Source organism: Dendrobates tinctorius, unplaced genomic scaffold (genome assembly GCF_039654945.1).
Source record: "Dendrobates tinctorius isolate UK_male_01 unplaced genomic scaffold, ASM3965494v1 ptg000143l, whole genome shotgun sequence".
NCBI classification, from domain to species: Eukaryota; Metazoa; Chordata; class Amphibia; order Anura; family Dendrobatidae; genus Dendrobates; species Dendrobates tinctorius.
In genome coordinates, this window is record NW_027361810.1 from 2770119 (window position 1) to 2914297 (window position 144179).

The 144179-nt window shown below is 46.8% G+C and overlaps 3 protein-coding genes and 1 long non-coding RNA gene across 5 annotated transcripts; 2 read left to right on the plus strand and 2 right to left on the minus strand.

Annotated features, from left to right (window-relative positions):
- Positions 1 to 12578: 12578 nt before the first annotated feature.
- On the minus strand, positions 12579 to 19550 carry INHBB (inhibin subunit beta B). The gene is made up of 2 exons (XM_073545314.1): positions 18488 to 19550; positions 12579 to 15531 (listed from the first exon to the last, which is right to left on the minus strand). Exons 1-2 carry the CDS (start codon positions 19071 to 19073, stop codon positions 14759 to 14761), a joined length of 1359 nt encoding a protein of 452 aa, XP_073401415.1. The 5' UTR covers positions 19074 to 19550; the 3' UTR covers positions 12579 to 14758.
- A 13820-nt stretch (positions 19551 to 33370) lies between these two features.
- On the plus strand, positions 33371 to 35042 carry LOC141049084 (uncharacterized). Its single transcript, XM_073545232.1, has one exon. The coding sequence runs from the start codon at positions 33979 to 33981 to the stop codon at positions 34612 to 34614; it is 636 nt and encodes a 211-aa protein (XP_073401333.1). The 5' UTR covers positions 33371 to 33978; the 3' UTR covers positions 34615 to 35042.
- A 16326-nt stretch (positions 35043 to 51368) lies between these two features.
- LOC141049153 (uncharacterized) lies at positions 51369 to 77506 on the plus strand. Its single transcript, XR_012220266.1, has 3 exons — positions 51369 to 51518; positions 60687 to 60926; positions 74533 to 77506. It is a non-coding gene; the product is annotated as an uncharacterized lncRNA (long non-coding RNA).
- A 28451-nt stretch (positions 77507 to 105957) lies between these two features.
- RALB (RAS like proto-oncogene B) lies at positions 105958 to 129431 on the minus strand. 2 transcript variants are annotated; one of them, XM_073545316.1, is made up of 5 exons: positions 129283 to 129431; positions 120974 to 121146; positions 117497 to 117705; positions 108200 to 108377; positions 105958 to 108047 (listed from the first exon to the last, which is right to left on the minus strand). In XM_073545316.1, exons 2-5 carry the CDS (start codon positions 121085 to 121087, stop codon positions 107928 to 107930), a joined length of 621 nt encoding a protein of 206 aa, XP_073401417.1. In that variant the 5' UTR covers positions 121088 to 121146; positions 129283 to 129431; the 3' UTR covers positions 105958 to 107927. The 2 variants fall into 2 exon arrangements, with proteins under 2 accessions (XP_073401417.1, XP_073401418.1); XM_073545317.1 differs by lacking the exon at positions 129283 to 129431 and adding an exon at positions 121356 to 121476.
- Between the last annotated feature and the right edge of the window lie 14748 nt (positions 129432 to 144179).

The following is a 144179-nucleotide window of genomic DNA, read 5'->3' on the forward strand; positions in this document are numbered from 1 at the left end:
TTGTATCAACGGTTCAGGCTGGTGGTGGTGGTGTCATGGTGTGGGGAATTTTTTCTTGGCACTCTTTGGGCCCCTTGGTACCAATTGAGCATCGTTGCAACGCCACAGCCTACCTGAGTATTGTTGCTGACCATGTCCATCCCTTTATGACCACAATGTACCCAACATCTGATGGCTACTTTCAGCAGGATAATGCGCCATGTCATAAAGCTCGAATCATCTCAGATTGGTTTCTTGAACATGACAATGAGTTTACTGTACTCAAATGGCCTCCTCAGTCACCAGATCTCAATCCAATAGAGCATCTTTGGGATGTGGTGGAACGGGAGATTCGCATCAGGGATGTGCAGCCGACAAATCTGCGCCAACTGTGTGATGCCATCATGTCAATATGGTCCAAAATCTCTGAGGAATGCTTCCAGCACCTTGTTGAATCTCTGCCACGAAGAATTGAGGCAGTTCTGAAGGCAAAAGGGGGTCCAACCCCTTACTAGCATGGTGTACCTAATAAAGTGGCCAGTGAGTGTATATATATATATATACACACAGTACAGACCAAAAGTTTGGACACACCTTCTCAATCAAAGCGTTTTCTTTATTTTCATGACTATGAAAATTGTAGATTCACTCTGAAGGCATCAAAACTATGAATTACCACATGTGGAATTATATAATTAACAAAAAAGTGTGAAACAACTGAAAATACTGTATGTCTTATATTCTAGGTTCTTCACAGTAGCCACCTTTTGCTTTGATTACTGCTTTGCACACTCTTGGCATTCTCTTGTTGAGCTTCAAGTGGTAGTCACCGGAAATGGTCTTCCAACAGTCTTGAAGGAGTTTCCAGAGATGCTTAGCACTTGTTGGCCCTTTTGCCTTCACTCTGCGGTCCAGCTCACCCCAAATCATCACTTTACCTGCGGTTCCGCGGGGAAAAACCCGCAGGTGATTCCACAGTGTGTGCACATAGCCTGATGTGTGCACACGCTGCGGATTCTGCTGTGTTGTACAGTACCATAATATCATATGGGAAATGGAAACCGCAGTGCAGACGGTGCGGATTTTTCCGGGTGGATTTGCTTGACATGTCAATTCTTTCTGCGGATTCCGCTGCGGTTTACCATCTCCTCCATTGTAGAGGTGATAAACCGCAGGGCAAAACCGCAGATAAACCGCAGGTCTTTTGACCTGCACGGATCAATCCGCAGCAGAATCTGCAGCGTGTGCACACCTTTAGGGTAGATGCACACGGTGAGTAATTGGCACATGCTCGCTGCCATCTATTGAACGCAGGTGAATCCTCTGTGATCACTGAACCGTGCGGAATCACTGCATCTAATACATTGTACGGGTGAAACTTATCTTGCGGAGACTCACATCTCCACAAGACAAATAGACCTGCTGCGGTCTGGAGAGATGCGCCACATGTCTGTCTCCGCGGGTGATCCACGGGCGTCTCTGGACGCATAGTGGGCATGGGATGTCTTGAAATCCCATCCACTATGCAGTCACACCTGGACGCTGCGGGTTGGACGGTTTACTTACCGTGGGAACATACCCTTAAAGTAGTTTTCCATGAAACATAGAAGCCCCTAAGTCATAATAATGTTGGCATCACAATTACCTTTCAAGCTCCTCATCACTACGCGATGGCACAGGATACATCGCGTGAGTCAAGAGCACAAGGAAATTTTATTAGCCGTTTATTCCTTTTCTAGTTGGGGTCATTTTAAGAGGCTCTGCGACTGTTGAAAAAGTATAAATTAATGAGTCCATAATATAATCTTGAATACACGACGGCCCTCTAATTATTGTAATCTTCTACAGCGTAAGACATGGGACCTGAGTAGCTGCCATTGTTATTGAGGACACCTGCAGATCACTAGTCTTCTCTTCTTCTTATCTGTGATTCTCAGGATGTGATACATTGTTGCAGGCTGCATTTAATGCCGTCCCTTCATTCCATCACACGCTGCTGCATTATTCTACAGAGACCACCCCATACAGACAGGCTAATAAGATGTGGCCTCGTCAGACAGCTGGCAGATGAACGGATGGGACAATATCATGAGACTGATGGAATCTGATCCATCACAGATATGGGAATATGGCTGCAAGCCTCCCAAATACCATCATCCCAGAAGGCTGGAACAAAGATGTAGCTGAGCTGGATGTGTAATTTTACTGGTTGTCTTGAGCAAATGAAAAATCACTAATTTGTGGATGGATGGATGGATGGATGGATAGCAAAAGGTGCAGCAGACGCTGTGTGCGCCATGATACTTGCAGACATTGAATATATGAATCTTGAGCAATATTTCTGCTATATAGACTATTAGGTAGGTGAGGTACCGATCACACAAATTGCATTTTCTGTATGTATGTATGTATTACAGTCACAGAAGCTTCCACCTGTTCACACTTGCTTCACTCTTTTAGGTGCTGATCAGGTTTGTTCATTTGCAGCATACAGGCGCGTCTCACAAAATTAGAATATCATCAAAAAGATCATTTATTTCAGTTCTTCAATACAAAACGTTAATCTCCTCTATTCTGTAGCATCATTACACACAGAGTGATCTATGTCATGTGTTTATTTCTGGTAATGTTGATGATTATGGCTTACAGCCAATGAAAACCCAAAAGTCATTATCTCAGTAAATTAGAATACTTTATAACACCAGCCTGAAAAATGATTGTAAAATCTGAAATGTTGTCCTACTGAAATGTATGATCAGTAAATGCACTCAATACTTGGTCGGGCTCCTTTGGCATCAATTACTGCATCAATGCGGCGTGGCATGGAGGCGATCAGCCTGTGGCACTGCTGAGGGGTTATGGAAGTCCAGGTTGCTTTGATAGCCGCCTTCAGCTCGTCTGCATTGTGGGGTCTGGTGTCTCTCATCTTCCTCTTGACAATATTCCATAGATTCTCTATGGGGTTAAGGTCAGGCGAGTTTGCTGCCCATCAAGCCCAGTGATATTGTTGTGTGTACACCAGGTATTGGTACTTTTGGCAGTGTGGACAGGGGCCAAGTCCAATGACATTTCCATCTCCATAAAGCTTGTCGGCAGAGGGAAGCATGAAGAGCTCTAACATGTCCTGGTAGACGGCTGCGCTGACTTTGGTCTTGATAAAACACAGTGGACCTACATTTCAGATTTTACAATCACTTTTCCAGCTGGTGTTATAAAGTATTCTAATTTATTGAGATAATGACTTTTGGGTTTTCATTGGCTGTAAGCCATAATCATCAACATTAACAGAAGTAAACCCGTGACATAGATCACTCTGTGTGTAATGACTCTAGAGAATAGAGGAGAGTCACTTTTTGATGATATTCTAATTTTGTGAGAAGCACTTGTACATTGGAGGTGGTGACTGCCTCCATTTTTGGCTGAGATCTCCTCCCAGCATATAAATGGTAGGTACACACTGCGTCTGCTCCCACCTTCGGGCTCCTGTGCTCCGCAGGTCTGTGGCTAACAGTGGCCACAGTCAGGATAGTCGCCCAGACATCTGTCCACCATAGCCGGGCATTGTTAACAATGTCTACTGAATGGCAGTTGTTTCTATCCAGTTGCCCGCTGTAAGGGAAAGTGCAGACAGATTCTCGCTCTACAGACAGATACCTGCCAGATGGAGACTGAAGGAACGTACTAGTGGCCTCGGTCTAGTGAGTAGGGAACTAAGGTATAAAAGCTCCCTACATAGTCTGCATCCACAGGCGCAGTATGTACTAAGGCTAAGGGCTCATGCAGATGTCGGTACCAATCAGTCCAAGCATCGAGCACAGCGTACAGACTGTGCTCCCACGACCTGAGCGTCACAGCTTCGTATATGTCTATGAGGCTGTGACATACGGGCTGGGAGGCCGCAGCCAGTCCGGACATTGCACCTGCGATCGGACTGATTTGCTTGGATGTCTGCATGAGATCTAAGGTCATTTTAAATTTGTCTCCATGGCCCAAAAGAGGCATCTTTATTAGAGAAGATCCAAGCCAAGGTACGCCATGTAATAGCCAACTTGGGCGCTAAATTGCTGATTCCATAATTATGGTCTATATGGCAGTACTGCAGCTCAAGGTTCATGTATTCATGGATAAATGGAAGGATGGATGGAAGGAAAGAAGAATGGATGGATGGATGGGTGGGTGGATGGATGGATGGAAGGATGGTTGGATGGATAGAAGGATGGATGGATGGATGGATGGATGGATGGATGGATGGAAGGATGGATGGATGGATTGATGGAAGAATGGAAGGATGGATGGATGGAAGGATAGATGGGATAGATGGATGGAAGACTGATTTGACACAGTGCTCCTCCTTGTTCAGTCTACAATTCAGGAGTGGACATATCATTGGTACACACTGTGCAGACCCACATGGGTTCAGGAGGTCAGGGGCCACTACCATTTACAAAGTAGCAAGAAACTTCTGTTATAGCAGAACTACCATACTGTTCTTGCACAGGGGCCCTTTTCTGTCTGTATTCACCAGTGCCACAACTGACGCGCAGCCCACTCCCCATTCCCTCCTGTGTTAGGGTTTATTCTTGAAGGCCACCGTAGAATTATCTCTAAGGTCATTTTGAAGAAAAGTAGATAGGTTGATCGTAAATCCCAGTGACATTGTAGCAGGTTGATGGACATCCGCCGCCCTGTGTTTTGGGTGATGCTCCGGCATTCCTACGCCCTGGGATTTCTCTACAATAGCAGCAGGTGTGATGTGAATGAGGCCTCACTGTATATATGTAATCTGGTCTTAGATAATGGAACAACCATTAGATGTAAGAGCTGATGAGTAATGTTCCTGCCGGCTCTGTGTGAATGGAGGAGTCGCTGCTGCCCATTCATGGCCTTTCCTTTCTCTGGCGCTGAGTGTGTATTAAACTTGCGCTACAGGTGGAAACACAATGCGTCAGCTGAATGCAGCCTTATAACGTGACGGACCCGGCGTACATGACAAGATCCTGAAAGTAACAAGGGACATGACAAAGCATGCAAACACAATGTGAATGGATAATATATCCAAATAATAGAGTCTTATAAATGGCACTTCCAAAAGTACTACAACATCAGACAAGGCAAGCGAAGTTAGCCATAAAATATTCAGCCTTTATTATTGCATAATAGCAAAAAAGTAAAATCACAAAAAGGAGATACATGTCCAATACAACCTAACAAGGTAAGTATGTAAATGTACTGCCATATGGTAGATAATCACTATAGAGAAGCACAAAAGTATAACACATACAGTCTAGTGCAACAATAATAATCACCAGTGTAGGGCTTACTAAATAGTGATATAAAACTCCTATGCACTCAAAGTCTACATATATATGAAAACAATAAATGAAGTGCAGGAAAGGTAACCCACACAAAAATGATATGGTATATGATAACCAATACAAAAATATCCAAATGGTGATGAAATAATAGCAGACTAGTGTATAATCATATATAGTGACACAAATGAGCAATCCAAGCCATAAAACAGCCAAGATAAAGTAAATGCACAGTGCATATAATGCTAACAAATATATATGTAGCGGTGGCAAGTTAAGACAGTGTCCAGCCAGGAATACTAGTGCTGACATGATAGTCATAGCTATAGTATATTACGCCACTTAAAGCATGACTGCTGTCAGAGAAAAGTGCAGAGTGCATACAAGTAACATACAACTTTGTAGCTAAAGGTCCCCGACGCGCGTTTTGCACTAGCTTCGTCTCAAGGACGAAGAGAGTGGGAGAATTTTTAATAAGATCATTGACCTAAATGACACTCCACGCTAAAGTAAGGCTTCATGTCTAATACTACGCTGTTGCCAGTTGCTGTCCCCAGATTATGCAAATTTACAGATCAGATCTGCACAGTAATTTGCATTGTTTTGCATGATTGCTATGAGAATTATCAGAGGTCTCCATTTAGTGGATCAGATAAAATCTGAATGGAGAACCATATCCTTGTGTAAAGAGAAGAGCCTGTAGTTGGAGGTTTTCATGGATCCAGTTTTCCTTCATTTGAAAAAGTAATTTATTTTTCTGTTGCCTCTTATGGAAATTTCCAGAGCTATGCAGGAGAGTGTTAGACGTTGCAGAGGTGTAGATCCCTTTTACCCAGGGTGCAGAGCTCCAAATCCCGATTATCTATTCTATTATTTCTAAACACTGTTTTTCGATGATCACTTTGTATCTCCGTTCATACTCCACCCACGCACACAAATGATACACCATTCAAAAAGTAAACTTGCCCCCTTCAGCAAGAAAATAGCCAAACAGACCACACATCCACGATTTGATCAAAAAACATTAATTTTCATAAACCTGCAGTAAGGAAAAATGACCTGCAGGTGGCACCACATTACCCCAAAACACACTACCACAAAGCTGCTTACAGACATCACAAACAAATCCAAACATTTGCCTTGGGGGCTTTCCAGCTTGCCTAACTGCTTGCCCAGCCTATTTCAGGCAAATTGGAGGATTGCACACTTCATTGCAGATGAATCACATATGCAAACACATTTGTATAGATGCACTGCTTTTTCGGTTATTACTTCGCCCCACACACAAAAATAATACACCATTTGAAAGGTAAACTTGCCCCCTTTAGCAAGAAATGAGGCAAACAAACCACACATTCCTGATTTTTATCAATAAATACAGTTTAAACATTCATTTTCATAAACCTGCAGAAAGACACAATGACCTGCAGGTGGCACCTCAACAGGAAAACATTTTTTGGCCTCTACGTATCAAAGCAATTTACTTTATTACCAATCTACATATATAAATACCTATCTGTGTTCATCAGCTCATGAAATATATTTACATTTGACCAGCTTGCTTTTTCTGAAATTGCCTGCGCCCCCGAAGACCAATGTGCGAAAATTTTGCACAGGCCAACTAGTACATAAATAATAGCATTCTCACTGCCAGCTGCCATCACTAGGGGGGGCTCACAGCATATAAATACATAACATGCAGCTCCCATTTCACTGAAAACCCTCATTCTATCAGCTGAAGCTGCGGACGAACAGAAATTTACTATGAAACCCCCAAGCAGGGGACTTGCTTCTTTGAATTAGGAAAACACTGCTAAGCTCTCAGATAACAAGAAAGCAGAGGAATTATGTCAGCCCTGAAATCCCTGCAGGTCAGAAAGCACAACTCTAAGGGTAGGTTTCCATGTTCAGGATTCCTTCAGTATTGGCTGAAGATAGGACGCTGTGTACAGCCGCAGCGACCGATCCACAGCGCCCAGATGTTACAGCATAGTGGATGGGATTTTATGAAATCCCATCTCCACTATGCGTACAAACACACAGGGGGCAGACCTGCGTAACCGGACACGTGGCGCGTCTTTATAGACAGCAGCATGTCTATTTATCTTGTGGAGACGCTCAGTCTCTGCAAGATATATTACAGTCTATGTATAGGATGCAGTGATTCCGCATGTGTTCAATGAATCACCACGCATACAAAAGGGGGCAGTGCTTTGGGCGGAGCGGGGTATCCGCTGCGTCCAAAGCGCAAGGAATCCGGACCGTGGACACATACCCTTAATCGTAATAAGCAAAATGTTTCAGAATTGTATTTGAAAGTCTACATTGTAACTTAGGATCAGTAATGTATGTACACAGTGACTGCACCAGCAGAATAGTGAGTGCAGCTCTGGAGTATAATACAGGGTGTAACTCAGGATCAGTAATGTATGTGCACAGTGACTGCACCAGCAGAATAGTGAGTGCAGCTCTGGGGTATAATACAGGATGTAACTCAAGATCAGTAATGTATGTACACAGTGACTGCACCAGCAGAATAGTGAGTGCAGCTCTGGAGTATAATACAGGAGGTAACTCAGGATCAGTAATGTAATGTATGTACACAGTGACTGCACCAGCAGAATAGTGAGTGCAGCTCTGGGGTATAATGCAGGATGTAACTCGGGATCAGTAATGTATGTACACAGTGACTGCACCAGCAGAATAGTGAGTGCAGCTCTGGGGTATAATACAGGATGTAACTCGGGATCAGTAATGTATGTACACAGTGACTGCACCAGCAGAATAGACTAGTGAGTGCAGCTCTGGAGTATAATACAGGAGGTAACTCAGGATTAAAAATGTAATGTATGTACACAGTGACTGCACCAGCAGAATCGTGAGTGCAGCTCTGGAGTGTAATACAGGATGTAACTCAGGATCAGTAATGTAATGTATGTACACAGTGACTGCACCAGCGGAATAGTGAGTGCAGCTCTGGAGTATAATACAGGATGTAACTCAGGATCAGTAATGTAATGTATGTACTCAGTGACTGCACCAGCAGAATAGTGAGTGCAGCTCTGGAGTGTAATACAGGATATAACTCAGGAGCAGTAATGTAAGGTATGTACACAGTGACTGCACCTGCGGAATAGTGAGTGCAGCTCTGGAGTATAATACAGGATGTAACTCAGGATCAGGAATCTAATGTATGTACACAGTGACTGCACCAGCAGAATAGTGAGTGCAGCTCTGGCGCAGGGATGTAACTCAGGATCAGTAATGTAATGCATGTACACAGTGACTGCACCAGCAGAATAGTGAGTGCAGCTCTGGAGTATAATACAGGATGTAACTCAGGATCAGTAATGTAATGTATGTACACAGTGACTGCACCAGCAGAATAGTGAGTGCAGCTCTGGAGTATAATACAGGAGGTAACTCAGGATCAGTAATGTAATGTATGTACACAGTGACTGTACCAGCAGAATAGTGAGTGCAGCTCTGGAGTATAATACAGGAGGTAACTCAGGATCAGTAATGTAATGTATGTGCACAGTGACTGCACCAGCAGAATAGTGAGTACAGCTCTGGGGTATAATACAGGAAGTAACTCAGGATCAGTAACGTAATGCTTGTACACAGTGACTGCAATAGTGAGTGAAGCTCTGGGGTATTATACAGGATGTAACTCAGGATCAGTAATGTAATGTATGTACACAGTGACTGCACCAGCGTAATAGTGAGTGCAGCTCTGGAGTATAATACAGGATGTAACTCAGGATCAGTAATGTAATGTATGTACACAGTGACTGCACCAGCAGAATAGTGAGTGCAGCTCTGGAGTATAATACAGGATGTAACTCAGGATCAGTAATGTAATGTATGTACACAGTGACTGCACCAGCAGAATAGTGAGTGCAGCTCTGGGGTATAATACAGGAGGTAACTCAGGATCCGTAATGTAATGTATGTACACAGTGACTGCACTAGCAGAATAGTGAGTGCAGCTCTGGGGAATAATACAGGGTGTAACACAGGATCAGTACAGCATGTGCAGAGTATGTAAATAGTTATTCTATTCTTGAAATATTTTAAATAGTTTTAATCTTTAACCACAGAAATTTGATATATAAGGTATAAATGTTTCACAAGTCAACCTTGATTTTACATCACCTTCATTCTAATGTTCTGCTTTGAAGCTGTGGATCCTGGCTGCAGTTACAACCTCTACACCCTACATTGCTATGGCTATCTGGAATACGGTGCAGGTTGAGCATAAAGGAATGTATTTCATATTCCCAATGACAGGTGCATTGTTATATGGGATGTACAACCTGTTTGCTTGCGGCTGCCGTTCTCCTGGTGTAAGGATGTGCAGTGAGTCAGGCAGATCTGGGAACAGGATCCTGTGTCAGGGCAGTGTGAGGTCGCATGTATCAGAATGGAGCTATTGTTCTCCTGATGTCACTTGCTGCAATCAGATCTGGTTAAGTAAAAAGTACAGGGAAACAGTATCCTCATTAGCATGGAGGGAGCTGAGAGGACTCTGATCCCTGTATCTATGGAGTCTACACTCAGGACAGGTTCCCAGTGCTCTCCTCTGCAGCTGCCATTGAGTTTTGTGTGCCTGTCACTTGCAGGTTATTTTTATATGAACCTGCAATGTCGAAGCCAGAAGTGTTCTGTTCTTTATATGCATGACTTCTTCATACCTGCTCAGATCACGGTAATGGCCTGTTTTTTGTTCATGCCAGGAAAATCTCTTGATGTATACCTTTCATAGAAGTCTCTGCCAAATACCATCTGTCATCGACAGGCTACCGTAAGGTGTAGAAAGCATGTATGTATAGGTACATAGTATGGCTGAAAAAAGGCACGACGGATGGGAAAGGATAAAGGTTCAGTCCATGTGTAGGCTCCTCACACCATGATGTCTTGACTATCCTACAGGAACCTGCTCCTTCAGACTCCTGACCATCAGGGTGGTAGATTACCAGCCTCCTGACGTTTTGGTTAAAGCTACTTTATTTCTGAATTGCACTAATTGTCACAGTCTTGCAAGGCATCCAGAAGGTATGCTGCTTTAGTGGTAACGGGAGAAGATACTATGACCGGCTTGTAATTTTTTTTTAATTTTTAGGTACATCCATAATGCATGATCCATTCTGCCCTCAAGAGCAAGTTTTTCTCTCCTTATCCCAAGTGTCAATCAACTGAATCAACATATACAGCACAGGATATTCTTGTACCTGATACAGATTATGGAGCGGCAATTCTATCTTTTTTCTTTGTGGTATCTCAGTATGCACCGACCTGACAGAAGCCATGGGGACACAATTTGCCAAAAACATCACATGAATTCTGCCTGGAACAATGGTGCCGAGTAACATCTTATTCTTTGCTTCTCTCATCAGTGATTTAGTGGATAATACTCTTAGTCAAATCCAAAGCTGCGTGTGCAACTACTTCATATCTATCAGCACTCAGCTCACAGATTCAGAACAGCTTCCCATCAATTCAGCTTTAGTAATGGAAGATTGGCATGTGATATCTAATACCCCTTTAAGAATGGATCAGTTACAAACATGCGGGAAAAAAAAAAACCACATCTCCCCTCCGTAATTAGTGTGACTGAGTGGCTCAGTGTTCCCCATAACGCAGCGAATGCCGCTGTATCGTGTAGACCAGAATATCTTGTAGAACTGCATGTTTCTACCTCGCCGCAGGTAGTGAACTGTAAGTGATGTGTACAAGGTGCATATAAGCAGGGATGACCCAGGCGCGGGATCCCTCTCACTGACGTCCTAAAAATAAACATTAGGCCCCATTTATCAGAACTGTCGCCCACAGCAGCCAATCAGTGCTCGGCTTTCAGAACTAGCTCGTAGCAGTACAACATACAAGATTCATTGCATGTGTGGTGGAATACATTATATATATATATATACACACACACACACATAAATACATATATACATACACACACACATATATACAAACACACACAGTAACAACTGCCATAGAGTCTGAAACTTCCTGACAATATTCCCGCTCTATAAATTGTTACTGTAGTGCGATATCTCCAGAAATTTTTGCATAAGTCATCTTAGAAAATTCACAATCTTCCGCATGGCAGAGCATAGGAAAGGAAATTTCCAGTCATTACATTTTACACAGTGAGAAATTATATAACTTGCAAAAGTGAAAGGTCCCATGAAGCATCGTGTCAGAGTGGCATTTTTTAATGTTTCCCACCCAGGGTGGAGCTTAGTTGTCACATTCTGACAGATATTTGCTTGTGTGGGAAACTGAACATCTGGCAAGAAATCTTTGAAGAAAATGTAGATACAGTGACTGCAAGGAGAGCAGGTTGAATACATACAGGATGAGGGATTTCCAATATTTTTGGTGGAGGTTTGACATTTGTTACCATGTATCCTTTTGATCTTAAATAGTCAATGATCTGATATTCCTCTATAGGGGGCCCATCATATCCCCCCTATGGCTAAAACACAATATGTGTCATTTATCAGAAGAGATGCAAAGGAAAAGTGGAGGAATTGCCAGTAGTAGAAATAATCAGGTTATGCTGGACAACTGCTTCACTTTGCTTTTGCACTCCTGATAAATCTTTCCTATGGAGCAAACAAAGATCTGGGTAATAAAAGTTTGAAGAGTTAATACCAATTTATGAGGATGGGAATATCACACAACACTTTTGCAATTTACTGCTTATTAGAATTTTGAATATTTTTATTTACAGCTAGTTGCCTAGGAGACCAACCACTGCTGCTGTCTGGGATGCAAGCATTGAGCTGAAACTGATCAAGATTAGGATGTAACAGCGTGCTCCAGACTACCTTCAAAACAGCGCTTACAAGCTCAATAAGAAAAAAATCTCAAGAACACGTTCAACTGCTGGCAGCAATGGTTGGTCTCTTAAGCAACAAGTTAAAAACATAAGTGGTATTAGCTCAAAAACAGCTGAAAAATTTAATAAACAGCAAATTGCAAAACTGCTTTTATTTACAAGCATCATCAGTTATTACTTATTCTTGAAGATTGCATCAACCCATTAATGCAACAACATTGACTTCCTTCCCCTGTTTCATATATTCAGATTGTGGGTTTTATGCCCAGGTCACAATGTCATTTCTAAAGTTAATCTTGTAATTATTTAAAAAAAAAAAAAAAAAAAAAACAGAAGGAAAATTTGTAACGGTGAATATTAATGATTACTTAAATACATGGAAGTCTTTGTCCATATGAAGGTTTTCCATTCCAAGGGATGACAATAATATATCTTGTTTAGAACGGTTTCTTTATTTAGACTGTACACAATAAGGAAATGCTGTGACAGCGAGTCTAAGGGAACAACGTTTGGTTTTAAATTATTATTATGTAACAGAAACTAAAGTGAACGTCTTATTAAATAAACAAACATTAAATTTAGGAATGCGTATTTCTTATACTACAATAGTCATTTTCTCTCTACATTCCATGTGTATAGAAAAAAAAGACAACAACAACACATTGGAATGAAACAAAATAAATGCATTGGTTTCCCGTAGGCCCACCGGAGAGGCAGCTACAGCTATTTACAGTATACATGAGCCTCAAAGCTTCACCGTTACTCTATCACATTGGCCTCTTTGGTTCCAAACTGACGTATATAGTTCAATGAAAATGTCTTAATTCGGTCGCTATAAAAATATCCTTTTATTCTCGCTTACAAATGGCAGTTGTGGCTAATCATGCATCAAATCAGTGCAAAACGTTAAACAATCCTTCGCTTACAAAAGAAAAAAAAAAGCGAATGAATTTATTTCAAGTATAAAAAATATATATTAGAAAATAAAATAACTTCTGTCTTGAGTCCATTGTGCCAGGTGTCATGTTATTGAAATGCATAGCTCGGTAGGTTTACAACAGTTGGTCGCCTCTTTCCAAACTAATCATATTCCAGCCTTTATCTGATGTGGTCACATACCGGTGAGATCATATTCCAGATCTTAGCCAATCCTTGGTCTGATATACTACACATCAGGCCAGGTTTCTAAAATAAAAACTGACCATGATACGATAGATATAGACATACAGATGTAATATGACAATTTATCCTTTGAAGTTACATTGGATGTCCGCTGCAGTCCTGAGTAAAACCAAGGATATAATACATCAAGGCGCAGAAAATAAATGATGATCCCAGTTCTGCTACATCTGCACACATATATACATGGTAAGGATGGTCTAACATTTTTAATAGAGCTCTCATCCTGCCAGTTTTCTGGATTTGCCCGGCCCAGATGTGATAGCACTCCTCATTCTGGTGATACAATGTATCACTTCTGGTTTTTATACAATCATATAACTTGAAGAACTGTTGAGCTTCCCACGAGACCCCATTTATAAGAATTATGAAGGTATGTGTATTTGCGTGCTGACGATTTCCATATCCTGGACTTTTTATTTCTACCAAATGCATGAGATAATGCAATGAGTATTTGTATGGCCGGGTTAGAATAAGTAGTTGTATGTTTGACCGCTTGGACAGCAGTGAATTACCTTCTGCAGCAAGGAATGGGTTAAGTAAGAATAAGTGCACTATCAAGTACCATCATTGAAGGTAGTGAGAAGAGCAAGTGCTGCTGTTGAAATGCGTACCTAGTGGTTTGCAAGTGCTGTGGTATCTGTAGCCCCCCCTCCCACCCTTGTCGTTTGACACAAGGGGATCTTTTTTATCCATCTGTACCTTCATCTGGATTCTCCCTGTTATTTAACCCCCCCAGTGCAAGATGAAATTGCAGAACTATGATTAGCAGGCCATTGTGTTATCAAAGGGGTTACAAAAATAATATATAAATATATATATTTATACGTATATATATCTGTATATCCATTCCAACGTCTCCTGTACATGCCAGCTTGTGCATAAAGTAACAAAGTCACATCCGTCCACACAGTAGAAAAGTAGAATGCTCCACGGTCCCACTGCTGGTTTCCAGGCCACATATAGGTCATCGTTATTCTGTGATAAATCCACAGTCAGATGCATAAAAGTTAATTAGAGATGACCAATACTGGGCTGCTCATCATTCAGCAACAACGTAACTATACATTCCTTGCTGCAAGTGCTGGAAGAGGATCTCAGAAAGCCAGGACCACGATTGCCTTGGAGGGTCCACTTCCTCAGTTGGTCACTAAAGAAGTATGTCCTGGAACGTGCTATTTTTCATCCCTTGAAACAATACATTTGACCGGAAGGTCCGGTCAATGAAAACCTTTTGGCTTTCTCCTTGGGTGTCACAGTGAGTGGACCTATGAGCAGACAATCTCAAACCATGTTGTATAGATGCCTGTGAAGACGATAGGACGCCCCCTAAGCATTCGTCTCAAGTTATCTCTTCCCCCTAGCTGTCACTGTGACACAATATCCCACTGGTTGAAGTACGGCGAAATTTGTCATTGTCCGGTGACTTCAATCACGCGCATCCACATTCCTCCACGATCATGTTAGGCACGTCCCTCTTGACAATATTGTACTCATCATCGAAGTACAGCATGGACATTGTACTTAATTTTGTTGGAATACAACAGGAGTTCACTGTTCCTGGATTCAACCCTCGCATCCTGTACTGATTCACCACTGCAGTGTGAAAGGACGAGGCAGAACCCGGTACACCAGCCAGGTAGGCAGGGCAACTCCCCTCACAGTAATTGCCATAGTACCCTGATGGTGCTATGATCCAGTCATTCCACCCAATGAGCCGAAAGTCAATATAAAACTGCTGCCTACAACAGAGGTTTGTACGTCCGTCACACTCAAGACCTCTTTTACGTATCCGATGCTTGTTGTCAGCAAGTCTGGCATAAACCACCAGAAAGGGGCGGTGGGATTCTTCTCCAGGATCCACGTACACTGGGATTACAGACCATTCCTCACAGCTATCGCATTGAACTTCTAAGTTAAGCCTACGTTCACCCTTCTCAAAAAGAGTTTGGATGGTATCAGTCAAGGGAAATGTGTGCCAACCGCTCCGCCTAACATCTACTCTTTTCTCCACCAGGCTCATCTTGGCTGGGTCAGATGGATCTTGGAAATGAAGTTTTATTCTGATTCTACGCCTTCCACTTTTTTCTACAACATCAGGTAGCTTGAGGTACAGCCAAAGGTTGGCCTGAATAACGAACAAGTTCTGGTTCCCTTCATTGGAAATAATGAATGACAGTCGGACTCTGGAAGCTGTGACGTCATCTGCAGAAAGTAGAAAAAAAAGGAATGAAGACCTATACGCCATAAAACAAGGAAGAACTTTACTCAATTAAATATCAATATTTTACAAAGAGATTAAGAAACACCTAAAAATCAGTGAGCTTCATTCCTCAGACCATTGCTGGATGAGCCCCCATCTATCCCTGCCAGTCACATTTCCTCTCCTGCGCACTTATCTGTCGATATCAGGTATGTGATGGTAGTATTTATTACAGAGAAGCAGGGCTGCTAACCTAATTATTAACACAACAGCATCATCTACTGAGAAAAGCAAAATGATGATATGACAATCACAATGATCCGTACAAGCTTAAAATTCATTTAGCTTCATAGACTCTGTGCAGGAGTTTATGGAGGGTTGGGAACCCTGCAGAAAAGAATATATCTAGGTCATGAGATGGAGCCTTACAACAGCAAAAGTTTATGTCTCGCATCCAATATGAAAAATGTAGGTAAAAACTGAGAGGTGAGACAGAACAATCCCAGAATATGCTGCCAGATGAGAAAGATCTGAGCATTGTACCGAGTTCGCCTTGTCCAGGGCTCAGTTATTGTGGAGGCTGCAGATTGGTCTGCGGTCCTCTATGGGGCTGTGGTGTATGAAATCTCTATCCATCACCCCTACACCCTTGCACATAGACACAGACACCCCCACCATGACCTGACAGGTACAAGGTGACATAGGTGGGCATCAGGAAAATAGATGAACTTCATCCACTTTTCATCTATTTCTGCTTCTGCTCATTTCAGTCTGCTCCAAACACCACCTATATGGTGACCTACAGCCAGTGTACTTCTCACCCTTTATTAATACTGTGCTCAGTCTCCTCCGCTCTGAGCCTTGCCTCATATACCTGTATAAGGTCCATTCCCATGTCCATACAAACTATCAGACTGTTGGTAATGGTAACTACTGTCTATAACCTGAACAAACTGTGCCCCTATATCATGCATGTTATTACTCGGCCAGCCTCTATAAATTATGCCATTGTCCTTCTCTATTAGCTTTTGCTATAGGCCCCTTTAAATTATGTCTTTCACTGTATGCATTGTATACCTCATACTCTGATCCCTCAATACTCTGTGCCTATATACCCTGTACCCCAATACTCTGTGCCTATATATCCTGATCCCTCAATATATTGCGTCTGTATACCCTGTACTCCGCTGCCCCCATACATTGTACCTATAAACCCTGTACCCTGATGTCCCTATACTCTATGTGTATATACACTGTACCTCAATCCCCCTATACTCTGTAACTATATACAGTAGTAGTAATAATAATAATAGTAAAGTAATAATCTTTATTTTTATATAGCGCTAACATATTCTGCACATTATTGCCACTGTCCCCGATTGGGGCTCACAATCTAGATTCCCTATCAGTCTTTGGAACGTGGGAGGAAACCGGAGAACCCAGAGGAAACCCACGTAAACACGGGGAGAACATACAAACTCCTTGCAGATGTTGTCCTTGGTGGGATTTGAACCCAAGACTCCAGCGCTGCAAGGCTGCAGTGCTAACCACTGAGCCAGTGTGCTGCCCTACACTGTACCTCAATCCCCCAATACTCTGTGCCTATATATCCTGTACCCCAATCACCAAATACTCTGTGCCTATATATATACTGTACCTCAATACTTCTAGACTATACTCTGGGCCTATACACCCTGTGCCCCAATCCCCCCATACTGTGTCTCTGTAACTTCTTTTCCTACTACTCTACCTGTCAGCAGGGCACCCAGCCCGTGTTATATGCTGCGCTATATACTTCCCCCCACTCCTGCACCTTCCTGTGACCTGCTCCTCACATTGCACTGTGCATCCATCTCATATATACTGTGCATCCTTCTCCTCTATACTGTGCATCCATCTCCTCTATACTGTGCATCCATCTCCTCTATACTGTGTATCCATCTCCTCTATACTGTGCACCCATCTCAGCTATATTGTGCACCCTTCTCAGCTATACTGTGCATCCATCTCCTCTATACTGTGCATCCATCTCCTCTATACTGTGCATCCATCTCCTCTATACTGTGCATCCATCTCCTCTATACTGTGCATCCATCTCCTCTATACTGTGTATCCATCTCCTCTATACTGTGTATCCATCTCCTCTATACTGTGTATCCATCTCCTCTGTACTGTGCATCCTTCTCCTCTATACTGTGTATCCATCTCCTCTATACTGTGCATCCATCTCTTCTATACTGTGCATCCATCTCCTCTATACTGTGCATCCATCTCCTCTATACTGTGCATCCATCTCTTCTATACTGTGCATCCATCTCTTCTATACTGTGCATCCATCTCTTCTATACTGTGCATCCATCTCTTCTATACTGTGCATCCATCTCTTCTATACTGTGCATCCATCTCTTCTATACTGTGCATCCATCTCTTCTATACTGTGCATCCATCTCCTCTATACTGTGCATCCATCTCTTCTATACTGTGCATCCATCTCTTCTATACTGTGCATCCATCTCCTCTATACTGTGCATCCATCTCCTCTATACTGTGCATCCATCTCCTCTATACTGTGCATCCATCTCCTCTATACTGTGCATCCATCTCCTCTATACTGTGCATCCATCTCCTCTATACTGTGCATCCATCTCCTCTATACTGTGCATCCATCTCATCTGTACTGTGCATGCATCTCATCTGTACTGTGCATCCATCTCATCTGTACTGTGCATCCATCTCCTCTATACTGTGCATCCATCTCCTCTATACTGTGCATCCATCTCCTCTATACTGTGCATCCATCTCCTCTATACTGTGCATCCATCTCCTCTATACTGTGCATCCATCTCCTCTATACTGTGCATCCATCTCATCTGTACTGTGCATCCATCTCCTCTATACTGTGCATCCATCTCCTCTATACTGTGCATCCATCTCCTCTGTACTGTTCTGGTTTCCTACCTGCTTCGGCAAAGCTGATGATCTCGGAGGTGGCGCCGTGCTCGGGGCTCTCGGGGCCAGACATGCCGTGCCCGTCCATGCTGGGGATCTCCAGGCGTCCGTCCTCCCGCAGGCGCCCGGCGTGCAGCTTCCTCAGGGCGGTCAGCATGGCGGCACGGGGCACAGCGTGGGTGATGTTCGGCCGCTCCCGCATCTGTAGCCTGGTCAGAATGTGGCGCTTCACCGCCTCCACAAAGCCCTGCTCCATGCCAGCCGCCTCCTCCGGGGGCCGGAGGCCGCAAGATGCGCAGGTGTTCGGGGAGGAGGACGGGGGAGGCTCGGGCACTGCTGTAGGGCTGCCGGCTGCGCACAGGACCTGGAGGGCAAGCAGAAGGAAGGTGCTGAGCCGCGGAGCTGGCGATCTACCAGGGAGAGCCATGGAGCTGAGCCGCGGAGCTGGCGATCTACCAGGGAGAGCCATGGAGCTGAGCCGCGGAGCTGGCGATCTACCAGGGAGAGCCATGGAGCTGAGCCGCGGAGCTGGCGATCTACCAGGGAGAGCCATGGAGCTGAGCCGCGGAGCTGGCGATCTACCAGGGAGAGCCATGGAGCTGAGCCGCGGAGCTGGCGATCACCTCCCTCTGAAGAGATCCGCAGCTTCCTGGTCGTCTCCTGGGGGCTCCACAGTTCAGGAATAGGGGTCTCCCTATAAGCAGCAGAAATCTCTCAAACCTTGCGCTTTATCCAGGACTCCTGTGGGTCCCCGCTTCCCCGAGATCTCCGAAGTGCTGAAGTCGCCTGTAAAGATTTCTGGAATCTCTGCTCTTGGTCCCCCTTCTGCTTTGGGTCCTGCAGTGGGAGATCTCCGGCGCCTCTGCACTGGGTCTCTGCTCCACGTGTGCTGTGTGCACCTGTGCGTCGCGGCCGTGCAGCGCTCTGTCCCCCGCAGCTCTGCTGTCACTGCCCCGGCTCCGGCTTCCTATTCGTCACTCGGCGCTTCCTATTTATCCCGTGAGAACCTGACACAACACACGACACAGGACACAGCACTCTGTCACAGGCTGTTTGCAAACACTCAGCTCAACCAATGGGGGCGTAACACTCATGGGGGGGAGGGGGCATTACATACAGGACATTATATATACCCCCCACCCCAATTACTGGGGAGGAGCAAAATATAACAGGACCCCAATCCCAGCATCACTTAGAAAGTCCTACGCAGAGGACCCCACTCCCAGCAATTAGTGTATAGAATACCCAAAGCCCAGGATTCACGACCCTCTCCCCAGGATGGGAACACGACTGCTACTTTTCTTCAACATGTCCTTATAGGCAATTGTACAGGTGTTCTGCAAGAATAAACAAGGACACTGGAGGGACTGAGGAGTGTCAGCATGTCAGGCGGAGACAACCAGGGAGCACGATCTGTCTCCTGTCTGTAGATTATATATCCTCTATCCCTCCCTCCAGCCATCCACCCATCTTTCTCTTCATCCATCCATCCCCCCCTCCAACCATCCATCCATCCCTCCCTCCCTCCGGCCATCCATCCATCCCTCCCTCCCTCACTCCAGCCATCCATCCATCCCTCCCTCCCTCCCTCACTCCGGCCATCCATCCATCCCTCCCTCCCTCACTCCAGCAATTCATCCATCTTTCTCTTCATCCCTCCCTCCCTCACTCCGGCCATCCATCCATCTTTCTCTTCATCCATCCCTCCCTCCCTCCCTCACTCCAGCCATTCATCCATCTTTCTCTTCATCCATCCATCTTTCTCTTCATCCATCCATCCCTCCCTCCCTCACTCCGGCCATCCATCCATCCCTCCAGTTATTCTGCAGATGGACTGGTGGAACACTACAAGAGTAAAGATTTTTTTTATTCACTTACTCTTTAAAAAGTCTGAAGTTGCTGGGCAGCAAAGGCCTTTCACCTGTCAGTCATGTACAAAAAAAAATTATTCTGTATCAGGTCCTTTTCCAGTATCAACAATTATATAACAATCTAATTACTTATTTTCTTGCATGGGACCCGAACTGAAACAAATAATATTGTGCTTGGCCGTCCCCCCTGTTTGGATGAAGACGTCTGTTATTACTGCTGGTAACAATGGCCCCATTCTTGGCATTATCCGCTGCTGCCATTATATTCATCAGCGATTTAATCCTTTTATAATAATAGTTTTTATTGCTCTTTATTAGATGAGCGCCAGATGGAGCAGGTTGATATTGGTTGAGAAAAACGCAGAGATTAGCTGAGAGCGCCACCTGTCTGCTGCTGTCAGTATACACAGAGTACAGAACACAGGAATTCTCATGAGTATTGGGGTATTTTAGTTTTTGACAATTCTTTCATTTGCTGTTAAAGTCAGAATCCTTCTGTTAATTTATTTAATTATTCATATAAAATAATTATTCATTAGGTGTAGCTGAAACTTCATGAGCACGGTGCTGTACAGTGCTGTGCTCCCGAACTGCTGACAGGTATGGCACCTCTGTACATGAACACGGTGCTGTACAGCGCTGTGCTCCAGAGCTGCTGACAGGTATGGCACCTCTGTACATGAAGACGGTGCTGTACAGCGCTGTGCTCCAGAGCTGCTGACAGGTATGGAACCTCTGTACATGAATACGGTGCTGTACAGCGCTGTGCTCCAGAACTGCTGACAGGTATGGCACCTCTGTACATGAACACGGTGCTGTACAGCGCTGTGCTCCAGAGCTGCTGACAGGTATGGCACCTCTGTACATGAACACGGTGCTGTACAGCGCTGTGCTCCAGAACTGCTGACAGGTATGGCACCTCTGTACATGAACAAGGTGCTGCGCTCCAGAGCTGCAGACAGGTATGGCACCTCTGTACATAAATACGGTGCTGTACAGTGCTGTGCTCCAGAGGTGCTGAAAGGTATGGCACCTCTGTACATGAACACGGTGCTGTACCTCGCTGTGCTCCAGAGCTGCTGACAGGTATGGCACCTCTGTACATGAACACGGTGCTGTACAGCGCTGTGCTCCAGAGCTGCAGACAGGTATGGCACCTCTGTACATGAACAAGGTGCTGTGCTCGAGAGCTGCAGACAGGTATGGCACCTCTGTACATGAACACGGTGCTGTACAACGCTGCGCTCCAGAGCTGCAGACAGGTATGGCACCTCTGTACATAAACAAGGTGCTGTGCTCCAGAGCTGCAGACAGGTATGGCACCTCTGTACATAATCATACTGAGGAGTCCCTGACAGGCGCCATAATCAAACTGAGCGGAGCCTCAGACAGGTGCCATAATCACACAGTGCGGAGCCCCGGACAAGCGCCATAATCACACTGAGCGGAGCCCCTGACAGGCGCCATAACCACACTGAGCGGAGCCCCTGATAGGCGCCATAACCACACTGAGCGGAGCCCCTGACAGACGCCATAATCACACTGAGCGGAGCCCCTGACAGACGCCATAATCACACCGAGCGGAGCCCCTGACAGGCGCCATAACCACACCGAGCGGAGCCCCTGACAGACGCCATAATCACACCGAGCGGAGCCCCTGACAGACGCCATAACCACACCGAGCGGAGCCCCTGACAGGCGCCATAATCACACTGAGCGGAGCCCCTGACAGGCGCCATAATCACACTGAGCGGAGCCCCTGACAGGCACCATAATCACACGGTGCGGAGCCCCGGACAAGCGCCATAACCACACTGAGCGGAGCCCCTGACAGACGCCATAACCACACTGAGCGGAGCCTCTGACAGACACCATAATCACACTGAGCGGAGCCCCTGACAGGCGCCATAAACACACTGAGCAGAGCCCCTGACAGGCGCCATAATCACACTGAGCGGAGCCCCTGACAGGCGCCATAATCACACTGAGCGGAGCCCCTGACAGGCGCCATAATCACACGGTGCGGAGCCCCTGACAGGCGCCATAACAACACGGTGCGGAGCCCCGGACAGGCGCCATAATCACACTGAGCGGAGCCCCTGCCAGGCGCCATAATCACACTGAGCGGAGCCCCTGCCAGGAGCCATAATCACAGTGAGCGGAGCCCCTGCCAGGCGCCATAATCACAGTGAGCGGAGCCCCGGACAGGCGCCATAATCACACTGAGCGGAGCCCCTGACAGGCGCCATAATCACACTGAGCGGAGCCCCTGACAGGCGCCATAATCACACTGAGCGGAGCCCCTGACAGGCGCCATAATCACACTGAGCGGAGCCCCTGACAGGCGCCATGATCACAATGAGCGGAGCCCCTGCCAGGAGCCATAATCACACTGAGCGGAGCCCCGGACAGACGCCATAATCACACTGAGCGGAGCCCCGGACAGACGCCATAATCACACTGAGCGGAGCCCCGGACAGACGCCATAACCACACGGAGCGGAGCCCCTGACAGGCGCCATAATCACACTGAGCGGAGCCCCGGACAGGCGCCATAATCACTCTGAGCGGAGCCCCTGACAGGCGCCATAATCACACTGAGCGGAGCCCCTGACAGGCGCCATAATCACACTGAGCGGAGCCCCTGACAGGCGCCATAATCACACTGAGCGGAGCCCCTGACAGGCGCCATAATCACACGGTGCGGAGCCCCTGACAGGCGCCATAATCACAATGAGCGGAGCCCCGGACAGGCGCCATAATCACTCTGAGAGGAGCCCCTGACAGGCGCCATAATCACACTGAGCGGAGCCCCTGACAGGCGCCATAATCACACTGAGCGGAGCCCCTGACAGGCGCCATAATCACACTGAGCGGAGCCCCTGACAGGCGCCATAATCACACTGAGCGGAGCCCCTGACAGGCGCCATAATCACACTGAGCGGAGCCCCTGACAGGCGCCATAATCACACTGAGCGGAGCCCCTGACAGGCGCCATAATCACACGGTGCGGAGCCCCTGACAGGCGCCATAATCACAATGAGCGGAGCCCCGGACAGGCGCCATAATCACTCTGAGCGGAGCCCCTGACAGGCGCCATAATCACACTGAGCAGAGCCCCTGACAGGGGCCATAATCACACTGAGCGGAGCCCCTGACAGGCGCCATAATCACACTGAGCGGAGCCCCTGACAGGCGCCATAATCACACTGAGCGGAGCCCCTGACAGGCGCCATAATCACACTGAGCGGAGCCCCGGACAGGCGCCATAATCACACGGTGCGGAGCCCCTGACAGGCGCCATAATCACACGGTGCGGAGCCCCGGACAGACGCCATAATCACACTGAGCGGAGCCCCGGACAGACGCCATAATCACACTGAGCGGAGCCCCGGACAGACGCCATAATCACACTGAGCGGAGCCCGGACAGACGCCATAATCACACGGTGCGGAGACCGGGACAGACGCCATAATCACACTGAGCGGAGCCCCGGACAGACGCCATAATCACACTGAGCGGAGCCCCGGACAGACGCCATAATCACACTGAGCGGAGCCCCGGACAGGCGCCATAATCACTCTGAGCGGAGCCCCTGACAGGCGCCATAATCACACTGAGCGGAGCCCCTGACAGGCGCCATAATCACACGGAGCGGAGCCCCTGACAGGCGCCATAATCACACGGAGCGGAGCCCCTGACAGGCGCCATAATCACACGGAGCGGAGCCCCTGACAGGCGCCATAATCACACGGAGCGGAGCCCCGGACAGGCGCCATAATCACACGGAGCGGAGCCCCGGACAGGCGCCATAATCACACGGAGCGGAGCCCCGGACAGGCGCCATAATCACACGGAGCGGAGCCCCTGACAGGCGCCATAATCACACTGAGCGGAGCCCCTGACAGGCGCCATAATCACACTGAGCGGAGCCCCTGACAGGCGCCATAATCACACTGAGCGGAGCCCCTGACAGGCGCCATAATCACACGGAGCGGAGCCCCTGACAGGCGCCATAATCACACGGAGCGGAGCCCCTGACAGGCGCCATAATCACACGGAGCGGAGCCCCTGACAGGCGCCATAATCACACGGAGCGGAGCCCCTGACAGGCGCCATAATCACACGGAGCGGAGCCCCTGACAGGCGCCATAATCACACTGAGCGGATCCCCTGACAGGCGCCATAATCACACTGAGCGGAGCCCCTGACAGGCGCCATAATTACACTGAGCGGAGCCCCTGACAGGCGCCATAATCACACTGAGCGGAGCCCCTGACAGGCGCCATAATCACACTGAGCGGAGCCCCTGACAGGCGCCATAATCACACTGAGCGGAGCCCCTGACAGGCGCCATAATCACACGGAGCGGAGCCCCGGACAGGCGCCATAATCACACGGAGCGGAGCCCCGGACAGGCGCCATAATTACATGGAGCGGAGCCCCTGACAGGCGCCATAGTCACAGGAGTACTTGTACTGAGACGTTTCCTGGTCACTTTTACACATGACGAGGCCTGTATACTGCACACGGCGCAGCACATTACATCACCATTATGGCCAGACCCGACGCGGAGACACCTGTAATACACAGTAATATTGTACCTCAGTCAGGATGTGGAACCATTTATGAGGTTTCTTCCCCTGGAGGAGGGCGCTGGGCTGGCTGTGCGTGGAGGAGGGCGCTGGGCTGGCTGTGCGTGGAGGAGGGCGCTGGGCTGGCTGTGCGTGGAGGAGGGCGCTGGGCTGGCTGTGCGTGGAGGAGGGCGCTGGGCTGGCTGTGCGTGGAGGAGGGCGCTGGGCTGGCTGTGCGTGGAGGAGGGCGCTGGGCTGGCTGTGCGTGGAGGAGGGCGCTGGGCTGGCTGTGTGTGGAGGAGGGCGCTGGGCTGGCTGTGAGTGGAGGAGGGCGCTGGGCTGGCTGTGGGTGGAGGAGGGCGCTGGGCTGGCTGTGGGTGGAGGAGGGCGCTGGGCTGGCTGTGGGTGGAGGAGGGCGCTGGGCTGGCTGTGGGTGGAGGAGGGCGCTGGGCTGGCTGTGGGTGGAGGAGGGCCCTGGGCTGGCTGTGTGTGGAGGAGGGCCCTGGGCTGGCTGTGTGTGTGGAGGAGGGCCCTGGGCTGGCTGTGTGTGTGGAGGAGGGCCCTGGGCTGGCTGTGAGTGGAGGAGGGCGCTGGGCTGGCTGTGCGTGGAGGAGGGCGCTGGGCTGGCTGTGCGTGGAGGAGGGCGCTGGGCTGGCTGTGCGTGGAGGAGGGCGCTGGGCTGGCTGTGCGTGGAGGAGGGCGCTGGGCTGGCTGTGCGTGGAGGAGGGCGCTGGGCTGGCTGTGCGTGGAGGAGGGCGCTGGGCTGGCTGCGTGGAGGAGGGCGCTGGGCTGGCTGCGTGGAGGAGGGCGCTGGGCTGGCTGTGTGGCTCCCTCCGCGCCTTGTCTCCGGTCACCTCACCAGCACACTGATCACTTGCACTTTACCTCACAATTCCCGGCAGATCACCTCAGCGAATACTCTGGCTCCGCCCCCTCGGACCGACTGCCAGCTCAGCTCCTCCCTGCATGGAGCGGACCATTACCTCCGGCCTCTCCTCAATTTCGACCAAATCAGCGCTTCCCCCTCATGGAATGTGCAATTAGCCCGCGCTCTCTTTCACGAACGCTCAGCTCCTCCCATCATGGACTGTACCACTTGCTCCGGCCTCTCCTCATGGACTGTACCACTTGCTGTGGCCAGACCGCGGTCTCCGCCTCCGTGTGTGTCAGGTAGATTAGCTCCTCCCCTTTCTTCCCCGCTTGAACATATTAACTAAGGCTCTTATAGCCGCCATTTGCCCCGCGATAAGCCCCGCCTCTTCCGTTCCCTTTACCACATCCGGCTCCTCGGTCAGCCCCGCCCCTGCAGTTCCTCCTCTCAGGGTGACTGTGACTTCCTGTCCCCTTCTCTCCTTCTTCCCTCCTGCTCTGCGGTCACATCTCTCCTTCAGGTCTGTGGGCAGTAAGTTACAGGGTTCAGTAATGGCCGCTGCTCTTGTCTTCTCGTCCTTTGATGTGATTGGTTCCTATGGGCCCTTGTTCCTGGAAATGTGACCACAAATGAGAGGTGTTCACTTATCACATCCCCACAGGAGCCGCAGACCGAGGACTGTGACGTGGTGATTCTCTGTGAAGGGAAACATTACAGGTAACTGAACAGATAGAAAGATAAGGATGCAGATAATAAGGAGGAGACAGATCAGAGAGAAAAGGATGCAGATAATAAGGAGGAGACAGATCAGAGAGAAAAGGATGCAGATAATAAGGAGGAGACAGAGAAGGATGCAGATATTAAGGAGGAGACAGATCGGATAGAGAAGGACGCAGATAATGAGGAGGAGACAGATCGGATAGAGAAGGACGCAGATAATGAGGTGGAGACAGATCGGACAGAGAAGGACGCAGTTAATGAGGAGGAGACAGATCGGATAGAGAAGGACGCAGATAATGAGGAGGAGACAGATCGGATAGAGAAGGACACAGATAATGAGGTGGAGACAGATCGGACAGAGAAGGACGCAGTTAATGAGGAGGAGACAGATCGGATAGAGAAGGACGCAGTTAATGAGGAGGAGACAGATCGGATAGAGAAGGACACAGATAATGAGGTGGAGACAGATCGGACAGAGAAGGACGCAGTTAATGAGGAGGAGACAGATCGGATAGAGAAGGACGCAGATAATGAGGAGGAGACAGATCGGATAGAGAAGGATGCAGATAATGAGGAGGAGACAGATCGGATAGAGAAGGACGCAGATAATGAGGAGGAGACAGATCGGACAGAGAAGGACGCAGTTAATGAGGAGGAGACAGATCGGATAGAGAAGGACGCAGATAATGAGGAGGAGACAGATCGGATAGAGAAGGACGCAGATAATGAGGTGGAGACAGATCGGACAGAGAAGGACGCAGTTAATGAGGAGGAGACAGATCGGATAGAGAAGGACGCAGTTAATGAGGAGGAGACAGATCGGATAGAGAAGGACACAGATAATGAGGTGGAGACAGATCGGACAGAGAAGGACGCAGTTAATGAGGAGGAGACAGATCGGATAGAGAAGGACGCAGATAATGAGGAGGAGACAGATCGGATAGAGAAGGATGCAGATAATGAGGAGGAGACAGATCGGATAGAGAAGGACGCAGATAATGAGGAGGAGACAGATCGGACAGAGAAGGACGCAGTTAATGAGGAGGAGACAGATCGGATAGAGAAGGACGCAGATAATGAGGAGGAGACAGATCGGATAGAGAAGGACGCAGTTAATGAGGAGGAGACAGATCGGATAGAGAAGGACGCAGATAATGAGGAGGAGACAGATCGGACAGAGAAGGATGCAGATAATGAGGTGGAGACAGATCGGACAGAGAAGGACGCAGTTAATGAGGAGGAGACAGATCGGATAGAGAAGGACGCAGATAATGAGGAGGAGACAGATCGGATAGAGAAGGACGCAGTTAATGAGGTGGAGACAGATCGGATAGAGAAGGACACAGATAATGAGGAGGAGACAGATCGGACAGAGAAGGATGCAGATAATGAGGTGGAGACAGATCAGAGAGAAAAGGATGCAGATAATAAGGAGGAGACAGATCAGAGAGAAAAGGATGCAGATATTAAGGAGGAGACAGATCGGACAGAGAAGGACTCAGTTAATGAGGAGGAGACAGATCGGATAGAGAAGGACGCAGATAATGAGGAGGAGACAGATCGGATAGAGAAGGATGCAGTTAATGAGGTGGAGACAGATCGGACAGAGAAGGACGCAGATAATGAGGTGGAGACAGATCAGAGAGAAAAGGATGCAGATAATAAGGAGGAGACAGATCAGAGAGAAAAGGATGCAGATATTAAGGAGGAGACAGATCGGACAGAGAAGGACGCAGTTAATGAGGAGACAGATCGGACAGAGAAGGACGCAGTTAATGAGGAGACAGATCGGATAGAGAAGGACGCAGATAATGAGGAGGAGACAGATCGGATAGAGAAGGACGCAGTTAATGAGGTGGAGAGAGATCGGATAGAGAAGGACGCAGTTAATGAGGTGGAGACAGATCGGATAGAGAAGGACACAGATAATGAGGAGGAGACAGATCGGACAGAGAAGGATGCAGATAATGAGGTGGAGACAGATCAGAGAGAAAAGGATGCAGATAATAAGGAGGAGACAGATCAGAGAGAAAAGGATGCAGATATTAAGGAGGAGACAGATCGGACAGAGAAGGACTCAGTTAATGAGGAGGAGACAGATCGGATAGAGAAGGACGCAGATAATGAGGAGGAGACAGATCGGACAGAGAAGGACGCAGATAATGAGGTGGAGACAGATCAGAGAGAAAAGGATGCAGATAATAAGGAGGAGACAGATCAGAGAGAAAAGGATGCAGATATTAAGGAGGAGACAGATCGGACAGAGAAGGACGCAGTTAATGAGGAGACAGATCGGACAGAGAAGGACGCAGATAATGAGGAGGAGACAGATCGGACAGAGAAGGATGCAGATAATGAGGTGGAGACAGATCGGACAGAGAAGGACGCAGTTAATGAGGAGGAGACAGATCGGATAGAGAAGGACGCAGATAATGAGGAGGAGACAGATCGGATAGAGAAGGACGCAGTTAATGAGGTGGAGACAGATCGGATAGAGAAGGACACAGATAATGAGGAGGAGACAGATCGGACAGAGAAGGATGCAGATAATGAGGTGGAGACAGATCAGAGAGAAAAGGATGCAGATAATAAGGAGGAGACAGATCAGAGAGAAAAGGATGCAGATATTAAGGAGGAGACAGATCGGACAGAGAAGGACTCAGTTAATGAGGAGGAGACAGATCGGATAGAGAAGGACGCAGATAATGAGGAGGAGACAGATCGGATAGAGAAGGATGCAGTTAATGAGGTGGAGACAGATCGGACAGAGAAGGACGCAGATAATGAGGTGGAGACAGATCAGAGAGAAAAGGATGCAGATAATAAGGAGGAGACAGATCAGAGAGAAAAGGATGCAGATATTAAGGAGGAGACAGATCGGACAGAGAAGGACGCAGTTAATGAGGAGACAGATCGGACAGAGAAGGACGCAGTTAATGAGGAGACAGATCGGATAGAGAAGGACGCAGATAATGAGGAGGAGACAGATCGGATAGAGAAGGACGCAGTTAATGAGGTGGAGAGAGATCGGATAGAGAAGGACGCAGTTAATGAGGTGGAGACAGATCGGATAGAGAAGGACACAGATAATGAGGAGGAGACAGATCGGACAGAGAAGGATGCAGATAATGAGGTGGAGACAGATCAGAGAGAAAAGGATGCAGATAATAAGGAGGAGACAGATCAGAGAGAAAAGGATGCAGATATTAAGGAGGAGACAGATCGGACAGAGAAGGACTCAGTTAATGAGGAGGAGACAGATCGGATAGAGAAGGACGCAGATAATGAGGAGGAGACAGATCGGACAGAGAAGGACGCAGATAATGAGGTGGAGACAGATCAGAGAGAAAAGGATGCAGATAATAAGGAGGAGACAGATCAGAGAGAAAAGGATGCAGATATTAAGGAGGAGACAGATCGGACAGAGAAGGACGCAGTTAATGAGGAGACAGATCGGACAGAGAAGGACGCAGATAATGAGGAGGAGACAGATCGGACAGAGAAGGATGCAGATAATGAGGTGGAGACAGATCGGACAGAGAAGGACGCAGATAATGAGGAGGAGACAGATCGGATAGAGAAGGACGCAGTTAATGAGGTGGAGACAGATCGGATAGAGAAGGACGCAGATAATGAGGAGGAGACAGATTGGACAGAGAAGGATGCAGATAATGAGGTGGAGACAGATCGGACAGAGAAGGACGCAGTTAATGAGGAGGAGACAGATCGGATAGAGAAGGACGCAGATAATGAGGAGGAGACAGATCGGATAGAGAAGGACGCAGTTAATGAGGTGGAGACAGATCGGATAGAGAAGGACACAGATAATGAGGAGGAGACAGATCGGACAGAGAAGGATGCAGATAATGAGGTGGAGACAGATCAGAGAGAAAAGGATGCAGATAATGAGGAGACAGATCAGAGAGAAAAGGATGCAGATATTAAGGAGGAGACAGATCGGACAGAGAAGGACTCAGTTAATGAGGAGGAGACAGATCGGATAGAGAAGGACGCAGATAATGAGGAGGAGACAGATCGGATAGAGAAGGATGCAGTTAATGAGGTGGAGACAGATCGGACAGAGAAGGACGCAGATAATGAGGAGGAGACAGATCGGATAGAGAAGGACGCAGGTAATGAGGAGGAGACAGATCGGACAGAGAAGGACGCAGATAATGAGGAGGAGACAGATCGGATAGAGAAGGACGCAGATAATGAGGAGGAGACAGATCAGAGAAAAGGATGCAGATAATAAGGAGGAGACAGATCAGAGAGAAAAGGATGCAGATATTAAGGAGGAGACAGATCGGATAGAGAAGGACGCAGATAATGAGGAGGAGACAGATCGGATAGAGAAGGACGCAGATAATAAGGAGGAGACAGATCAGAGAGAAAAGGATGCAGATAATAAGGAGGAGACAGATCAGAGAGAAAAGGATGCAGATATTAAGGAGGAGACAGATTGGATAGAGAAGGACGCAGATAATGAGGAGGAGACAGATCGGACAGAGAAGGACGCAGATAATGAGGAGGAGACAGATCGGATAGAGAAGGACGCAGATAATGAGGAGGAGACAGATCGGACAGAGAAGGACGCAGTTAATGAGGAGGAGACAGATCGGATAGAGAAGGACGCAGATAATGAGGAGGAGACAGATCGGATAGAGAAGGACGCAGATAATGAGGTGGAGACAGATCGGACAGAGAAGGACGCAGATAATGAGGAGGAGACAGATCGGACAGAGAAGGACGCAGATAATGAGGAGGAGACAGATCGGACAGAGAAGGACGCAGTTAATGAGGTGGAGACAGATCGGATAGAGAAGGACGCAAATAATGAGGAGGAGACAGATCGGACAGAGAAGGACGCAGGTAATGAGGAGGAGACAGATCGGACAGAGAAGGACGCAGATAATGAGGAGGAGACAGATCGGATAGAGAAGGACGTAGATAATGAGGAGGAGACAGATCGGACAGAGAAGGACGCAGATAATGAGGTGGAGACAGATCGGATAGAGAAGGACGCAGATAATGAGGAGACAGATCGGACAGAGAAGGACGCAGATAATGAGGTGGAGACAGATCGGATAGAGAAGGACGCAGATAATGAGGAGGAGACAGATCGGACAGAGAAGGACGCAGATAATGAGGTGGAGACAGATCGGATAGAGAAGGACGCAGATAATGAGGAGACAGATCGGACAGAGAAGGACGCAGATAATGAGGTGGAGACAGATCGGATAGAGAAGGACGCAGATAATGAGGAGGAGACAGATCGGATAGAGAAGGACGCAGATAATGAGGAGGAGACAGATCGGACAGAGAGGGAAGCAAATAATGAGGAGGAGACAGATCGGACAGAGAGGGACGCAAATAATGAGGAGACAGATCGGATAGAGAAGGACGCAGATAATGAGGAGACAGATCGGACAGAGAAGGACGCAGATAATGAGGAGGAGACAGATCGGATAGAGAAGGACGCAGATAATGAGGAGGAGACAGATCGGATAGAGAAGGACGCAGATAATGAGGTGGAGACAGATCGGATAGAGAAGGACGCAGATAATGAGGAGGAGACAGATCGGACAGAGAAGGACGCATATAATGAGGAGGAGACAGATCGGACAGAGAAGGACGCAGATAATGAGGAGGAGACAGATCAGATAGAGAAGGACGCAGATAATGAGGAGGAGACAGATCGGATAGAGAAGGACACAGATAATGAGGAGGAGACAGATCGGATAGAGAAGGACGCAGATAATGAGGAGGAGATAGATCGGACAGAGAAGGACGCAGATAATGAGAAGGAGACAGATCGGACAGAGAAGGACGCAGATAATGTGGAGGAGACAGATCGGATAGAGAAGGACGCAGATAATGAGGTGTAGACAGAACGGATAGAGAAGGACACAGATAATGAGGAGGAGACAGATCGGATAGAGAAGGACGCAGATAATGAGGAGGAGACAGATCGGACAGAGAGGGACGCAAATAATGAGGAGGAGACAGATCGGATAGAGAAGGACGCAGATAATGAGGAGGAGAGAGATCGGACAGAGAAGGACGCAGATAATGAGGTGGAGACAGATCGGACAGAGAGGGACGCAAATAATGAGGAGGAGACAGATCGGATAGAGGACGCAGATAATGAGGTGGAGACAGATCGGACAGAGAAGGACACAGATAATGAGGTGGAGACAGATCGGACAGAGAGGGACGCAAATAATGAGGTGGAGACAGATCGGACAGAGAAGGACACAGATAATGAGGAGGAGATAGATCGGACAGAGAAGGACGCAGATAATGAGGTGGAGACAGAGAAGGACGCAGATAATGAGGTGGAGACAGATCGGACAGAGAAGGACACAGATAATGAGGTGGAGACAGATCGGACAGAGAAGGGCGCAGATAACGAGGAGACAGAAAGACACAGATAGTGTGGTGGAGACATTGGACAGAGAAGAACACAGATAATAAGGAGGTGACAGATCAGAGAGATAAGGATGCAGATAATGAGGTGGAGACAGACGGACACAGATAATGAGGTGGAGACAGAAGGACACAGATAATGAGGAGGAGACAGATCAGAGAGATAAGGATGTAGATAATGAGGTGGAGACAGATCGGACAGCGAAGGATGCAGATAATGAGGTGGAGACAGATCAGAGAGAAAAGGATGCAGGTAATAAGGAGGAGACAGATCAGAGAGAAAAGGATGCAGATATTAAGGAGGAGACAGATCGGACAGAGAAGGACGCAGTTAATGAGGAGGAGACAGATCGGACAGAGAAGGACGCAGATAATGAGGAGGAGACAGATCGGATAGAGAAGGACGCAGATAATGAGGTGTAGACAGAACGGATAGAGAAGGACACAGATAATGAGGAGGAGACAGATCGGATAGAGAAGGACGCAGATAATGAGGAGGAGACAGATCGGACAGAGAGGGACGCAAATAATGAGGAGGAGACAGATCGGATAGAGAAGGACGCAGATAATGAGGAGGAGAGAGATCGGACAGAGAAGGACGCAGATAATGAGGTGGAGACAGATCGGACAGAGAGGGACGCAAATAATGAGGAGGAGACAGATCGGATAGAGGACGCAGATAATGAGGTGGAGACAGATCGGACAGAGAAGGACACAGATAATGAGGTGGAGACAGATCGGACAGAGAGGGACGCAAATAATGAGGTGGAGACAGATCGGACAGAGAAGGACACAGATAATGAGGAGGAGATAGATCGGACAGAGAAGGACGCAGATAATGAGGTGGAGACAGAGAAGGACGCAGATAATGAGGTGGAGACAGATCGGACAGAGAAGGACACAGATAACGAGGAGACAGAAAGACACAGATAGTGTGGTGGAGACATTGGACAGAGAAGGACACAGATAATAAGGAGGTGACAGATCAGAGAGATAAGGATGCAGATAATGAGGTGGAGACAGACGGACACAGATAATGAGGTGGAGACAGAAGGACACAGATAATGAGGAGGAGACAGATCAGAGAGATAAGGATGTAGATAATGAGGTGGAGACAGAGAAGGATGCAGATAATGAGGAGGAGACAGATCAGAGAGATAAGGATGCAAATAATGAGGTGGAGACAGAGGACACAGATAATGAGGTGGAGACAGAGAAGGACGCAGATAATGAGGAGCAGACAGATCGGACAGAGAAGGACGCAGATAATGATGTGGAGACAGATTGGACAGAGAAGGACGCAGATAATGAGGAGGAGACAGATCAGAGAGATAAGGATGCAGATAATGAGGTGGAGACAGAGGACACAGATAATGAGGTGGAGACAGAGAAGCACGCAGATAATGAGGAGCAGACAGATCGGACCGAGAAGGACGCAGATAATGATGTGGAGACAGATCGGACAGAGAAGGACGCAGATAATAAGGAGGAGACAGATCGGACAGAGAAGGACGCAGATAATGAGGAGACAGATCGGACAGAGAAGAACGCAGATAATGAGGTGGAGACAGATCGGACAGAGAAGGACGCAGATAATGAGGTGGAGACAGATCAGACAGACAAGGACGCAGATAATGAGGTGGAGACAGATCGGACAGAATTGCGCAGATGAGGAGGAGACAGATCAGACAGAGAAGGATGCAGCTAATGAGGTGGAGACAGATCGGACAGAGAAGGACGCAGATAATGAGGAGAAGACAGATCGGACAGAGAAGGATGCAGATAATGAGGTGGAGACAGATCAGACAGAGAAGGATGCAGATAATGAGGAGAAGACAGATTGGACAGAGAAGGATGCAGATAATGAGGTGGAGACAGATCAGACAGAGAAGGACGCAGATAATGAGGAGACAGATCAGACAGAGAAGCACGCAGATAATGAGGTGGAGACAGATCGGACAGAATTGCGCATATGAGGAGGAGACAGATCGGACAGAGAAGGACGCAGCTAATGAGGCGGAAACAGAATTACGCAGATAATGAGGAGGAGACAGATCGGACAGAGAAGGATGCAGATAATGAGGTGGAGACAGAGAAGGACGCAGATAATGAGGAGACAGATCGGACAGAGAAGGACGCAGATAATGAGGAGGAGACAGATCGGACAGAGAAGGATGCAGATAATGAGGTGGAGACAGAGAAGGACGCAGATAATGAGGAGACAGATCAGACAGACAAGGACGCAGATAATGAGGTGGAGACAGATCGGACAGAATTGCGCATATGAGGAGGAGACAGATCGGACAGAGAAGGACGCAGCTAATGAGGCGGAAACAGAATTACGCAGATAATGAGGAGGAGACAGATCGGACAGAGAAGGATGCAGATAATGAGGTGGAGACAGAGAAGGACGCAGATAATGAGGAGACAGATCGGACAGAGAAGGACGCAGATAATGAGGAGGAGACAGATCGGACAGAGAAGGATGCAGATAATGAGGTGGAGACAGAGAAGGACGCAGATAATGAGGAGACAGATCGGACAGAGAAGGACGCAGATAATGAGGAGGAGACAGATCGGACAGAGAAGCACGCAGATAATGAGGTGGAGACAGATCGGACAGAGAAGGACGCAGATAATGAGGTGGAGACAGATCAGACAGACAAGGACGCAGATAATGAGGTGGAGACAGATCGGACAGAATTGCGCAGATGAGGAGGAGAGATCGGACAGAGAAGGACGCAGCTAATGAGGCGGAAACAGAATTACGCAGATAATGAGGAGGAGACAGATCGGACAGAGAAGGATGCAGATAATGAGGTGGAGACAGAGAAGGACGCAGATAATGAGGAGACAGATCGGACAGAGAAGGACGCAGATAATGAGGAGGAGACAGATCGGACAGAGAAGCACGCAGATAATGAGGTGGAGACAGATCGGACAGAGAAGGACGCAGATAATGAGGTGGAGACAGATCAGACAGACAAGGACGCAGATAATGAGGTGGAGACAGATCGGACAGAATTGCGCAGATGATGAGGAGGAGACAGAGAAGGACGCAGATAATGAGGTGGAGACAGATCGGACAGAGAAGGATGCAGATAATGAGGAGACAGTTCGGACAGAGAAGGGCTCAGATAATGATGAGTAGACAGATCGGACAGAGAAGGACGCAGATAATGAGGAGGAGACAGATTGGACAGAGAAGGACGCAGATAATGAGGAGGAGACAGATCGGATAGAGAGATAAATGGAGAGAAGTTAGAGAAAGTAGAAATGAAGCCGCACTTTTCTGTAACGACGGCCCCTCATGTACAAATCCAGACAGCAGCGTCCCCCAGAGTCTGCTATGTGAGAGCGGATATCAGTCGGCTCCACCAGGGTTCTGCTCTCAGTGACAGAGCTTTTCTCAGGCCATTTTGAGCCAAAATATCACATGATCCAATTAATATCTGTTTTTTTCGCCATTGGACTCTCAGAAGCTACCGCTATAAGGGACTGATAGATTAGAGAGACATCAATGTGAGCTGCACAGACAGCAGCAGAAGTGTCTGTCCCTCCTCTTCCAGGTGTCTGTCCCTCCTCTTTCTGGTGTCTGTCCCTCCTCTTTCTGGTGTCTGTCCCTCCTCTTCCAGGTGTCTGTCCCTCCTCTTCCATGTGTCCGTCCGTCCTTTTGCAGTTGTCCTTCTATCCTCTTCCAGGTGTCTGTCTCTCCTCGTCCAGGTGTTTGTCCCTCCTCTCGCAGGTGTCCATCCCTCCTCTTGCAGGTGTCCGTCCCTCCTCTTGCAGGTGTCCATCCATCCTCTTGCAGGTGTCCGTCTCTCCTCTTGCAGGTGTCCATCCCTCCTCTTGCAGGTGTCCGTCCCTCCTCTTGCAGGTGTCCGTCCCTCCTCGTCCTGGTGTCCTTCCCTGCTCTTGCAGGTGTCCGTCCCTCCTCGTCCTGGTGTCCATCCCTCCTTTTGCAGGTGTCCGTCCCTCCTCTTGCAGGTGTCCGTCCCTCCTCATCCTGGTGTCCATCCCTCCTCTTGCAGGTGTCCGTCCCTCCTTGTCCTGGTGTCCATCCCTCCTCTTGCAGGTGTCCGTCCCTCCTCGTCCTGGTGTCCATCCCTCCTCTTGCAGGTGTCCGTCCCTCCTCTTGCAGGTGTCCATCCCTCCTCGTCCTGGTGTCCATCCATCCTCTTGCAGGTGTCCGTCCCTCCTCGTCCTGGTGTCCATCCCTCCTCTTGCAGGTGTCCGTCCCTCGTCTTGCAGGTGTCCATCCCTCCTCGTCCTGGTGTCCATCCCTCCTCTTGCAGGTGTCCGTCCCTCCTCGTCCATGTGTCCGCCCCTTCTCTCTACCCAATCCTGCAGCGGGCAATTTTCATTTTGGTACGTCAGTTTTTTCCTCCACTTTTTTCTTCTAAGTACCATAACTATTTTATTGAACACATTACAGTGATATCAAAGTTGTATGGTTTTTTTTAATATTTTAATGGATAAAAAAATACTGAATGTTGTAAAAAAATATATATTTTTTTTTCCGTTGTGGATTTGTGAGGGGTTGTTTTTCAGGCCATATTGTTTAATTTTGGAGTAAATATGATGTTTTGATTGCTTTTTATTTACTTTTTTAAGGGAGGTGCAGCAATTAAAAAAAACAGCAATTCTGGTGTTTTGTTTCTTTCCTTTGCTGTACATTGCCTATAGTAGGGTTATATACTCTTAGATCTTCATGAATCAGAGCGCAACAATACAAAATATGTTTTTAAATTTTTTTTTCTATTGAGGAAAGCTATAAGGGCATGTTTCCATGTGGCGTTATACTTCAGGATTTGCTGTGGATTGGATGCTGCGTACAGCCGCAGCGTCCAGATATTACAGCATAGTGGAGGGGATTTTATGAAATCCCGTCTCCACTATGCGTGCACAGCTGCATCCGGCGGCCCTGCGTACCCGGACTTGCGGTGCGTCTTTATAGACGGCAGCATTTCTATTTATCTTGCGGAGATGCTCCGTCTACACAAGATAAATAATACAGTCTATGGATACGATGCGGTAAGTCCGCATGTGTTCAATGAACACATACTTTTGTCTTTATTAATGTCTATGGATGTAGATGAGGACAGAGAAGCCCTCGTAGGTGGATGTGGGGGGGGGCACATACATTCTCCATATTAATGTCTATGTATGTAGATGAGGACAGAGAAGCCCCCGGAGGTGGATGTGGGGGGCACATACTTTCTCCATATTAATGTCTATGGATGTAGATGAGGATAGAGAAGCCTCCGGAGGTGGATGAGGGAGGCACATACTTTCTCCATATTAATGTCTATGGATGTAGATGAGGACAGAGAAGCCCCCGGAGATGGATGTGGGGGGCACATACTTTCCTCCATATTAATGTCTATGGATGTAGATGAGGATAGAGAAGCCTCCGGAGGTGGATGAGGGGGGCACATACTTTCTCCATATTAATGTCTATGAATGTAGATGAGGACAGAGAAGCCCCCGGAGGTGGATGTGGGGGGCACATACTTTCTCCATATTAATGTCTATGGATGTAGATGAGGATAGAGAAGCCTCCGGAGGTGGATGAGGGGGGCACATACTTTCTCCATATTAATGTCTATGGATGTAGATGAGGACAGAGAAGCCCCCGGAGATGGATGTGGGGGGCACATACTTTCCTCCATATTAATGTCTATGGATGTAGATGAGGACAGAGAAGCCCCCGGAGGTGGATGTGGGGGGCACATACTTTTTTCATATTAATGTCTATGGATGTAGATGAGGATAGAGAAGCCCCCGGAGATGGATGTGGGGGGCACATACTTTCCTCCATATTAATGTCTATGGATGTAGATGAGGACAGAGAAGCCCCCGGAGGTGGATGTGGGGGGCACATACTTTTTTCATATTAATGTCTATGGATGTAGATGAGGACAGAGAAGCCCCCGGAGATGGATGTGGGGGGCACATACTTTCCTCCATATTAATGTCTATGGATGTAGATGAGGATAGAGAAGCCCCCGGAGGTGGATGTGGGGGGCACATACTTTCTCCATAATAATATCTATGGATGTAGATGAGGACAGAGAAGCCCCCGGAGATGGATGTGGGGGGGACATACTTTCCTCCATATTAATGTCTATGGATGTAGATGAGGACAGAGAAGCCCCCGGAGGTGGATGTGGGGTGCACATACTTTTTTCATATTAATGTCTATGGATGTAGATGAGGACAGTGAAGCCCCCGGAGGTAGATGTGGGGGGCACATACTTTCCTCCATATTAATGTCTATGGATGTAGATGAGGATAGAGAAGCCTCCGGAGGTGGATGTGGGGGGCACATACTTTCCTTCATATTAATGTCTATGGCTGTAGATGAGGACAGAGAAGCCCCCGGAGGTGGATGTGGGGGGCACTTTCTTCATATTAATGTCTATGGATGTAGATGAGGACAGAGAAGCCCTCGTAGGTGGATGTGGGGGGCACATACTTTCTCCATATTAATATCTATGGATGTAGATGAGGACAGAGAAGCCCCCGGAGGTGGATGTGGGGGGCACATACTTTCTCCATATTAATGTCTATGGATGTAGATGAGGATAGAGAAGCCTCCGGAGGTGGATGTGGGGGGCACATACTTTCTCCATATTAATGTCTATGGATGTAGATGAGGACAGAGAAGCCCCCGGAGGTGGATGAGTGGGGCACATACTTTCTCCATAATAATATCTATGGATGTAGATGAGGACAGAGAAGCCCCCGGCGATGGATGTGGGGGGCACATACTTTCCTCCATATTAATGTCTATGGATGTAGATGAGGACAGAGAAGCCCCCGGAGGTGGATGTGGGGGGCACATACTTTCTTCATATTAATGTCTATGGATGTAGATGAGGACAGTGAAGCCCCCGGAGGTGGATGTGGGGGGGCACTTACTTTCTTCATATTAATGTCTATGGATGTAGATGAGGACAGTGAAGCCCCCGGAGGTGGATGTGGGGGGCACATACTTTCTCCATATTAATGTCTATGGATGTAGATGAGGACAGTGAAGCCCCCGGAGGTGGATGTGGGGGGCACTTACTTTCTTCATATTAATGTCTATGGATGTAGATGAGGACAGTGAAGCCCCCGGAGGTGGATGTGGGGGGCACATACTTTCTTCATATTAATGTCTATGGATGTAGATGAGGACAGAGAAGCCCCCGGAGGTGGATGTGGGGGGCACATACTTTCTCCATATTAATGTCTATGGATGTAGATGAGGATAGAGAAGCCTCCGGAGGTGGATGTGGGGGGCACATACTTTCTCCATATTAATGTCTATGGATGTAGATGAGGACAGAGAAGCCCCCGGAGGTGGATGAGGGGGGCACATACTTTCTCCATAATAATATCTATGGATGTAGATGAGGACAGAGAAGCCCCCGGCGATGGATGTGGGGGGCACATACTTTCCTCCATATTAATGTCTATGGATGTAGATGAGGACAGAGAAGCCCCCGGAGGTGGATGTGGGGGGCACATACTTTCTTCATATTAATGTCTATGGATGTAGATGAGGACAGTGAAGCCCCCGGAGGTGGATGTGGGGGGCACATACTTTCTCCATATTAATGTCTATGGATGTAGATGAGGACAGTGAAGCCCCCGGAGGTGGATGTGGGGGGCACTTACTTTCTTCATATTAATGTCTATGGATGTAGATGAGGACAGTGAAGCCCCCGGAGGTGGATGTGGGGGGCACATACTTTCTCCATATTAATGTCTATGGCTGTAGATGAGAACAGTGAAGCCCCCGGAGGTGGATGTGGGGGGCACTTACTTTCTTCATATTAATGTCTATGGATGTAGATGAGGACAGTGAAGCCCCCGGAGGTGGATGTGGGGGGCACATACTTTCTCCATATTAATGTCTATGGATGTAGATGCTTACAGTGAAGCCCCCGGAGGTGGATGTGGGGGGCACATACTTTCCTCCATATTAATGTCTATGGATGTAGATGAGGACAGTGAAGCCCCCGGAGGTGGATGTGGGGGGCACATACTTTCTCCATATTAATGTCTATGGATGTAGATGAGAACAGTGAAGCCCCCGGAGGTGGATGTGGGGGGCACATACTTTCTCCATATTAATGTCTATGGATGTAGATGAGGACAGAGAAGCCCCCAGAGGTGGATGTGGGGGGCACATACTTTCCTCCATATTAATGTCTATGGATGTAGATGAGGACAGTGAAGCCCCCAGAGGTGGATGTGGGGGGCACATACTTTCTCCATATTAATGTCTATGGATGTAGATGAGGACAGTGAAGCCCCCGGAGGTGAATGTGGGGGGCACATACTTTCTTCATATTAATGTCTATGGATGTAGATGAGGACAGTGAAGCCCCCGGAGGTGGATGTGGGGGGGCACTTACTTTCTCCATATTAATGTCTATTGATGTAGATGAGGACAGTGAAGCCCCCGGAGGTGGATGTGGGGGGCACATACTTTCTCCATATTAATGTCTATGGCTGTAGATGAGAACAGTGAAGCCCCCGGAGGTGGATGTGGGGGGCACTTACTTTCTTCATATTAATGTCTATGGATGTAGATGAGGACAGTGAAGCCCCCGGAGGTGGATGTGGGGCGCACATACTTTCTCCATATTAATGTCTATGGCTGTAGATGAGAACAGTGAAGCCCCCGGAGGTGGATGTGGGGGGCACTTACTTTCTTCATATTAATGTCTATGGATGTGGATGAGGACAGTGAAGCCCCCGGAGGTGGATGTGGGGGGCACATACTTTCTCCATATTAATGTCTATGGATGTAGATGAGAACAGTGAAGCCCCCGGAGGTGGATGTGGGGGGCACATACTTTCTCCATATTAATGTCTATGGATGTAGATGAGGACAGAGAAGCCCCCGGAGGTGGATGTGGGGGGCACATACTTTCCTCCATATTAATGTCTATGGATGTAGATGAGGACAGTGAAGCCCCCAGAGGTGGATGTGGGGGGCACATACTTTCTCCATATTAATGTCTATGGATGTAGATGAGGACAGTGAAGCCCCCGGAGGTGGATGTGGGGGGCACATACTTTCTTCATATTAATGTCTATGGATGTAGATGAGGACAGTGAAGCCCCCGGAGGTGGATGTGGGGGGCACATACTTTCTTCATATTAATGCCTATGGATGTAGATGAGGACAGTGAAGCCCCCGGAGGTGGATGTGGGGGGCACATACTTTCTTTATATTAATGTCTATGGATGTAGATGAGGACAGTGAAGCCCCCGGAGGTGGATGTGGGGGGGCACTTACTTTCTCCATATTAATGTCTATTGATGTAGATGAGGACAGTGAAGCCCCCGGAGGTGGATGTGGGGGGGTCACATACTTTCTCCATATTAATGTCTATGGATGTAGATGAGGACAGTGAAGCCCCCGGAGGTGGATGTGGGGGGGCACATACTTTCTCCATATTAATGTCTATGGATGTAGATGAGGACAGTGAAGCCCCCGGAGGTGGATGTGGGGGGGCACATACTTTCTCCATATTAATGTCTATGGATGTAGATGAGGATAGTGAAGCCCCCGGAGGTGGATGTGGGGGGCACATACTTCCTCCATATTAATGTCTATGGATGTAGATGAGGACAGTGAAGCCCCCGGAGGTGGATGTGGGGGGCACATACTTTCTCCATATTAATGTCTATGGATGTAGATGAGGACAGAGAAGTCCCCGGAGGTGGATGTGGGGGGCACATACTTTCTCCATATTAATGTCTATGTATGTAGATGAGGACAGAGAAGCCCCCGGGGGCGGATGTGGGGGACACATACTTTCTCCATATTAATGTCTATGAATATACAGTCATATGTTAAAGTTTGGGCACCCCTATTAATGTTAACCTTTTTTCTTTGTAACAATTTTGTTTTTTGCAACAGCTATTTCAGTTTCATATGTCTAATAACTGATGGTCTCAGTTATATTTCTGGATTCAAATGAGGTTTATTGTAATAACAGAAAATGTGCAATCTGCATTTAAACAAAATTTGACCGGTGCAAAAGTATGGGCACCCTTATCATTTTCTTGATTTGAACACTCCTAACTATGTTTTACTGACTTCCTGAAGCACTAAATTGGTTTTGTAACCTCATTGAGCTTTGATCTTCATAGCCAGGTGTATCAAATCATGAGAAAAGGTATTTAAGGTGGCCACTTGCAAGTAGTTCTCCTATTTGATTCTCCTATGAAGAGTGGCATCATGGGCTCCTCAAAACAACTCTCAAATGATCTGAAAACAAAGATTATTCAACATAGCTTTTCAGAGGAAGGATACAAAAAGTTGTCTCAGAGATTTAACCTGTCAGTTTCCACTGTGAGGAACATAGTAAGGAAATGGAAGAACACAGGTACAGTTCTTGTTAAGCCCAGAAGTGGCAGGCCAAGAAAAATATCAGAAAGGCAGAGAAGAAGAATGGTGAGAACAGTCATGGACAATCCACAGACCACCTCCAAAGACGGCAGCATCATCTTGCTGCAGATGGTGTCACTGTGCATCGGTCAACAATGCAGCGCACTTTGCACAAGGAGAAGCTGTATGGGAGAGTGATGCGAAATAAGCCGTTTCTGCAAGCACGCCACAAACAGTCGCCTGAGGTCTGCAAAAGCACATTGGGACAAGCCAGTTACATTTTGGAAGAAGGTCCTGTGGACTGACGAAACAAAGATTGAGTTGTTTGGTCATACAAAAAGGCGTTATGCATGGAGGCTAAAAAACACAGCATTCCAAGAAAAACACTTGCTACCCACAGTAAAATTTGGTGGAGGTTCCATCATGCTTTGGGGCTGTGTGGCCAATGCCGGCATCGGGAATCTTGTTAAAGTTGAGGGTCGCATGGATTCAACTCAGTATCAGCAGATTCTTGACAATAATGTGCAAGAATCAGTGACGAAGTTGATGTTACGCAGGGGATGGATATTTCAGCAAGACAATGATCCAAAACACCGCTCTAAATCTACTCAGGCATTCATGCAGAGGAACAATTACAATGTTCTGGATTGGCCATCCCAGTCCCCAGACCTGAATATCATTGAACATCTGTGGGATGATTTGAAGCGGGCTGTCCATGCTCGGCGACCATCAAACTTAACTGAACTGGAATTGTTTTGTAAACAGGAATGGTCACAAATACCTTCATCCAGGATCCAGGAACTCATTAATAGCTACAGGAAGCGACTAGAGGCTGTTATTGTTGCAAAAGGAGGATCTACGAAATATTAATGTCACTTTTATGTTGAGGTGCCCATTTAAATTTTGTTTAAATGCAGATTGCACATTTTCTGTTAGTACAATAAACCTCATTTGAATCCAGAAATATAACTGAGTCCATCAGTTATTAGACATATGAAACTGAAATAGCTGTTGCAAAAACCAAAATTGTTATAAAGAAAAAAGGTTAACATTAAAAGAGGTGCCCAAACTTTTACATATGACTGTAGATGGAGGACAGAGAAGCCCCCGGAGGTGGATGTGGGGGGCACATACTTTCTCCATATTAATGTCTATGGATGTAGATGAGGACAGTGAACCCCCGGAGGTGGATGTCTGGGGCACATACTTTCTCCATATTAATGTCTATGTATGTAGATGAGGACAGTGAAGCCCCCCGGAGGTGGATGTGGGGGGCACATACTTTCTCCATATTAATGTCTATGGATGTAGATGAGGACAGAGAAGCCCCCGGAGGTGAATGTGGGGGGCACATACTTTCTCCATATTAATGTCTATGGATGTAGATGAGGACAGTGAAGCCCCTGGAGGTAGATGTGGGGGGCACATACTTTCTCCATATTAATGTCTATGGATGTAGATGAGGACAGTGAAGCCCCCGGAGGTGGATGTGGGGGACACATACTTTCTCCATATTAATGTCTATGTATGTAGATGAGGACAGTGAAGCCCCCGGAGGTGGATGTGGGGGGCACATACTTTCTCCATATTAATGTCTATGTATGTAGATGAGGACAGTGAAGCCCCCGGAGGTGGATGTGGGGGGCACATACTTTCTCCATATTAATGTCTATGTATGTAGATGAGGACAGTGAAGCCCCCGGAGGTGGATGTGGGGGACACATACTTTCTCCATATTAATGTCTATGGATGTAGATGAGGACAGTGAAGCCCCCGGAGGTGGATGTGGGGGGCACATACTTTCTCCATATTAATGTCTATGTATGTAGATGAGGACAGTGAAGCCCCCGGAGGTGGATGTGGGGGGCACATACTTTCTCCATATTAATGTCTATGGATGTAGATGAGGACAGTGAAGCCCCCGGAGGTGGATATGGGGGGCACATACTTTCTCCATATTAATGTCTATGGATGTAGATGAGGACAGAGAAGCCCCCGGAGGTGGATGTGGGGGGCACATACTTTCCTCCATATTAATGTCTATGGATGTAGATGAGGACAGAGAAGCCCCCGGAGGTGGATGTGGGGGGCACATACTTTCCTCCATATTAATGTCTATGGATGTAGATGAGGACAGAGAAGCCCCCGGAGGTGGATGTGGGGGGCACATACTTTCCTCCATATTAATGTCTATGGATGTAGATGAGGACAGAGAAGCCCCTGGAGGTGGATGAGGGGGGCACATACTTTCTCCATATTAATGTCTATGGATGTAGATGAGGACAGAGAAGCCCCCGGAGGTGGATGTGGGGGGCACATACTTTCCTCCATATTAATGTCTATGGATGTAGATGAGGACAGAGAAGCCGCCAGAAGTGGATGTGGGGGGCACATACTTTCTCCATATTAATGTCTATGGATGTAGATGAGGACAGTGAAGCCCCCGGAGCTGGATGTGGGGGGCACATACTTTCTCCATATTAATGTCTATGGATGTAGATGAGGACAGTGAAGCCCCCGGAGGTGGATGTGGGGGGCACATACTTTCTCCATATTAATGTCTATGGATGTAGATGAGGACAGTGAAGCCCCCGGAGGTGGATGTGGGGGGCACATACTTTTTTCTTCATATAGTGAAGATAGATGAATACATTGAACAAGATATAGCATTGATAAAGGGCGGCAGAGATTTGTCAAAATTATTGCAAAGTAAAGATTGAGGTGTTGCCCATAACAGATAGACACAGGACAATGGGGGTAAAAGCAGGCTCAGCCAGTGTTCAGATTCATCTCTGTCCCCATTAACTGAATTGAACCTTTGCATATGGTGGGAGGATTATCCCGGGCAGGGACGGCTGTGGAGTCGGTAAGCCAAACCTGCGACTCCGACTCCTCAATTTCCCTTCCACCGACTGTGTCTCTGACTCCAAAACTTTATTGTAGTACAATGTGAACATCAGACATTTAATCATTTTTATGATACAATAATCAAGACATTTAGATAGAACATAATATCCATTTATTGGAATACAACTTTAGAACACAAAAAACTGTAATAAATTGTAAATATGTAATACACAATGTAATATCGATTACATATATATATATATATATATAAAACACTATGTAATAAACTATGTAAGTGGCAAAAAACAGTTTTCAACAAAACATACTAAATAACATTTGTGCAGTCTATGAATTTGTTCTAAGAAATAGAATTGCCTCCATCAGATCCTCCTTCATAGATGACCTAAAATCTGACCTAATAATTTTAAGGCCAGAGAACAACCTCCCTACACTAACTTGGGTTGGAGGCAAAGCCGTAACCACATGGGCAACATCTCTAACAATTTCCGGGTATTAGGCCGGGGTCACACTGGCGAGGAATACGGCCGAGTGAGAGGCGCTAAAAGCACGCATTAGACACGGACCAATGATTCTCTATGGGGTCCCTCGCACCAGCCGTATATTTCTCATCCGTATTCTACGCTCCGTGCCAATCGCAGCATGCTGGGACTGTCAGCGTACTACGCCCGTAATACGCCAATGCAAGTCTATGGGTGCGCAAAAAATACGGATTACACACGGACCACACATGTGACTTGCGAGAAATACGCACCCGGTGCCTTTTAGTAAAGCCGGCAATTCAGTGCGCGATACAGTAAACTCACACTGACAGTTTTAATAAAGAAACGAAAGAATAGATATATACACATAGAATACAGACATATATATATGCATTCTGTGTGTCTATATCTATTCTTTGGTTTCTGTTATAAACCCTGTCATAGGGCTCCATTATATGTCCATTTTGCAAGCCTGCGAGAAAATCTCGCCATACGGATGCCATACAGATTACATACGGATGCTGACATGCGCAAAATACGCGACCACACCTTGATTACGGATGACATGCGGAGCACTGTTTAGGGGCCATTCATCCGTATTACGCATGTAAAATACTGACCGTATTTTGCGTCGGTTAGTGTGACTCCGGCCTTAAAGAATTGCCTCGTGCACAGTCAGTTTTGATGAACGGTTGAATTTTTCTTTTTCTTTGAGAGCAAGTGAAACATTTTGCTGAAATATGGTCAATCTGCTGCTATAGGAGACAGAGTGAAGTCTTTTTCCTTGCGGCAATGCTTTGCCTGCTCCATGTCATCCAAATAGTTGTCAAAGTCAAACTCCTCATCTGATGAGGATGAAGATATGGCAGCAGTAGCACTGTCAGGACCCAAGTCCTCTTGCGCCTGGCAGTCCTCCTGTAGGCCACTCATCCTAACTGCTACCTCAGTCAGAGCTTCTTTTCCTTTAGTAAGCTGTTGATCATCAAGCAGTATACAATGACTTGGGTCCAGATAAACAGCTGCCAGAAAAATTTTATTTTCCAATAACTGTGTCTCTCTCCATTTCATTGAAGCAGAAATGCCATCTGCGATTAAATCTCCTCTTTGGGACAGGCAAAATAGTAAGTTCTTCCACTCCCTTATGAAAATGCCAGGAGTTAAAACCTTAGCTTGTAATTTTTTAGTCACGGTAAATAGGTGATTAAGCAATTCCTTCAATTCAGCCACCTGTGTCCATTGACCTTCATTTAGGGTTACCTGAGGGTTCGCCATATCTATAAGAAACGGTTTTAGCCAGGATCAAAACTAGGGGGGGGCAGAACCTCATACCATTCTGCAGAATCTCATACTGCACACCTCAGCTGCAGCAGAACCTTATACTGCACACCCCTACACTTGAAAATAAAGCCTGCACCTTAAGAAGATGTGGTGATGAATGCAGTCTATTTATTCCAACTATCAGTTGATGTTGATGTTACTGAAGACGAGCAATGCCTGTCCTGGGCGTCCTTTTGGGCAGCTATGAGGTGGACCTGACTGGTGCTAAAAAAAAAGGAGTGTTAGTCTGTGTGCTATCCGGCTTTCCTTCTTTTTGGTACAGATATGATATGGATAGACAGATATGGATAAATGGATATATAGATAGAGCAGATTTCTAATCTGCTTTTGCTATTGAAAACATTATCTATAAGCTCAAAAACCTTTCAGGTGATGCTGTTTTTTAAAAAGCTGATCTGCTTTTGCAGCTGAAAAACGTATCCTCAAAAAACGCAGGAAAAACGCTGTGTGTGAATGTAGCCTTAGATCAGGAATAGAACAGTCATTTATAGGACATTTCATAACTTTCCCAAATTCCTATGAAAAAATATTCAGCACATTCTGCATTGAATTACTGTACCCAATTTATTATATATTTTAGGAGTCGGACCATTTTATACCGACTCCGACTCCACCAAAATGAGCTCCGACTCCACGACTCCGACTCCAACTCCACAGCCCTGAGGGACATGACCCATTTACCTTGTTGGAAGCTCAAGTGTTTTATTACCAGGATGTACTTTCCTATTGGTGACTGAGGACGGCTGATTTCACTGCCAGGAGCCCGACCACATCAGGAATAGAGCAGTGGGCAGACACTGGTCATAAGATGTATCATATATATATCTACTGTAGGCTCATGTGTATGACATACAGCTCTGGCAAAATTGAGAGACCCCTGCACAATGTTCAGTTTGTCTGATTTTCCTCTTTATATTTCTGAGTAAAAAGTAAATTGCTCTTTTATTCTATAAACTTCTGACATGATGTCTCCAAATTTCCAAGCACTAAATTTTGTATTTATTTTCCGAAAGTGAGAAATGGTCAAAATAACAAAAAATGCAGACCTCAAATTATGCTAAGAAAACAAGTTCATAATCATTTAGAAAGAACAATACTAATGTTTTACCTCAGGAAGAGTTCAGAAATCAATATTTTGTGGAATCCCCATGATTGTTAATCCCAGCTTTCCTGCGTCTTGGCTGCTTTCCTCCAGTCTCTCACTCTGATTTTGGGTGACCTTATGCCGCTCCTGGTACACATATGTCAGCAGTTCTTCTTTGTTTGATGGCTTGTGACTATCCATCTTCCTCTTGATTACATTCCAGAGGTTCCCAGTGGGGTTCAGGTCTGGAGATTGGGCGGCCATGACAGGGATTTGATGTGGTGCCCACACATTATTATTATTATTATTATTATTATTATTATTATTATTTATTGTTATAGCGCCATTTATTCCATGGCGCTTTACATGTAAGGAGGGGTATACATAATAAAAACAAGTACAATAATCTTAAACAATACAAGTCATAACTGGTACAGGAGGAGAGAGGACCCTGCCCGCGAGGGCTCACAATCTACACATTGAGTGACCTAGCTGTGTGGCATGGCGCATTGTCCTCAGAGTTGGGGAACATTGCCTGAGCAGAAGGAATCAGTTGTTTTTCCAGGCTAACCTTGTATGCGGCTTGATTCATACGTCCTTTGCCAAGATTAGCCTGCCCAATTCCAGCCTTGCTGAAGCATCCCCTGATCATCACCAATCCTCCACCTAATTTCACAGTGGGTGCAAGACACTGGGGCTTGTACACCTCTCCTGGTCTCCGTCTAACCATTAGACGCCCAGGTGTTGGGCAAAGCTGAAAATTAGAATCGGAGAAGATTACCTTACTCCAGTCCTCTATGGTCCAGTCCTTATGGTCTTTGGCAAACTTCAGCTTGGCTCTCCTTTTCTTCTCACTGATGAAAGGCTTTTTCTAGCTTTACATGACTTGAGCCATGCCTCTAGGAGCCTGTTATGAATTGTTCTTGCCGTGCACTTCACTCCAGCTGCCATTTGCCATTCCTTTTGTAGGTCACTTGATGTCATCCTGCTGTTGCTGAGTGACAATTGAATAAGATGACGGTCATCCCAGTCAGTGGAGAGTCGTTTTCACCCTCTACCGATCTGTAGCTTTGTTGTCCCCAATGTCTGCTGCTTGACCTTGTTGTAATGAACTGCCGTATTAGAAATTTTAAGGATGGAGGCAACATGACGCTCACTGTATCCCTCTGCTAGTAAAGCCAGAATTGAGCCCTTCTTTTCCTCTCTCAAGACTTTTCTTTTCATCTCCTTTGGCATGGATAAAAGTTATTTTTTCATTCCTATTACTTTTGGGATATTACTAGCACTTGTTTTGCCATCCAGCTTGTCCTATTGCAAGAGGATTGTGGACACCACAGCAGGGTCTTTTATACTTTCGTTAAATAAGATTTGGTTCAGGTGATCACCTAATCAGAAGCACATTAAGTAGAATGAGGTAGACTCTGGTTGGAATTCAGCTGACACTGGAATGGAGGAATGGCTGTCAGACATGGAGAGAAGCGGATTTTTATACAACTGTGCAGTGGGCTCTTAATTTCTGCCAGAGCTGTATATAATATATAGAATTTACTGTAGGTCTGTGTCTATGGTATATACAGAAGCCATATATTTTGCACCTTGAGCACATATAAAGATGCCGCCCCTTCCTCCAGAACATACGGTATGCGGAGTACTTGCACGTGGTCACAATTAATGCAAGCTGCCAAAGGAAAGCCATGAATCAATCATTGCTCAATTATGTCTATTGATAAAACAGTGCTAAAGGCCAGATACTTGGCAGCAGAGCGGTGCGTCGTGGAGTCAGTCTCATTCATTTACGGTCACAATTTTGCTTTTTTAATGACCTTACATCTATCTGGTGTCAGAGCAGTAAGGAGGTTTCCGCTGCAGCAATCTGCCTCCCTACCAGAGACAATGCGGACATGGATCCTCTGCTTTTTTAGTAGATTGTGTCACAAGCTCCAGTGCTGGGATGTGACACGGTGGAGCCTTCTAGAACCTTTTTACTAGTTAGTTTCTGGATTGTGACGTGTTGGTCACTGGGCTGGAGCACTGTTTTATTGCTCAAGGCTTATAATTGCACCGTGCTGACAAGAACCTGGTGCCGTATTGGTTTGGATTTGGTAACGTTTACACTTTTTTCAGCTAATACCTTTGTGCAATCTGTTGCTGCCCCGTGCTTGTACAGGCAGGATGCCCATCCTTCAGGGCCTGACTACAAGGCGTAGCTGACACCCTTCTAGGCTTCTTGTGACGTCATTGCTCCTTCATGGGAACGGTGAGTCAGAGCTGGTGTCTGCCTGGCCCAGCACGACCCCGCCACTCCGGAGTGATGTAAGAGGGACAGACGTGCACCTCTCCTTGTTGAAATGTCATCTGCCATCAGCTCGCTGGACAGATCTGGTTACGTATAGATGCGTTAGTTATGTCAGGTATGTATCAGTTCTGTAATACTGAGCTGTACCGATTGCGTCTGGCAGCAAGCTGTCGAATTCCACTTTATAATCCAACCCATATTGGGCAGGTCAATTGTTATGTCGTTCCCAGTGAACAGTTCTGCAACTTTCTAACACACTTTATGCTTCAATTCTTCACCATTATCAAGATCTCTGCTTGGTGTTGTGAATGAGAACATTCTTGTTTACATCCAGAGATTGAAAACCGAAAACCCTTCTTCACCCAAAACTTTCTTAGAAGTCAATTGTGCGGGAGGCAAACAGCCTGTATCAGACCCCAGAATGATATATTTTACCTGCACTGATACAATATAACAATCGATACAAGAGATAGTTTTGTGCTGCTGATGTGTGTTCCTCTAGACTGGTTACAACTGTAACAAATTCTCAGCGGTGAGATGTATCAGGTCTGTACACATCCATTTTTGTGTCCTCATGCGATCTGTTTTTAAGGATCGCAAATATGGACAGATGCACACCCATTGTATTGAATGGTGGTGCACACATGTAAAGTTTTTCACGTGACTTTGTGTCCGTGTGAAAAACCCGCAGACATGTTCATTTTTTTTTTCAGGAGCGCAGACAAAATACATGCCGCACACGGATGACATCTATGTTTCCGTGTGACAAGTACCAGTGCCTAGGAAGAAGCGGTACACTTTGTGCTGTTCCCAGGGCCCGCTGTGGAGACAAATCTAATCATTGTCCCTGGTCTCCCTGTGATCTACATGACCAGGCGATAATGATGGGAGTTGTATTCAGCACCAGCTGTGTACATCCTGTTTAAAATTAAGAATTACATTTTTAAAAATGGCAAAGCCTCCTGAGTAATTTTCATAACCAGCAGAGGGAAAGCCGACGGCTGGGGACTGATATTAATAATCTGGGAAAAGGGACAACATCCCATAAGATTCTCAAGTTATTACTAACAGCTCACAGCTGTATACTTAGCCTTTCCTGGTGAATTTACGGAGACCCCAGAAAAAAAATGACATAGCAGCTTCTTTTAAATTAAAACCAGCAAAAGCTAAACAGACAACTGTTGTGTCACGATCCATTTTTGGATCTGTGTCAGTTTTGGCTGCTCACATTTAAAACGTTTTTCCTTTCTGGCCATCAGGGGTTAATGTCAGTTTTTCCCCACGGTGGTCGCTGGTGTTACTACATGTAATTGCATGGCTGGTCTGTTTGCTATGCAGGTGGTTGACCACTCCACTCCCACCTTCCTTTAAAAGGTTACCAGGTGCTGCAGCTCACTGTTGGTGATATTTTTCCTCTTTGGAGACCAACCAAGCTGGAGTCAGGAGCTGGCTGTGTTCAGTGAACTTCAGCTATACGCTGTGATTTGGTGCTTACTCTGCTGTTCGGTGCATTGCAGCAGAAAGCTAAGTTTTGTTTTTCAGTTGATTTAACCCCGAAGTGTCTGTTGTATCTTTCCTTTTTGATATATTGGTGCAGTTCACCTATTTCCATTATCACCTCCCGTGGAGGGGGCTGTGTTATGAATGAGTCACCGAGGAGGAAAAAACAAAAAGCAAACTAAGTCCAGAAAAACGGAGAGGTTGGTAACTAGCGGATTGCAGACCCCTGATCCTATCCACAACAACTAGCAGTAGCCGTGGAGCGTGCCTGCGGTGGTCCTAGACGCCTCATCACGGCCGGAGAACTAAATAAGCCTAAAGAAAGAAAGGGAAAATCTGAACTGCCCCAGAGCAGACCCCAAAGCAATAGACAGCCCCCAACATGTATTGTCGGTGAAACAAGATGAAAACACAGACACAGGTAGAAAGATAGGCTGAGCAAACGATGGGGCCCTCGCTAACTAGAAAGAACAGGAAAGAAAAGCTGCTGTCTGCAATCACGCAAAAAACCCTGCCCAAAAAAATGTCCAACACGTCTGATAGAAAAAGGCCCAAATCACTATATCAGCACTCAGGTATATTCTGAAGACAGAGCAAAAGAGATCAACTGATCAGAGACAAAATGGGGATTCAGCCCTGTCCCAGCCAGGGCTGGCTGAACACAAAAACTAAGTAAACCAGACAAAAACTCATATGAACAATAGCAGAGAAAACTTAGCTTTAGGAAGGCAGGAACCAAACTGGAAACCAGGAGCCACAGTCAGGAAAAATCACCAGCAAGAAACTAGGGAGTCGGCTACCTTAAATCCAATCAGAAACTCCTGATGTCCAATCGCAGTCCTCTTCCTCAGGTGGCCGGTCTCTGCCATTTAGATCAGCTTCATTACCTCCCTTCACCAACAGAGGGAGTCCAGATAGAGAACTCACTACTCCTCTGTCAGCACAGCCAGCTCCATAACCCTCACCAGAAGCCAGAGGCAAACCCGAAAATGAGCTCACAACAGTACCCCCCCCCTTGAGGAGGGGTCACCGAACCCTCATCCACGCCACTGGGCCGATCAGGATGGGCCCGATGAAAAGCACGAACCAATCTATCGGCATGAATATCAGAGGCAGAGACCCAAGAATTGTCCTCCTGGCCAAAACCCTTCCACTTGACCAAGTACTGGAGTCTCCGTCTGGCCAGACGAGAATCCAGTATTTTCTCTACCTCATATTCCACATTACCTTCAACCAATACAGGGTCAGGAGGTGCAGCCATAGGAACTACTGGCTCAACATATCTCTTCAACAGCGACTTATGAAACACGTTATGGATCTTAAACGTAACAGGAAGAGCCAATCGAAAAGAAACCGGATTAAGAATCTCCAAAATCTTGTAAGGTCCAATAAATCTTGGCTTGAACTTTGGAAAAGCCACCTTCATAGACATATTCTTTGATGACAACCAAACCATATCACCCACTTTAAACCGGGGACCAGTGGTCCTATGCCGGTTAGAAAACCGCTGGGCCTTTTCCTGGGAGAGAGACAACTTATCCACTACTTGGTCCCAAATCTGCTGCATTCTCTCTACCACAGTGTCAACACCTGGGCAGGCTGAAGATTCCACTTGCCCTGAAGAAAATCGAGGATGAAACCCAAAGTTACAGAAAAAGGGCGACATCAAGGTGGCAGAACTAGCTCTATTATTTAAAGCGAATTCGTCCAAGGGCACAAATGAAACCCAATCATCCTGATCAGCAGATATAAAACATCTCAAATAGGACTCCAAAGTCTGGTTTGTTCTCTCCGTCTGCCCATTGGTCTGAGGGTGAAACACAGAGGAGAAGGACAACTGAATTCCCAGCTTGGAACAAAAGGCTTTCCAGAATCTGGAAACAAACTGAACTCCTCTGTTCGATATAATGTTCTCAGGAATTCCATGCAACCGAACCACCTGTTGTAAAAACAAGGGTACCAACTCTGAGGAAGATGGCAACTTTGGGAGTGGTACAAGATGGACCATCTTAGAGAATCTATCACAAATCACCCAGATAACAGTCATTCTCTGAGAGAAAGGAAGATCAGAAATAAAATCCATTGAAATATGGGTCCATGGCCTCTTAGGCATCGGCAAGGGCATCAACAACCCACTAGAGCGAGAACAGGGTTTAGACCGGGAACAAGTCTCACAGGACTGCACAAAATTCCGGACATCACAAGATAAGGCGGGCCACCAAAAAGACCGACTCACCAAATCTCTGGTACCAAAAATACCTGGATGACCAGCCAATGCGGAGCAATGAACTTCAGACATCACTCTCTTCCTCCACTGGTCAGGAACATACAATTTTCCCATAGGACAACGCTCAGCTTTGTCCTCCTGGAATTCTTCCAGAGCACGTCACAAATCGGGCGAGATGGCAGAAAGAACTACCCCCTAACCTAGGATGGTAGTAGGCTTGGTCACAATAGGAGAATCAGCAAAGAAACTCCTAGAAAGGGCGTCTGCCTTAACATTCTTAGTGCCTGGAAGAAAGGAGACCACAAAATCAAAAGGCGCAAAAAACAAGGTCCACCTAGCCTGTCTAGGATTCAAGCGTTTGGCCGACTCAAGGTAAATCAAATTCTTGTGGTCAGTGAGGACCACAACTTGATGTCTAGCTCCCTCCAACCAATGTCTCCACTCTTCAAATGCCCATTTCATGGCCAACAATTCCCGATTCCCCACATCATAGTTGCGTTCAGATGGGGAGAACTTTCGGGAAAAGAAGGCACAGGGATTCATTTTAGACGTCACCGGATCTTTTTGGGACAAAACAGCTCCTGCACCAATCTCAGAAGCGTCTACCTCCACCTGAAAAGGAAGTAAGACATCAGGTTGCCGCAAAACCGGAGCAGAAGTGAACCTCCGCTTCAGCTCCTGAAAGGCCGAAACAGCCTCTGAAGACCAATTCAGCACATCAGCACCCTTCTTAGTTAAATCAGTCAGTGGTTTAGCAATACCAGAAAAATTAGCTATAAATTTACAATAAAAATTAGCAAAACCCAAAAACTTCTGGAGAGCCTTCAAAGAAGTGGGTTGAACCCAATCATAAATGGCCTGTACCTTGGCCGGGTCCATTTCAATAGTTGACAGAGACAAAATAAATCCCAAAAATGAAATCCTCTGTACACCAAAAAGGCACTTCGATCCCTTAACATACAAGGAATTCTCCCTCAAAATCCGGAACACAGTCCGAACATGTTCCTCATGAGAATCCCAGTCCCTGGAAAAGATCAAAATATCATCCAGATAGATGATCAAAAACTTATCCACAAAGTCCCGGAAAATATCATTCATGAAGGATTGGAAGACAGAAGGGGCATTAGTGAGCCCAAAAGGCATCAACAGGTACTCAAAATGTCCCTCCGGAGTATTAAACGCCGTCTTCCATTCATCCCCATGCTTGATGCGAATAAGATTATACGCCCCCCTGAGGTCAAGCTTAGTAAACCAGCAAGAACCTTTAACTCTGGAGAATAAATCAGAAATCAGGGGTAAACGGATACTGAAATTTAACCGTAATTTTGTTGAGGGAACGATAGTCAATACAAGGCCTTAATGAACCATCCTTCTTGGTCACGAAAAAAACCCAGCACCTAAGGGTGAAGAGGATGGTCTAATATGACCATTCTCCAACGACTCCTTAATATAAGATCGCATAGCCTCATGTTCGGGTACAGATAAATTGAAAAGTCGACCCTTGGGAAATTTACACCCAGGTCTCAACTCAATTGCACAGTCATAACTCCTATGAGGAGGCAGGGACGCAGACTTACTCTCACTAAATACATCATAAAAATCAGCCAAATAGGAACATCATGCGACTGGGGAGAGGTGGAGAAAGCAGGAGTGTCACCAAGAGCACACCGACAACCCCAACTCACCTCAGACACAGATTTCCAATCCAAAACCGGATTATGGATTTGCAACCAGGGAAAACCCAGAACAATGGTATCATGTAAATTATGCAACACCAAAAATCTGCAATTTTCTTGGTGGTCTGGGGCGACCCGCATTATCACCTGGGTCCAAAACTGAGGTTTATTCTTCTCCAAAGCAGTAGCATCAATACCCCTCAAAGGAATAGGCATCCGCAGAGGTGTCATAGGAAAACCACAACGTTTAGCAAAATCCAAGTCCATTAGATTCAAGGCCGCTCCTGAATCCACAAAAGCCTTCGCGGAAAATGTGGATAAGGAGCAGATCAGAGTAATTGCCAAAAGAAACTTAGGTTGTATACTGCCCAAAGCAAATGTGTGTACAAAACGTTTCTCTCATTTAGGGCAGACAGAAATAACATGAGAGGCATCTCCACAGAAAAAACACAGCTTATTACGCCTTCTAAACTCCTGACGTTGCGCCCTAGACAAAACTCCATCACATTGCATAGGTTCAGACATTTGTTCAAAATGTGGCAGCACCTCCCGTGTAGTTTTGCGTTCACGTAAACGCCGATCAACTTGAATGGCTAATGACATAGAATCGTCAAGACCAAAGGGAACAGGAAATCCCACCATAGTATCTTTTAAAGTCTCAGACAAACCCTTCCGAAAGAGAGCTGCCAATGCACTATCATTCCATGTAGTAAGGACCGCCCACTTTCAGAATTTCTGACAGTATAACTCTGCAGGATCCTGACCCTGGTTCAATGCCAATAGGGCTCTCTGAGCTTGATCAATAGCATTAGGTTCATCATATAACAACCCCAAGGCTTGAAAAAATGCATCCACATTAGTCAAAACAGGATCTTCAGGTGTCAAAGAAAACGCCCAATCCTGGGGATCGCCACGCAGCAAAGAGATGACAATTTTAACCTGCTGCGCAGAGCTCCCCAATGAGTTAGGCTTCAAGGCAAGAAATAATTTACAATTATTCTTAAAATTCAAAAATTTAGACCGATCCCCAGAAAACACATCAGGAGCAGGGATCCTTGGTTCAACAGCATGTGAATGAGTGAGATAGGCGGAAATTCCCCGCACTTCAGCAGCAAGCTGCTCCACAAGATCAGGCAATTGCTTCATCTCCATCAAGGAGAAAAGGAAAAAAAAAAGAATCCTCCTAAGGCCCCAGAGAAAAAGAGGAGAAAATATACATTAAAAAAAAAAATTCTGACACCTTTTTTTTTTTTTTTTTTTTTACAATTCTCTCCTGCTTTTGAGTACCCTAGAATCTGCGGTATGGCTGGTGATTCTGTTATGAATGAGTCACCGAGGAGGAAAAAACAAAAAGAAAGCTAAGCCCAGAAAACCGGAGAGGTTGGTAACTAGTGGATTGCAGACTCCTGATCCTATCCACAACAACTAGCAGTAGCCGTGGAGCGTGCCTACGGTGGTCCAAGACGCCTCGTCACGGCCGGAAAACTAAATAAGCCTAAAGAAAGAAAGGGAAAATCTGAACTGCCCCAGAGCAGACCCCAAAGCAATAGACAGCCCCCAACATGTATTGTCGGTGAAACAAGATGAAAACACAGACACAGGTAGAAAGATAGGCTGAGCAAACGATGGGGCCCTCGCTAACTAGAAAGAACAGGAAAGAAAAGCTGCTGTCTGCAATCACGCAAAAAACCCTGCCAAAAAGAATGTCCAACACGTCTGATAGAAAAAGGCCCTGAAGTCGCTAGACTTCAAATCACTATATCAGCACTCAGGTATATTCTGAAGACAGAGCAAAAGAGATCAACTGATCAGAGACAAAATGGGGATTCAGCCCAATCCCAGCCAGGGCTGGCTGAACACAAAAACTAAGTAAACCAGACAAAAACTCATATGAACAATAGCAGAGAAAACTTAGCTTTAGGAAGGCAGGAACCAAACTGGAAACCAGGAGCCACAGTCAGGAAAAATCACCAGCAAGAAACTAGGGAGTCGGCTGCCTTAAATCCAATCAGAAACTCCTGATGTCCAATCGCAGTCCTCTTCCTCAGGTGGCCGGTCTCTGCCATTTAGATCAGCTTCATTACCTCCCTTCACCAACAGAGGGAGTCCAGATAGAAAACTCACTACTCCTCTGTCAGCACAGCCAGCTCCATAACCCTCACCAGAAGCCAGAGGCAAACCCGAAAATGAGCTCACAACAGGGTTGGGGGTTTAGCTCAGGGCTAAACAGGAGATAGGGACAGGTTGGTGACTTGGGCCTCACTACCATTAAGTGTACCCCCAAGTTAAGGAAAGTCAGGGCACCCCCTTAGCCTTAGGGGCAGTTCAGGGGCCCAGGTTCCTCGTCCCCTGTTTTCCACACCGGCCCCGTGACATGTTGGTTGATATTGATAGCCTGGGAATGGGTCATAGATATTGCCCCCCTCCCACCCTCCAGGCTACCAATATCAGCCCTCAGCCTCCCCAGAGAAGGCACATCTATAAGATGCGGCAAACCTGACTCTTAGCCTCGCTCCTCCCACTTGCCCTGTGGCGGTGGTAAGTGGGGTAATAGGTTTGGAGTTGATGACACCTTTGTATTGTCAGCTGAAATCAAGCCCAGGGGTTAGTAACGGAGAGGCATCTATAAGACGCCCCCATTACTAACCCCATAGTAAGTTGTGAAACACACAGCAAGAATAAAATCCTTTATTTTAAATCTAACTCCGCACCGTTTTACTGATTTATTTAAAAGTAAAAAACAAATTTATACTCACCTTTACTCCTAAATTCCACTGAAACCCTCGTCCCCAGTAAAAAAACAAAAATGATAAACAACCCTATCCCTCACCTGTCTGACGTGAAGATAATTCATACTGTTCCACGCCGTAATCAATCTCTGTTACATCTGTTTTTTTAAACTGGATGGCATGGCACCATGATGCAATCACTCAGGATGAAAACCAGGAGACACTGAGGTGCTGCAAGCAGTGACGTCATAGAGGTGATGTCAGAGGTCACCGCAGGTCACTGAGTCTGCATTCACACACTCCCTTGACTAGCACCATGTGAAAATTCTATTACCTATTTGCTCCATTACTAACCCCTGGGCTTGATGTCAGCTGACAATACAAAGCTGACATTAACCCCAACCCTATTTACCCACTTGCTTATGTCACAGGATAAGTGAGAAGAGCAAGGCTGAGGGCTGATGTTGGTAGCATGGGAGGGTGGGCAATATCTCTAACCCCTTTCCAGGCTAGTAATATCAACCCACAGCTCTCTGTTTAGCCTTTGCTGGTTTGAATTTATAGGGGGACCCTGTGTCAGTTTTTTCTGGGGTCTCTGTAAATTCACCAATAAAGCAAACAGCTGTGAGCTGTTATTAATAGCTTGGGAACCTTACGGCGTATTGTCCCTTGTCCCAGATTATTAAATTCTGCCCCAGCTGTGGGCTTTCCCTCTGCTGTTTAAGAAAATTACGCAGACGCCCACGCTATTTTGTTATTTATTTCTTAATTTTACACAGGAGGTACACAACTGGTGCTGAATACAACTCCCATCCTTGTCACCTGGTCATGCTAATTTTGGGAGCTGCTTTCAGCATCCGGCGTTTGTGATCAGGAAAGACTGTTCTGCTTTTCTCAGGCACCAGTACATGTCACAAGTACACACAGATGTAACACACAGACAGCACACAGATACATGAATGTTACATACTGTTTGTATATATGGATGGCACATGGACCACGGATCTTGCAAGTACTGTTTTTTTCCTGCAAAGGAATCTTCAGGACATGTGAAGGAGGCCTAACAAGGTATCAAGGAAGCAAAGAGTATGTTAGAAAGTTGAAGAACTTTTTATTTTATGAAATAAGCTTTGTTTACATTTGTCATGCAGGTATAGAAACTACAGAGACATCGGGCCTTGTGCTTTAATTGGCCAAACAGCAGCATAAGAAGACACTAGATAGATTGGGTCCAGTTATCAGTTTTGCATTGGAGAAATTCAAGCTGTCCTGCACACAGACTATCCATCTACATGGGAATGAAATTAAACGTTATGGCAGGAGACCCAGGAGGATCACAATGCCGATGAGACATAAAATTGCTAGACTGCAGTTTCTCAAAGTGTACATAGGTAAGCCAAAATAATTTTGGGAAAGCGTCTTGTGGACAGATAAGACCAAGCTAGAGCTTTTTGGTAAAGCACATCATTCTACCGCACCTACAGTCAGATATGGTTGCATTACGGTTGTTTTGCTGCCTCCGGCACTGGGTGCTTTGACTGTGTGTAAGGCATCATGAAATCCAAGGATACCAAAGTATTTTGGGTGACAATGTAGCACCCAGTGTTGGAAAGCTGGAATTGCGTCCTAGGTCATGGGTCTTCCAGCAGGAGAATAACCCCAAACATACTCCAAGAAGTCCCCAGAAATGGATGGAAACAGAGTGCTGAAGATTTCTTAAGTGGCAGCAATGGGTCTGGATCTAAATCCCATTGATCACCTGAGAAAAGATTTTAAAGAGAACCTGTCACCAGGAATAATGCTTTTAACCTACAGATATGGAGTTATTCTACAGGTTACCAGTGTTTTCATGGTGTCCAGCGCCTGCACACAGCTGAAGGCAGAGGGGAGAATATGATTTTTATTTCCCCGGCAGCTTTCAGTATTCAGTTATAGGGGTGGCGCCATTTCAGTCACTGCTTGGAGTTTACAGAGCGGCCGCTGGAACAGTGCCCCGGCCCTGACTGACACTGGCTCATCATTGAAGCCGGCCGTGAGTCAGGTCAGGGCGTCGTTACAGCGGCCGCTCTGTATACTTCGAACGGTGACTGAACCGGCTCCGCCCCTATGACTGAATACCGAATGCTGGTGGGAAGAATAAAGATCATTTTCTCCCTGCTGCGTTTGGCTGTGCAGGCTCCGGACGCCATAATAACACTGATAAACTGTAGAGTCACCCCATATCTGTAGGGTAACAGCATTATTCCTGGTGACAGGTTCCCTTTAAAATCGCTGTTGGGAGAAGTTGCCTTCATATATGAGAGACCTGGAGGTTTGTAAGAAGAGTCGTCCAGGATTCCAGCTGAGAGGAGTAAGAGGCTTGTGATGGTTATAGGAAGGGGTTGATCTCAGTTATTTATTCTAAAGGAGGCGATCAAATATTAAGATGCGGGTGCCAACAATTGTGCCCTGAGCATTTTGGGGGTTTTGTGTGAAATTATGATCAATTTGCCTTTTTTCTGTTTTTTTATGTTGTTCCAATACACACAGAGGAAGTAAACGTGTGTATAACAAACCATGGGGAATTGTAATAATGTTCTGGGAGACCATGCTATTTTAGAATTTTGGATAACTAGAAGAGGAAGACCTGTGAAGACTCAGACGTCAAGGTTAGATTTCAGAAAGGCAGATTTTAAGGGATTCAGAAAGAGAATTGGAGGGATCCCATGGCTGGATATCCTTAAAGACAAAAATGTCCAGGAAGGATGGGAAATCTTGAAAAATGATATTCTCACAGCACAATTGTTAACAATTCCCGAAAAGAGGGAAGAATAGGAGGCATTTAAGGAAGCCAGGATGGATGAACACAGAACTTAAGCACATGCTAAAAAGGAAGAAAAAAATGTTTATAAAATGGAAAGAGGGAGGCATATCTAAAGAAGAATATAATGCTGTCTGCAGAACCTGCAGGGCACAAATCAGATTATCTAAAGCTGACAATGAATTGAGGCTTGCAAGAGATGTCAAAAGCAATAATAAAGGATTTTGGGGATATGTCAAAAGTAAAAGAAAAGTCAAAGATGCTATATGAGTTTTACAGGATGAAAATGATGAAATGGTAAGACAGGATGTTGAGAAGGCCGAACTTTTAAATTCCTATTTTGTATCTGTTTTCTCTCAGAAAGGAAATGTAACATCAACTGTTCTTCACTGTCCTATTAAGGGAATAGAAGAATCCAGGATATCTATAAACAGAAAGATAGTGAGGAAACACTTAGCTAACCTAAATGAATTCAAGTCTCCAGGTCCAGATGAATTACACTCCAGAGTACTGAAGGAGATAGCAGAAGAAATTTTTGAACCCCTCTCCATAATCTTTAAAAATTCTTGGAGAACAGGAGAAATCCCAGAAGACTGGAGTAGAGCAAATGTTGTTCCTATCTTCAAAAAGGGGAAGAAGGTGGACCCAGGCAACTAAAGGCCGGTGAGTCTGACTTCTATACCAGGAAAGATCTTTGAACAAATTATTAAACAACATGCATGTCAGTACCTGGATAAGAATGAAGTGATTAAACAGAGTCAGCATGGATTTGTAACTAATAAGTCATGTCAGACTAACTTAATTTCCTTCTATGACGGAATCACTGATTGGGTGGATCAAGGAAATGCTGTAGATATAGTATATCTTGACTTCAGCAAAGCATTTGACAAAGTATCTCATACAATCCTTATTGAAAAAATGACTAAGTATGGAATGGACAAGGCAACTGTTAAGTGGATTCATAACTGGCTTAGTGATCGGACCCAAAGAGTGGTCGTAAATGGCTGCACATCCAGTTGGAAGAATGTCTCAAGTGGGGTACCACAGGGCTCTGTCCTGGGCCCTGTATTGTTCAACATCTTTATCAATGATTTAGATGAAGGAATTGAGGGTAAACTGATTAAATCTGCTGATGACACAAAGCTAGGAGGGATAGCTAATACTAGAGAAGAGAGAGAGAGAGGATTCAAAAAGATATAAATAAACTGGAGAAGTGGGCAGCAGCTAACAGAATGGTTTTTAACAGGGAAAAATGCAAAGTACTACATCTGGGCAATAAAAATGAAAAGAGCATATACAGAATGGGAGGAATAGGCCTAAGCAACAGCACATGTGAAAAAGACTTGGGTATACTAATAGATCACAGACTGAATATGAGTCAACAGTGTGATGCAGCAGCAAAAAAGGCAAATGCAATTCTAGGATGTATTAACAGAAGCATACAGTCTAGATCACGTGAAGTCATTATTTCCCTCTACTCCTCTTTGGTCAGACCTCATCTGGAATATTGTGTCCAGTTTTGGGCACCACATTTTAAAAAAGACATCAACAAACTGGAGCAAGTTCAGAAAAGGGCAACCAGAATGGTGACCGGTCTGCAAACCCTGTCTTATGAGGAAAGGTTGCAGGATTTGGGATTGTTTAGTTTGCAAAAGAGAAGACTGAGAGGAGACTTAATAGCTGTCTACAAATATCTAAAGGGCTGTCACATTGTAGAAGGATCAACTTTATTCTCATTTGCACAAGGAAAGACTAGAAGCAATGGGATGAAACTGAATGGGAGGAGACACAGATTAGATATTAGAAAACACTTTTTGACAGTTAGAGTGATCAATGAGTGGAACAAGCTGCCACGAGAAGCGGTGAGTTCTCCTTCAATGGAAGTCTTCAAACAGAAGCTGGACAGACATCTGACTGGGATGATTTAGCGAATCCTGCTTTGAGCAGGGGGTTGGACCAGATGGCCCAGGAGGTCCCTTCCAACTCTACAATTCTATGATTCTATGAAATGCTTCATTGTCCTGAACAAATTCCAGGGTGCCAACTTTTTCGGCCATGACTGTGTTTCACTGTGGATTGGCGTCAGGCTCGGACTGACCCACAGGGGAACAGATGAATCCCCCGGAGGACCCCTGGGCAGGAGTGGTCCCCCTCCAGCCTCTATGAGCAGTAGGTGTAATGTAATATTTGCATGTAGCTGCTCCGTGGCCCCCAGAGTCAGTGTCACTGTTGGGCCCTTGGCATGCCAGTCTGACACTGATTGATGTATACTCAGCTCTTTTAATTTTCGCAGCTTCTTGCACCTCTATAACTTGTCACCTGAAAGTAATTTGTCTTGAGGCCATGTTCATCGTAAGTAATCTTTCTGGAGAGCAGATTTGTCTGTAGCCAGCCTTTGTGTGCCTTATTTACGGGGGCAAGGACCCGAGAAGCCCACCGTGTCCTCCCCTTCTCTGTGCCACCTTTTACTGAGCTGTGGCCCCCCATATAGGATGCTCGGACGAGCCCCAGTTCTGGCACAGTAAAGATCCTGTATTGTATCCGGGACCTAAACCTCAGTTCCCTTTCTATCACAGTTACTTTTTATAAATGAGCTGTTATTGATAAGTCTTCATATTGGTGATGAGAAATCATCGGCACAATCGTACGATGGGCCCAGTACATCCGAGCCTACAGTGGTAGTTGTCAGACCCCAACCTTTGCTAAGGACAAGATATAAAAATGGCCCCTAGTTATGACGCATCATGATGTAAAGTCCGTGTCCCATGGTCGTGCAGAGCGGGAGGTTTTCTTCCGATCTTTGTAGGTAAGGTCATGTATAAACCTGGACATTGGCGCGATGGTGATCGGGGCTCATTTTGCCACCTGAGTTGCTCATCATTTAGAAAGTGAGGCTCCGAGGGCAGAGACTCCAGTCCATGTGACCCAGGTGAAGACTCGGGCGTTCTCTAGAACTCGCCCCAGCAGCTCCTGCCACAGCCGCGATGCATCTGTCAGCCCCCCGGGGCTTCATTTTCAGAGGGTCATTTTTGGAAGGGTCACAGTTAACACTCAGGATCCTGCGAGCAGCAGAGATTTTTTTTCTCTCTGCCCTGGTCCTCGAAGAGGCGCCTGCCTTCTCATACATTGATTGAGTGCCATTGCCCCCCTATATTACACTGTAATGGGGCTCCTCGGACTCCCCGACATTGAATGTTGGCAGGTACCTGCTCCGGAGACACTTCGTCCCTCTCATTTACTGCACATTCCTGAGATTTACAAATAAACTGTAAATATGACAAACGGGTTAAAACACGACCGGGCAGCTGAACTGGGGCTAAACTTGAAAATGCCGCCTTCTAGCAGTGTTATAGGCAAAAGAATGAGGACACTCCCGCTGCTACAACCCAAAGTCAAATCTAAACGTCAAGTCATATTAAAGGGCCGGTCCAGTGTAACGTGAAGAAAGCGTCATCATCACATCAGGACACGTTCTCAGGACAGATGCCGTGTTATAGGGGGCTTAGCCTGATGACGAGGCACCTGCACAGTAGGGGGCTCTGCTATGCGTCAGCTTCCAGCACTTATCAACATGTCATTACAGGAGTCCCCAACCAGCGGCTTATATTGGGGGCCACAGATGGCATTTTTACTTCAGGGTATGTGCACACGGTGCGGATTCTGCTGCATATACGCAGCGGATTTGGCCCTGCGTATATGCAGCAGAACTGCATGTGATGTACAGTAGCATTAAAGACTATGTGAAACAATATCCGCTGTGCACATGCTGCTTTTTTTCCCGCACGGATTTGCTGCAGAATGAAAAATGCAGCATCTCACTTCTTTTGTGCGCTTTTGCTGCAGTTTTCCACCTGCTCCATTCTAGAAATCCGCAGGTGGAAAACCGCAGGGAAAACCCACACAAAACATGCAGTAAAACCGCACAAAAAATGGTCATTTGGTCATTTGACCTGCGGATTTAGTGAATTCTGCGCGGAAAATTCCTAAGCAGAATACGCACTGTGTGCACATAGCCTTATAAGGAGCACTCAGGACAATATTACTTGAAAAGTGACACTTTGGGAATGATTACTTTATTAGGTGGGCACAGAAGGAGTGCATTCTTATTAAGGGACGCTCACAACATTATCACTACCCAAAGGGCACTGAGGCCATTACATTGTAAGCGGCCACTGAGGACATTACTATGTGGGGCACTAGGAGCGCACATTATAAGGGGGCAGCCAATACTTTATAAAGGGGCACTCGATCCATATGTAAGTTGGCGCTTGTAGCATTATTACTGTTAGGAGTCAGGTTCCTGCGTCTGCTCTGCAGGAATCCAGACCCTTACATTCTGCGGTCTCTTGCTCTTTATCTACCGCAGAGGAGATTGCCTTGCAGCAAATCTCTCCAGGGGCTAAGTCCTTCTGTCCTCCTACTGAGCATGCTCATCAGACGGTTTCCCATTGGGGATCGGGAGTCATGTGCTCAGGTCCTGCTTCAGATCTCATTGGTCCATCTCGGAGATCTGGAAGCTTCCGGAAGGTCCCGGCTGCTATAAAAAGCACGCATGGCCGTTCCGCCATGCGCTAGTATAGACAATACTGCTATGTGTGAATGGTGACGGATGTATGATTCTGGTGACTGACTTATTATGAAACCCCTTCCCTCTGATATTACGCATGAGGTTAGGGAATTAGTTCAGTAGTCTGCGCCAGTCTGTGGCAAGCCTTAGGCCACTGTGCACACCGCACCTCTGCGCTAGCGTCCGACATAGCGCCTGCTTTGTAGCTGTGTCGTCCAGCGGCAGTGTCCTGCGCTGCGCTGCACTTGCAGCCCTTCTTGGCGTTCGCAGTAGCGACGCCGCACACACGGTAGGTCTAGACGGACGCAGCCCCTCTGTCTTAGTTCCTGTTCCTGTGACCTTATACCGTGTGTGCATCTCCCTGTGGTCTGTGACTCTAACAGGCTCAGCCTTTTTGTATGTTTTTGTTGCGGCGCCTCTGTGTGTGAACAGATCCCGCTCTGCGCACTTCGGGTGAAGTTGAACCCGTGCGCATTATACCGCCATATTGCTCGTCTGCCATTACTCAGCAGCGGTGGTAACACCTACTGCACGGTGGACCCCGAGCGGCGAACGCACTTTATTATTATTTTTATTTAGTGCGTTCCGACGTTCCTAACATTATACTAGCGCCAGGGTCTGGCTAGTAATGGCAGATCAGCAGCAACTCGTTCAGTGCATTTGCCAGCTAGAGGGCCGGTTGGCTACTCTTGAGAGTGTTATCGCAGCGGCGAAGTCTTGGGAGGCTGCTGTACAGGCGATCGCAGACGTGGTTTCCCGTATGTCCCCTTTTCTTCCTACGCGCCGACAGTTTCCCGCCTCCCGTTGCCCGATAAATTTTCTGGCGATGGCGCCTCCTGTAGGGGTTTCATCAGCCAGTGCTCTATCCAGCTGGAGTTACTGGCTGCACGATTCCCTACGGAGCGGGCCAAGGTGGGGTTTATTGTTTCCTTTCTGTCGAGCAAGGTGTTGGAGTGGGCTACGCAACTATGGGAGCGTGGTGACCCAGAGGTTCGGACCGCTGCTCAATTTTTAACAGCTATTAAGCAGGTCTTCCTGGGACCATGGGTCACGCACGACACCTCTCTACAGCTACTGGCTTTGACTCAGGGATCCCTCTCGGTTAGTCAGTATGCCATTCGTTTTCGGACACTGGCTTCCGAGCTGGAGTGGTCTGACAAAGCCCTCATCCCTGTGTTTTGGAGAGGTTTAGCTGAGCATGTTAAGGATGCTCTTTCTACCAGAGAGGTTCCTGCAAGTCTGGAGGAGCTGATTGCCATTGCCACCCGTATTGATCTCCGTTTTTCGGAGCGCGGGCTGGAGCGTGCTCAATCCATACGGAAGGTTACTCCAGCTCCCAACCTCTTTGAACCTCTGGAATCACCCAAGCCAGAGTGTTCACTCCAAGAGCCCATGGAGGTGTCTCGCGCCAGTCTCGAGGCGTGTCCGACACTAAGTTCCACTTACGGCTGCCACTGTCAGCCCTCTGTTCACCAGGATAACAGGGCCCTGCAATGGCCAAACTCTGTGCCGCTGGGCAAGACCTTTGTCCCCCCCGCCTTTGGCCGAAGGTCCTCGCATGGGCACACGCGTCCAGGGCGGGTGGTCACTGTGGCTACATGCAGACCACAAAACTCCTGGCAGGTTCGTATTGGTGGCCACACAGGGCTCAGGACGTTAAGAAATATATTCAGGCATGCACCTCGTGTGCTCGGGTAAGCTTCCTTAAACAGAGAGTGGAGACGTTCGCCGACACACCGCGACGTCCCACTTCAACTTATGCTCCGGGCGGTTTTGCCGCTCCCGTTGTCTCCCATGTGTCCCTTCTTAAACCTTGACGCCTCTGATACCTTCCCCGTGTCCCGGTTTTCCGTCGTGTCACCTACCGGGACATCAGACTTGCCTTCGGACGAGTCTGAGGCCTATGCCTCTGATGGGCACAGGGTGGTGGATTGGAAGGCTCAGAGAGGAGGGGGCCCTAGGAGGGGGGGTAATGTTAGGAGTCAGGTTCCTGCGTCTGCTCTGCAGGAATCCAGATCCTTACATTCTGCGGTCTCTTGCTCTTTATCTACCGCAGAGGAGATTGCCTTGCAGCTAATCTCTCCAGGGGCTAAGTCCCTCTGTCCTCCTACTGAGCATGCTCATGAGACGGTTTCCCATTGGAGATTGGCAGTCATGTGCTCAGGTCCTGCTTCAGATCTCATTGGTCCATCTCGGAGATCTGGAAGCTTCCGGAAGGTCCCGGCTGCTATAAAAAGCGCGCATATCCGTTCCGCCATGCGCTAGTATAGACTATACTGCTATGTGTGAATGGTGATGGATGTATGATTCTGCTGACTGACTTATTATGAAACCCCTTCCCTCTGATATTACGCATGAGGTTAGGGAATTAGTTCAGTAGTCTGCGCCAGTCTGTGGCAAGCCTTAGGCCACTGTGCACACCGCACCTCTGCGCTAGCATCCGACATAGCGCCTGCTTTGTAGCTGTGTCATCCAGCGACAGTGTCCTGCGCTGCGCTGCAGTTGCAGCCCTTCTTGGCGTTCGCAGTAGCGACGCCGCACACACGGTAGGTCTAGACGGACGCAGCCCCTCTTAGTTCCTGCTCCTGTGACCAGATACCATGTGTGCATTTACCTGAGGCCTGTGACTCTAACAGGCTCAGCCTTTTTGTATGTTTTTGTTGCGGCGCCTCTGTGTGTGAACAGAGCCCGCTCTGCGCACTTCGGGTGAAGTTGAACCTTTGCACATCATATCGCCATATTGCTCGTCTGCCATTACTCAGCAGCGGTGGTAACACCTACTGCACGGTCGACCCCGAGCGGCGAACGCACTTTATTATTATTTTTAGTTAGTGCGTTCCGCCGTTCCTAACAATTACTTTATTATGGCACGCACTACCTTCCCTTACTGCCGCCATAGGAGTCAGATGCCACATTGCCAGCACGTCTCCCTCTTTGTCTGGTTTCCTAATCAAGGTAGTGCACTGATGAACCCTGAGAATACCAGGGGGGAATCACGTTGGGACATGGGATCGCAAATATTTGGAACCATAGACGTTTTCCATCAAGCTAAGTACGGAGCTTAATAAGTCTTTTTCCTGCGATTTGATTGCACTTTTTTAACCTATTTGTTAGGAGTGGCAGAAGGCACTAAATAAAAATATAAATAAAGTAGAAGATGTAATAACTGCTGCTAGGTGACGGCAGAGCAATCTGTCGGTAATGTGCACAGGGGTTAATGGCACCCCATGTGCACTGCTCAGACTCTGTTGAACTCACAGAGTCACAGAAAGAAAGCACAAAACGCTGAGTCTGTTTAGGTCACAGAACTACAGCGCTGCACCCGTGGTATCTGATCACAGGAGTAGCACTAGATGGCGGTACTTACTCCGTCTAGACCTACCGACAAGGATCAGGTGTAGAGCGTCGCAACCGCGGATGCATGGAGAGCTGCAACTGCAGCGTGGCAGAGACAGCCGCTGTGAAGACACTGCTAACATGCAGGCGCAATGCTGACGCTAGGCTGCTGAGGCAATGGAGCAATAGCGCGCTGGCGCTGATACTGGCAATAACTCAAGCACTCTCACAGACGTAGCATCAGAGGGTAGGGGTTTCAATGAGTCATTCACCAGTCCATGCATCCATCAAACATACAGCAGCAGTATGGCTATACTAGTGCATGGCGGAACAGCCATGCGCGCTTTTTATAGCGAACGGGACCTTCCGGAAATCTCCAAGAGGAGCCAATGGGATCCGACACAGGACCTGAACACCTGACTCCCGAACTCCAATGGGAGTTCGTCCCATGAGCATGCTCAGACGCAGGAGTAGAGGACGTAGCCTCTGGAGAGAGTTGCCGCAAGGCAATCTCCTCTGCAGTCTCCTCTACAGCAGATGAAGAGCAGGAGACTGCAGAATGTGAGGATCTAGATTTCAGAAAAGGAGAGGCAGAAATCTGACTCCTAACACTATTGAGTTATTTGGTTTGTCCATAAAGAAGCATTACATTTACCTTTTGCATATTGACCGTCTGATATGTTATTTTTGGGATTGTGCGTGCTCACCACCTGTGCTGCATTTTATTATTTTTAGTGTAAGTGTGTATAGAGCACGGTGCCATCTTGTATTTCTAGGGTGCCAACCTCTGTGGTTGGGTAGGTACAGATAAGGGTACAGTAGGGACTATTAGTCTTTACCTGTCCTTCCCTGTTTTTTGGAGCCATTTGTCATACTTATCATCAAGCACTTCCCTCTTTTTGAGACTTTATTTTTGGTGTTTTAGGTGTAATACAAGTTATATTATAGGTTTTTTTTCTACGGTGGCTTCTACCTAATTGATCCCTGCCCATAATATATTTTTTCGATTGTTTTTTACCACTGGGGTAATTATCTTCACATGGGCATCTGAGGGGGCTTCTATCATTTCTCTGTATAGACTGCGGCTAGTGATTTTCTCTGAATGCCTCCGAATGTAAGAAAGCTTGTGGAGTAAGGGGATGAGACAACTCTTCTAGGATTCTGGGGTCTCCCCTTCTTACGGGAAAGTTGGTGACTATTCATAATAAGTGCACTGAGATTTGTGCTAATGTCACAAGTTGAAGACTCGTTATCGCGGATTACATTCCAATTCTTAACATATCTCACATCTACCCTGGACCCACAGACCACGCAGTTTAGAGACCCTCTGTCCTGTCCATGGGACATATGAATCTGTAGAATATGTGGTGACTGTAGGGTCTCCGCCTGCTCCGGTGCAGTGCCCCCTCATCCACTCCAAAAGGTCCCTCATAACAATTGCTCCTCATGACAAACACATAAAACCCTGGTAAGATTGTGGCCAGATTTGCGGAGCTCGCATTCCTTCCTGCTTTCCAACCAGGAATGTAATTGAATCTGTGCTTCTTACAGAGGTGTTTTCAATCCTGTCCATTGAAAAAGACCCTGCGGGGGCAACCACCGGGGTGAGGGCGAGAGAAATAGAAAACTGCCATTAGACCTCGCTAATCCTCCTGACAGAGCGCGGCCTATTGATGGGGCGCTTGAGGCACCGCGCACTCTCATGGATCGGTTTGCCGGCATATAACCTGCGCTCCGTGTTGTTGTTTGCTAGGTGCTAATCTGAGAACACGTTCACATAACTCGGAGGAGGCCGGCAGCGATCCTGCGCCCTGAGAGAGGGGCGATATGAATACGAGCGGGGACACTGCGCTGCTGGACGGGTTAAATGTATTGATATCTAATTAGGTGCGCCCACTGTGAGACAGCGGAGGCTTCTATTCAGGGGTGAGCGGGCCGGCTCTATGTGCGTCGGGAAGGGATTGAAAGACTCCTGTGAAGTGGAACTTCTGTTAGTGCAGCGCAGGCCGGGACATAATGGGCATCTTGTTCGCTGGCTGTATGGCCGGCGCTCTCTTGTTTCGCTCACAGAGGCAGCGCATACTCGTATTGTCATTAAAATAAACGCAGGAGGCTGAGCACGACTTAAAAACAGCACAGCGAAAGAAAGATTTGGCTGCAATTATTTCTGCCGGATTCCGATGAATTTGTGACACGGCGTTATGGAAAGCACGTTGTTCCGATAATGCCGCCACCTGGGCCCACAATACATGCCGCGGCGATAATTACCATTGATTCGTCACTCGATACTGTTACTATAAATAACGGCATTGGTTAATTAGAAAATTCTATGGATGACTTCGCCAACATTGTTTTGCAATTTCCTGACGAGGACAAGTTAGAATAATTGTTCAGAGATCATTGTTTGAAAGCAGTAAAAGAGGCGACAACAGGAATAATCACTGCATCTGTACGGGCGATAGTGGATACGTCTATTATTAACCCCTTTACCCCCAAGACTGTATGCACCTTAATGACCAGGCCAGTTTTTACAGTTTTCTGACCACTGTATAGCTCTGGAGCTTCAATGGATCCCAGTGATTCTGAGATTGTTTTTTTTCGTGACATATTGTACTTCATGATGGTGGTAAAATTTCATCGATACAAACTTGCAATTTTCAAACTTTGAATTTTTATGCCCTTAAATCAGAAAGTCGTGTCACACAAAATAGTTAATAAGTAATCCGTGCAAGGAAGAAGATGAAGGTGGCACTCACCGTCCTGTAAAATCCGATATTTATTGAAACAGTTTAAAACATCCTCCGCAGGAACATTCCACATGTGACTCCCCTGCTGAGGATGTTGTAAACTGTTTCAATAAATATCGGATTTTACAGGACGGTGAGTGCCACCTTCATCTTCTTCCTTGCACGGACTATTGGCATTGTATTTCTTCTGGATTGGCACCCGAGAGTCCGACAGCGGTCTTGGCCCCATAGCTGGGTACTTTTGGCTCAGGTGTTACAGCATTACGGATTGCTTTTTTCTATTCCCCACATGTCTGCTTTACATCAGCACAATTTTTGAAACAACATTTTTTTGTTTAATTAAGTTATAAGAGTTAAAAGTTGACCAGCGACTTTCTCATTTTTGCAGCAAAATTATTTTTTTAGGGACATCACATTTAAAGTGACCTTGAGGGGCCTATATGACAGAATACACCCAAAGGTGACACCAATCTAAAACCTGCACCCCTCAGGGTGCTCAAAACCACATTCAAGAAGTTCATTGACCCTTCAGGTGCTTCACAGGAATGAATGGAATGTGGAAGAAAAAATGAACATTTAATTTTTTTTTTCCACTACAAATTTTACTTTAGATCAAAATGTATTTATTTTCACAAGCATAACAGGAGAATATGCACCTTCAACCCCCAAGTGCTTCACAGAAAACTATAACGTTGAGTTGTGAAAATAAATAAACCACATTTTTACACAAAAATGTTATTTTAGCTAAAATAAATTTTTAATTTTCACAAGGGTAACGGGAGAAAATATGTGGGGGGGGGGAACTACTGTTTGGACGCATGGCAGGGCTCGGAAGCGAAGGAATGATTTTTTGGAATGTTGACTTTGATGGAATGATCTTCATGTCGCATTTGCAGATCCCCTGATGTGCCTAAACAGTGGAAATGCCCCAAGTGACCCCATTTTGGAACTGATCTACTGTTTCTTGGTTTGTTAATTTTATAATGTAGCAGCATACGTAAGTTGTGTAGAGTGTATCAGGTTGGTATATGTGATTTATATAGAGTACATCAGGTTGGCATACGTAAATTGCACAGTGTTTGTCAGATTGTGTATGAAGCGGGAATAAGATATCCAAAATTGAAATATAGAAACTAGCGTTTGGATATTCTAAAACTTAACCTTTAATTGGTTTTTAAAAAAAAAATACAAATGTGTACATATAAGGAAACCTGGGTGCAAGGGAACCCTGAACCAACATACAAAGAGTGAGGGACAAATGACTAAAAACAATGAAATCTGACCCACTGTGATGGATCTGCGGCCTCCTAAAGGGAATGTACGTAATTTGCACAATATCACTGGAAGATAAGTTAGCTTTTTGCATAGACCTGTCCTATACAGTATAATATATCTTATTAATTTGCACCATTCCCAAATATTGGTTCATAATTCTCAGATGTGCATGAAATCATATAAACAGATAGAACATCACCGTATATTCCAGCCATCAATAACCAGCGCTGTATAGTACTGACCAAGAAATTATTTCCCTTTGCTGATCTCAGACTAGATCTCTGCTTGCTGTCAGTGAATGGGAGACTCTTTGTTTTTTACATGCAGAGGAAGACAGCCTTGTTATTACTGTGTCCATCGGAGACGATCCTGAGGTGCTCGGACCCCGGACTGACACGTTTACCTGCAGCGCTATCACACGGCTGTTCCACCTGAGCTGCCGCCTGCGGTGATGTGATATTACATGATGGGGGCAGCTGTCATTTGTGTGAGGGATCCCACCGCTGATGTAACAGGACCGCTCCGACCAGTCCTGGTGTCAGCGCAGATAAAGTGACCGACAGCCCAGAACCTCGGACCGGCAGATGTGGACAAGTCAGTGGGCCTGCGTCCACCTATGTGCACACAGTGACTGGCGGACACAGGAGAGGCCCCGGTGCAAGAACAGAGTATGGGCGCTATGCAGTGCAATAGCTCATCATAATGCACTATTCCACCTGATTGGCAGAAGGTTGTGGCCCCCTGACCTCTTGGGCCCCTGGTTGCACCAATGATATGTCCTCCCCTGCATACAGTATACGTATATCCCCATATATATGTGACATTGGCTCTGGGGGGCCACCAGTAACTTTTGCTCTGGGGTGGCCCACCACTGACATTGGCCCTGGGGCCCCAGTGTTCAGCTACATCCAGATGTTACCTGACCTGATTCCATTCTTAGATTTCTTTGCTTCTTTATAATTATTAATTGAGAAGTTTCTTCAATGATTGCTGAGATGATGCACTTGTCTTACACAGTGAATCAAGTGTCCTGTGCCAACTCCGGCTCCTCTATGGGGTGGGGTCCTACTGCTGCCCCGGGGCCCACTGGGGAATCCTTCTGTTCCCCTATGGGCCCGTCCCAGCCTGCATTACACACACGATACATACACCGCACGCAATGATGAGATCTAAGATGCATTGTTCAGTGATGATCAGTACTATTTATCACAAGGCTCCTGCTCTTCCCCTTCATCATTCTTTGCACTGCAGTTCTGCTCTATTATAGTTTTAGTCTTTGAAAACAAAACCAGGCGTGGTGATAAATGCAGAAGTGGAGATATGTTTCTGTTATACTTGTCCTCTGATTGTTCCTCTCCTGAGTTTAGTTTACAGATGCTGAATGTGTGAATGAGGCCCTAGCTGCACTGTCTATTGCAGTCTGTGCGAGTGTGAAATCCACCTCCTGCTTCTTCAGGGGCTCCAGATTCTGCTATATTTTTTCCACATGCTTTATACTGCAGCTTTGCTTTCTCAGATTGGCTGCTCTTTATAAACACAAACAGCAGCAATAAGCAGATGGAAAGATGATGTATATCATAGCAAGGACAGAAGATTATAAACTGCCAGAAACTAAACTGGCGAGAAACAGATCAAGACAAGACAGCACCTAGACGGAGGTGCTGAGTGACCCGTGTGACATAATGCTGGGTGTCATCCAAAGAAATGGAGCAGCGCCCCCTAGCGGCCACACCGTGCACTGTCATTCACTCCTGCACCTTATATTGGAGAATTCACAGAAACCTCTGAAAAGTATTCAGAATTGAGAGTCCTCAGTGGTTGATACCTTTTAATGGCTGATTGAAAAGATGGTAACACATTGCAGCTTTCGAGACTACTCAGTTCTCTTCATCAGGCTAGACTAATACAACATCTGAAGAGTCATATATTTATGCACAACACAGCACAGAAAAAGTGCAATAGATAAGACAAGTGACGTTGATTAAACTGTTCATGGAACATCTTTAGCTTTGGCTCAGACTCCGTCCAGGCGATTAAAATATCATCAATGTAGCGGTAGTAGGCCAGGGGCCTGATGGGACATGAGGACAAAAAGTCGCTTTCAAGCTTGGCCCTGAAAAGATTTGCATACTGTGGAGCCATTTTACTTCCCATAGCTGTGCCAGTCTCCTGTAGATAGATCTTGTTGTCAAATTCAAAGTAATTGTGGGTGAGGATGAATTTTATAAGTTTCACCACAGAATCAGCATCAGTCCTGGTGTTTTCCATGAAGAATTTGCAGGCATTTCATCCATCCTGGTGCGAGATATTAGAGTACAAAGATTCCACATCCATGGTGGCCAGGATGGTTCCTTCTGGTAGAGGACCTATTGCTGCTAGTTTATTCAATAGGTCAGTTGTGTCCTGCATGTAGCTAGGTGTATCCTTTACCAGGGGTTTAAGAACACCCTCTACCCATCCAGATACCTGCTCAGTAAGGGTGCCCACACAGGAAATGATCGGCCTCCCTGGATTTCCAGGTTTGTGGATTTTGGGAAGCGTGTAGAACAGGCCCGGATTGGTAATCTGCCGAACCGGGCAGATTGCTGGTGGGCCGGCGGCTCTGAACTAGGAAATGGGCCGCCGGCACTTTAAAATCTTTGACTAGGCCCTGTGTGCGTGCTCCCTCTCGTTGCACGCGCTGACAAGGGCCGCGTCTGCTGGCGTCAGTGCGTGAGTGCGCCTCACGTCCGTGACTGTGTGCGCGGCTGCTGCCCTCCTCAGTGCAGGCAAGAAGGAGAGGGCGCACTGCACACAGGACCTTGTCAGAAGTTTGAAAAGGCCGCCGCAGCACACACAGGACTCCTGCCTCTCTGTCTGACGTTGGAAAGTACCAGCGTCAGAGAATAGTGGAGAGAGCCAGCAGCACGCAAGATAAAAGGTAATGCCTGCCTGTGTGTGCAGGGAGAGCTAGGGAAGCAGCGCAAGTCAGCACGGTGACATGTCTGCTGCTCTGATCTGCATCAGGGGAGGTGATGACGGGACAGAGCTGCTGTGAGCACTAGAATTTCTTATACTTCACGTCTGGTCAGGAGTCAGTTCGAATCCGTGCTCCTGTACATTGAGCTGCAATGAGTAAGTTGGCTTTCTTTTACTCTTTTGCATTTACCCTGGGTTGAGTACAGGGCCACAAGCCGGGCTGGAGTGATAGGAGGAACATTACTTTCTATTTACAGATGATTAATAAAATAAATCCTGGAAAATATCTCTTGATACAAATACATGTTTTTTAAATTTTTTTTTTTTTTTTTTTTAAATAAAATAAATTCTTATTTAAATATGTAAAATTCTTGTTACAAATGTCGATCCAGTTGATCAGCATTCAATATCAGTAGGGAAAAATGATCTCTTTTAGCGCAGATTGGTTCATGCTTCATGGCTGTTCTATAAGCTGCATGTATTGCTATGCGGCCGCACGCTCCGCTCCCGTGTGTCGGTGGCAGTGCCGGGTATTAACATGCGAGACTCGGCCGAGTTTCTCGCATGTGTGATTCCAGCCTCAAAGTATTATCCTCTATTACAATTATACCTGCAGTTATAGCATTTATCAAGAATCAGCTGAAAATTGCCATTAACATGAGCTGTTATTACAATCTATAATGAGTTTTTATTACTACGTTCTATAAGTCGCTGTATTATTACCTCATCCTGGAAAGTGCAAAATATTAGGAGCCACTTAAAGACAAATTAATGAGAATAACATGGAAATTGGGAAAGTTTGTGATTGCCCATTTCCTTCCTCCTATTAAATAAGTGTGAAAATTGAGTCAAGGTATTGTACATGTTCCACAGGGAGTAAAGCTATATGGATCCTTAGGTATGGTTAACGCTTTCAGGTGTCATCGTGCATGGTATAAAGTCTTCGTAAGTAGGCACTCAGCTGCTGTCGAGCTCACGAGAAGCTATTTCTGCTTGTTGTGAGCAACCTACCGAGCATATGGTGAGTGGTGAATATTTATGCAAGCAAAAAACACAGAGAAACAAAGTAGCAACAGAGATCGAACATTTACAAACGTGTTAACTGTGAAGACTGGGATAAAAAATAAAAGGCCGAGCCCCAATGTTCGGAATATTTGTAGCAATGGTTGAATTAATTAAATGCACAGGTAGATCTATCAATCACTGGCATTTAGGGTTGTAAATAGCAATGAGCGAACGTGCTGGCATAAGGTGTTATCTGAGCATGCTCTGGTGCTAAGCGAGTGCTCGAATACTATTTTCAAGTTTCCACGGCTGATCGACAGCCGCAACTCATACAGGAACTTAATAAATAATAAATAATAATAAATTTTATTTTTATAGCACCGACATATTCCGCAGCACTTTACATTTCAGAGGGGATTTGTACAGACAATAGACATTACAGCATAACAATAATCACATACAGTAGATTATAACAAATAACAAGAGGAATGAGGGCCCTGCTCGCAAGCTTACAGTCTATGAGGAAAGAGGGAGACACGAAAGGTGGGTGGTAACAGTTGCCCTGATTGTATGGACCAGCCATAATGTTAGGTGTGTGACAGTACAGACACAGAGGGCTAATGGATGCATAAAGCATGTGGGAGAATGGTGCGGGGAACCTGGTTATGGTAAAACTTTTGGCTGTGCCACACAGGGATAGATTAGGTTAATATCTTGAGGCGGTAGGCCAGTCTGAATAAATGCGTTTTCAGGACACGCTTAAAATTGTGGGGATTGGGGACTAATCGTATTGACCTGGGAAGTGCATTCCAAAGAATTGGCGCGGCACGTGTAAAGTCTTGGAGACGGGAGTGGGAGGTTCTGACTATTGAGGATACTAACCTCAGGTCATCAGCAGAACGGAGGGCGCGGGAAGGGTGGTATACTGAAACAAGGGAGGAGATGTAGAGTGGTGCTGAGCCATGGAGGGCTTTGTGAGTGAGGGTAATAAGTTTATACTGAATTCTGGAGTGGATGGGTAGCCAGTGTAATGACTGGCACAAGGTAGAGGCATCGGTGTAACGATTGGTGAGGAATATGATCCTGGCTGCAGCATTCAAGACAGATTGGAGGGGGGAGAGTTTGGTAAGAGGGAGACCGATTAGAAGAGAGTTACAATAGTCCAGATGAGAATGAATAAGAGAAACAGTAAGAGTTTTTGCAGAGTCAAAGGTAAGAAAAGGTCGAATTCTAGAAATGTTTTTGAGGTGCAGATGACAAGAGCGAGACAGTGATCGAATGTGGGGGGCAAAGGAAAGCTCGGAATCAAGTATGACCCCAAGACAGCGGGCCTGCTGCTGGGGAGTAATAGTGGAACCACACACAGAAATGGCAATGTCGGGTATAGGTACATTAGTAGCGGGAGGAAACACCAGGAGTTCAGTCTTTGACAGGTTCAATTTCAGATATAGTGAGGACATGATATTAGACACAGCGTTTAGACAATCGCCGGTGTTTTCTAGAAAGGCTGGTGTGATGTCAGGAGAAGAAGCGTATAATTGGGTGTCATCAGCATAGAGATGGTACTGGAAACCAAATCTACTGATTGTTTGACCAATAGGGGCAGTGTACAAGGAGAAGAGGAGGGGGCCTTAAACCGATCCTTGGGGGACCCCAACAGTAAGGGGAAGATGAGAGGAGGAGGAACTGGCAAAAGATACAGTAAAGGAGCAGTCGGAGAGATAGGAGGAGAACCAGGAGAGAACGGTATCCTTGAGGCCAATGGAACGGAGCATAGTGAGGAGGAGCTGATGATCCACAGTGTCGAATGCTGCAGAGAGATCCAAGAGAATTAGCATGGAGTAGTGACCATTTGATTTAGCTGTTAGCAGATCATTAGAGACTTTAGTGAGGGCAGTTTCAGTGGAGTGTAAAGAGCGGAAACCGGATTGGAGAGGGTTGAGAAGAGAGTTTTCTGAGAGATAGCGGATAAGACGGGAGTGGACCAGGCGTTCCAGGAGTTTAGAGATGAAGGGAAGATTAGAGACAGGTCTATAGTTAGCGGCACAGTTTTGGTCGAGGGATGGTTTTTTAAGTTGTGGATGTATGATGGCATGCTTAAATGAGGAGGGAAAAATACCAGAAGAGAGAGGTTAAATATTTTAGTTAGGTGAGGGGTGACAGCAGGGGAAAGGGACTGGAGGAGCTGTGACGGAAATGGGTCACTGGTGCAAGTAGTTGGACGAGAAGATGCAAGGAGCCTGCTTACTTCTTCTGTGACTGGTTCAAAATCAGAGAGTGAGCTAGATGCAGTGGGGGAGGGAGGACAGTGCATGGTATGAGGTGATTGGGAGATAATTTCCTGTCGAATCTGGTCAATTTTTTCTTTGAAGTAATTGGCCAGATCGTCAGCTCGGAGCTCCGGGGTTGGTGCCTGTACTCTTGGATTGAGTAGAGAATGAAAAGTGTCAAAGAGACGTTTCGGGTTATTGGACAGTGAGGTGATGAGGGTGTTGAAATAGGTTTGTTTTTAGAGGTGAAGGGCAGTGTTATATGTTCTAAGCATAAACTTAAAATGGATGAAATCTTCGGGTAGATTGGATTTTCTCCACAGACGTTCGGCGCACCTGGAGCACCGCTGCAGGAAACGTGTTTGCACCGTGTGCCAGGGTTGTCGCCGTCTGCGTTGTGGTGTTCTATTTATAGGGGGTGCAAATTCATCCAGGGCAGTTTGAAGTGTTTCATTGTAATGCTTCAGTGCAGAATCAGGACATGAGAGGGAGGAGATAGGGGCCAATGAAGACTGCAAGTTCTTCATAAGTTTCTGGGTGTTAATGGCCTGTATGTTTCTATAAGTCTGGACAGTGGGGGTGACCTGAGCAGCCTGGCAGTTCTTGATAGAGAATGAAAGAAGATTGTGGTCAGAGAGCGGGAGAGGGGAGTTTGCAAAATCATCCACTGCACAAAGCCGAGAGAAGACCAAGTCGAGGGAGTTTCCGTCTTCATGCGTTGGAGAATTAGTAAGCTGCGAAAGGCCAAACGAGGAGGTTAGAGATAAAAGGTGAGTAGCAGATGGGGAGAGTGGAAGAGCAATGGGGATGTTGAAATCTCCCATGATGAGGGTAGTGATGTCACAGGAGAGAAAATGTGGAAGCCAAGTGGCAAAATGATCCAGGAACTGATGGGAGGGGCCGGGAGGATGATACACCACCGCCACTCACATGGAGAAGGGGGTGTAGAGTCTGACGGCATGGACCTCAAAAGAAGGGAAGACAAGTGAGGGTACTTGAGGGATAACCTGAAAGGTACATTTTGGTGATAGGAGCAGACCAACGCCTCCACCAGCTCTATTGTCTGATCTTGGGGTATGAGAGAAGTGAAGCCCCCCGTATGAAAGAGCAGCAGCAGCGGTAGTGTCTGACTGCTGGATCCAGGTTTCAGTAAGAGCCAGGAGGTTAAGAGAATTAGAAAGGAAAAAGTCATGAATGAAGGAGAGTTTGTTACACACTGAGTGAGAATTCCAAAGTGCACAATTAAGAGAGACAGATGGCATGCAGGGAATATTAATAAGATTAGAGGGGTTTCTGAGTGTAGCAGTTGGGGGGGTTTGACTTTCTATAACATGGGGGACCAGGGTTGGGAGCAATGTCTCCTGCGACTAGGAGAAGGAGGATAGAAAGAGTGAGCAGATGGTTAAGTGATTTGTGAGAGCGTCTCTGATGTTGAATGGTGGGACTGACTGGATCTGTGCAGTTTAACAACGTGAAAAGAGCATGAGTGCTATACATAGGAGAGGAAAGAAGCGAGGGGCCAATATGGATGGAGTGTAGAGAATTAATGCCAGGGCGGTGGATGTGTGTGAATGCAGCGGCCAGGATTAAAATTACACAAATGCATATGGTATATATTTGTTGTACTCCAAATGTACAGGGAGTAGATGTATATAAATGTCTTACCTGTCTCACTGCCCTGTTATAACTGCCAGTACTTTGATAAACTGTACTTGGATAAAGTGTGCATAAATGCCCCCTGCATAAATGCTATCCCCAAGCTATGTCTGAATATATAGGAGGATAAGACTTAGAAATTTTTTTTTTATTTTTTTGGCTCTCTCTCTTCTCGTTAATCAATCACACTAAATTGAGACACCAGGACCCAATAAAATGTTGTGGTCAAATAAACACATGTCCAGCACTACATGGATCATAAAGCACTTTGAAAAGTTTCTTGACCTCACAACATAAGGGGACAAGCAGAGTAAGTTGAAAAAAACTATATACCATATATAAGCTTGCAGAGTTGAAAACACAGAGATAGCATTCAGGATTAACTGCTTGGTGACATTGAATGGAGACACAGGAGTGGATTCAGAGCAGAGATTGGAAAAGCTGGTTACCAGATATAAGCTTGCAGAGTTGAAAACACAGAGATAGCATTCAGGATTAACTGCTTGCTGACATTGAATGGAGAACTTCCTGTTAGACCATCCCTGCATGTGTTGCAGTTGTCGAACAGCCATGAGACATACAGCCCGGGGACTCAAACATATTCGAGCACGCCGCAGACACTCGGTTAGCACCAGAGCATGCTCAGATAACACCTTATCCTACCATGTTCGCTCATCACTAGCTGTAAATACAGTACAGCCAAATCAAATGGACAATACTCTATACTCCTTCTAGACCTGTGCTCTGCATTCGACACAGTTGACCACTGCCTCCTACTACAGATCCTCTCCTTCGGCACCAAAGACCTCGCCCTATCCTGGATCTCCTCATACCTCTCCAACTGCACATTCAGCGTCTCCCACTCCCACACCACCTCCTCATCCCACCCTCTCGCTGTTGGAGTCCCCCAAGGCACTGTTCTAGGACCCCAACTCTTCTCAACCTATACCCTTGGTCTGGGGCAACTCATAAAGTCCCATGGATTCCAGTACCACCTTTATGCTGATGACACTCAGATCTACCTCTCTGTGTGTATGGTATCTGTAGTCTGTGAGTGTAATACATGTGTGTATGGTATCTTTTTAATCACAAATTGCCTCAAAATTAATAACATCATGAATAACCTGGTAAGTACGATGCACACTAGTAGATTAAAAAAAACTATGGTACTGATAAAAATAATTTTTATTAAACAATAATATTAAAAATATGTAAAAAAAAGGGGTGTATCCATATGAAAGAGGGACAAAAACTATGGCCATAGGGTATCCTACAACTATACCTAACTGAGGTATAATCCAAAATACAATGAATGCAATGGATATACTGCGCTGTGCAAAACAAGGCATAAAAAACTAAGTCCAATAGTCAATTAGATAGCCAAATATCACTGTGCAAAATTACGCTTTTAAGAGGTATAACCCGATATACTGCGCTATGCAAAATAAGGCATGTATTAACATTATGGCATATACAGTGGGGAAAAAAAGTATTTAGTCAGCGATAGTGCAATTTCCACCACTTAAAAAGATGAGAGGCGTCTGTAATTTACATCATAGGTAGACCTCAACTATGGGAGACAAACTGAGAAAAAAAAATCCAGAAAATCACATTGTCTGTTTTTTTTTCATTTTATTTGCATATTATGGTGGAAAATAAGTATTTGGTCAGAAACAAGCAATCAAGATTTCTGGCTCTCACAGACCTGTAACTTCTTCTTTAAGAGTCTCCTCTTTCCTCCACTCATTACCTGTAGTAATGGCACCTGTTTAAACTTGTTATCAGTATAAAAAGACACCTGTGCACACCCTCAAACAGTCTGACTCCAAACTCCACTATGGTGAAGACCAAAGAGCTGTCAAAGGACACCAGAAACAAAATTGTAGCCCTGCACCAGGCTGGGAAGACTGAATCTGCAATAGCCAACCAGCTAGGAGTGAAGAAATCAACTGTGGGAGCAATAATTAGAAAATGGAAGACATACAAGACCACTGATAATCTCCCTCGATCTGGTGCTCCACGCAAAATCCCACCCCGTGGAGTCAGAATGATCACAAGAACGGTGAGCAAAAATCCCAGAACCACGCGGGGGGACCTAGTGAATGAACTGCAGAGAGCTGGGACCAATGTAACAAGGCCTACCATAAGTAACACACTACGCCACCATGGACTCAGATCCTGCAGTGCCAGACGTGTCCCACTGCTTAAGCCTGTACATGTCCGGGCCCGTCTGAAGTTTGCTAGAGAGCATTTGGATGATCCAGAGGAGTTTTGGGAGAATGTCCTATGGTCTGATGAAACCAAACTGGAACTGTTTGGTAGAAACACAACTTGTCGTGTTTGGAGGAAAAAGAATACTGAGTTGCATCCATCAAACACCATACCTACTGTAAAGCATGGTGGTGGAAACATCATGCTTTGGGGCTGTTTCTCTGCAAAGGGGCCAGGACGACTGATCCGGGTACATGAAAGAATGAATGGGGCCATGTATCGTGAGATTTTGAGTGCAAACCTCCTTCCATCAGCAAGGGCATTGAAGATGAAACGTGGCTGGGTCTTTCAACATGACAATGATCCAAAGCACACCGCCAGGGCAACGAAGGAGTGGCTTTGTAAGAAGCATTTCAAGGTCCTGGAGTGGCCTAGCCAGTCTCCAGATCTCAACCCTATAGAAAACCTTTGGAGGGAGTTGAAAGTCTGGGTTGCCAAGCGAAAAGCCAAAAACATCACTGCTCTAGAGGAGATCTGCATGGAGGAATGGGCCAACATACCAACAACAGTGTGTGGCAACCTTGTGAAGACTTACAGAAAACGTTTGACCTCTGTCATTGCCAACAAAGGATATATCACAAAGTATTGAGATGAAATTTTGTTTCTGACCAAATACTTATTTTCCACCATAATATGCAAATAAAATGAAAAAAAAACAGACAATGTGATTTTCTGGATTTTTTTTTCTCAGTTTGTCTCCCATAGTTGAGGTCTACCTATGATGTAAATTACAGACGCCTCTCATCTTTTTAAGTGGTGGAACTTGCACTATTGCTGACTGACTAAATACTTTTTTTCCCCACTGTAGTCACTTAAATAGCCAAATAGTGTGCAAAACAGTTCATTTAAAAATGAGACAAAAATTAGTAAATCATGCTCAAACATTATGCTGCATCACGATGTGTTTCAGAGGCTCACAAGCAGAACCTACTCATGTACAAAAGGCTGCTATGAGGCTAGATTAACAAAGGCATAAGCTCCCAGCGTGTGATAATCCTGTAGTCTGTGAGTGTAATACATGTGTGTGCGGTATCTGTAGTGTGTGTGTGTGTGTGTGTAATACTTGTGTGTGCGGTATCTGTAGTCTGTGAGTGTAATACATGTGTGTGCGGTATCTGTAGTGTCTGTGTGTGTAATACTTGTGTGTGCGGTATCTGTAGTCTGTGAGTGTAATACATATGTGTATGATATCTGTAGTGTGTGTAATGTGTGTGCTGTATCTATAGTGTGTGTGTAATGTGTGTGCAGTGTCTGTAATGTGTGTGCAGTATCTGTAGTGTGTTTAATTATTATTTATATAGCGCCATTGATTCCTTGGTGCTGTACATGAGAAGGGGTTACATACTTATTACAGATATCACTTACAGTAAACAAACTAACAATGACAGACTGATATAGAGGGGAGAGGACCCGGCCTTTCGGGCTTACATGCTACAGGATGGTGGGGAAGGAGACAGTAGGTTGGGGGGTTGCAGCAGTTCCGGTGTTGGTTGAGGTGATATCACCGGTAGAGGTGAGAGAGAAGGAGGTAGAGGGGTCATTGCAGGCTGTAGGCTTTCTTGAAGTGGTGGGTTTTCAGGTTCCATCTGAAGGATCCAAATGTGGTTGATAGTTGGACTTGTTGGGGCAAAGAATTCCAGAGAATACGGGCTATTTGGGAGAAGTCTTGGAGGCGGTTGGGTGAGGAGCGAATAAGTGTGGAGGAGAGAAGGAGGTCTTGGGAGGACCAGAGATTACGTGAGGGAAGGTATCGGGAGATTAGTTCAGAGACATATGGGGGAGACAGGTTGTAGATGGCCTTGTAGGTCAGTATTAGTAATTTAAACTGGATACGCTGAGGGAATGGGAGCCAGTGAAGAGATTTGCAGAGGGGAGAAGCGGAGGAGGAGAGAGATGAATTAGTCGGGCAGCAGAGTTAAGTATGGACTGGAGAGGTGTGAGGGTGTTAGCAGGGAGACCACAAAAAAGGATGTTGCAGTAGTCGAGGCGGGAGATGATGAGGGCATGCACAAGCATTTTAGTAGATTGAGGGTTGAGGAAAGGACGGAATCTGGAAATATTTTTGAGCTGGAGGCGACAGGAGGTAGAAAGAGCTTGGATGTGCGGTTTGAAGGACAGGACAGAGTCAAGGGTTACTCCGAGGCAGCAGACTTCCGGTACTGGGGAAAGTGTGATGTCATTGTTATAGCTAGGTCGGGTAAGGAAGATCTGTGAGATGGAGGAAAGATGATGACTTCAGATTTGTCCACATTGAGCTTGAGGAAGCGAGAGGAGAAGGAGGATATGGCTGATAGACACTCTGGGATTCTGGACAGCAGAGAGGTGACGTCTGGGCCAGAGAGGTAGATCTGAGTGTCATCAGCATAAAGGTGGTACTGGAATCCGTGGGACTTTATGAGTTGCCCCAGACCCAGTGTATAAATTGAGAAGAGTAGAGGTCCTAAAACAGAGCCTTGGGGGACTCCAACAGAGAGAGGGAGGGATGAGGAGGTGGTGTGGGAGTGGGAGATGCTGAATGTGCGGTTGGAAAGGTATGAGGAGATCCAGGATAGGGCAATGCCTTTGATGCCGAAGGAGGAGAGGATCTGTAGTAGGAGGCAGTGGTCAAGTGTGTCAAATGCAGAGGACAGGTCTAGAAGCAGGAGTATAGAGTATTGTCCATTTGATTTGGCTGTAAGGTCGTTAGTAATTTTGGTCAGGGCTGTCTCAGTGGAGTGATGGGGGTGGAAACCAGATTGTAGATTGTCAAAGAGCAAGTTAGATGAGAGGTGGGAGGAAAGTTCAGCGTGGACGTGCTGCTCCTGGCGTTTGGAATCGAATGGGAGCAACGATATTGGGCGATAGCTGGACATAGCGGTTGGGTCGAGGGTTGGCTTTTTAAGGATAGGCGTGATTGTGGCATGTTTGAAAGCAGAAGGGAAGGTACCGGACGTTAGTGATATGTTGAAGAGGTGAGTTAGGGATGGGATAAGTGTGGTGGTGAGGCTGGAGAGGAGGTGGGATAGGGTTGAGTGCACAGGTTGTGAGGTGCGATTTGGATAAGAGACGATTAAGCTTCCCTTCGGTGATGTTGGAGTGTGAGGTTATGGGGTTTGGGCATTGGTCTGGTATACAAAGGGGTTGTGGTGGTTGAGTGATGAAGACTTGCCTTGTTTGGTCAATCTTATTTTTGAGGTGTGCGGCAAAGTCCTCGGCAGAGATGAGGGAGGTTGGAGGAGGCAGTGGTGGGCGGAGGAGGGAGTTAAAAGTTTTGAATAACTGTTTGGGGTTGTAAGATAGGCAAGATACGAGGGTTGTGAAGTAGGCCTGTTTAGCAGAGGTGAGGGCAGATTTGAAATAGAGTGTTGCCTGTTTGAATGCAGTGAAGTCGTCTTGCGAATTTGTTTTCTTCCAGCGCCGCGCTGCAATCCGGGACACTTGCCGGAATTTTTAGTGGTGTTATTGTGCCAGGGTTGTCTATTGATACGTCGCATTCTGCCATGAACGAGAGGGGCAACCGCGTTAATAGCTGATGCAAGAGTGGCATTGTAGAAAGCAGTGGAACTGTCTGTGTCTTGGAGTGAAGTGGAGGCCGCCGTAACAGCGCAGCAGGGGAGGTGGTGTCAGCCATGTTTCTGTGAGGCAGAGGAAGGCAAGATTGTGAGAGAGAAAGAGGTCATGAATCACTTGGAGCTTATTGCAGATGGAGCGGGCATTCCAAAGTGCTCTCGAGAGAGGGAGCAGGGGGTTGGATGTCAAGGCACAGGTTTTAAGTTGGAAAGATTGCAGTAGTTCTTATTAGATAGGGAGCTTGTTTTATGTTTCATTCGGACAGATTTGAGATTGAGGAGCAGTTCAGCAGAGGAGGTCAGGTGGGAGGAAAGAGGGAAGGGGATATGATTATTTGGTTAGAGGGTGCTGGGGTTTGGGGATAGCGAAGGAGAGTGAGGATTAAGGGTGTGTGCACACGCTGCGGATTCTGCGGATTGATCCGCGCGGATTTTGCAAAATCCGCAGGTAAATCCGCAGGTTATCTGCGGATTAGCCTGCGGTTTTTCCCTGCGGTTTATCACCTCTACAATGGAGGAGATGGTAAACCGCAGCGGAATCCGCAAAAAGAATTGACATGTCATTTCTTTCTGCGGATTGAAAACCGCAGGAAATACACGCGGAAAATTCTGCAGTGTCTGCACAGTGGTTTTCAATTCCCATAGGCTATAAAGGTACTGTACAACGCAGCTAATTCTGCCGCGGATCCGCAGGACCAAAACCGCTGCGGATCCGCAGCAGAATGCACAGCGTGTGCACACACCCTTAAAGGGGTTGTCCGGGCTTTTCACATAATCTCAGTGCATATCTGGGCTGCAGAATGCTGACAATAAGTAATTTATCTTCTGTCACCAGTTTGCAGGGTTTGCTAGATATCATCTCTTGCTTGTAAGAAAAACATCCGGGGGGGGTGTTCTGGCATTGAAATGAGAACTGGTTGTTTCCTCCTCAATAGTTTCACTATCCATAGATCACTGTTCAGCGTGTGTCTGGGGGAGGAGCAGCTGGGTGGTCTGCTCTCTGCAGTGAGGCTGCTAGAGGGAGAGGATTTGTTACTGTGTGATAAGGGCTTCTTCATGTGGTCGGGGAGGGTCTGTTGCTATGGAGGGTGGGGTTGTTGCTATAGAGGGCAGGTTTTTAGTAGAGTAGGAGGAAACGACCAGGTCTCATTTCAATGCCAGAACACCCCCCCTGGACGTTTTTCTTAGAAGCAAGAGATCATATCTTGGAAACCCTGCAAACTGGTGACAGAAGATAAATTACTTATTGTCAGCATTCTGCAGCCCAAGATATGCACTGAGATTATGTGAAAAGCCCGGACAACCCCTTTAAGGAGCAAGCACTGTGAGGGCATATGTAAACATGGTGAAGGAGTAGGAGGGTTAATAGAAAAGCTAGCTCCAAGTAATAAAAAGTGCTTACTCAGCAGACATACCCAAAAGAGACAGGTGTATAGTGTGGGGTCCTGACAATTGCCGTGACTAACTGCTGTAGTAATAACTGCATCTTCACGATACTTATGCTGCAGGGAGACACGTGCCTGACCCGCACACGTGTCCCCCTTAGGAGGCATCTGAATATATAGGACTGAGTAGAGGATCAGGTGAGAGGGATTGTGGGAACTGATTTGGGATAAATTACCAATTGCCAGCACATCAGAGGATACATCCATATGCTAGTAGCACCTTACACCTGATAACATCTCTACTGGCCCCAACATGGCTATACAGCAGTAAGTATTGCGTTCAATGCAACAAATGAATTTAGCAAACATTCAGTAGGCGCTGTTATATACCATTAAATGAAAGGTTGCACTAGATGACAGCAATGTGGGTGCGGTATCTGTAATGTGTGTGCAGTATCTGTAGTGTGTGTGTTATGTGTGTGCGGTATCTGTAATGTGTGTGCAGTATCTGTAGTGTGTGTGTTATGTGTGTGCGGTATCTGTAATGTGTGTGCAGTATCTGTAGTGTGTGTGTTATGTGTGTGCGGTATCTGTAGTGTGTGTGCGGTATCTGTAATGTGTGTGCGGTATCTGTAGTGTGTGAGTGTAATGTGTGTGCGGTATCTATAGTGTGTGTAATGTGTGTGCGGTATCTGTAGTGTGTGAGTGTGTAATGTGTGTGCGGTATCTGTAGTGTGTGAGTGTGTAATGTGTGTGCGGTATCTATAGTGTGTGTGTAATGTGTGTGCGGTATCTATAGTGTGTGTGTAATGTGTGTGCGGTATCTGTAGTGTGTGTGTAATGTGTGTGCGGTATCTATAGTGTGTGTGTAATGTGTGTGCGGTATCTGTAGTGTGTGAGTGTGTAATGTGTGTGCGGTATCTATAGTGTGTGTGTAATGTGTGTGCGGTATCTGTAGTGTGTGTGTAATGTGTGTGCGGTATCTGTAGTGTGTGTGTAATGTGTGTGCGGTATCTGTAGTGTGTGTGTAATGTGTGTGCGGTATCTGTAGTGTGTGTGTAATGTGTGTGCGGTATCTGTAGTGTGTGTGTAATGTGTGTGCGGTATCTGTAGTGTGTGTGTAATGTGTGTGGTATCTGTAGTGTGTGAGTGTGTAATGTGTGTGCAGTGAGGACATTCATTGTATGTGGGCTGGTGAATTTTTTTTGTGCCAGGGCTGCTTTTTGGTCCCAGTCCGGCCCTGCAATGTCCCTATTCTTGGACTCTCTGGTATCAGGTCATCGGCTCTTATGGATTTGTCAGGCAGACAAGATACCAACTTGTTTAGGGATTTGCTCCTAAGACCTTGTGGGGGCATCACAACACAGAATCAGACCCCAATCAGAGGACAATAAAACTTTCATCTAGGAACTGGTCCAATATTTATGTTTTTCCGTCTCCCATAATGATATTTCTGCTTCACGTCACTTGTCTTATCGATTGCGTTATTTCTGTGCTGTATATAAATATTACGAAACAATCACTGACCTCAGGGAGACCAGTCAAAGGACACACTGCGGCAGCCGGCAAAGGCGCTCAGTCAGTGAAATCCTAGGTGCAATGCTCCCTGGGAAATACGAATATGCAAATAAAGTGTGGAGCCTCTTTTAAGAGTCTCAAACACGGGACTAGCCAGATCTTCCTCCAGGGAAGGACCCAGCCAAGGAGCGGCTCCTTTTGGAAACCACCATTACCACCATATTAAGTGGCCCTTAAAGTCAATATCCAGCTCTTTACGAGTTTACAGATATGACAAGGGAAATACCAAGGCCAGGTATCCATCCACAGACAGCTGTTTCGGGGTGTTGCCCCTCATCAGTCCCGTGTTTGAGACTCTTAAATGAGGCTCCATGGACTTTATTTGCATATTCGTCTTTCCCAGGGAGCACTGCACCTAGGATCTCACTGATTGAGCGCCTTTGCCGGCTGCCGCAGTGTTTTCTTTGACTGGTCTCCCTGAGGTCAGTGATTGTTTCGTGATGTTGGTCTACTAGGCATTGCTCCCACCTAGACAGAATCCTACTCCACACTGATGAGGGGCAACACCCCGAAACAGCTGTCTGTGGATGGATACCTGGCCTTGGCATTTCCCTTGTCATATCTGTAAACTCGTAAAGAGCTGGATATTGACTTAAAGGGCCACTTAATATGGTGGTAATGGTGGTTTCCGAAAGGAGCCGCTCCTTGGCTGGGTCCTTCCCCGGAGGAAGATCTGGCTAGTCCCGTGTTTGAGACTCTTAAGCGGGTTTTACACATAGCGATATCGACCGGCTCGTATCGTTGTCGGGATCGCTGGTGCATCGCTAAATGTAAAGGGGCCTTTAAATGAGGCTCCACGGACTTTATTTGCATATCTGTATATAAATATGTGACTCTTCAGATCTTGTATTAGTCTATGCCTGATGAAGAGACCGGAGTAGTCTGGAAAGCTGCAATGTGTTACCGTCTTTTCAGTTAGCCATAAAAAGGCATCAACCACTGAGGACTCTCAATCCTGAATATTTTTCTATCTACACGGTACAAAGATATCAATCTTTCCTGTATCAGAAACCTCTGTCCATTCATCCCACAACCTCCTCACCCAGAGGAGCAGAAATGATCTGCAGCCGCTCGTTCCACTCCATGATAGGATTAGATACACAGCTCAGCAGACAGTATCACACAGGAGAGGATTAGATACACGGCTCAGCAGTCAGTATCACACAGGAGAGATTAGATACACGGCTCAGCAGTCAGTATCACACAGGAGAGGATTAGATACAGGGCTCATCAGTCAGTATCACACAGGATAGGATTAGATACAGGGCTCAGAAGTCAGTATCACAGGATAGGATTAGATACAGGGCTCATCAGTCAGTATCACACAGGAGAGGATTAGATACACAGCTCAGCAGTCAGTATCACACAGGAGAGGATTAGATACACAGCTCATCAGACAGTAACACAGAGGAGAGGATTAGATACATGGCTCAGCAGACAGTATCACACAGGAGAGGATTAGATACACGGCTCAGCAGTCAGTATCACACAGGAGAGGATTAGATACAGGGCTCATCAGTCAGTATCACACAGGATAGGATTAGATACAGGGCTCATCAGTCAGTATCACACAGGAGAGGATTAGATACACAGCTCAGCAGTCAGTATCACACAGGAGAGGATTAGATACACGGCTCAGCAGTCAGTATCACACAGGAGAGAATTAGATACAACAGTTTAGCAGACACAATTACATTATATTAGATACATAGCTCGAGATAGTATCACACATACGATTAGATACATGAGTGGAGCAGATAGTGTAGATCACAGGCTTAGATGCAGCAGCTGAGTATCACACAGTGCTCAGAAACTATCGCTAGTAGTCTTGACCCTGAGATCGTCGCAAGCACCAGAGATGCCATGATGAGACAGTTCTGAGATCTTCAAGAACTGACGACTCTCCAAAGTTCTCCCATCATTTTAATAAATCCTTAATCTGAGGATGTCCCAAATCTTCACATTTTTGTACGTTCATCTGATGCACACAAGTCGGCTCCTGCCTCCAAGCCGATGACGGGGATGAAGCCGAGGCGTAATCAGTGCCAGACATTAGGAACGTATTAAACACGGCGTGTGACGCCGATCCCACCACCGACATAATGGCAAAGCTACGTAACAAGACAAGAAGGTGCTGGGGGAGGGGGTTATGGTTTATGGTGGAGATGTAGTGATACAACCTGAACACCAGCGCACGTCACCTGCAACTCCGACATCTCGGAAAATCCTCAAGTCATCATTGTTTGCCGTTTCTTAGTAATTTTCTAAAAACCCGAGGCGACATTACTACAGAATGAGAAATAGCTCTAGGGTTACTTCTCACATATCTGGGGAATCTGATATTTGGGGGAAATCTGTAGGATCAGCTCAGGGGCTGAGAGATACAATAAAGACACAGTATATGAGTGCTGCTCTGGAGGGTAATACAGGCTGTAACTCCAGATCAGTAATGTATGTACACAGTGACTGCACCAGCAGAATAGTGAATGCAGCTCTGGAGTATAATACAGGATGTAACTCAGGATCAGTAATGTAATGTATGTACACAGTGACTGCACCAGCAGAATAGTGAGTGCAGCTCTGGAGGGTAATACACGATGTAACTCAGGGTCAGTAATGTATGTACACAGTGACTGCACCAGCAGAACAGTGAGTGCAGCTCTGGAGTATAATACAGGATGTAACTCAGGATCAGTAATGTAATGTATGTACACAGTGACTACACCAGCAGAATAGTGAGTGCAGCTCTGGGGTATAATACAGGAGGTAACTCAGGATCAGTAATGTATGTACACAGTGACTGCACCAGCAGAATAGTGAGTGCAGCTCTGGGGTATAATACAGGAGGTAACTCAGGATCAGTAATGTAATGTATGTACACAGTGACTGCACCAGCAGAATAGTGAGTGCAGCTCTGGAGTATAATACAGGGTGTAACTCAGGATCAGTAATGTACACAGTGACTGCACCAGCAGAATACTGAGTGCAGCTCTGGGGTATAATACAGGGTGTAACTCAGGATCAGTAATGTAATGTACACTCACTGGCCACTTTATTAGGTACGCCATGCTAGTAAGGGGTTGGACCCCCTTTTGCCTTCAGAACTGCCTCAATTCTTCGTGGCAGAGATTCAACAAGGTGCTGGAAGCATTCCTCAGAGATTTTGGACCATATTGACATGATGGCATCACACAGTTGGCGCAGATTTGTCGGCTGCACATCCCTGATGCGAATCTCCCGTTCCACCACATCCCAAAGATGCTCTATTGGATTGAGATCTGGTGACTGAGGAGGCCATTTGAGTACAGTGAACTCATTGTCATGTTCAAGAAACCAATCTGAGATGATTCGAGCTTTATGACATGGCGCATTATCCTGCTGAAAGTAGCCATCAGATGTTGGGTACATTGTGGTCATAAAGGGATGGACATGGTCAGCAACAATACTCAGGTAGGCTGTGGCGTTGCAACGATGCTCAATTGGTACCAAGGGGCCCAAAGAGTGCCCAGAAAAAATTCCCCACACCATGACACCACCACCACCAGCCTGAACCGTTGATACAAGGCAGGATGGATCCATGCTTTCATGTTGTTTACGCCAAATTCTGACCCTACCATCCGAATGTCGCAGCAGAAATCGAGACTCATCAGACCAGGCAACGTTTTTCCAATCTTCTACTGTCCAATTTCGATGAGCTTGTGCAAATTGTAGCCTCAGTTTCCTGTTCTTAGCTGAGAGGAGTGGTACCCAGTGTGGTCTTCTGCTGCTGTAGCCCATCTGCCTCAAAGTTCGACGCACTGTGCGTTCAGAGATGCTCTTCTGCCTACCTTGGTTGTAACGGGTGGCAATTTGAGTCACTGTTGCCTTTCTATCAGCTCGAACCAGTCTGCCCATTCTCCTCTGACCTCTGGCATCAACATGGCATTTCCGGCCACAGAACTGCCGCTCACTGGATTTTTTTTCTTTTTCGGACCATTCTCTGTAAACCCTAGAGATGGTTGTGCGTGAAAATCCCAGTAGATCAGCAGTTTCTGAAATTCTCAGACCAGCCCTTCTGGCACCAACAATCATGCCACGTTCAAAGGCACTCAAATCACCTTTCTTCCCCATACTGATGCTCGGTTTGAACTGCAGGAGATTGTCTTGACCATGTCTACATGCCTAAATGCACTGAGTTGCCGCCATGTGATTGGCTGATTAGAAATTAAGTCTTAACACACAGTTGGACAGGTGTACCTAATAAAGTGGCCAGTGAGTGTATGTACACAGTGACTGCACCAGCAGAATAGTGAGTGCAGCTCTGGAGTACAATACAGGGTGTAACTCAGGATCAGTAATGTAATATATGTACACAGTGACTGCACCAGCAGAATAGTGAGTGCAGCTCTGGGGTATAATACAGGATGTAACTCAGGATCAGTAATGTAATGTATGTACACAGTGACTGCACCAGCAGAATAGTGAGTGCAGCTCTGGGGTATAATACAGGATGTAACTCAGGATCAGTAATGTAATGTATGTACACAGTGACTGCACCAGCAGAATAGTGAGTGCAGCTCTGGAGTATAATACAGGATGTAACTCAGGATCAGTAATGTAATGTATGTACACAGTGACTGCACCAGCAGAATAGTGACTGCAGCTCTGGGGTATAATACAGGATGTAACTCAGGATCAGTAATGTAATGTATGTACACAGTGACTGCACCAGCAGAATAGTGAGTGCAGCTCTGGGGTATAATACAGGATGTAACTCAGGATCAGTAATGTAATGTATGTACACAGTGAGTGCACCAGGGCTGTGGAGTCGGAGTCGGTGCTCATTTTGGTGGAGTCGGAGTTGGAGTCGGTATAAAATGGACCGACTCCAACTCCTAAAATATATAATAAGTTGGGTACAGTAGTTCAATGCAGAATGTGCTGAATATTTTTTCATAGGAATTTGGGAAAGTTATAAATGTCCTATAAATGACTGTTCTATTCCTGATCTAAGGCTACATTCACACACACAGCGTTTTTCCTGCGTTTTTTGAGGATACGTTTTTCAGCTGCAAAAGCTGATCAGCTTTTTAAAAAACCGCATCACCTGAAAGGTTTTTGAGCTCATAGATAATGTTTTCAATAGCAAAAGCAGATTAGAAATCTGCTCTATCTATATATCCATTTATCCATATCTGTCTATCCATATCATATCTGTACCAAAAAGAATGAAAGCCGGATAGCACACAGACTAACACTACTCTTTTTGGCACCAGTCAGGGACACCTCATAGCTGCCCAAAAGGACGCCCAGGACAGGCATTGCTCGTCTTCAGTAACATCAACTGATAGTTGGAATAAATAGACTGCATTCATCACCACATCTTCTTAAGGTGCAGGCTTTATTTTCAAGTGTAGGGGTATGAAGTATGAGGTTCTGCAGCAGCTGAGGTATGCAGTATGAAATTCTGCGGAACAGTATGAGATTCTGCCCCCCCCCCCCCAGGTTTGATCCTGACTACACCCACAGTGTGAATGTAGCCTGAGGATCTAGGCTTTATCATAGCCGAGATAAGTCATAGTGTGTGTGTGTATATATATATATATATATACACACACAGTACAGACCAAAAGTTTGGACACACCTTCTCAATCAAAGCGTTTTCTTTATTTTCATGACTATGAAAATTGTAGATTCACTCTGAAGGCATCAAAACTATGAATGAACACGTGGAATTATATAATTAACAAAAAAGTGTGAAACAACTGAAAATACTGTATGTCTTATATTCTAGGTTTTTCAGAGTAGCCACCTTTTGCTTTGATTTCTGCTTTGCACACGCTTGGCATTCTCTTGATGAGCTTCAAGAGGTAGTCACCGGAAATGGCTTTCACTTCACAGGTGTGCCCTGTCAGGTTTAATAAGTGGGATTTCTTGCCTTATAAATGGGGTTGGGACCACCAGTTGTGTTGTGCAGAAGTCTGGTGGATACACAGGTGATAGTCCTACTGAATAGACTGTTAGAATTTGTATTATTGCAAGAAAAAAGCAGCTGAGTAAAGAAAAATGAGTGGCCATCATTACTTTAAGAAATGAAGGTTAGTCAGTCCGAAAAATTGGGAAAACTTTAAAAGTGTCCCCAAGAGCATTGGCAAAAACCATCAAGCGCTACAAAGAAACTGGCTCACATGAGGACCGCCCCAGGAAAGGAAGACCAAGAGTCACCTCTGCTGCGGAGGATAAGTTCATCCGAGTCACCAGCCTCAGAAATCGCAGGTTAACAGCAGCTCAGATTAGAGACCAGGTCAATGCCACACAGAGTTCTAGCAGCAGACACATCTCTACAACAACTGTGAAGAGGAGACTTTGTGCAGCAGGCCTTCATGGTAAAATAGCTGCTAGGAAACCACTGCTAAGGACAGGCCACAAGCAGAAGAGACTTGTTTGGGCTAAAGAACACAAGGAATGGACATTAGACCAGTGGAAATCTGTGCTTTGGTCTGATGAGTCCAAATTTGAGATCTTTGGTTCCAACCACCGTGTCTTTGTGCGACGCAGAAAAGGTGAACGGATGGACTCTACATGCCTGGTTCCCACTGTGAAGCATGGAGGAGGAGGTGTGATGGTGTGGGGGGGGCTTTGCTGGTGACACTGTTGGGGATTTATTCAAAATTGAAGGCATACTGAACCAGCATGGCTACCACAGCATCTTGCAGCGGCATGCTATTCCATCCGGTTTGTGTTTAGTTGGACCATGATTTATTTTTCAACAGGACAATGGCCCCAAACACCTCCAGGCTGTGTAAGGGCTATGTGACCAAGAAGGAGAGTGATGGGGTGCTACGCCAGATGGCCTGGCCTCCACAGTCACCAGACCTGAACCCAATCGAGATGGTTTGGGGTGAGCTGGACCGCAGAGTGAAGGCAAAAAGGCCAACAAGTGCTAAGCATCTCTGGGAACTCTTCAAGACTGTTGGAAGACCATTTCCGGTGACTACCTCTTGAGGCTCATCAAGAGAATGCCAAGAGTGTGCAAAGCAGAAATCAAAGCAAAAGGTGGCTACTGTGAAGAACCTAGAATATAAGACATATTTTCAGTTGTTTCACACTTTAATTATATAATTCCACATGTGTTAATTCATTGTTTTGATGCCTTCAGAGTGAATCTACAATTTTCATAGTCATGAAAATAAAGAAAACTCTTTGAATGAGAAGGTGTGTCCAAACTTTGGTCTGTACCGTATACATGTATACAGTGTATTACATATTTACAATTTATTAGTTTTTTGTGTTCTAAAGTTGTATTCCAATAAATAGATATTATGTTCTATCTAAATATCTTGATTATTGGATCATAGAAATGATTAAATGTCTGATGTTCACATTGTACTACAATAAATGTTTCACTTAAATATAAGCAATATATGTGGGAGTCGGAGTCGTGGAGTCGGTGTAAGGGAAATTGAGGAGTTGGAGTCACATGTTTGGCTTACCGACTCCACAGCCCTGGACTGCACCAGCAGAATAGTGAGTGCAGCTCTGGGGTATAATACAGGATTTAACTCAGGATCAGTAATGTAATGTATGTACACTGACTGCACCAGCAGAATAGTGAGTGCAGCTCTAGAGTATAATACAGAATGTAACTCAGGATCAGTAATGTAATGTATGTACACAGTGACTGCACCTGCAGAATAGTGAGAGCAGCTCTGGGGTATAATACAGGAGGTAACTCAGGATCAGTAATGTAATGTATGTACACAGTGACTGCACCAGCAGAATAGTGAGTGCAGCTCTGGAGTATAATACAGGATGTAACTCAAGATCAGTAATGTAATGTATGTACATTGACTGCACCAGCAGAATAGTGAGTGCAGCTCTGGAGTATAATACAGAATGTAACTCAGGATCAGTAATGTAATGTATGTACACAGTGACTGCACCAGCAGAATAGTGAGAGCAGCTCTGGAGTATAATACAGGAGGTAACTCAGGATCAGTAATGTAATGTATGTACACAGTGACTGCACCAGCAGAATAGTGAGAGCAGCTCTGGGGTATAATACAGGAGGTAACTCAGGATCAGTAATGTATGTGCACAGTGACTGCACCAGCAGAATAGTGAGTGCAGCTCTGGAGTATAATACAGGATGTAACTCAAGATCAGTAATGTAATGTAATGTATGTACATTGACTGCACCAGCAGAATAGTGAGTGCAGCTCTGGAGTATAATACAGAATGTAACTCAGGATCAGTAATGTAATGTATGTACACAGTGACTGCACCAGCAGAATAGTGAGAGCAGCTCTGGAGTATAATACAGGAGGTAACTCAGGATCAGTAATGTAATGTATGTACACAGTGACTGCACCAGCAGAATAGTGAGAGCAGCTCTGGGGTATAATACAGGAGGTAACTCAGGATCAGTAATGTATGTGCACAGTGACTGCACCAGCAGAATAGTGAGTGCAGCTGTGGGGTATAATACAGGAGGTAACTCAGGATCAGTAATGTATGTACACAGTGACTGCACCAGCAGAATAGTGAGTGCAGCTCTTGAGTATAATACAGGATGTAAATCAGGATCAGTAATGTAATGTATGTACACAGTGACTGCACCAGCAGAATAGTGAGAGCAGCTCTGGGGTATAATACAGGAGGTAACTCAGGATCAGTAATGTAATGTATGTACACAGTGACTGCACCTGCAGAATAGTGAGTGCAGCTCTGGGGTATAATACAGGATGTAACTCAGGATCAGTAATGTATGTACACAGTGACTGCACCAGCAGAATAGTGAGAGCAGCTCTGGGGTATAATACAGGAGGTAACTCAGGATCAGTAATGTATGTGCACAGTGACTGCACCAGCAGAATAGTGAGTGCAGCTGTGGGGTATAATACAGGAGGTAACTCAGGATCAGTAATGTATGTACACAGTGACTGCACCAGCAGAATAGTGAGTGCAGCTCTTGAGTATAATACAGGATGTAAATCAGGATCAGTAATGTAATGTATGTACACTGACTGCACCAGCAGAATAGTGAGTGCAGCTCTGGAGTATAATACAGAATGTAACTCAGGATCAGTAATGTAATGTATGTACACAGTGACTGCACCTGCAGAATAGTGAGTGCAGCTCTGGGGTATAATACAGGATGTAACTCAGGATCAGTAATGTATGTACACAGTGACTGCACCAGCAGAATAGTGAGTGCAGCTCTGGGGTATAATACATGAGGTAACTCAGGATCTGTAATGTAATGTATGTACACAGTGACTGCACCAGCAGAATAGTGAGTGCAGCTCTGGGGTATAATACAGGATGTAACTCAGGATCAGTAATGTATGTACACAGTGACTGCACCAACAGAATAGTGAGTGCAGCTCTGGAGGATAATACAGGATTTAACTCAGGATCAGTAATGTAATGTATGTACACAGTGACTGCACCAGCAGAATAGTGAGTGCAGCTCTGGAGTATAATACAGGATGTAAATCAGGATCAGTAATGTAATGTATGTACACAGTGACTGCACCAGCAGAATAGTGAGTGCAGCTCTGGGGTATAATACAGGATATAACTCAGGATCAGTAATGTAATGTATGTACACAGTGACTGCAGCAGCACAATAGTGAGTGCAGCTCTGGGGTATAATACAGGAGGTAACTCAGGATCAGTAATGTAATGTATGTACACAGTGACTGCACCAGCAGAATAGTGAGTGCAGCTCTGGGGTATAATACAAGTGGTAACTCAGGATCAGTAATGTAATGTATGTACACAGTGACTGCAGCAGCACAATAGTGAGTGCAGCTCTGGGGTATAATACAGGATGTAACTCAGGATCAGTAATGTAATGTATGTACACAGTGACTGCACCAGCAGAATAGTGAGTGCAGCTCTGGGGTATAATACAGGAGGTAACTCAGGATCAGTAATGTAATGTATGTACACAGTGACTGCACCAGCAGAATAGTGAGAGCAGCTCTGGGGTATAATACAGGTGGTAACTCAGGATCAGTAATGTAATGTATGTACACAGTGACTGCAGCAGCACAATAGCGAGTGCAGCTCTGGAGTATAATACAGGAGGTAACTCAGGATCAGTAATGTAATGTATGTACACAGTGACTGCACCAGCAGAATAGTGAGAGCAGCTCTGGGGTATAATACAGGTGGTAACTCAGGATCAGTAATGTAATGTATGTACACAGTGACTGCAGCAGCACAATAGTGAGTGCAGCTCCGTAGTATAATACAGGATGTGACTGAAAATCAGTACAGGATCAGTAATGTATGTACACAGTTTAACAGCTGTTTACACTAATTCCTATGACTATTGGGATTAGGGGTGATATTTTATTTATGATAGGTCTTCCAGTTTGCCCTCTACAGGCATTTTCTCTAATTTTTTAGTTATCTCTGAGCTAGTGGTGGTTGACTTACAGCTATGATGTCTTCAACACAGTAGTGATAATCAATGTAGCTGTAAATGCAGAAATTGGGTGAGATAAAACCCAATATAGAAAGGAAAATGATGGAGGAGGTTAAATAGCAGTACTGAGAAGTGTTGCTGTGAATCCAGCAATAGGGTGGAATCAGAAACATTGGGGGACATTATGCAGCAGTATAAAACAATGCAACTGTGAATCTTGCACTGGGAAGAGATAAAATACCTACTGAAAATGTTCAGCATGCAAGACAACAGCATTACTGAGCAGTGCAGCTGTGAATCCAGCCAGCTGTAGGGTGAGATAAAACTTATTAGTAACAGTAGCATGGAAGCTATATTATACAACAGCAGCAAGCAGTGTAGAGGTGATTTTGGCAATGGGCGAGCGCTGTCTCTACCTTTCTCCCACTTCATATACCTCAATAAGCGGCTGTAATCTGATCACTCAGTGAGCTGGCTCGCAGCCTTGCTTTCACCAATATTTTATGTTAATAATAATTCAATGTGAATGATGAATTCAAGAGGCAGAGGGACTAGAAGTAGGTGCCCAGCAGTGGAGAAAGAAGGAGATAAGCTATATTACAATGTTTCTTATATTCACTTGTACTAATGTGTGTTGATTTCATGCAAGAGCTTGTGGAAGGAGCAGTGTCTGTCAGCAGCACAGAGTATTTCAGAAGGGGAGTGAGGCTAGTGAGGGGTGTTTCACAGTCCCATAATAGTGGAGCCATGGTGCCAGCAGTACAGAGTATTTAAGTGTACTGCTCTTTTGGAGGATGGTAAGCACAGAGTGGGTCAGGCCCTCCATCAATCAGGGCAGGTTCTTTTTCCGTTGCGTGGGAAGGGTGCGGAACTTCTTTGAGAAACTTCCAGGTTTTGCATAATCAGAAAATGATGCAATAAAACCAAAAAGACATAGACAACATGAGAAGTGCACATAACACGGGAGCCGTGCCAAGAAGAAGCGTGTGAAACAATGCGCCCCTCACCGGGATCCCCTGTAACGCACATTCCTGCGCGGTGAATGGACCCGGCTGCTACCTGGAATGACAGGTTCTCACAGATCTGCTTTTGTTGGACTATTTGCTGCCACGATGAATACAAAGTGTCATCGGATCTGGATCATCTGCCGTCACAGAAGGGAATTTTCTCAGGGTCTTCGAGGTCAAACTGATGTGAGAGCGAAAGGTTGATATACGAGAGAATGGGAACAGCAGCGCTGTGGGCACAAGAAGTCGCGGAATCGTGGCGATGGCGCCTGCTGCTTCCGTTACAAACCAATGTGGCAGACTGTGCTTCTGTCCTGCTTCCTCATCACTGCTCTACGAGGGCGGCTGCCGTCATTACCTCCTACAACGGCCATCACAAACCGCAACAACTTCAAGGAGTTGTCTTATCAAATTAAACGAGTCAAATTCCAAAATACCTGTAAAAGCAATCAACTTTGCTATTTGCCTCTTATTAAAAATCCTCTACCGAGACCAGAGAGGTTTCTCACTCTAAAGATTACAGTCTGTTGCCTAGGTTACCAGCCACCCCAGGAGTCTACCAGGGGTGGCTGGTTTCTTAGGCAAGCACTACAGTGCTTTCAAACTCTCTGCTTTAGAGCTTGGAAGCACTGCTCGGAAGCTTGCTGGGTCCGATCAGCTGCGTTCCTCTGATGCTGCATGCAAGTAGAGCGCAGCACATTTCAGGTCAACCATGGTCCAAACTGTCAATCACCAGGAGCGCACCACCCCCCAGCAAGCGGGAAGCGAGGAAGAGCTGTACCAACCTAAAGAAATGAAACTAGCGACTTAAAGAGATCTGAGTGGCCTCCATGTGGAGATGATTAACAGGATGAAGACCCTGGTCTAGCCGCCATGTTGGTAGGAGCATCCACAGCGCCTCTTATTAGCTGGCCTGGGGACGTCAGTAATCACAAGGGGCACAGAGTACCAGCGTGGCCTTTGGACCAACTCATGTGGATCTTTTTGCTTTATTCCACTAACGTGCAGTAATACTGCAGCAGATGACAGGCGGCTATAGACGATTCTTGGAGCGATCGGCTGATGGAGCTCGGGGGCACAGTCTGAGGACACAACTACTGCAAACAGCGGGGAATATAAAGTTCTGCAACTTTCCAATAGAATTTGTGCCTAAATTTCTCACCGGTTTCACAAGGTCTGCTTGCAGTCAGAGAATAGGAATATCCTGAGGTTCTAACCATGTCTACATTTCTCCCAGCTAGGGACATCTAAACAATCCAGGCCTGAAACAGCTGGGGGTCTGTTACATTGTATCCACTCCAGATAACGCTCTGTAAAATAAGCATATTCACAGTGCATTATCGCTACTGTCCTGAGAGTTTGCTACAATGTGTCCGAGCAGGTAAAACCATATCAGTGTGGAGTCCAGATCCTACCGATCACAGAGGATTATTTAGGCCAGGTTCAAATGTAACAAACCTTCAGATGTTGGATGAAACAATAGGATGAAGACTGTAGTAATGCAGAGCAAGAGTCACTTCCTAATGTAGTCCAGCAACTGCTGGAGACCCCCTAACCTCTGCAGGACCCCCCAGAACAACCTGTCTTTGGGCAGAGATTGTCCACCATGTGGCAGATGGACCCCAGTGGATGTGGCTGGTACCGGTCACCATGACCTCCTACAGGGGAGGCTGGAGGGAAGGGGTTAATCTAAGAGTCTGCTCTGAAGAAAATGAGAATTAGAATCAATATTGTAACACGTCAGAAATCCAGAACTGAGCCCAAGGTTCCTGGAAATCTCTTCAAAAGGCTCCACTGACAAGACGCCCGAGTCCCGTCCTCCCACTCCCCCTATACGTTCCCCTTTATGTTCTGTTCCTACAGAGCTCAGCTTCTGCTGGAAATCAAGGGAGACGACGCTCCTCAAAAAGAATCCTAGATGACCGGCAGAGACGTGGGCGCCCTCCATTAATTATGGGAACCCACTGATGAGGCGCAGGACTGCATTATTCACTGGAGGACGGTGCAGTATTCATGTGCTATGGCGGTACGCTGTGCTACACACACACGTTATATGGCGGTACGCTAGACGCCAGCTGCGCCATTACACGTTCTATGGCGTTATGCTGGACGACAGCCGTGCTATATACACACGTTCTATGGCGGTACGCTAGACGCCAGCTGCGCCATTACACGTTCTATGGCGTTATGCTGGACGACAGCCGTGCTATATACACGTTCTATGGCGGTACGCTAGACGCCAGCTGCGCCATTACACGTTCTATGGCGGTACGCGGGAGGAGAAAGAAGCCGTAATTACAGGAGATAGTTGATATGACCAGAAATTAGGCCATTTTACTGACGAACATTGGGGGCAGCCGCAGGTCCTGTACAAGTCCGGCTGACAGTCTTCACTCCTTTACCCTCAGGTCAGTAATTTGTGGCAGACTGGTTGCTACGAATGTGAGGCCTGAACTGACTGAAAGGCAAGCAGACCGCAGGAGTAAACTGCAGGGTCCCCTGCGGACAACAGCAGCAAAGGAGGACAGGCCTGCACCCCCCTCTTACTGTTGGACCCAGTGTAGACAATGCACTAATGGTCTTTACCCTGGACTCCATTCTGCACCGTTGTCACGATCTCTGCTTGCCGTTCAGAACTAAATAATCGTCTACACAGGTTTCATGCCAATTACAGCTGAGTGTTTGTCACAATAGAATCCAGTGTAGATAATCCTCAGACTGACACATTGTAACAAACCCGGACAGCAAGGACATGTGCAGCTGAGGTCTAGATTACAGCAATAAAAGTGTAACAAACCCTCAGCTGCGAGACTTGTGTACATGTCAACAAGAATGTTCCCATGAATTTTATATACAGTAAATGTTGCACATTGTCTTCAACTGTGAAGGGGACAAAAAAAAAAAAAATTTAAGTAGACCTCACAGCTGTGCAAAAATTATGAAACATTTTAGAAAGTTGCAAATGAAATAACAGAAAAAGATTTTGGATAATGAGAACGTCGTCGCATTGTTGAGCAAACCGCAAAATAAACTGGTGCAAAAGTGAAAAATGGTAAGTGCCAAGTTGGCGCCGCAGTCCACTGCGGTACATTGGAACAAAAACCGTTGGCACAACCCTGAAGATTAAAGGTGGTGCCCAAGTAGGATCCCAATCCGTGAATCTGATATATGTAAGAACTTGGCACACACCAAGAGCTCTGATGCAGAAAGGTGATTTTTAATAGATAACAGTACATACATACACAGACGTTTCGGTCTAGGACCTTCATCAATGTACGATATAATGCACTGAGATTCTTAGTGACTGGGCTCTGTGAAATGGATCAGTCCTATGAGGAGGCACATGTAGCCGTCCCACGTGGTAATATGCAGAGTGTGGACGCGGTATCCGCCGCGAATCCAAGGTGCGGATTGATGAAGGTCCTAGACCGAAACGTCTGTGTATGTATGTACTGTTATCTATTAAAAATCACCTTTCTGCATCAGAGCTCTTGGTGTGTGCCAAGTTCTTACATATATCACTGCGGTACATTGGGCCTCGGCCTCTTCGCGTCTGTAGCAGAGCAGATGCGTCGGAGCGTCACATGACCAGGAGACGGGGGTAAAATGTACCAATTTATTATTATACAGTAGAAATACAAATCAGTGCGGTTAGCATGGAAGAAAAACAAAAGTGGAACGTCCCGCCCCACCCCCACACGTAGAAAATCCCAGGCCGCCAGGTCGTAGGAAGGAAACCGAAGCGTTCACGACGGCGGCGCCCAGTCCAAGGGCTCAGCGGCACGGCTCACAATGGCTGCCTCGGACAACAGCAGCGGCCCGGTGCGGCCACAATATCATTCACCTCTATCAAAAATACCCAACACAAACCTCTAGGGATTGGCACAAAGTGGAGGATGTGTCAGCGGGCACAGACGGGCATAATACTGATCAGAATACTAGTATAATGGCACGTTTCACCCGCCGCCGGGAGCCCCTCATTACTTATACAATTAGTGTTCTGACGAGGGGCAAAATTATATCCAAACCGATTATCCCAAATCTGGAGCCTTAATGCCCCAAATATTTACTCAACGGCTTGAGAGGTGGAGCACCCCACAAAGTTACCCCAAAAGCCATCAGCAATCAGTTTAAGGGTTTTTTTACCCCCACTCAACATCTTGGAAGAGCCATCCCAATACCTTCCACAGCTGAGTGTTTGTTACAATTCCTCTGTGAGCTAATCAGAACCCAGACTGATACAATGTAACAAACCATCAGCACAGGAGAGCAGATCTAGATCGATACATAGTAACAAATCCTCAGCTGAGGAGCTGGAACTTATGATTCAATTTCAGCCTTTGGAGAAAATCATACGACAGGGGTGAAAGGAAAAAAAAAAAAAAAAAAAATCCAAAAAGCCCCAAAGATAATCCATAAAGGAAATCTCTGCAGCCTCAGAGTGGCCAAAATACATATATAACCCCAACCTGCTATATACACCCTGTGCTCATTACCAGAGGGTCAGAGGTTATTCGGAATATAACCCACGCCCAGCAATTTTGCTAAAAGTTTTTTAAATGGACGTAGGTCTTCTACTCGAGTCACATCCAGAGCTGCATTCAGAATTCTGTAGGACATTACTTGACGTAATACTTTGCAGACGTGTGTGAGGAAGTAGTGGGAAAGAAAACTTAAATTTCACACAATGCAATGAAGGAGCCTTCCGGTAATAATTGTAATCATTGAAATTAACTATATAACTGCTGCATGTGATGATTACAAGTTGCATTGCAACAAAAAAAAAAAAAAAAAAAAAAAAAGTGAATTTTGTCACGACCATCTTCAGGTGAGGATAACTGCAGGTTTGTGCAAGCACTAACCCGGCAGAATTGTGAATGCAGCTCTGAGTGCGAGTGTGGTAGAAGACAACCTAAGCCAGGATCGGTATTAACGTCAATACTTACGAGTCAGATTTCATAAGCAAGATGGCGTCCGAGAAATCTAAAAGACGTCTCCCCACCCCTCCAGGTCTGAAAAACTTCACTCATTGCAAAACTTTGTGGTTTTTGTAAAGTGCGGAGAAAAATTGCACCAATAGGAAATTTGGCAACGGAAGTGAAAAACAAACAAAATACAACTAAATACAATTACCCTATGGATGATAGGAGTTGCAGTCCTCGCCTAGCGGTCTCATGGGGCTGAATACTGGTAACTCACGTCCCCTCACTGCCAGCTATCCGCTCCCTGGATCGCAGCATCGCTATGCTGGATGAGCCGCGGTTTTCGGTGCGAACCACCGGCCATTTTTTATTTTTACTTTCTCACAGAAAACATTTTGTTCCTTTTTGGCAAAACAAAGTGAAACCTCAGTTATATATGGAGGAGATGAACGGCGGCGGCTCTTTCCCCTTTACGTGGCGGGGTCCGGCGCCGGCCGCACTGCTTAGTCTTTATAGCACTGAATGAATTAAATACTAAAATGCTGCATTAGAAAAAAAAAAAAAAAAAAAAAAAAAAAATAATGAGTTGGGTTTGGAGCCGGGGCGTCGCTCGCTGCAGCCCTTCACAGGTGGCGTCCGCGGCGGCGCAGTCACAGTAGACAGCATCGTTGTTTGAAGCTCTTCTTGCTTTTGCCGCTTTTCTTCCCATTCTTGTCCTTGTTCTCAGACATTTTCTTCGCCCGGATCTCTCGCATGAGGTCAAAGAAAACCTGAAAAAACAAACAAAAAAAGCGTCAGTCAATATAATCTGCACAGCGCTCCGAGGAGCAAGGTCTGAACTGTCACATGCTAGGAAAGAAGCTGCAGCCAGCAAAGTCTGGGGTCTTCCGGTCACACACACGGGGGGGGACGGAGCCCTCACCTTGTCCACATTGGCTCTGGTCTTGGCGGACGTCTCCACGTACTGCACCCCCCACTCCTCAGCTTTGCTCCGGGCGATGTCCACAGCGACTTGTCTCCTGTCCTCCAGGTCAGACTTGTTACCCACGACCAGCAGGGGGATCTTGTCTTCTTCTGCCTTCACACGCAGGATCTGCTCCCTGTAAACCCATCAGGACAGTGTTTAATAAGAGTTTTTTTTTGGGGGGGCAGGTTTTCTGGCGATCACTTGTGGACCCTCCACCCTCATAATACCGCCATGTTATAAGTGAATGCTGGATCCTTAATCATTGTGATCCTGCCTGTGACCATCAGCAGAGGATTTCTCAGACACGAGCTCTACACAATAGGGTGGGGCATTAGGACTCGATGCCTCGGTAGATTATAGGTTCTCTGCTTGCTGTAAATGAATAGAGATGTACAGTACATTCTGAGGTAATCCCCCCACTCTGATCTGCTCCTTGTCCTTTTCACCTGGGTCTGCCCTCTCTCCACCAGTCAGAACTTGCTAAATTGTTAATTTATCCCTCACAAGGTAACACACCGCTAAACAAGAGGAGAAGCCCCGGTGCTGCAGGCTGCGGCACGTTCCGGGTCAGTGCATCATGGCGCCTGGTCTCGCGCTCCTGTCTGTTCTTGTCCTCAAAGAAAAACTAAAAATTCCTCAAAAACAGAAAAATCACCGAAGCCAAAAAGAGGCGAAGACGACAGGAGAACTGCACAAATCAGGAAAAAAAAAAGCTTTCAGAAATGTAAACCCTGCCCACCCAGACAGCACAGTCAATCTTCTGCTGTAAAGATCACAGTAAGAAACTATCAGTTACTTACTAGTAAAGGGTATTTTTTTGGAACCCATGGCAGCACCGACGGCTGTGGAGTCGGAGTCAGTCTCATGGAAAGAGAGAGAGAGAGAGAGAGAGAGAGAGAGAGAGAGAGAGAGAGAGAGAGAGAGAGAGAGAGAGAGAGAGAGAGAGAGAGAGAGAGAGAGAGAGAGAGAGAGAGAGAGAGAGAGAGAGAGAGAGAGTGAGTGTGAGAGAGAGAGAGTCCCACCAAGGAAACCTACAGGCTAAAAATGGCAGCACCTCCCCTGCATCAGCTGAATTATAGAGCATGAGAGGACCACCAATGGTAATTACAATGAAAACAAAACCACTACCACCTAAGCCAAAAGGTGTGGAAACATAATGGTAGGGAAAGGAGTGCTCACCCACATGTGATGGGAGGGAAGATAAGAGTGCGGTCAAGGGCTCTGAAAAATCCCGTTACTGGTAAGTAACAGACTTTATCGATCACCCATCACAGCACCACGAGAGAACAGAAAAATAATCTAGGGAGGGACCGCCGCCTGGAGGACCCTTTGCCCAAAGGCAATGTCAGAGGAGGCACACATATCCAATTTATAGTGCCTATAGAAAGTATGAGATGACCAGGTCGCTGCCTTTGAGAAGTCTTTATCAAGACGTCCAACCTCTCCGCCCAGGAAGATGCTATGGCTCAAGTAGAATGAGCCTTTAGACCTTCTGGGACCGACTTGCCACTTGCTTGAGTAGGCTAGAGAAAAGGCCTCACTAATCCAACTAGCAATTGTGGGTTTTGAGGCTCTACACCCTTTCCTAACACCCTGGAAGGATATAAAGACCTATCTTTTCTCCAGTCCTTTGTAGCGGACATGTATCTAACTACATATCTCCTAACAATCAAAGTATGCAGTATTTCCTCCTGGTTCCTTGGATTATAGGAGGGGAGGACGACGACTTCTTGTAGCCTATGGAACCGTGACGCTAGTCTGGGAATGGAGTTTTAAGCCCAATCCAGTCTCTCTTACCGTCTAGGATTTGGGTGAATAGTGAGGCTATAGAGAGCCTGAATAACAGACCCTTCTGGCTGATGTCAATGCTACCAGCAGAGCAGTTTTAAGCAAAAGAACCTTTGGGCTATGTGCCCACGTTGCAGAAATGCTGCAGAATTGTCTGCAGCATTTTTGCAACTCCCCGCCGCAGGTAACGCACATGCGGAATTCGCATGCGTTTTCCTGCAAAATACAAGCGTTATGCAAGCATTTTTAGCTTGTGGAATTCAAGCGCTTTTCCAACCGATTTGAAGCATCGCTTGGAAAAGTGATTGACAGGTTGGTCACACACAAACATAGTGCGTGACGAGTGTGACCAACTTTTTACTATTGATGTCGCCTATGCAGCATCAATAGTAAAAGATAGATTGTTAAAAACATTAAAAAATATGGATATACTTACCCTCTGTCGGCCCCCCGACCTCCTCAGCAGCGCTCCCGGTCCTTAGCGGCGCTGCCGGCAAGTTCCCTTCCCAGTGATTCATTGCGAGAATGACCTCCAATGACGTAGAGGTCATGCGACGTCACAAAGGTCATTTTGGCACGAAGCACGCCTGGGAACAAAGCCGCCGCGTGCACCGCTGAGGACCGGGAGCCGACAGAGGCTGAGTATATCCCTATTTTTTATTTAAATTCTATTTTTAACAGGAATATGGTACCCAGGGCCTGGAGGACTGTCTCCTCTCCTCCAGACCCTGGGTACCATCTGCATAGTGGGCATGGACACATGCGTAAAGTGAGCGTTTCAATGCAATGCTATGGCAGCGGAATCGCCGCGTTTCTGCCAAATTAATGGACATGCTGCAGATTTTTCCACAATGCGATTCAGCAGCGGAAAAATCCACAGCATGGGCACAGCAACTGCGGAATCCCATAGGAATGCACGGGATGAGTTTTAACTAGCGTTTTCTAAGTGTTTCCGCAGCGGCCTTGCCGCTGCGGAAGCGCTTAAAAAAAAAACGCAACGTGAGCACACAGCCTAAAGGATACCAATTCCATGGGTTCAAAAGGAACATCCATTAAGAATGTCAGGACCAGATATAAGTCCCATAGTACTAAATTTACTTTAGAAACGGGCCTAGATCTTAATGATGTTTTTATAAATCGTCTGACCCAATAATTACCGGCCAGATCACATCTGTACAGCGCCCCAAGAGCCGCCACCTGCACTTTTAAGGTACTGGTGGACAACCCTAACTCAAGGCCTTTCTGCAAAAAACTTCAAGATCTCCTTCACCGATGCCCCCTCTTCGACCTTAAAACCTGAAGAGAATAAAAAAAAAAAAAAAAAAAAATTCTACAAGTTCTAGCATATAAAAAAAAAAAACCTACAAGAAGCAAAAACAAAAACCCTGCTATAACTAAATAAGTAAAAAGCAACTGCGTTCAAATAACAGAGTTCTTGGTAATATGATTTTTGATTAAAAAAAACCCATAAAAAAAGTCGTCTCACCGTCGCCAAGGTGACCCTGATCGAGACGGTCCTACACTGTCTAATATTAAAATCTTACCATGTGTCAAAGTTGACTTCAGTGTGTGGATAAGGGCAGACAAGAGGACCGGGTCCCGACCCAAGGACACCAGCCAAGGGAAGCTTGTAAATGTGATTTACAACTCAAGAGGGTGAGGCCACGTTTCCTGGTCGTGACCACTTTCCTACTCTGAAGCAGAGTGGACACGAGATTTAGAGAAAAACCTCTCCCTTTAACAGCTCCCTTTCAAATTCCACGCCATTAAAAAAGGAGGCTGCATGTTTGCGGATGGAACACTGGCCCATGGATAGGACAGACATCCTTGGACACGAAAACTATGGTCTTTTGGGACAGAAGTGGCAATCAATACAATCCTTGCCATGTCCTCCCTGATTTGTCTTATGACTAGCCGGATCAGGGCCTATTGGAGGGAAGGCGTATGCCAGGCTTAAGTCCCAGGGGGCAGGAATGCATCGACTACTAGGGGATCCTCCCTGGGGTCCAAAAAACAAACCTTCGATTTTTCTTGGCCGCTTGCCACCAGGTCTATGACCGGGGGACCCCACATCCAAGCAATCTGACGGAAGATGTCCCGAGTCCCCTCTTGACTTGGAAGATCGCAGCCCAAGAGGTCAGCTTTGACGTTTTCCTTCCCTTTTATATGCAGAGGTGTCAGGGAAAGGAGGAAATGACCCTCCTGAAACAACCTCAGTCAATGTCTCAGTGTCTCAATGTCTCAGTCAATGTTTTGGAACGAGTCCCCCCCAGCGATTTATATAAGCCACAAATACTTGGTTGTCCGAGAGGATCCCGACATGCTGGCCCCAGAGGGATACAAGGAATTTACTTACAGCAATTCCTTTGCTTTTGATAGTTCTCTCACTTCTGCTTCATATTCCCTGGACCACCTCCCTTCCTAGATGAGCCCCCCCATCCCGTGGAGCTCACTTCCATGGTGACAATTCGTGTAATATCCACAACCCAGTAAACCCCCCTGGACAGGTTTGATTCATTCAACCACTAACAAAGGGATTGTACTACCTGTGGGGATAGTGTCATCCTGCCTTCCAGGTGCCCCTAAGAGACGACTCGATATGTAACGTCCCACTGAAGAATTCTGGAATGGAATTGGGCCACAGAACTGCCGGAAAGAACGAGGTCCAAGTACCGAAGAGGGACAGAGCCCTCCTAAGAGACATGGAAGGGACTTCTATGGCTTTCCCACCTGGAACTGGATTTTTTTTTTTTTTATAGCTTTTACACTGGGAGGCGACACTCCTGCACTTCAGAGTTCAATATGAGCCCCAGAAACTCCAGAATCTTCAGGGGGACTACTTTTTTTTTTTTTTTTTTTTTTAATTCAGTAACCAGTCCAGGCCCTCCAAGGTAGCCATCACCACATCTAACCGATTACGTCACTGGTGGACTGATCAACCTACCACCAGGAAATCATCTAGATATGGAATGATCAAAACCTCTTTTTCCCCGGATAGGAGCCATTACCTCCGCAACCACCTTTGTGAAGACCTGAGGGGCCACCGCCAGCCCAAATGGTAGGGGCCCAACCACTACTGTCAGTGGTTACTGCAACGCTAAGATATCACTGATGTTCCAGGTGTATGGACACAGGATAATACGCATCCTTCAACCAGTCAAAAGCAATTTTATTGCTAACTTAATGGATTCCATTTTGAAGAACAGGACCTTCAGGAACTTGTTTAGAGCCGCAGATTAACTACAGTTCTGAAGGAGTTGTCTGGCTTGGTTACTTTTCTCCGCTTTTTTCCGCTATCAGACTCTAGGACCTCCAGGAGGACGGCTTTCTGAACCAAGTCCAGGACCTCCATCTCTGGTGCCAATTGCTGCCTCAGGGAAGAGCGAGAAGGGGTCAACACAAATCTTTCCTGCGGAACAGACAGGTCCGCTACCTGAAAGACTTCCTCTGGGCAAACTTCCCTCTCTTTGGTAGGATCATTTGTAGTTAGGCACGAAGAGACTAGGGAACCCCTTCTTGGCATCTCATCCAGGGTAGGGCCAAAAGAGCTACTCCTCTTCACAAGGCACAGAACACAGCCTCAATCTGGCCTGGATGTCCCCCGGCCAGCATTTCAGCCATAAAGCTCTACGAGCTGCATTGGAAAGGGAGGCCGATCTTGCTGCCAACCTTATAGAGTCTGCTGAGGTGTCAGATAGGAAAGCCGCTACCCCCTGCATAAGTGGAATGGCAGCCAAGATGGGATTCCAATCTGTCAGGCCATGTCATCAGTGACCTGGCCACAAATGTCACTGCTACTGACAGTTTCAGGGCACCAGCAGATGTCTCCCAAGTCGCCGCTTTTCTATCCAGGGACACTCTCAAGGTCCCCATATCATCAAGGGGCAGAGAAGCGCTTTTGGAAATCTTGGTTATTGCAATGTCCAGCCTAGGGCTGGGGCTTTGTCCCATAAAGACGAAGACGGCTCATCAAAGAGGTATTTTCTCTTGAAAGAGGGGGTAAGGAGCCCTTCCTTTCCGGCTTCTTCCATTCTTTTTGCACTACAGCCCTGATCTTTTCATTCAATGGGAAGGAACTTCCGCGTCCTCTGGTCGAGGCCTCACATTATATCCTGTACTGACTTCTCAGGCCTAGTTTCCATAATGCCCATGGTGGATCTGACAGATTTCACCAGCCTGTCCACCTCAAGTGGAAGACGTCCTGACTCACTATCTGATGATGAGGTCGTTGAGGAGACACCCGAGTCATCCTTGTAGTCCAATTTAGAGGAAAAGTCAGAAGTCGGGGCGGCCTCCCTAACCTTTTCTATCCGTCCCTTTCTGGACCTCTTTCTAGGAGAGGGATCTAAGGGACTCTAATCTCTGCTCTTATGATGGCCCTTAGGCCTGGTGGTGAAGCTCAGGGTCTCTTCCATCCCAATTTGCTCTATACTGGATTGGCAGAGCCTCTTCTGACCAGAGTCTGGTAACAAGGTCTTACACAGAGCACATTCTTTGTGCTTGGTTTAAGCCACACACTTCTTTCACTTGCAATAAATGACAAGATAGGGATCCACATTACAAAGGGAAACTTTCACGAAGATCACTTGCAATCTTGTCGTAATCAAATTGTACTGGTTTAAAGGACGGACGTCTCAGCGGCGAGATCATCCTTGGAGGCCGCTGATTCAGCCACCTTGCCGTAGCTTCGCTGACTGGACCTACGCTCTCTAGCCGAACTCAGTCTCTCCATGGCTCGGCTGCACTTCGACTGACACGGGGACAATAACGCTGTACTTGCTCCTAGGGCTTCCCATGCTGCTGCAAATCTGTCTGCATGTTAATGAGGACAGGTGAGCTAGGAAGCCCTCGCAGAGGTGCGGCTTACCTCTACACTGGCACCTGTACTCACCGGTTCCCCCGGCACTTCTGGGACATTTGGCTCCTGTCTGACATGCCTGCCATCATCACCATGATATGACCCCTCCAGCAGGGAGTGCCTCCCCGCACAACTTCCGGTGTTATTCCTTGGGGCGGTAACTCCCAACTGCATCACCGCTTGTTACATATGAAGCCCCCTTAGACCCAGCGTGGCAGTTCCAGGCATCCTGCATGGGCTGAAGCAAAGAAGGGATCCCCGTCTAAGCCGGCCAAGTCTGAGAAAGGAAACATTCATCCTCAATATCTTCAAAGGTAAGCCTACACAGGTTCCCACATCAAGGACAGGAAACCAAAGGATGCAAGGGAGAGGTGCCGCCTTTTTAGCCTGCAGGTTTCCGGTCCTTGGTGGGCAGATCCCCTCCCTCGTGGTGCAGTCGTGAGTGATCGATAAAGTGCAAATCAAACATTGATCCTGTACTGATCCTTAGTTACATCCTGTATTATACCCCAGAGCTGCACTCACTATTCTGCTGGTGCAGTCACTGTGTACATACATTACTGATCCTGAGTTACAGTTAGGTCCATATATATTTGGACAGACATTTTTCTAATTTTGGTTCTAGACATTACCACAATGAATTTTAAACAAAACAATTCAGATGCAGTTGAAGTTCAGACTTTCAGCTTTCATTTGAGGGTGTCCACATTAACATTGGATGAAGGGTTTAGGAGTTTCAGCTCCTTAACATGGGCCACCCTGTTTTTAAAGGGACCAAAAGTAATTGGACAGATTAAATAATTGTAAATAAAATGTTCATTTCTAGTACTTGGCTGAAAACCTTTTGTTGGCAATGACTGCCTGAAGTCTTGAACTCATGGACATCACCAGACGCTGTGTCTCCTCCTTTTTGATGCTCTGCCAGGCCTTCACTGCGGTGGTTTGTGTTGCTGTTTGTTTGTGGGCCTTTCTGTCTGAAGTTTAGTCTGTAACAAGTGAAATGCATGCTCAATTGGGTTGAGATCAGGTGACTGACTTGGCCATTCAAGAATATTCCACTCCTTTGATTTAATAAACTCCTGGGTTGCTTTGGCTTTATGTTTTGGGTCATTGTCCATCTGTAGTATGAAACGACGACCAATCAGTGTGCCTGCATATGGCTGATCTGAGCACACAGTATGGCTCTGAATACCTCAGAATTCATTTGGCTGCTTCTGTCCTGTGTCACATCATCAATAAACACTAGTGACCCAGTGCCACTGGCAGCCATGCATGCCCAAGCCATCACACCGCCTCCGCCGTGTGTTACAGATGATGTGGTATGCTTTGGATCATGAGCTGTTCCACGCCTTCGCCATACTTCTCTCTTTCCATCATTCTGGTAGAGGCTGATCTTGGTTTCATCTGTCCAAAGAATGTTCTTCCAGAACTGTGCTGGCTTTTTTAGATGTTTTTTAGCAGAGTCCAGTCTAGCCTTGTGATTCTTGATGCTTATGAGTGGCTTGCACCGTGCAGTGACCCCTCTGTATTTACTTTCATGCAGTCTTCTCTTTATGGTAGATTCAGATATTGATACGCCTGCCTCCTGGAGAGTGTTGGTCACTTGGTTGGCTGTTGTGATTGGGTTTCTCTTCACCATGGAGACTATTCTGCGATCATCCACCACTGTTGTCTTCTGTGGGCGCCCAGGTCTTTTTGCATTGATGAGTTCACCAGTGCTTTCTTTCTTTCTCAGGATGTACCAAACTGTAGATTTTGCCACTCCTAATGTTGTAGCAATTTCTCGGATGGGTTTTTTCTGCTTTTGCAGCTTAAGGATGGCTTGTTTCACCTGCATGGAGAGCTCCTTTTGCCGCATGTTTCCTTCACAGCAAAACCTTCCAAATGCAAACACCACACCTCCGATCAACTCCAGGCCTTTTATCTGCTTAATTGAGAATGACATAACGAAGGGATTGCCCACACCTGTCCATGAAATAGCCTTGGAGTCAATTGTCCAATTACTTTTGGTCCCTTTATAAACAGGGTGGCCCATGATAAGGAGCTGAAACTCCTAAACCCTTCACCCAATGTTAATGTGGATACCCTCAAATGAAAGCTGAAAGTCTGAACTTCAACTGCATCTGAATTGTTTTGTTTAAAATTCATTGTGGTAATGTCTAGAACCAAAATTAGAAAAATGTTGTCTCTGTCCAAATATATATGGACCTAACTGTACATCATGTATTATACTCCACAGCTGCACTCACTATTCTGGTGCAGTCACTGTGTACGTACATTACATTACTGATCCTGAGTTACATCCTGTATTATACTCCACAGCTGCACTCACTATTCTGCTGGTGCAGTCACTGTGTACATACATTACTGATCCTGAGTTACCTCCTGTATTATACCCCAGAGCTGCACTCACTATTCTGCTGGTGCAGTCACTGTGTACATACATTACTGATCCTGAGTTACATCCTGTATTGTACCCTAGAGCTGCACTCACTATGCTGCTTGTGGAGTACAGTCATGTATATACACTGACTCTGCTGTTTCTGTATATTTAATGTATAGTAAGATTACTGTGTGGTTGTGCTGGGATTTTTAGTTATTCTGACCTGAACTCGCTCGTAGCTGTGAAGGATTCCTGCTCTGTGATGGAGAACACCAGGAGAAAACCTTCTCCGCTGCGGAAGTAGTTGTCGCGGATGGCTGCATAGTCCTCCTGGCCGGCGGTGTCCAGGATGTCTATCTGCACCTCCTCCCCGTCCAGGACCACCTTCTTCCTATAGCTGTCGGCCTTTGTGGGCTCATAATCTTCCACAAACTGAGAGTGAGAGAAAGAATAGGTAATATAATCGATAGCAATCCCACAACAGATCCCTACAGATCACAGTGATCAATGGCGGGGGAGGGGCACCCAAGTATTAGTCATTGATCACTATATCAGTCAGCAGTAATGGCTTCTGTGTATCAGCCGGTCGCTGAGGTGTTCGTTACAATGTATCTGTGTGAGGTTACAGCTTTCGCTCACAGTTCAGAGCAGGCGAGAGATTTGTTGCTGCTGAATGAAAACTTTCTGCTTTACATCCGGAGGCTAAAATCCACGGAGCTGATGTCCAGCTGACACAGCTGCAGGATCGTCACAGTGGATGAGTAATTTAGGGGTCACTCCCTCAGAGTGGTAACCTTGATTTTTGGCTTGAGGCAGCTGTATCTGACTCATCTTTACGAAATAAGCTGCGATTTGTCTTGTGCCTTTTTTTTTTTTTTATACATCTTCACAGAAGAAAAAATTTTTTTTTTTTTTTATATATTTTTTCTTCTACAAGTCATGCAGCAAGAAGTTCTCCTTTTCTAGGAGTGACTACAACTGTGGAAGTTTTTTAAGGGAGAATTATTTTTAGTCTCCTTCCCTCTCCCCCCTGCATGCATTCTGGACCCTAAAAGGAATCGAGTCACCTTGGAAAACATTACCTGCAGGGAAAACAGCATTGCACTGCTGCCCGGCCGCCGGACAGACACGATGTAGTGGGTGGGGAGTAAGGAAAGGTCAGGAGTCATTATTTTAATGAAGTTTCTATTTTTCTTCGCCTCTTGATTTGTTTTGATTAGATGGACACGATACCTTACCTATAATTCAGCATTCTCTGCAGCACATTTCCCCATTTAATCACGACATGTGCTGCCAAGAACTGCAATATTTTATGCGCACAGTAGAACTGTAGTGCCAATTATTCTGTGCACACAGTAGTGCGGTCAGCCGCTGTAAACAGACCATTAACCATCTGCAGATCAGCTGTCTAATTGCAGCCTAGAGCACATTATTTGCATTACTACACTCCCCAATATACAGTCATATGTAAAAGTTTGGGCACCCCTATTAATGTTAACCTTTTTTCTTTATAACAATTTTGGTTTTTGCAACAGGTATTTCAGTTTCATATATCTAAAAACTGATGGACTCAGTTATATTTCTGGATTCAAATGAGGTTTATTGTACTAACAGAAAATGGCATCATGGGCTCCTCAAAACAACTCTCAAATGATCTGAAAACAAAGATTATTCAACATAGCTTTTCAGGGGAAGGATACAAAAAGTTGTCTCAGAGATTTAACCAGTCAGTTTCCACTGTGAGGAACATAGTAAGGAAATGGAAGAACACAGGTACAGTTCTTGTTAAGCCCAGAAGTGGCAGGCCAAGAAAAATATCAGAAAGGCAAAGAAGAAGAATGGTGAGAACAGTCAAGGACAATCCACAGACCACCTCCAAAGACCGGCAGCCTCATCTTGCTGCAGATGGTGTCACTGTGCATCGGTCAACAATACAGCGCATGCATAACGCCTTTTTGTATGACCAAACAACTCAATCTTTGTTTCATCAGTTCACAGGACCTTCTTCCAAAATGTAACTGGCTTGTCCAAATGTGCTTTTGCAGACCTCAGGCGACTCTGTTTGTGGCGTGCTTGCAGAAACTGCTTCTTTTGCATCACTCTCCCATACAGCTTCTCCTTGTGCAAAGTGCACTGTATTGTTGACCGATGCACAGTGACACGATCTGCAGCAAGATGATGCTGCAGGTCTTTGGAGGTGGTCTGTGGATTGTCCTTGACTGTTCTCACCATTCTTCTTCTCTGCCTTTCTGATATTTTTCTTGGCCTGCCACTTCTGGGCTTAACAAGAACTGTACCTGTGTTCTTACATTTCCTTACTATGTTCCTCACAGTGGAAACTGACAGGTTAAATCTCTGAGACAACTTTTTGTATCCTTCCCCTGAAAAGCTATGTTGAATAATCTTTGCTTTCAGATCATTTGAGAGTTGTTTTGAGGAGCCCATGATGCCACTCTTCATAGGAGAATCAAATAGGAGAACTACTTGCAAGTGGCCACTTTAAATACCTTTTCTCATGATTTGATACACCTGGCTATGAAGTTCAAAGCTCAATGAGGTTACAAAACCAATTTAGTGCTTCAGGAAGTCAGTAAAAAGTAGTTAGGAGTGTTCAAATCAAGAAAATGATAAGGGTGCCCATACTTTTGCACCGGTCAAATTTTGTTTAAATGCAGATTGCACATTTTCTGTTAGTACAATAAACCTCATTTGAATCCAGAAATATAACTGAGTCCATCACTTATTAGATATATGAAACTGAAATACCTGTTGCAAAAACCAAAATTGTTATAACGAAAAAAGGTTAACATTAATAGGGGTGCCCAAACTTTTACATATGACTGTACATGCATAACACGCAGGTCGGTATCATTTGCAATTTGGTTCTTTTTCTTTCCCCCTACTGTCATCCAATTTAAGAAAAATACAAAAAAAAAAAAAAATATATATAAGAGCCACAACAAAAAGTGATATAGTTTTACTACCTTGCATTTAAAGTAACCACTGAATGTTTCTACCTTGTTTTACTCATATTATAGCAGACCCTTGTTATTACATTTGGGGCATTTCTCCTGACACATCAGTTTCTCATCTAGAATTGGACATGTAAGCACAGCCGGCACCTGTCAGTTGGGATGTCCATGCTGCGGGCGGCAGGGCTGTCCATGCTGCGGGCGGCAGGGCTGTCCATGCTGCGGGCGGCAGGGCTGTCCATGCTGCGGGCGGCAGGGCTGTCCATGCTGCGGGCGGCAGGGCTGTCCATGCTGCGGGCGGCAGGGCTGTCCATGCTGCGGGCGGCAGGGCTGTCCATGCTGCGGGCGGCAGGGCTGTCCATGCTGCGGGCGGCAGGGCTGTCCATGCTGCGGGCGGCAGGGCTGTCCATGCTGCGGGCGGCAGGGCTGTCCATGCTGCGGGCGGCAGGGCTGTCCCGACACCCTCCATGCCTTGTTAGAAATCAGCCGTCTTGTTAGCCCCCCGCTGTCATGTGACCCACCCATGTCCCACAATTGCATTGTACCACAGTCAAACCCCTTAGTAGCCATGGTCATTGACCACAGAAACTTTGTGGCGGATCTCCCAGGATCAGAGTCACCTCTGAGCCCCAAGAATCCAGTGACAAACTTATCAGGCCGCATTTGCCTGAAAGATGTGAGACAGGTTTTGTATGACCGCCCTGACACAGTGTGGCGCCATCACTCACCTCGTCATACATGAACTGCAGGGTGAGAGCAGACTTGCCCACTCCTCCACTACCGACCATGATCACTTTGTGCAGGACCAGAGAACTCTGGGTTTTGTTCTTGTTGGCTGCCATGTTGAGTGATCCTTGCAGCTGCAGTCATGCACCAATGGGTGGTGGCTCAATCCTAATAACTGCGAAACACAAACAAACAAGCGATTACCCGGAGGCAGTCAGTAAGTTGGAGCCTGTAGAGAGTCCGGGCAGGTGGGTGACAAGGAGCTGCACCCTCCGAAGCCCCTTTCTATCCACCTCAGGCGTTACAGAAGAGAATCGTGATATTTGAAGTGAGAAGACAAATTCCTGCAAATAAAAAAAAAAAAACCCACAAACAAAAACCCACCTTTCCATGCTTACTCCAAACATTCCGAGACTAGATCCCGGTATTCACCGCAGCCCCCAACTGCAGGTCACAGATGATTCAGATTTACTTCCCATTAACCTGGAAGTCTTTCCACCAAAAGAAAAATGTAAGTCACAGGGAGGAAAACAAATCCTTCATCACCGAGGCCGAAGGGCAGTCGCTAGCTGCAAAACAGTGCGGGTTGTTCTCTCCAACACTCCAGCACTTATGACATCCTATGTGACTGATATCAGCCCCTCTTAAAACGCTCCAGTACTGATATAAACAGATCACATTGTTATTACTGTCCCTTTAGTATCCTGCACAGGAGGGGCCGCGCTTCCTGCCATTGTTCTCCCTCCATGGACATTTAGTGTAAACTTCCCGTCCTTGTATCCGGTGAGATGAATGCGCAGTATTTAGAACTATACACAGCCAAAGATGGACCCCCCCCCCCCCCCATCTTTTACCAGGGACTGAGCATCATATGCAGAGGATGTGGGCCCGGAGGGTAATTAATACAGAGGTCGGTCCGTCCTCATCAGCTCTGTAAAAGCCAAAAGGTTCTACATGACACAAGGATGGTGAACAGATAAAACTTTACAGACAGCAGAACGCGGCTGATAACACAGAGCGGTTCAGAACCGCAGTGCAGCAACTAGAATTCTTTCAGGGACCATCCAGACAAAGCAGAATCCATGGATTCCCCATGACTCCCAATGTAGTGACTGCACCAGCAGAATAGTGAGTGCAGCTCTGGGGTATAATACAGGATGTAACTCAGGATCAGTAATGTATGTACAGTGACTGCACCAGCAGAATAGTGAGTGCAGCTCTGGGGTATAATACAGGGTGTAACTCAGGATCAGTAATGTAATGTATGTACACAGTGACTGCACCAGCAGAATAGTGAGTGCAGCTCTGGGGTATAATACAGGATGTAACTCAGGATCAGTAATGTAATGTATGTACACAGTGACTGCACCAGCAGAATAGTGAGTGCAGCTCTGGGGTATAATACAGGAGGTAAATCAGGATCAGTAATGTATGTACACAATGACTGCACCAGCAGAATAGTGAATGCAGCTCTGGGGTATAATACAGGATGTAACTCAGGATCAGTAATGTAATGTATGTACACAGTGACTGCACCAGCAGAATAGTGAGTGCAGCTCTTGGGTATAATACAGGATGTAACTCAGGATCAGTAATGTAATGTATGTACACAGTGACTGCACCAGCAGAATTGTGAGTGCAGCTCTGGAGTATAATACAGGATGTCACTCAGGATCAGTAATGTGTTATGAATGGGTCACTGAGGAGGAACAACAAAAAGCTAAGTCCCAGAAAACCGGAGAGGTTGGTCACTATGCAGATTCCTGATCTTAACCACACAACTAACAGTAGCAGTGGAGCGTTCCTACGTTGTTCCTAGACGCCTCGTCACCGCCGGAGGACTACATAAACCTAAAGCAAGAAAAGGGAAAACTAACTGCCCCAGAGCAGACCCCAAAGGAAAGACAGCCCCCACACATGTATTGACGGTGAAGCAAGATGAAAACACATACACAGGCAGGAAAATAGGCTGAGCAAACGATGGGGCCCGACTAACTAGAAAGGACAGGAAAGGAAAGACACTGTCTGCAATCTGCCAAAAAACCCTACCAAAAATAATGTCCAACACGTCTGATAGCAAAATTAACCCTGAAGTCACTAGACTTCTCCCACTATATCAGCACTCTGAAATATTCTGAAACAAAGCAAAAAGAGGCCAATCTAATAAGGGACAAAAAGGCAAATTGGCAAATACAGATAAATAGGAGTGGAAGTTCAGCACAGCCCCAGCAGGGGCAAGCTGACAACACAAGAAACTGAATTGACCAACAAGCGCAAGTGTGAACATTAGCAAAAAAACAAACTTAACTTAAGAAGACTGGAAGAGCGCTGAAGTCCAAGACCTGAGAAGCAGACTGAATCACCAGCACCAGGATAGGGCGTCGGCTGTCTTATATCCAGTCTGATACTCCAGAGATCCAATCGCTATCCTTCTCATCAGGTGGCAGATCACTACCACTCAAACCAACCTCACTACCTCCTGTCACCACCAGAGGGAGAACGGAAGGAGAACTCTCAACTGGAGGAGCAGAAAATGAGCTCATAACAGTAATGTATGTACACAGTGACTGCACCAGCAGAATAGTGAGTGCAGCTCTGGGGTATAATACAGGATGTAACTCAGGATCAGTAATGTAATGTATGAACACAGTGACTGCACCAGCAGAATAGTGAGTGCAGCTGTGGAAGGTGACTTTCTTGCCCATTCCTTGTATCCTGTCCTGTTATTTGCTGCTCTCTGGGTCGGACGTCTGGATCTTCACAGAAAGAAAAAGCAGAACAAGTATAATGAAGTCACCAGTAGACACTTCCCCAATCACATCAGAGGGGAAAATGTACAAGTGTGGTGAGAACGGAGGGCATTGTGCTATCATGGGCCTCTGACATGAGACTTAACCCTTCAAAAAAACCAGCAGGAATACACTGGAGAAATAGGTCTGTAACAAAAATGAGATATTGCGTTAAGTTACAATATTGTACACTTGCAAAACATTACCACCATACTCTACAAGACAACAACGACCAGACCTGAAGACACCAGGATCAGAGCAGAGGCTTCTATCATATGTGCAGAACCAGGAATAGGGCTGATAGCGATACCATGACAACTCTGCCGGGCAGGTATGAGAGACACCATGAAAATCATGAGCACGGGGCAAGAAGTCTCCCAGAAAGTGTGAAATAACAAAATCATCAAGTGAAGCAGTTGCCAATATACAAAACACCTGGGTGGTGCCCAGGACCTGCTGTGCCAATCGCAACAGGTGGAACCTCAGCAACACCTGAGAGATGCGAGGCCCTACCCCGCCGAGCGAAGCAGCCCCCCTACCCCGCCGAGAGCAGTCCCCCCCCCCCCCCCCCCCCAACTCTCCAGAAGAAGCTCCCGACGAGGTGCGTTTCATGGACTCTGGAGCCAGGATGAGCTTGTAAGAACAGTCTCTTCCTGGCAAAGAGCCACCACAAGAAAAATGAACGTCTCTGGATATAAATGGCTGGAACTATAAACTATTAGGCTCGCTGGCATCTCCGGACGTCACTGAGTTTATAAGAAAGGAGAGCAGAGCCAGCTGTGTAACCAGGAGTCGGGAAGAGCTGTGAACCCAGCCCCCGCTCTGTGCAACAGGGGGATAAATGATATTAGGCAGGAAGCTGCCCCCCCAGCACAGATCTGCACTACATAACCAGCATCTAGGACCCAACCCGGCCGACCCAGCACCTTCTACATCTCCACATAATCCATAGTGGCAGCCAGAATGAGAATGTCTCCCGTATTCAGCACACGATCAATGAGTACTCCCATACTATTCACATCACAGATACTGGTGCCCAGGGGGAGAGGGCATCACCGAGAGTGGGTACAATGGATGGCACAAAGTCCTACGGCTGACTATGGCATCAGTCACATGTTCATTTTACACTGGAAATACAGTTACAGTCTGACTCTTCACGTGTCAAAAAAAAAAAAATAATCAGTCTAAGCAACTTGTGAGCTATAAAATGCTTTTTATTTATGCTGCGATGATACATTGCTGCTGGGTTTTGCTCGCACTGATTGTTTGCTCTGGATACATTTGTAACAAAGTGACGACGTGAAAGTTTTTACAAATATTTAATAAACTTTGCACCTAAATTTATCAATATCGTCCGTTTGGCATCAGTGGAATTGAATGGACTTCTCACAGCTGAAGGTTTGTTACAATATTTCCAGTGTGGACAATTCTATTAGCAAAACAAACGTACAGCACAAATCCTACAAAGGATCAGTGCAGGCAGATACTGGTCTAGAAAAATCTGTAGATTATACAAGACAAAGCTCACAAATATAAAGACTTCTGACCGGCCCACAGACACCCCGACCCAAGAGCATAACTGCGGGCAGGGAGGTGGGGGGCTGCCGAGTCCCATGGCCATAGCAGGGGGGACTTGGTACTTTCACAAGACCCAGTGGTGGCTTCTGGAGCACAACCTACGTCACTAGTGCAGGATGATTTACAGCAGGAGGAGGGGGGGGCATTACTGTGAGACCCCAGATTCATGGCGATCAGATAGAAAGTTTGTGCAAAAACAAAACGTAGGCCTCAGTCAGACGTCCACCAGTCTTTCATGGATATAACACGCACCCACTATAGTCTGAGGCTGGTCACATGTCCGCACTTTTCCATGGACCGCGTGTTTGTGCAAGACTCACAGACACAGCCCCCCCCAAAGTATCACAAGTGAAAAATGCCGTCAGTACAGTCCATGTGATGTCCGTATACAACATTGGAAAGGATTGGGGAAGCTTTGTCATTTATTTATCCCTACGTGAAAATTAAGAACACTGACGATAAGAGCGAATACATGGATGGCACCGGTACCATTTTTTTTTTTGTGTACATAAAAAAATACAGATGTCTGAATGAGGCCTAATTACATCGTTCACAGCAAGGACTCACATGGAAGACCGTACTATGGTCCAAAAGAGACAAAACATCAGACCGCACTCAGATGACATCTGAGTGTAGTCTGATTTCTGCACACTGGTTACCCCATCACCCCCACAATCATCTTTTCATCCGAAAGAATAGGATCACACGGAGCAAACTTCGATCCGTGCAATTAGTATAATCCGACTGATTCTCTCAGATTACAGAAAATATGCTTGTGTGACCATAACTGCATAAGGGAGCGCTCCACACAGCTCCCATCCTCCCTCAATGACAGCAAGTAGAAATATAGAAACACAACTTGAACACTTCCCCTTTAAGTGGCCGCTCTGGGACCCAGGTTTACCTTTCCCAGCCGTCTCCTATACGAGCAGGTGGCTTGAACCCAAAATGCGGTCAGTGCCACATAACACGGATTTCCACCTCACAGCGACCAATATGTGAATACGAGCTCCAGACCGAGGGCCGGGCTCTCCAGGAATAGGCGAGGGTGGCGGCAGGGAGTGACCCCATATTATTATACTATCTTTAGGGCTGTGTGGGTGGAGCGCAGCGTGGAGCTTATTACAGCATTTATCACACACTAAGTAAATATTATCATAAGGTGGAAAAGTCCCGTAACTTTCTATTAAGTTTTGCATTTTGATTTCTCACTATTTTTTTTTTTCCTAAGATCTCTGCGAATGGGAAACACCGTACCCGGACAGAATGGAGGTGAAATCCCAGATCTATTTTCCTCAGGTCAGGATTTGGATAATTGATGAGGACGTTGGTTTGTGCTATGTTGTGCCAGGCAGCGTCCACGACTCACTAGACAGAAGGAAAGGCACAGGGGACGGACCCCACTATATCTGCCCCTGGCCAGAGCTTCATGGACGGGGGTCTCCACTGCAGATCTGCCTCAATGAATAACACATGTGAGCGAGGCCCCACACCGCCATCAGCCACGGGGGGCCGGAGCTCCACACCCCCCCCCCGCCGTCAGCCCCACACACCCCCTGCCGTCAGCCACCGGGGGGCCGTAGCCCCACACACACCCCGCCGTCAGCCGGAGCCCCACACACCCCCTGCCGTCAGCCACCGGGGGGCCGGAGCCCCACACACCCCCCGCCGTCAGCCACCGGGGGGGGGGGGGGGGGGGGGGGGGGGGGGGCGGAGCCCCGAACCCCCCCCGCCGTCAGCCACCGGGGGGGGGGGGGCCGGAGCCCCGCACACCCCCCGCCGTCAGCCGGAGCCCCGCACACCCCCCGCCGTCAGCCACACACCCCCCGCCGTCAGCCGGAGCCCCGCACACCCCCCGCCGTCAGCCGGAGCCCCACACACCCCCCGCCGTCAGCCGGAGCCCCACACACCCCCCGCCGTCAGCCACCGGGGGGGGGGGCCGGAGCCCCGCACCCCCCCCGCCGTCAGCCACCGGGGGGGGGGGGGGCCGGAGCCCCGCACACCCCCCGCCGTCAGCCGGAGCCCCGCACACCCCCCGCCGTCAGCCACACACCCCCCGCCGTCAGCCGGAGCCCCGCACACCCCCCGCCGTCAGCCACCGGGGGGGGGGCTGGAGCCCCGCACACCCCCCGCCGTCAGCCACCGGGGGGCCGGAGCCCCACACACCCCCTGCCGTCAGCCACCGGGGGGGCCGGAGCCCCACACACCCCCCGCCGTCAGCCACCGGGGGGGGGGGGCCGGAGCCCCGCACACCCCCCGCCGTCAGCCACCGGGGGGGGGGCCGGAGCCCCGCACACCCCCCGCCGTCAGCCACCGGGGGGGGGGCCGGAGCCCCACACACCCCCCGCCGTCAGCTGGAGCCCCACACACCCCCTGCTGTCAGCCACCGGGGGGGCCGGAGCCCCACACACCCCCCGCCGTCAGCCACCGGGGGGGGGGGCCGGAGCCCCGCACACCCCCCGCCGTCAGCTGGAGCCCCACACACCCCCCGCCGTCAGCTGGAGCCCCACACACCCCCCGCCGTCAGCCACCGGGGGGGGGGGGCCGGAGCCCCGCACACCCCCCGCCGTCAGCCACCGGGGGGCCGGAGCCCCACACACCCCCCGCCGTCAGCTGGAGCCCCACACACCCCCTGCTGTCAGCCACCGGGGGGGCCGGAGCCCCACACACCCCCCGCCGTCAGCCACCGGGGGGGGGGGCCGGAGCCCCGCACACCCCCCGCCGTCAGCCACCGGGGGGCCGGAGCCCCACACACCCCCCGCCGTCAGCTGGAGCCCCACACACCCCCCGCCGTCAGCCGGAGCCCCACACACCCCCCGCCGTTAGCCGTCAGCCACCGGGGGGGGGGGGGGGGGGGGGGCGGAGCCCCGCACACCCCCTGCCGTCAGCCACCGGGGGGCCGGAGCCCCACACACCCCCCGCCGTCAGCCACCGGGGGGCCGGAGCCCCACACACCCCCCGCCGTCAGCCGGAGCCCCACACACCCCCTGCCGTCAGCCACCGGGGGGGGGGGCCGGAGCCCCACACACACCCCGCCGTCAGCCACCGGGGGGGGGGGGCCGGAGCCCCACACACACCCCGCCGTCAGCCACCGGGGGGGGGGGGGGGCCGGAGCCCCACACACACCCCGCCGTCAGCCACCGGGGGGGGGGGGCCGGAGCCCCACACACACCCCGCCGTCAGCCACCGGGGGGGGGGGCCGGAGCCCCACACACACCCCGCCGTCAGCCACCGGGGGGGGGGGGGGCCGGAGCCCCACACACACCCCGCCGTCAGCCACCGGGGGGGGGGGGGGCCGGAGCCCCACACACACCCCGCCGTCAGCCACCGGAGCAGAGGACACCGTCTCAGGGAGAGGAGACGTCTGATGGAAGGTTCTGGAATTGGAAGATGCCCGGAGAGAACTTCTGCTCCAGATGTTGCATCCAATATAAATTCTGAAGAAAAGGAATCCGTGCTCGGCCTGAGGCTCCGGGGGCTGCGTGGTCCCGCACCCCTCAGTCATAACAGGGCATGCTGGGACTTGTAGTACTGCAGTAGCTGGAGACTGCCCCAGAACATCACGTCATATGGAGATTGTGAGGGGTCTGTTTTAGGATCTAGAGACTGGAGCAAAAGTCTCAGACTGCTCCAGAAACATTCAGAATGCGGAGGCTCAGCGGCGGCCCCAGCAAGAAGCAAAATGCTACAGTCCTGAGGGAGATACGAGAGCGATGGAGGCGTCATCAGAGCCTCCGAGAAACAGCACAGAGGCCGGGGGAGGATGGAGCGGGAGAGCGAGGATGGATGGAGAGAGGAACGGTACAGAGGCCGGGGATGATGGAGGAGGAGGGAGAGACCGCTGACATAACAGCCGAGACTCCTGGATGAGGCCGGGTACAGAGCGGAGGATGATGACCGGAGGCCGCTGCACAGGATGTGTCCTCCCCGGGTCCGCCTCTCACCTCCGGTGTGTGCTCCGCCGCTCCCCGGTCCCTCAGGCTCGTGCTCTCCGGGCGCGGCTCCGCTTCCTGCAGCCGCTACAGATCCCCGGATGGGACACTTCAGCACAAGTCGCAGCTACGGAGCGTCTGATGGGACAAAGCTGATCCAGTGCACATGCGCAGTGAGGCGGCGATTTCTGCTGCTGCCGACGCCGGGATCCCGGGGGGCGGAGCCTTTATACCGCCTGTGGTGATGGCGCACGGACACATTTGTCGCATATTCTGGATATTTCTACGTTCTGTAAATTTACGTCGCAATCTGGAGCATGGATTAGACGCGACTGTCCCCTCAGCGGAGCCGCCTCTGAGTACACACATATACGGGGCCTCTCCGGTCCCCGTGCGGTGAGGCCGGGGCCGCCGCTGTGCGGCCGTCTCTATGGCGGTCATTCTATAAAACGAGCCGAGATCTCTGTGACACAAAAAATTTATTCTACTGATTACAAAAAAATAGGGAATTTTGTAAAAAAAAAAAATTCCCGTTTTTGTCGCCATTTTCTGACTCTGCGTCGTTCTTGTTCCGTGGACGGAGCGGGGCGAGTTCTTATTTTGGGCTGTGACCTGGCATAAGCCATAAGTGTCACCGGTTTGCCTCAGCAGAGAGGACCCAGGAGACCACATCATCTGATTTCTCCTATTCACGCACGGATTAGAAGCACTTCACCTTCGTATTGATTGGGGCAGGTTTCTTTTAGCAGTGCAGGGGTTAATCTGCTCAGTTGAGCGCTCCTGGAAGCTTTCCTGCATTAGGGCTCTCAGCTGTTCACTGTTAGCCCCTCCCATCCTCTGTATAATCTGGGCCCTGGCTAGCACTCGTTGTCAGGGATAGCTTATGCTACATGGCTGGAGGGTGTTGGTTGTTGTCATAGGAGAAGGCGTTTGGTTGGTTTATCTGTGACTGTTGCTAGGGTTTGAGTGTGTGATACTTCCCTTCTCCTACTGTGGTTTAACCCCATCCACCACTCCCTGGTGCATCCCTCTGTTGTTTGAGTATATTTGTATGATTGATATTTTTTGTTACCCCTTTTAATATTCCCTTGTTAGTCTGCTTGTTGTATTACGGTACACTACTACTTCCCTCTTTCCTGCGTGGGGGAAGGGCACAGACTGGGGGTGGATTCAGGAGCTAAGGCAAGGTACATGGCCCGGGCGCCTTCACCATCAGAGATAACCTGGGGAACAGGGCGAGTTAGGACGCCCCCTAGTGTTAGGGACAGTAAAGGTGCCCCTGGTCCAGGGACACCCGATAACAGAGTCGTAGCAGTAAGGATGAATATCTAAGGCCGGTTTCACATTTGCTCTTCAGGGCAGCCCCACCCCCTGTCGCACCTCCGCCGGTAGCTCCACCTCCGGGCGCATGATGCTGCATGCGTCATGCGCCCCCTATCTTTATCATTGAGGACGCAGGCTGTGCGCAGCCAAATTGCAACAGGTTGCGTTTGGCGCTGGTCGGCACACCGTCAAAAGGACGCAGGCGCCGCAAAAACGCATACTGCGCACGGCCTGCGTCCTCAGTGATAAAGATAGGGGACGCATTCAGCGTCATGCGCCCAGAGGCGGAGCTACCGGCAGAGGCGCGACAGGGGGCGGGGCTTAGCGGCGGCCGTGCGCAGGCCGTCGCTGCGCCCTGAAGCGCAAATGTGAAACCGGCCGAAGCAGAACACCACATAGAGCCCTGCCCACAGCCATGCCCACAACCCCTCCCAGAGTCCCACCCACAGCCATGCCCACAACCCCTCTCAGGGTCCCACCCACAGCCATGCCCACAACCCCTCTCAGGGTCCCACCCACAGCCATGCCCAACACCCCTTCCAGGGTCCTGCCCACAGCCACACCCACAACCCATCCCAGGGTCCCACCCACAGCCATGCCCACAACCCCTCCCAGAGTCCCACCCACAGCCATGCCCACAACCCCTCTCAGGGTCCCACCCACAGCCATGCCCACCACCCCTCCCAGGGTCCTGCCCACAGCCACACCCACAACCCATCCCAGGGTCCCACCCACAGCCATGCCCACAACCCCTCCCAGAGTCCCACCCACAGCCATGCTCACAACCCCTCTCAGGGTCCCACCCACAGCCATGCCCACAACCCCTCCCAGGGTGCTCTCTGCTTGAGATAACTGACAACCTGTCATTCTTATCAATTGTCTTTATTCTGATTGTATATCCATCATGATTTTATTGATTATTCCTTTTTATTTGGCGTCTGCGTCTGTTTGTTGTGGCTCAGTGGGTGCCCATTAAATGTGGATAGGACTGATATAACTCCTGTGACAAGGTCACTGGCACAGTGTATGAAGCTCCCTGCACATATTGGCATCAGTGATGTAAAACCAGGATATTTTTCCTCCAGCATGCTAGGTGCTGAGAGGGTTAATTTAAAGTTGATTACATGGGCTGGTTTAATGCTAGAACCCATAAAGTGGGAGGGAAGGTGCTCCCCATATCTCCTCCTGCAGAGCCGACACCGGCATGTGTACGAACAGGACCTGAGATGATGTCACGGTCAGGTGATCATCACATGGTCGGGGTAAAAAATCCTGTCTGGAGACTCAGGGGTTTTTGTGACTTGGCAGAGGAGGAACTCCCACGTGGCTCCAGGAGGAGCTGAGGACATTGTGTGGCATCTGTGGGTGAAACCTGCAGAGAAAGGAATCTTTTGCCCTTTGTTTTGTTTTCTGTTAAGCCAGGAAGGCTCTGCTTATTTCTCCTGCTTTGAAAATAAACCAGCAGGTAATTTACTACCAAAACTTTCCTTTGTCTACCTGAAGAAGCAGCTGAGTGTGTCAACCTCTCACACCCCACATAAGATACATTGTTTATCCTACTTGCTTTTTAAGTAATTGCGTATCTACCAGTATGCTGTTGTTTATCTGTATCTGATACCGAGCAATATCATTGTGACATTTCATAACCTTCTCTGAATATTTATCCACTTAGAGATCGGTTTTAGCATTCTATATTGTTATCTGAACTGATTCCCTCTCGGAATATTTCTGATTATATCTGCGCTATCTATTCTAGTAGGAGCATCTCCACTGGATGCAGAGAGCAAGTTTTTCTCTCTTATTCTTGTGCACCAGCGATCCCGACCACGATACGACCCGGTCAGGATCGCTGGCGCATCGCTAAATGGTCGCTAGTGAGCTGCCACACAGGCAGATCTCACAGCGATGCAGCAGCGATACAGTGGACGATGCTTACCTTTCAGACGCGGCGATCCTGACGTCCTCCCGCCCGCGTCCACGCGTCGCTTGTCGGCGCCAGCAGGAAGCGCCCAATGAGAAATGGAGCTGCACGATCTCGGTCGGAGGTAAGTATCACACATAGCGATATCGCTAGCAATATCGCTGCTGCATCACCAAATCCGTGACGCGCTATCGCTATGTGTAAAGGCCCCTTAACTCTTCACCCGATAAGAGACAGTCACACAATCTATGTTAATGCCCATAGTGGCCCCATCAGATGTGGACATTGTAATGCACTTAAGCACTTTATTTTGGTGTTGGCTTTGGTGAGGGAGGTCTGATTAGGATCAGGTAGGACAGCCTACGTGGAGCAGGGGCGCCATAACAGATCCCCCAGGGTGCTAACCTACGCAGTTAGGAAGGGGAACAGATGGACAACATCTGTCTCCATTAGATTTCTTCTAGATGATTGATTATTGTCGCTGATAAACATCTGACCTGGATTGCTCCACTCACCATATTATGATGTTGGATATTTTCCTTTTAATTACCATAATTAAGAGTTATATTTTATGGGCATCCCCTTTATATTCAGCACAACAGGAAGCTACATTGTATCTTCTCAGCAGTTGACACTATAACTTTCATTATTTGGCTCCTCCATCACCGACTTACAATATATTTAGAATTGATGAGAACAACCGCTCTGGAATCCATTTAGGAAAGAGAATATTTCACACACACAGGTCTGCAGGAAAGGAGTTAGGTGCTGTTTATGGGTTTACCACGACAGAGAAGGACCAGAAGACCGCAGCGTCTGATTTCTACTCCTGCACTAGTTAGAAGCACTCCACCTTCCTATTAGACAGTGCAAGTTTCTGCTAGCAGTGAAGGGGTTTATCTGTTCAATTGATAATAATAATCTTTATTTTTATATAGCGCTATCATTCCGCAGCGCTTTACAGTTTGCACACATTATCATCACTGTCCCCATTGGGGCTCACAATCTAAATTCCCTATCAGTACCTTTGGAATGTGGGAGCGACCCGGAGATCCCGAAGGAAACCCACACAAACACAGGGAGAACATATAAACTCCTCGCAGATGTTGTCCTTGGTGGGATTTAAACCCAGGACCCCAGCACTGAGCCACTGTGCTTCCCTGAATTGAAGCTCTTGGAGCTTTCCTGCTTTGATGGTCTCAGCTGTTCAGTGTTGTCCACTCCACTCTGCTATATATGCTTGCCTCTGGCAAGAAGGGATTGCCAGTGTTAGTTTCATACTGCCTGGTTCTGGAGTTGGAGGTGTTTGTTTGAGGAGGTGCTTTCGATAGTTGTTCAGAAGACTGTTGCTTGGTGATTTGTCTGTGTGCATATCCTCTTCCTTTCCTATTTGGTTTTTACTTCCTAGGGTTCCACTGTGTTATTTGTGAGTGCATATTTGTATGACTAGTATTTTTATTTATCCTTGTCCGTCTTCCCTTTTTAGTCAGATTTGTTTTATTATACACAACACTACATTTCCCTGGGTAGCGGAGAGGACAGATCAGGGCTGATATAGGAGCACAGCAAGACACATGGCCCCAGCGTCTTCACCATTAGAAGTAATCTGGGGAACATGGATAGCTATGGCGCCCCTAGCTTTAGGGATAGGGAAGATGCCCCTAGCCCCTGGATATCTTGCAACAGTGCCGTGAGAGATGCCCTCAAGTTAAAAGTGGCCATTACAAACACTGGGCCCCCAAACATCCGCACCCCATAATACTCCTATAGTGAGAGACACTGAAGGTATAAGTGACCACCGGAAACAATGCACCCCAAAATACCCACATCCCATTATATCCCAGTAGTGAGAGATAGTACAAGTGACCACCGAAAACACTGCATCCCAAAACATCTGCACCCCATTATACCTTAAAATTGAGAGACTGGGTACAAGTGACCACAGAAAACACTGCATCCCCAGACACCTGGGAACCTCTCAGGAGGAATTTCTACCTTAAGCAACAGTTTTAGAGTCGCTCTCATACTGAATAAATTGATGTCTTTGGCGTAGAAATCCGCTCTGCCATTGCTGATAAATCTGCTGTTGAAGTTCTATGCAAATGAGCTGCAAGTGCTTTGGGGTGTGACAAAGCACTTCCATTTCCCCAGCCCTCTGCACTCCTTAGTTCCCGCCTAGAGCCTGCCTACAGTATGTGACGTACAGGTCAGTCTGAGGTTTGTACTAAATCTCTGCAAGGGGATGCAGTGAACCGAGTGTGGACGGACCTGTCAATCAGTGACGGCTGGAGAGCTGGAACTGCCTTGTCACTCCCAAAAGCACATTTAACTCATTTTCAAAAAAATTTCATGCAGCCATAGTTTTAGTTAGAATTTCCTCCTGACAGGTTCCCTTTAAGGGCTAAAACTGCCAGGATCAAAATTAACACTGAATATACAGTGGCATGTAAAAGTCTGGGCACCCCTAGTCAAAATTCCTGTTATTGTGAACAGTTGAGCAAGTTGAAGATGAAATGATCTAAAAGGCCTAAAGTTACAGATGACACATTTCATTTGTATTGTAGGCAAAATATACTGTTTTTACTGTCATCTTTTACATTTTAAAATGTTTCCAAAGGAAAATGGGCCAATGCAAAAGCTTGGGCACCCTGCATAGTTAGTACCTAGCAGACCCCTTTTGCTGAAGCTGACACCTGAGGGTTGCAGCCCCCAGCTGTGAGTTTTGCCTGGCTGGTTATAGAAAATAGCGGGAACACACACCGGGTTTTTCAATCATTTATTTAGTTATATCGCAGGCAGCGGGTGAGGAACACCCCGATCATCCGCTCCTGCTGTCACTGTTATTAGCAACAGCAGGTTTCGGATGATGGGAGTAATAGTCCCAAAAGCCCCCACCTGCTGGCATCGTTCTGACTTTAAGACAACTCTCATCATTCTCTTCTGCTCGCACAGACTGCCGGCAGAGCAGGGGAGAATGATGAGAGCCGTCTTCAGCACTTGCCGCCGGGGAACAGCGCTTACTGTAGCACTTCATCCCTGGTGCCGATGCGTGTCACACGGACGACATCAATGCGTGTTCTCCGTGTGCACCTGTTTTGCCGCCCGTGCTGACAGAAAGAAAATGGACATGTCTACAAGTGGGGCACGTGGAAACACACTGATGTGGAAACATTCATTTGGGTACGTGTGAAAACTGTCACCATCACCACACGTACTGGAGACACGGATGTGTGAAAGAGCCCTAAACTGAGCGCTCGCAGCAGCACTGATCGCGGACTCCTGAAAAATGCACCATGTGCCCACAGCCTGACAGGCTAATTAAGGTCGGAAACCTTGGTCGCAGTTATCTGAGCACACAAATCTCCAAGGGGGCCAAAACTTTTGCATCGGCCCATTTTCCTTTTTGTAATTTTTAAAATGTAAAAGATGAAAATATATATAGATATTTGCCTAAAATACAAAGGAGACGTGTCATCTTTAACTTCAGACCTTTTAGAAATCATTTCATCTTCAACTGTTCACAATAACAGTCATTTTGAGCAGGGGTGCCCAAACTTTTACATGCCGCTGCATATATCCCAGCAGAAAATATCAAGGCATTAAGGGTTTACAAATCGAGTGCTCATGTATTTTCATTATCAAATTAATTATTAGTTTTATTATAAAACAAGATGAGTCAATATTTATTGAATACATAGTAAACACAATTGTATTACAATGTTCTGCCATTCAGAAATTCAATATATATTGAAGATTTAGGACATTTCTCTTTCTTGTGAAGGCTGATGACTTAATACATAAGGTTGTAGATGTGATTGGCGCCCGGTAATGGTCACACTCATCCCGTTATAACTATTAGGCCGGAGTCACACACAACGATAAAAAAATCGGTCCGATTTTTACGGTCCGAAATCGCACAAAGGTTTCTTGACAAGTGATCCGTCTGTGATCCGATTTTCCAGCGTTGATCCGATTTTATTCGCATCTAAGCATCCGTTTGACATCCGTCTGGCGATTTTTTTATCGGAGCCTTAACAAAATGGACAAATAACGGTTTTCAGGCCTGAAAATAATTTAAATCATCATCCCGCCCTATATTTATGGGCTCTCCTACAGGTGTGAGCCTGCTACCTTCGCCATAGAGTCAGTGCTTGGATTTTGTTCTCTCTGCTTTGTGCTAAACATGACAGACAGGCTGACTCTTAACACCACTGAGCATGTTCTTTTCTATTGGGTTATATCCCGACGTTTTGGGGAGCAATACCCTGTGATTGTGGATCCGAGGAGGCGTAGGCGAATGTGGGTCCATCCGCTTTTAGTACGCAGGATCTCTAAAGGCCATTTCCACCGTCTCTATACATCTCTGCGTAGCCATCCGGAGAAGTTCTTTCAGTATTGTCGGATGAGCCTTGCTAGCTTTGATCTTTTACTGGAGATTGTGCGCCCTGCGATCACGTTTCAGGACACGAGGATGCGCAACGCTATTTCTGCAGAGGAGCGTCTTCTCCTCACCTTACAGTATGTCTTAAAGCAATATGTTGATGATGTGTGAAGCAGCATATTTCATTTCCAGACCTTGAACCTTATTTATTTTTGCCATTTTTGATTAGATTTGTTCAAGCACATTTCCCAAGAAACATTATATGCTTGTGTATTACTGAACCAAGCCCATGGCATGTAATTTAATGTTGATCATGCATACTTTCGAATTGATAGACTTTGAATGTGATTTAAGCTTTATTGTTGTTTGTTGGGCTGTGTACTCATGGTTTTATTTATTTTATTTTTTTTAAGCTTCCTTTCAACTGGCCTTTCATATGCTGGTCTGCATTTAGAATTTTTAATTGGGAAATCAACAATCTCTGGCATTGTCCGGTCTACATGCTCCGAAATCTGGTCCAGACTCCATCATGTGGTTATTCCGGAGCCCAAAATGGCAGACTGGTTGCGTATCTCCCGTGGATTTGAGGCCACGTGCCAGTTTCCACAATGTATTGGAGCCCTAGATGGGAAGCACATCCGTGTGCGTAAGCCGCCGAACTCAGAGTCCCAATTCTATAATTATAAACAATATTTTTCTGCAGTATTGTTGGCTCTGGTCGACACTCACTACAGGTTTATAATTGAAGATATTGGGGCCTGTGGAAGAACTGGAGACTCCAGAGTCTTCAATTCTACCATTATGGGTCGGCGGCTGCGTAATAATGAGCTGGACCTACCACCACCACGTCAGCTTCCAGACTCAAATCTGGAACCGGTGCCTTATGTTCTTGTAGCAGATGAGGCGTTTCAATTGACCAGACGACATGAGGCCATATCCACGACGAACCCTTGACCACCGGCGTCGAATATTTAACTTGCGCCTATCACGTGCTTTGTGACTGGTGGAGTGCGCCTTTGGTATTCTTTCGGCAAAATGGAGGGTCCTACAGTCCGCCATTCAGCTGAGTGAAGCTAATGTCAATGAAGTTCTTAAAGCCTGTGTGGTCCTACATAACTTCACACAAATTCATGATTGCCCCTCACATGATGATGCTGAAGTTGAGTCTGCAAATGTGTCTAGGCCTAGGACACATGTAATCCCACCCCGTCGTCCAATTTCGGGACTCAAAGTACGTGATGTATTCACTACTTATTTTCTTACACCTCACGGTGCTACTCCCTGGCAAGATGATGCCTTATCTATAGTGGTTTGGTTGTGTTGTGTTCTCATAGAGATTTTTTGCTTGCCCTTTTGTGTGTTTTTGTGACTACTTTTTAGTGTTTTAGATGTATCTAACATATTACAGAACATGTACGAACAGGAACAGGCACACATTGTGAATGTTAACAAGTTTATTACTTGTTTTTCTTTTTTTGGAATGCCAAAAGCAAATAATCATACTAGTACCATACGGCATAATGTTAGCAGCACATTAGTAGGTAACATTCCAACACAAAAAATAAACATAATGTATAGAACACAAACCCAAAAAAATGGCCAAAAGGAAAACCTACAAGTCATGGTAGGTTGGGGGTGGTGAAGGTGGGGGTCCTGTTTGGACATTTGGCCTTGGTTGCTGGGCCACATCTCTGTCCCCCTGTGTGCTGCCAGTTGGCTGTGCCATCTGTTGCATCCTGGCAGGATCTATTTGGGGGTTTGGGTAGGGGTAGTTTGGAAATTGCTGGGGGTAGTCCTGGCAGGGCTGCCCTAATTGCTCATATCCCCCAATATGGCCATGTCTAACATACCCATGTTGGGGCCACCCTCCAACATTGGGTAAGTTAAAGTGGCCATATTGGGCATGTGCGCCCTGGCCCATATATTGGACCTGTGGAGCCACATTGTGTATGTGTGCAGGTGGAGGTGCTGGCACCCGTGGCGGAGGAGGAGGAAGATGTTCCAAGGATGGTTGAATTGTCACATCAAGTCCAACCAGCCTATTTGATTTTCATCCGACAGCTGCCACCTTTCCAAAAACTGAAACACAGTGCAGGGATTATTGGGTGGTGTGCTGGCATCTAAAACGATTTCGAGAGCCCCTCTGGTACGCAGCCTGTACCCACGGGGAATTGCCCTCAAGTACTGTTCCAGACTGCGCCCATAAGCCTCCTCCCCATCATCAAGAGCAGCTGTGGACAAGTAGTCCAAGACACCTCGGCCAACCTGCATCCTTGTTCCCGAAGCTGCTCCTCTCCTACGCCTGCCTCGTCGTGGTAGGGCAGAAGGCTGTGGTGAGGTCTCCAGTGGCATGGCGGGGCTGCTACTGTTGCCCTGGTCGTCATGTTGTGCTGCCTGGCTACCAGATTCTGGTGGTGGTGATCTTGGTGGTAGTGGTGTGGCTCTGGGAAGTCCTGCAGATGGGCCGGACCCTGCAGCAACATCAGACTCTGGATCTATCACCATCTCAGAGTCGTAACTTGTCTTCCTCTCTGTGAGGTTTGACTCAGTGCTACAATGAAAAAATAAAAAAAAAACATTTAGATTTTGAATTGAGAAAATACAAAGTCAAAAGTGAAACCCTGCACTTATGGTCTCAGATCCATCACAGGAGCAAGGAAATGTAGGCGGTCGAAGTAGAGGTATTTCCTCTTGGTGGTTCCGGCCGCTCCACTACGGGCCCTCAGCTGTCTCTCCCTCCTATATGTGTCCCTGCAGCTGCGCCAATGCCTCATCACATCAGTCACTACAATGTGAAACAAAGCACAGGATTTCGTAAGACCACACATATGGCTATGTTATCAACGGTTTACATATGCTTAGGCTAGTTTCACACTAGCGCATTTTACATGCAGCACACGGCGCCACTAAGCCCCGCCCCCTGCCTGCCCCGTCCGGTCATTTCCTCCTACTATCGCACACGGCTGCATGCGATCTGCGCACCCTATCTTTAGCATAGGGTGCGCAGACTGTGCGCTAGTAGGATTTTTGCGTGCGCTGCGCACTTTTGTAGGTGCGCCGAGCGCACCAAAATGCAACATGGTGCGTACGGCGCACCTTCAAAAGTGCGCAGCGCACGCAAAAATCCTACTAGCGCACGGTCTGCGCCCCCTATGCTAAAGATAGGGTGCGCAGATCGCATGCAGCCGTGTGCGATAGTAGGAGGAAATGACCGGACGGGGCAGGCAGGGGGCGGGGCTTAGTGGCGCCGTGTGCTGCATGTAAAATGCGCTAGTGTGAAACTAGCCTTAGGCACCCATTTTTAAACTTATATGATTTCGATTTCTGATGGCTCTACACCAATACTCCAAAAATGAGTAAGAGGTTGAGGTCTACTACAAAGGACCTTCTAAACAACCTACTTTAAAACAAAATGTAGAAAAACCTGTGGTAATGATGTATGGATGCGAACATCTATTCTATTTTGATTTGAAAAAAAAAAGCTATATACTGGCTAAGATACGGACAAAAAATCAAGGAGAGCACTGCATTTGGTGGCAGCTAAGGATTGCAATTTTTGGAACCCTAATTGTAATGGGGCCACCAGTCAGGGAGCTGTAATTTAGATGTTGAAGATCTGCACACATTAAATGGCGTAGGAATTTGTTAAAGATATGTGAGCAATGACGCCACATATTGTAACTTACATTGAGCATATTACATTTGGCTTTTTTATTATGTGTCCACATTTTGACAGTCCAATCGATTTTTGGGGATTATTTAACTTACTAATTTGCTCCTCCCGAGGTCTGGCCGCATAACCACTGAACATCTGGGCACAGATTCTTCTCCACGCTGCCTCCTTGCGTGTCCGGTCAGCATAGTGGGGATCTCTCTGGTCCCATAGTTCTGGCCTCTCCTGGACCAGAACTATCAGCATTTCCACATTCACTGGCGTGGACATGATGGAGGACTCCGTGGAGGCGTTCTTCCTGGTTTTTCTTATGCTGCATGTGAAATTTGCATCCCAAAGCTTCCTGCCAATGCCTGATGCTATTTCCTGTTGACCAGGAGAAGTGTTGCGATTTTATCGCAAGTCACACGTGTGGTCCATTTTTAATCCGATTTTTAATCGCACCCATAGACTTGCATTGGCGAGTCCGATCCGAAAATCGGTGACAATCGCAGCATGCTGCGATTGTCTCGGTCCGAGGAAACGTTCCGGACAAAAATTGGAATAAGGGAACTGCACCATAGAATAACATTGGGACGAATGCAATGCGATTATTTATCGCATTGCATTCATCCGATTTATTCGCTAGTGTGACTCCAGCCTTAGGGCCCGGTCACACGGTCAGTATGTGGTCAGTATTCTACATCAGTATTTGTAGCCAAAACCATGAGAGGAACAATCAGAGGAAAAGTCTAATAGAAACTCGTCACCACTTCTGGATTTATCACCCACTCCTGGTTTTGGCTACAAATACTGATGTAAAATACTGAACGTGTGAACGTGGTCTTAGTTTTCAGCTCGGGTTCCGGGGGGGGTGAAGTTCTGGTTTTGGTTCAGGTGGGATGTAACTATGAAGGACAGCTGCTTATTCACCGCAGCCCAGCACTTCCCGAGACCTTATATTATCCAGGACTCACAACCTCTACAAAGATGGCAATCCAAGAGCGGACCCTCTGAATCACAAATCCCCTTAGAAAAAGAATCAGTCATTTAATAGCAGCTGCGTGGGCCAATTATAAAGCCTTTGTTAGGGAAATCTTGCACAGGGCCCCGGTGCCTTATGAATTTTCAGAGTCCCTTTTACTAAGTCCCTCTCCAGGGAAGGAAAGTATCTTTTAAATTTTTTTTTTTTTAAATTTGTGATATTTTCACTTTTTCATATTTCTTTTTTTTTTTTAACTTTAGTTAATGTAAGACCTAAAAAAAAAAAAAAAAAAGTATTTTTCATTATTTTTTTTTTTATTTTAATCTAGGAATAAAAGCCATAACCAAGCGTCGATATTAAGTATGAATCCAGCTCTGCAGACACCCTGGTCAAGAGTCCGATACTTAAATCTCCTCTTTAGAGTCTCTTGGCTTTGACAAAGGCTTTGTTTCTCTGCTCCGGGAATTAGCATTTTAATAAAAGCTTTTAATGGAATTCCAGGAAAAAGCTTAAATATATAAAAAAAAATACTGAAGAGATTTAAGTGGAGCCTTCGGCTTAGCAGAGATTTATTTGTCTCTTGTCAAAGAGGTGTGTGACCCCAGCACTTCAGAAGAAAGGTGGACGTGGCGGCCTCACGAGATCCCTGTGTTCCCCCTGATGTAGGATGAAGAGCGCCGCCTGTTTATTTGTAGTTTTGTTTTTCAAGGTGCTCTGATAAGGGCAGATGTCCAGTGCCAGGGGGCACCATGAGGCAATGCCTGGGGGACCCCATCATAATCTTCGTGTTCTTCTTAATCTGTCCCATTACCTAAGGCTCTAAATAGAAATTAAATAAATTCTACATATTGTACTTTGGTTACCACCATGTTGCACATCTGAATTATTTGGAACAAGCAAAGTGACTGCAATGTAACAAGTTTCAATCTATGCAAATGACGCTGAGCTGCAGCATTACAGCCCCATCGTTTCACTACGGGCCGATTTAGACGGGCCAAGAAATGACTGCTGCTTGAGATCCAATCGGTTTAAACATTCCATCGGTTGTTCTGTGCCTTCAGAAAATAATGTTATCGGCAGCATATAACATATACACAGGACGATGTGCTGCCATGAACAATGATTTTTAAAGCCTGCTTAATATAATTTCACCTATCGAACAAGCATTTGAATTTTCAGCTGGTGATTGACCCGTTGTGTAGACAGGCCGCTAATCAGGAAATAAGTGTTCCTAATCATTCATGATTATCATCAGCCTGTTTGTATGTGTCCTAAGGGGCTTTGGATTGGAAATGTCGGTAATGTATCAACTACTCCTTTAATCACTGGGTATAGAAAAGAATAGTCCAGCTTGTGCCTCTGTGCCACAGGACTGGCGTATAGCAAATGTGGTGCCAATATTCAAAAAGGGGACAAAAACTGAACTTGGAAATTATAGGCCTGTAAGTTTAACCTCAACTGTGGGTAAAATCCTGGAGGGTTTTCTAAGAGATACTATACTGGAGTATCTGGAGAAGAATAACCTTATGACCCAATATCAACATGGGTTTACAAGAGACCGTTCCTGTCAGACTAATCTGATAAGCTTTTATGAAGAGGTAAGTTCCGGACTGGACCAAGGGAATGCAGTGGACGTGGTGTACATGGACTTTTCAAAAGCTTTTGATATGGTGCCACACAAAAGGTTGATACATAAAATGAGAACAATGGGGATAGGGGAAAATATGTGTAGGTGGGTTAAGAGCTGGCTCAGGGATAGGAAACAAAGGGTGGTTATTAATGGAGCACACTCGGACTGGGTCACGGTTAGCAGTGGGGTACCACAGGGGTCAGTTTTGGGCCCGCTTCTTTTTAACATATTTATTAATGACCTTGTAGGGGGCATAGAGAGTAGAATTTCAATATTTGCAGATGACACTAAACTCTGCAGGGTAATTAATACAGAGGAGGACAATTTTATATTACAGGAGGATTTATGTAAACTAGAAGCTTGGGCTGATAAATGGCAAATGAGCTTTAATGGGGATAAATGTAAGGTCATGCACTTGGGTAGAACGAACAAGTTGTATAATTATGTGCTTAATTGTAAAACACTGGGCAAAACAGTCACTGAAAAAGACCTGGGTGTATGGGTGGACGACAAACTCACATTTAGTGGCCAGAGTCAAGCAGCTGCTGCAAAGGCAAATAAAATAATGGGATGCATTAAAAGAGGCATAGATGCTCATGAGGAGAACATAATTTTACCTCTATATAAGTCACTAGTGCGACCACACTTAGAATACTGTGTACAGTTCTGGTCTCCGGTGTATAAGAAAGACATAGCTGAACTGGAGCGGGTGCAGAGAAGAGCGACCAAGGTTATTAGGGAACTAGGGGGTCTGCAATACCAAGACAGGTTATTACACTTGGGGTTATTTAGTTTGGAGAATCGAAGGCTTAGGGGTGATCTTATTACAATGTATAAATATATGTGGGGACAATACAAAGACCTTTCTAATGATCTTTTTACTCTTAGACCTGTGACGGGGACAAGGGGGCATCCTCTACGTCTGGAGGAAAGAAGGTTTAAGCATACTCACAGACGCGGATTCTTTACTGTAAGAGCAGTGAGACTATGGAACTCTCTGCCATATGATGTTGTAAT

Bases quoted from the DNA above. Each gene is read 5' to 3' on its own strand.
- LOC141049084 (XM_073545232.1), top strand. From the start codon at position 33,979: ATGAGGTGGAGACAGAAGGACACAGATAATGAGGAGGAGACAGATCAG.
- INHBB (XM_073545314.1), bottom strand. From the start codon at position 19,073: ATGGCTCTCCCTGGTAGATCGCCAGCTCCGCGGCTCAGCTCCATGGCT. The intron at 15,532-18,487 runs GTAGGAAACCAG...TACTTTCTGCAG, and splicing joins CATCAGCTTTGCCGAAGCAG to ATGACGTCACAGCTTCCAGA.
- RALB (XM_073545316.1), bottom strand. From the start codon at position 121,087: ATGGCAGCCAACAAGAACAAAACCCAGAGTTCTCTGGTCCTGCACAAA. The intron at 117,706-120,973 runs GTGAGTGATGGC...TCTCACTCTCAG, and splicing joins TGCAGTTCATGTATGACGAG to TTTGTGGAAGATTATGAGCC. The intron at 108,378-117,496 runs GTCAGAATAACT...ATGGGTTTACAG, and splicing joins ACAGCTACGAGCGAGTTCAG to GGAGCAGATCCTGCGTGTGA.